Source organism: Enhydra lutris, unplaced genomic scaffold (assembly GCF_002288905.1).
Source record: "Enhydra lutris kenyoni isolate GAN:26980312 unplaced genomic scaffold, ASM228890v2 scaffoldscaffold75, whole genome shotgun sequence".
Lineage (NCBI taxonomy): Eukaryota > Metazoa > Chordata > Mammalia > Carnivora > Mustelidae > Enhydra > Enhydra lutris.
The window spans coordinates 1,819,085-1,925,842 of record NW_019154159.1 but is presented as its reverse complement, the minus strand read 5'-3'; the positions used below and the strand labels follow the sequence as shown (position 1 = coordinate 1,925,842).

General features: G+C 55.5%; 1 protein-coding gene across 2 annotated transcripts; it reads right to left on the bottom strand.

Moving 5' to 3' along the window:
* Window positions 1-8,113: 8,113 nt before the first annotated feature.
* Window positions 8,114-73,366, bottom strand: LOC111160316 (mannosyl (alpha-1,6-)-glycoprotein beta-1,6-N-acetyl-glucosaminyltransferase, isozyme B). 2 transcript variants are annotated; one of them, XM_022523318.1, is made up of 18 exons: window positions 73,299-73,366; window positions 69,472-69,584; window positions 61,086-61,233; window positions 48,228-48,343; window positions 47,669-47,742; window positions 46,572-46,742; window positions 45,645-45,809; window positions 44,724-44,893; window positions 30,107-30,238; window positions 28,621-28,754; window positions 25,151-25,281; window positions 24,708-24,713; window positions 17,502-17,657; window positions 16,340-16,486; window positions 16,061-16,177; window positions 11,008-11,082; window positions 9,538-9,794; window positions 8,114-9,093 (listed from the first exon to the last, which is right to left on the bottom strand). In XM_022523318.1, the coding sequence occupies exons 1-18, from the start codon at window positions 73,364-73,366 to the stop codon at window positions 8,895-8,897; spliced, it is 2,379 nt and encodes a 792-aa protein (XP_022379026.1). In that variant the 3' UTR covers window positions 8,114-8,894. The 2 variants fall into 2 exon arrangements, with proteins under 2 accessions (XP_022379026.1, XP_022379027.1); XM_022523319.1 differs by lacking the exon at window positions 24,708-24,713.
* Window positions 73,367-106,758: the final 33,392 nt, after the last annotated feature.

Below are 106,758 nucleotides of genomic sequence, written 5' to 3'. Positions count from 1 at the left end.
ATGGATGGATGGATGGATGGATGTGTGGATGGATAGATGGGTGGGTGGATGGATGGGTGGATGGATGGATGGATGGATGGATGGATGGGTGGATGGATGGATGGATGGGTGGCTGGATGGATGGATGTGTGGATGGATGGAAGCAAGGACCCCAAAGGCCAAGCCAGCTGTTTAGAAGCTTCCAAAATTAGAGAGGACCCTTACAACTTTCTGGGCTAGAGCCAACTTCATTTCTTTTATCAGAAGCTAATTGAAATTGTAGGACACCAAGAGGCTGAGAACCCAGCCAAAAAGGTTTTGCTTTTCCTTTATTTCCCGTCCAATGCCACACCACCTCCCAGCTAGATGTCACCTGTCCTGCTGTCAGCCTTCTCCTGGAGGTAGGTTTCATTTTTTTCAAAGAGAGAGAAAGAGTGGGAAGTGGGAGGTGGGGGTGGGGGAACAGAAGGAGAGGGACAAGTAGGCTGCACTGAGCAAGGAGCCCTATGTGCGGCTCATCTCAGGGCCCTCAGATCATGACCTGAGCAGAAACCAAGAGTAAGACACTTAACTGACTGAGCCACCCAGGCCTCCCCCAGAGGAAGGATTCTTAAAACAACAGCGCTGTCCTGGGCGCAGCAGTGTGCTTACTGATGAGGGGGGGGAAGCACGGAGGTTGGGTCTGCAGCCCTCCACCCAGCCCCCTTTGGGGAGAGCCAAGGGACCTCTCTAGCAGGTGTGGACACCCTTCTAATCCTTTTTACTATTTCTCCTGCTCCTGGCAGAACTTGGGGGTCCTCAGTGTCATCCCAGCAAGCTTTCATTAGCTTTATGTGGGGCTCAGAGGGATAAGCATCTCCTGACTTTAGAGAAAGAGAGTGAGCGAGTGAGCAGGGCAGCTGCGGATGTCCACATTCTCGTGGCTGATCCCTGGGAGGGGCCCTGGTATCCTCATGTCTCCTGCGAATTCCATCCTTTCCCCCAAGAGAAGGGAAGGGATGCAGACATTATCCTGAGCGACTCATGGCTTCCTGTAGCAGGTTTTCCCCAGAGGCCTCGACAGGAAAAGAATAAGGCGGATGTAGCCGGGAAAGCAGCCGAGGACCCGGCTGGAGAGAGATGGAGGCAATCCCCAGGGGAAGGTGCCTCTCAGACTGATCTTGGGGGATGCTGGAGAGGTAGGAGATGTAAAGAGAAGGGTTCTCTAAGCCCCACCTGTCCTTGTTCAAGCCTGGGATGCCCAGGATCGTAGGGCACGGCCCCCCAACTGACCGGTCATCAGAAGCCTTGGCAAGGGTTCTATCACAGCATTTCTCCACCATTCAAATGCCTCTCCATGTGGGACTCCATCTCTGTATCTCAAGGGTCTAGTCCAACGCCAGCACGCGGCTGGGATTTCAGGTGGTCTGTAGAGACAACGGGGTCTGATCACTGTTCTCCCCTCTCTGGCTCTGCTGCAAACAAGCTGGTCTCTTTCCATCATCTTGCAATTAACTGCCTCAGGGCCTTTGCACAGGCTGTTCCTTCTACTTGGGATGCTCTTCTTTTTGGCTCACTTCCTTGAGCTTCTGGCCCAAATGTCGTCCCAGTGGGAGGTCTTCTCATAACCCTATACCCATGCCCCTCTCCTCCTTGCTAGAGATTTTCCCTGTAGCAGGTCTTAACTATCAGTTTATTGTCTGTGTTCTACCATCAGTCACATTGTTCTGTGCACAGCCATATTCCCAGAACAGTGCTTGATGCCTAGTAGGTTCTCAATAAACACTTGCTCAATGAGTGAAGGAATCACCATCACTGGCTAGAGAAGGAGCACAGGTCATTGGGTCTAAGATGGGAAAACATCCCTTTGTCCTCAGCATGCACACAGGGACCACGTGTCTGAACTTGGCACCAGGGGCTTTGCCCTGCCCCTTCGTGGAGGAGACATTTGACATTTGAGTTGGTAGATGGAGTAAAGCAAATGGCTCTCCCCCAATGCAGGGGGGCCTCATCTAATCGGTTGAGGACCTGAAAAGAACAGAAAGGCTGAGCCTTCTGTGAGTTAGTGGGGAACTCCTCCTGATAGACTGCCTTGAGCTGGTAGGCTGGTCTTTTTCTGCCTTCAGACTTGAACCGAAATATTGCTTCTTCTTGGGTCTTGAGTCTGTTGGGTTTTGGATCAAACTTACACTCACATGGTTGTCAGGCCTTTGGACTCAGACAGGCACTATACCATTGGCCCTCCTGGCAGTCCCCTCAGTCACGGGAGTCAGTTACAATAAATACACATATTCTACATATAATAAATTATGTATATATTTTTTCCTATTTTATTAGTTCTGTTTCTCTAGAGAACCCTAGTACAGAGGTAGTTATGGTCATCAGAATAATGCCCCCCGCCAAGATGTCCATATCCTAATTCCTGGAACCCGTGAATATGTTATGTTAGATTATGCAATGGTTAATTTTGTGGGTCAATTTTAGTGGGCCACAGTGTCCAGACAGGCAGTCAAACTTTATTCTGGATGTTTCTATGAGGCTCTTTTTGGATGAGATTAACATTTCAACTGGTAGACTTTGAGTAAAGCTGATTGCCCTTCAGGATGTGGGTGGGCCTCATCCAATCAGTTGAAGGCTTGAGTAAAACAAAAGACTGATCTCCCCTGAGACAAGAAATCCTGCCAGCGGCTGGCCTTCAGACTTGAACTACAACATTAGCTCTTCCCTGGGTCTCCAGCTGTAGATTTTTGTACGTTCTCTGTAATCACGTGAGCCAATTTCTTAAATATTTCTCTTTCTATGTATGTGTAGTCATCTATATGTATACACACCTGTTTCTCTGGAGAACCTAGACTGATACACATGGTAGGGAAGAATGAAGGTTGTAGAATTTAAATTGTTCATCAGCTGACCTGAAAGTAGGGAGGTCATCCAGGATTACCTGGTGGGTATGATGTAATCACGGGGGTCTTATATGTAGAAGGAGGAGGAAGGAGGGTCAGCGTCAGAGTGATGAGATGTGAGAAAGAGTCCACCAGCCACTGTCAGCTTTGAAGATGGAGGAAGGGGCCACAAGCCAAGGGAAGCAGGTGGCCCCTAGCGGGTGGAAAAGGCAGGACATGGAATCTCCCCCAGAGTTTCCAGAAGGGTCACTGCTGACACCTTGTTTTATACCTGAGGCCTGTTTTGGACTTGGACTGAAAATTAATATATAATCATAATAAAATAATATATTCATGTTGTTTTATGACAGTTTGTGTCCACTTGTTATACAGCGATAGGAAATTAGTACTCATATGTATTATCTGCACTTACCTACCCGATGGGCTAAAACCCAGACCGGCTGACTGCTCAGGGTCGCAGCTAGTGACCAGTGCCAAAGACAGGGTTTGACCCCAGGGCTGGCTAATTCCAAGGCCCAAGTTAGGTGTGTGTGTGCATGCGCTTGCCTTTTTTCCAGGAGAGAAGCCACTTTTTAAATGTAAGCCCCCTACTCCGTGGAAGGTTGCCAGCTTAATCCCCTCTCAGCCTAGGTAACTGGAAAGCTTTCCTTTTTTCTTTCTTTCTTTTTTTTTTTTTTTCAAGATTTTATTTCTAAGTAATCCCCACACCCAACATGGGGCTCGAACTCACAACCGTGAGATCGAGAGTCATATACTCTACCAACCGAGCCAGCCACGTGCCCCACGGAAAGTTCTTCTTTACAAAACACCGGAAAATAAACACCACATAATGGCAGTGTCCGGATGAAGGCAGAGCTGGGTTTGCAGGAAGGAGGGGCACCCCCAGAGGCCCGGCCGAAACCAGATACTTGAAAGCCAGGTGGTGAGTGTGTGAACGTGGCCGTGCAGGCCCTGGGACCAGGGGTTTGGATGTTGATTCTTCCATGGGGATGAGGGGTGTGGCCTTGAGATGAGGACAGAGAACCTTGAGGACTACAGCCTTGTGGAACCAGAAAGCAGAAGACATACTGAGTTCCTGAACAGTGAGGCGAAGAGGCTGGTCCGTTTTGGTGGAAGAGGAGAAATACGGAGATGTGCAGATGTGCAGGCCAAGGTGTTTCCAGAATTGGTGAATAAGAAGGGTCCTCAGATTCAGGAAACCCAGTGAACCCCAGCAGGCCCAGGCTGGCCACTGGTGCTCAAAACAGAGGCTCTGGATGGGAGACTTTGCACCCTCTGGGTCAAGCGTCACAGCAAACCCTTGTGCTGGGGGAATGTTTGCTGAATGAATGAATGATGGGGAGAGGGAACAAGATGGGAAATGAGACCCAGATCCGGCTGTAGATAAGGCTGGGAAGTCACAACCTCTACCTGCCCCTCCTCTCCTACCTTCTGAGGACCCCAGAATGGCATGGGCACAGGTGAGGGATTCTAAGGGATCAAGGGGGACCTCAGGCAAGGGTAGGGAGTATCCTGGGGTATCCTGTGTACTCCTGGGGAGCCGTTACCACCTTGCCCCAGCCTGAAACTCCAAAAGCCAAATAAATACCCAAGCCCACGTCAGCCCTGGGGACCCCGACAGAGGGTCTGCAAGGAGGAGGTGGCTGGTGGCCAGGTTTGGACGCCCAGGGCCGGTGCTGGCAGCAGAGAGTTGACCGGGGAAGCACGGGGCCTCTGTTCTGCTCACTTCACCCTCAACATGGGAAGAACCAGCCGCACTGTTTGTCCAGCATCACGAGCCTCTTGAGCCCAATATTCAGATATGTGCAGAAGTCGGGGCTGGGCTATTTTTAGCCAAGTCAGAGGGAGGTGATCTAAGGCTGAGTCAGCGGGAGGGTGACTGTCCCAGAATCCACCTGGGAAGTCGGGCTCCAGGCCCATCCCCGGGGGGCCAACAGCCTGGCAGGGGCGGGGGGCTGGGGGAGGCATTCAGCTCACGACCCTGGGGACGCTCAGCTCAGGCCCCTGGGCTGGTGGTTACCTCCCTCTTCTGATGATCCTTAAAGGCAGGAGAAATCTGACCCCTTCCGTATTGGTTCCAGGCCTGGGGGGTCAGAATATCTGGCGTCGGGTCTGGGCAGCGGCCGGGAGCCTGTTGCTCACCTGCCGGGAAGGGGTGAGGAGCTCCTCGAACCTGGAGGGGGCCCCAACCTCACAGCCCAGCCTCCCCCAGCCACTCACGCCTGCTTCATCTCCCTCCGTGCACTCGGACCAGGACCTGCCTGACCCGGTTTCCTCCTCAGCTCCACAGTGTCTGAGGGTCGTTTCCCTCATTTCACACAGGAGAACCGCAACTGCAGTTGGACGGCCCCGCAGCAGCAGGCTGGGGCCTTGAGGGGCTTTTGGAGGTAGCCAAAGAGAAGGGGGCAGCGGCGGTGCCAGGACACAGGAGGCGCGAATCCACCTGGTTCTGGCCCCTCTGCTCCAGCCCCGCCCGGCACAGCCCCAGCTAAGAGGGTATCTTGGTGACTAAGAGAAGAAACCAAATTGGCAATGCCTCCCGGGCCTCCGCAGAGACCAGAGGGGACCCTGGGTTACGGGATTTCTGCCCCCAAAGAGCTCACGGTTCTTGGTCACGCTGCTCCAAGAACGAAGAGGTAGACCGGGAAGAGCGGTGGGCGGCTAAGCAAGGCTTATCGAGCGGAGAGGACAAAGCTCCCGGAGAGGGAGGGGGACCTGAGTGGGTTGCCCCCGAGTTTCTAAGTTTAGGGGTTTTTATGAACTCTTTTGCAGAACTTTCTTAAGCAATTGGCTGAGTCGTGCCAATCAGGGCTCTGGTCACGTTATTTCTCTACCTATTAGGTTCGTGTCCACGTGCTAATGGTCTTTTTTTTGCTAATATCTGGGGGCTTAGGTCTTACCTGCTTCTTGCCTGTGATATTGACAAATGGTTTTGTGCTTAATGGTCTTATTTTAGGACGTTTTGCAGAAGTCATTTCTGCAAAGGCTGCAAAGCAGAACGTCAGTGCGGTCCCATCTAAGCTGCAAAGCAGGACTTCCGTGCTGTTCCATCCTAGCTGTCCTGACTCCGCATTTCCTAGTTGGGACCCTGGCCCTGACTCCCTAACTGTCCGACTCACTCCCTACACCTGCCTCCTCCACCCCCCTCCAGCCTTCCCAGTTCCGGGAGGGACGGTGATGGTCAACAACCTCCCAGCGCTCCCTCCTCCCCTTGAACTGGAGACTGTCTTGGAGTCAGCTGAGGCCTCTGTGCCTGCTTTGCCCCAGGCTAGACCTGGACTCCTCCCTTCTCATTCCCCGCTGATGGGTCCTGGGCCATCGAGGTGGAGGGAGGGGCAGGGTTTCAAATGCTAGCAGGTCCTCACCCTGATCAGACCCTCTAAAAGCCGAGCTGGGAGGTTGGGGAGCAGAGAGGAGCTACCCCGTCTGGATGTCAGCCCAGTGGCTCACATCGGATGCTCAGTAGAAACACCTGGAGGAGAGCTTTTTAAAACCTCAGCGGCCCCGCCCTGCTCTGAGCTGTCGGTTTCATGGGGCTAGGGACAGCCTGGATGTGGGGGTGCCTGAAGCTCCCCAGGTGATTCCAGAGGCTAACCCCAACCACAGGCTGGTGAGGGACTTCGTGGGACCTGTTATGTCCCCTGTAAGCCGGGAGGGGTTGGGGGAGGATGACATCACCTTGCAAGGTGGGGGAGAGGTCGGCCTGGGCCTATTCTCTCCTCTGCTGTTCAGCAGTGTGTTTGTGGGGGGGGCAGCACACTGAAGAAGCGGGGACTGGCGCCGGTGCAGGAGGTCAGGACAGAGAACCCACAGCCTCCCCCAGGCATCTGGGGTCTGCTTCTGCTTCTCCCCGTACCAGCCCCCACGCCAGCTGAGTTCAAAGCCCGCCAGGATTCAGAAGTAGGCCCCTATGCAAAGAACACCGAAAACCCAACGATAAGAAACCAGCAGCTGATTAAGAACTGCGGGGAAGAGCGGCAGAGGCGCCTCACAGGGGACTTGCAGATGGCAAGTGAGCCTGTGACAAGATGCTCCGCGTCGGCTGCCGTTAGGGGCTGCAGATGAAAAATCAATTAGAAATAGATGCAACACCGAATGGCGCCACGTGCTCCAGACCCCGGGCTGCAGGAGCATCGCGCGCAGGACCCCAGACGGAAGGAAGTCCCGGCTCACAGACGGTCACAGAGCACTGTCCGCGAGGCTGCAGGTGGGACCCCAGGCTGGGCTGTCACCCTGTCAGGTCATTTGATCCTCACGGCAACTCTGAAACGACCCCCCTACCCCACCTCACTGCTCACAAGCTGTGTGTCCTCAGGCAAGTTGCTTAAACTCTCTGTGCCTCCGTTTTCTCTACTGTAGAGGGGATAGAACAGTACCTACCTGATAGGACGGCCGAACGCATAAAATGACACATTGTGTGTCCAGCTCTCAGCCCGGTGTCCGAAGGACAGTCAGCGCCCGGTAAGCGTTGGCAAGGATTCAGCCTGACCTGGCTCAGGCTCTTATCAAAATACATTTGTGCTCTCTGACCTCACAGAGGCCAGCCCGAGGGGAACAGAACGGGGGACAGCGCAGCTCGTCAAGCAGGGTCCCTGGAACCATGGCGCCAGGGGTGGGCGGTGGCTCGCAGGCACAGCCCTTGGGCAGCCTGACCCAGGCATCCCGTGCATGCCGCGTGACAACATGCAGCAGGGGCCGGGGTCCCCAAGATAGCCGCCCCCTCAACCCGCGGCGGCCCAGGAAAAGATGGAAAACAGCACACATGTCCTCTGCACCTCACATCCCAATAAAATATTTATTATTTCAAGAAATAAATCTTTAAAAAAAGAGAGAGAAAAGAGTGTCTCTATTGCTTTCCCCCAACAGGTCAGGTCCTTGGTGACCACTGAGTTTCTGCGGCCGAAGGGGCCACCCAGGCCCAGAGAGGGGTCTTGGGTGGGAGTGTGTCCGCCTCAGCCCTGCGAGGGCTGGCTCCCCTCTCCCAGTTCTCAGGGCCTGCGCTGCCTCCCTGGCAGGGTGGAGGGGCAGGCCTGGGGGAGGGGGTTGCCTGGTGAGGGCGGGTGGGATTATAAAACGGGATGGGGTGGCAGTGTCTCTGAAGGCCTGACCCGCTGAATCAGGCAGGGCTCTGGGCATGGGGAGGAGGGGAGGGGGGCATCCTGGGGCTGGGGCAGGCATGCCACACAGAGATGACAGTTTGAGGCTGGAGGAAGCTGGAGGTGGGGACGGGCAGCATCGAGGGGGTGGGGGCTACCTGGGGGCTAGTGGGTCTGGGACGCCAGGAGCTGGGCTGGGCGGGCCATGGGGCCGAAGCTCCATCCCAAGCCTTTGCCTACACGAGATGCCTGGGGGGATGGGGGCAGCGTCCAGAGCCTGCTGGGGCAGGGACAGAGGTTCTGGGGACAAATCCTGGAATCGCAGTCATGCCAAGATGAGTTTCGGGAGGAGCCCGAGTGGAGAGAGCTGGACCAAGCAGGGGAGAAAAAGAGTTCAACCCAGGGGCTAGGTGGCCCCCACTCCGCCCCCCCAAGTATAGAAAGGAGGGGCAGACTGCAAAGGCAGGAGGGGTGGGGCTGAGAGGGTCCTCCAGTCCCTGTCCCTTTTGTCCATACCCGAACAACCACAGAGGGACAAGACTGACCCCCACGCATCACTCCCCGCCCCCTGGACCCTTCGGTGAGCCATCGGGCACCTCGCCCCTGCTCCCTCCACGGACATTCTGAGTCCCCATCCCCAGGGCCCTCAGTCTGGTCCAGAATTGGCCTCCGACCACCTGCTCCTGCCCCAGGGCTCTCTGACCAATCCCACAGCTGCCTGGCCACGACGCTGCCACGAGTCCCCGGACGATGTCAAGGAGCCTGCCTGGGGTGGGCACGCAGCCAGCCCCTAACTCCGTGCATGAGTCTGCTCTGCCCGCTTCCTGGCCATGGAAGGAAGCCCCAGCGCCGGGGTGTCGCGGGGAGGGCCCGTCGCTGGAGCTCAGAATCTGCTGGTGCTTCCTCCTGCGGCCGGGAGCCGGGCGGGCGGGCGGCCTCACAGACAGTCCCGGCACAAGGCCACCTGGCCCTTGCGGAAGTCTCGGCAGGGACACAGCCGGTGGTACTTGGTGCTGGAGCCCGCACAGCTGAAGAGCAGGGGCTCCTTCTGCAGGAAGCACTCGCGGCCGGGCTGGGCGAAGGCCGGGTACAGGTGGTTCATCTCCGACTCGGTGCTGTCACAGGGCACCTGCAGCCTGGACGGGCGCCATGGGCAGCGGTCACAGCCGCAGCCTGGGGCCGCCCCCTGCCCTCCCTGACCCCTCCCATCCCCAAGCAGGGAAGAAGCTTCTAGGAGGCACCAGGGCAAACTCTGGGCCGCAGCTCCTTCTCCCGGCTCTGAGGGAGGAGGCCAGGAGGGGGGCTGGGCTGGGTGCAGGCTGACCCGCTGGGAGGAACCCTGGGCCTAGAAGATGCTGGGACAGGTTAGGCAGAGGCCAGGGAGGGACCAGCAGGGGCTGAGTCCGTGACAAGGACTCCTGACTGGAAGGTCCCTTCTGGGTTCTTCCTGAATCGTCGGGGAGCATGAAGCCCCCACCGCCGGCAGGGCTGCAGGCAGCAGCCGCAGGGTGAGATGCTGCGGGTGGGTGAGGCTGGGCCGGCCCAGGAAGGCGGGCGGGGGGCAGGGGGGTCTCACTTACTTCTGGAAGGCGTCCTGGCTGTTGAGGAAGGGGAAGAAGGACGGCTCGCAAATCAGCCCGTGGTCCAGGCACGCGTCCGTGCACGCCCTCCCAGCAGCAGCCAGCCAGGCCCGGAGGGACTGTGCCGGGGGCCAGGCCCCGGGGGCCAAGCTGGCATTCTGGGCCCACTCCAGATGGGTGGCGTTGGGGGCCAGAACGAAGGGGCTGGGTGGGGCTCGGGCCGCTGCTGGGGCAGGCCTCGAGGCTGCACAGAAGTCCTGGCAGGAGGAAAGCCGCGTCAGCCGGGAAAGGGGGCCCAGACGCCACTGGCTGACGGGGGCACGAGAGCAGTCATGGCGCGCTGGGAGCCGACTGAGAGCCGGGCGGCCTGCCACGCGTGATGCGGTCTGTTCCTCGAAGCAGCCCCCCGGGAGTGCACTAGTGTGTCTCCAGCTACCTTACGGGGCGGGGGGCGGGGGGAAGCGGAGGCTCAGAGAGGTCACCTGCGCAGGGCCACACCGCTGGAGGGCAGAGGCAGGATTTGAACTCAGGCCAGCCCAAGAGCCACCCGCCCTGCACGGCCTCACTGCGGATCCCGCTAAGTTAGGGGCAGAGTTTCTACACTGAGGCCCCCGTGCCCTAGCTGAGGAGGGGCGCCGGGGCCGACTGGAGGGGCTCTCCTTGCAGGGCTCAGCCCCAGGAAGCACCTGCGGGGCCCAGCAAGTGTCTCCGTGGGCGTCACGACGGCATCCCTGCGGCTGGCGGGGGGGGGCCGAGATCCCGGGCTCTGGCCCTGATCCCACCCAACCCTCCCTGCGGAGGGCTTCAGTTTTCCTGTCTGTAAAGCAATGGTCTAGAACCGCTCTTCAGCCCTTGAGGTTGGGGACAAGGTACACAGGCCACAGGCCACAGGCTGAATATCAAGCAGTTAGGAAACACCCACACCGAGTCCCGTGGCCCAGCCATCAGCCCCAGAAGCCCCAGGCCTGGAAGAGCCTGAGATCCCCTGGCAGGGAGGGGGAGGTGGGGCTTCTCTGGCGGCCCCTTCCCCTGGGTTCCCAGCGGAGCCCTCACCCCACCCCAGTCTCACTGCTCATCCCTGGAGGTGGAAGGAGTGGGGGCCTCCCATACCTACCGGCCACTCAATCCCGTAACAGACTTCTAAGCAACTTCTTTATCAAAATAAGTCTTGTCGTTTCTGTGTTGTGGTATGGGGCTGGGTCCTAGATCAGTGACCCAGCGCCCTCCCCGCCCCCCAGGCCTGGTCTCCAAGCAGGAGCAGAGCAGGACCGCCCTCCACCTCCAGCCCCACCCCCAGGCGTCTCCAGGGGAATGGAAACAGGTGGAGAGGAGCAGGAGTTTATGGGGCACAGAGCCCTGGGGGAGAGAGCTTCCTCGGACAATCGAGTTGGCTAGGCCCCCTCCTCTGGTCTGATGGAGTTGGAGGTATCCCCCCTCATTCCTGGAGCAGAGAGCAGAGGGCCCACCTACTTGGTGCTGTATGTAGGCATGGATTCGTTCCAGCATCCCCTCACAGGTGTACTCGTAGGGCAGGTAGGGGTCTACCTGTAGGAGAGATGGGCAGACACATGGGGCAGGAGGCGCCCCGGGCCCCCCTCGACCTGGCTGTTGGGGGCCGGCCACGCTCAGCATTGGGGGCGGGAATCTGGTGTGCCTAGGGAGTCTGTCACCCCCTACCCGGCCCCTCCACGTGGACCTCTGGTACACCCTCCAGTGGCCCTGGGAGTCATCCCACTCCCTCCTGCCCCCTTCCTAGCCACCCTCTGCTTCCCCTAAAGCTCAGCTCCCATCCCCTCCCGGGCTATGATGCCTGCTCTTCCCACAGCCAACCAGATGGATTCCCCCTGCCCCCCACTTAGGTGACACCTCCCCCAGGAAGCCGTCCCTGAGCCCCAGCCACACCCCTGTTACTGGACCACTTTCCTTCGTGGCATCCGAGAACTCCTCCAGCACCTGTATCACCGTTTCTGATTTAACCCTCGTGTCTCCCGGGTTACAGGTCCCTTGAGAACTGGACTTTGGCTCATCTACCATTGAGCCCACTGCCAGGCATAGTGTCTGGTATGCAGTAGGTGCTCAGGAAACAGCATCTCCAGCTCTGCCCATGAGCTGCCCAGAACGTAGAATCTTCACGAGAAGGAACACATGGGCATCTCCCCGCAGATGGAATGAGATGAATCCGTAAGTCTTCCTGCCCAAGCCAGGCACCTGGCAGGACCTGAGACATGTGCCCCCAGCGGAGGCCACAGACAGTCACACGGCCGCCGGCACTGGGGGTGGCTGGGAGCCACAGGTTGCCTTGTGGAGCTGGTGGCTGGAGGAGCTGGGGGCCCAGGGGCAAGGGGAATGGGGAGACGTGTGAAAGGGGGCGTCCACCTCCTGTGAGCGGCTACCCCATCTCCTCTGCACTCTTCTTACCTGACCAACCCCTCCCTGTTTACCCCACCCGGCACACAGCCACACAGCTGGACAGGGACGCAGGGGTGACCCACCCCAGACTCAGACTGGGCCTTTGCCCTCCCTTTTCCCCAGAGCACGTGCGTGTGTGTGTATACACGTGTGCACGTGTGTACATGTGCGTACGTGTTGTGCATCCATGTGCCTTTATACCATGTATCTATGTCTGTGTGTATGTATGTGCTGTGTGTACGTATCTGTGTGCATGTGGTATGCGTGGGGGTGGGCCCCCCACCTGGTCCAGCCCGATCCCGATTCATGCCCTTTTCCTACCAGCAGCCCGGGGAGTGTGACTAACACTTGTGCCCAAGTGGGCGTGGCCTCCCTCCCCCTCTGCAGAGCCCAGCAGCATCAGAGGCCCAGTCAGGTGTGCCGGCCGGCCCTGCTTCCAGCAGACCCCACTTTGAAGGGCTGGAGGCCCATCCTAGGCTCTCTGCCTAGGGGCATCCCTGACCCTCAGGCTGGGGAGAGGCTCCCCTTGAAATAGGTTCAGGCCACCAGACGATTCTCAGGACAAGAGCCTAGCCCTGTGGCTTTGTCCCCAGTTCCCACTGTGAGCGGCCATTCTTAATCCGAGAGGGATTCCCCCTTCCCAGAGAACCCCAGGTCCTGCATCCGGCCACCACTGCACAGCCCAGCCACCGGGTGGCCTTTCCAGCCCTGCACTGTGCACCGCTGGCTCCCGACCTTGGTGCCCTTGGTGCCCTTGAGCCTTGGACACCTCTGGGGTACCCAACTTCCAGGCCCGGTTATAGATAACCCCTCAGAGCAGAGAGTTCCCCTCCAAATGTCACTCTGCCTGCTCCACGGCACCCTCCCCCCTCCCCACCCCAGTGACTCCCTCCCCCATGCCCTCCCCCTGGGCTTTGAAGCCCACATCACATCAGCCAGCCACGTCCCACCCGCCATGAATTCCCGCCGGAGGAACCGGCCTGCCTGGAAATCAGCCTCATTAGGCCCCGTTACAGGCATGCACAGTAATCAGTCTTGACGGGCTGGCAGGTGCCGGCCCTGCAGAGTCATGAGTCGGGCGGGGGGCGGGTGCGGGCCCAGCCCCTCCCTAGCAGAGATGTGTCAGCGGCAAAGCCACCTACCCCTGAGTCGGGAGACAGGGGGTCTCTCCCAGCTCCTCTCTGTGCCTCGTCCTTCTTCCTCCCTCTCCCCATTGAAAGGCCCCAGGACTTGCAGAACGAGCTGTGTCCCCTGATGGGGGCCCTCAATCGGTTCTCTAAAATGGGATTATGAGAGCAGCCCGGCTGCTTGTTGAAAATGCAGATGCCAAGGCCACACCCGTCCTTTAAAAGGGAAGACAAGAAGGGGTGGTGCTTCGGTGGCTTGAGTGGCTCAGTCGGTTAAGCCTCTGCCTTCCGCTCAGGTCATAATCCCGGGGTCCTGGAATCGAGTTCCGCATCAGGCTCCCTGCTCAGAAGGGAACCTGCTTCTCCCCCTCCCCATCTCGTGCTCTCTCTCTCTCAGAAAAAAATCTTTAAAAATCAGAAGACGGGCCCAGGACCCGCATTGTAATGACCTCCTGGGTGACTCTTGGGTAACGGGGTAAACTGCCCAGGAGGAAGGGTGGGACCCCTGAGGGGGCTGAAGGCAGCGGGGCGTCCGGTCGGGGGCCCGCCTACAAGTCTCAGCCTGGCAGACCTGGAAACCTTGGTCCTTGACCCTTTTGTTATTGTCATTTTTACAGCAACTAATTAACAAAATTAAACAGATGTTCATGGGGAAAAAAATCCAAAGGAAAACCAATGAAAATTAAGTTTCCTCCCACCCAGACACCCAGGCCTGTCCCCAGAGCAGCCGCTGTCAGCAACTTCTCGTGCGTCAGACCAGAAAGAATGAGCGAGCGAAGGCTCGGGCGTCCTCCCTTGCAGGCCCCTCTGCAGCCCCGTTGTGTTCTGAGGCTGGAACATGCTCCCCATGGGACCAGGTATCTTGCTCCTTTAGCTCAGCGACAGATCTTGTTGAGATCTGTTGGGCCACACCTGAGCCCTGGGGGTGGGCAGAAGCCTTGCTAGTCTCGCATCCATCCCCCAACCCTCCACCCCATCCTTGTCCCCTGGGACAGAAGCTTCGGATGTTTGCTCTTCAGTGGGAGGACAGAAGGAGCTGGAGCAGCATGTGGGGTGGGGGGTCCCTCCCGGGTAGCCGTCTGCCTTGCTGGGGGCCTCCCGATGCAGCGTCCACCTGGGATGTTCCGTGCTATGTGCTTGGGGCTGGGGTTGGTCAGCTGTGGGTGGTGGCTTCTATCTCCTGGACCGAGACCACCCGGAGAGCCCCTTGTTCAGCCCAGCGAGGGTCCCCAGGTGCAGCCCTCTGCCAGTGATGGATGGAGCTGGGGATAAATATCCGGGTTTACTCGATCCTCAGGTACGACAATCTGGGATGTGACCAACCCCATCCGTCCCGGCCAGCCCTGAGCGCCAGGTGCCACCGGCCAAGGTGACCTACTCCATAACACAGCATCTCACTTTGTCACTCCAGGACCCTCCTTGCTGGGATCACTTCTCAAATAAATGGCATCTGCCTCGGGGTCACTGCCGGCAGAAACCCAGTCTAAGACAGTCGGTGACCTGGAAGAACTCACAGTAGAGATTTGCTCAAGCTGATGCTTAAGGAGTGGAGGGCACCCCCCACCACTCGGGGGGGTCCAGGGGCTCAGCCACTCCGCAGGCCAACCTGGCCATGTCCCTGTCCGTCACAGCTAAGGATGGGCGGAGGCTCTGACACAGCAATGTTCTGGGCACTTAGCTAGACAAACCCTCAGCCCCGGACAGAAGGACGGAAGGATGAGGGTGTGGTCAGGGGAGGAAGGGAGCAGATGAGGTAGGTCGGGATTTTCTGGGGACATCTGCAGGGGTGGGGGCCCAGGCTGGGGGTTCCGAGTGGGAGTGAGTGATAGAGAATGCAGGGGGCTGTTAGAAAAAAATGCAAGCCTGCCTCAGGGTCAGGACAACCAGGCAGGGGCTCTGGGCTCAAAGTGAAGCCCATAAGTCCCCCTGCGGGGTGTCTATCCCTGCTAGTCTCTGCCTGTGAGCCTGTCAGTGGCCCCAGCTCTCCTGGGGCAGCAGACACGCTGGCCAGCTGTGGCCTCCTGGGGAGTGGTTCTCCTTTGCAGAAGGAGCCTATCAGGTTACTCACTTGTGGCGGCCCAGCTGAGACCAAGGCTCTCCAGGTCTGCCCCAGACCCAGAAGTTCACCCTGAGCGGTGCATACCCCACTCCCCGGGAGGACACACACCCTGAACATGGGCTTGGGCAAGGAAGGGGACACCCGCAGGGCTGGTTATCTTTTTTCAGCCTCTACAGCAAGAGGCGGGTCCAGAGGGATCGTGGCAAGTAGAGCGCCATCTACATGGTCTGTCCCCTTTCCCAAATGAAGGAGCCAGAAGAGCACGAGGGGCCATCAGAAGCCACAGAGGGGCCTGCCGAGGAGACAAGCTGCACCAGCCCCTCCTCACCCTCTCCCCACCCACACACCTGCACCTGCCGACGCTCACATACCTGCTTAAGGAAACCCAGAAAGTTCTTCCCCCTTGCTACTCAAAGGGTGGTCCTAGGCCTGGCACCACCCCAGAGCTACAGAGAAACGCAGGATTTCAGCCCCACCCCAGACCTGCTGAATTCTGAACCTTCATTTTAACAAGATCGCCAGATGACCTGTATGCACATACATGGTTTGAGATACGCGGCCAAAAGGCCACAGACCCACACCAGCAGCAGAGTCCCAAGAACCTCCACGCACTGATTCTGGAAACATTTACTCAGCATCTAACTTGTGCTAGGAGTGCCCATGGGGCTTAGCCTCCAAAGGTGCTTAATAAATGATTCTGGATCCAGGGCTGCCATGTAAGGTTGTGCAGGTCGCTCACGGCACAAAGGCATTTCCCTGTCTCTCCCTCCCCCCACCCCCAAATGCAAGCTGGTAAGTGGGGCCCCCCTATCAAGTATGCCAACCCAGGCCTGAGAGTCTGAATTCACCGGGAGAGGCCTCTTTTTCTAATTATAGCTAAGATTCCCAGCAGCGGTTTATGGAAGTCCTGACTGGATCTGAGCCTCACCTGCGTTCTCATGATGGCCTTGATGGCTGCTTCGAACTCCTCTGAGTTATTGTAGTCGACAGTCCACACATGGGGCTTGCCAATGAAGTTCTCTGCATAGGGGTGCTGGGAGAACACCTGGCCGGGCGGAGAGAGCAGCAGCTTCTCCCTGCGCCTGCCAGGCCGGCCCGCGCTCAGGGGAGGCGCCCCCGCCCACCTTGTCCCCCCATCCCTTCCCCCCCTGCCTGTCTCCCCCTTCCATGGACTACGGGGTCCCCATCTCAGACCCTCCCCACTCACCTCTCTGGAGGTGGGCTTGCCTCGGAAGAACTCGTGGTTGAGGGAGCTGTGGGGTGGGCTGAAGCGGGACTGGAGGAAGACACAGCCGTTGGCGATGGCCTCCAGGGGCGCGGGGCCCTCGTAAGGGAAGCCGAAGCCTATGAAGAGCTGAGGAAGGAAAATGGTGCGATGGTCGGGGAAGTCTGGCACCAGAGCCCCAGGAAGCCAGGCCTGGGACATTCACGGGAGGCCGCCAGGGCAGAAAAGACTGCCCAGACCGGCAGGGTACCATGGCAGGCCCCTCCCCTCTCGGGCCTCAGTTTCCCCATTTGTGAAATGAGGTCTGCTTAAGTAATATCGGGGCCTCTTCCTGCTCTAGCCGACTGTGATTCTGGAGGTGAAGGGAGAAGAGTGAGGGTCTCAAGCTCAGAAGATTTCAGACCCACACCTACCACTGAACTCAAGAGGACTTTACTCATCCTAAAAAAGGTTATTCAGCACCGAACTCGTGCCAGAAGTGCTCGCAGGGCTGGTGCCTGGAAAGCAGTCAGGAGACGACTCCGAATGCCGGGCTGCTGTGTCACGTTGTTCAGATTGCTCACTGCACAAAGCCTCTCCCCCTGTCCCAACACACATATGCACACACCAAGGAAGCCTGAGGAAAGGGCTAGGGCTAGATCAGGAGCGGACCTGAATGCTGGCCGGAGGCCCCTCCGGCCTCAGCTGACCCCTCGGGGCCTGCAGCAGAGTCACGCGCCCCCCACCCCGTGCCCGGAGCTGCAGCTCCAGGAACACAGCGGAGGACTTCCAGAAGCAGAACTAGCAGCCCCGTGCAACTCCAGGTGGGACACGCCCTCAGCCGGCCCTGCCAGCCCTTCAGCGGTTCCGAAAGCTGGGCCCGGCCCAGGAGTCCGCCCGGCAGCCCACTTCCTCTTCCCTACTGCTGAGCCTCGGCTCTGCTGGCCCTGCCCAGGTCCCTCCTGGGTGAGCACCCCCAGCTCTGCTCCAGCCCCAGGAGGGCTGGGTGTGAGGCTCAGGGTAGGAGAACATGCTGGGGCAGGTCTGCACGTGGAAGGGGCCACGAGCCTCAGGGGCAGGCATGGCGGGGAGTGGGGCACGTAGGGCGACCTCCTCGGCGTCTGGGGCCAGGCTGGGGGGAGGACGGTGAGGGCGCGGGGCTCACTTTGGCCTTGCGCAGCAGCTGCTGGAACTCGGGCTGTGGCAAGAGGCCGTGGTTCTTCACGAAGGCGGGGACCTCAGGGGGCCGCTGGCTCTCATAGTACACGGTGCCGTGGATTTCCATGTACTTGTTCAGGATGCCCAGGAACTTCTCCTTCCCCTGCAAGAGGAGGGGGAGCAGTGGGAGCCTCGCCCCAACCGTGGGAGGCAGAGCTGCCCACGGAAACACCCCGGTCTGGAACTCGGAAAACGTGGGGCGGTTCTTAGGTCGGCCTTCAGCCAGCTGCGTGACCCTGGGCAAGGCCCCTCCCCTCTCTGGTCCTCATTTTCTTCATCCGCGAGTTGCAGAGGTCGGACTAGACAATTTTTAGCCATGGAACTGTCTTCTTTGCAAAGAAATCCTAGGAGGACCCATATGCAAATGCCTCCAAACGCAGCTGCTGGACCCCTTGAAGCGCTGGTGATCCCCAAGGCCACCCGAGGAGCTGTGGGGCCGACATCATCTCATCCATGCCTCCGTCCCTCCATCCCTCCATCCATGCATTTGCCCATCCCCCCACCTGTCCATTCATCCCCTCCTTCCCTCCATCCACCATCCCTTCTCTCCCCCTCCCCCCATCCATGTAGCACATTTTTATTAACCACTTGCCAGGGGCTGGCACTGAGCTCACGGCTGGGAGCACAGCTGGGACAAGAAGGAGCCCCTGTCTTTAAGAAGGACACCCGTGAGCGAAAACCCCCCAAAGTAGAAAAGGCTCAGCCCCTCCAGACTCTAGTCGCACATCCAGACTCGGGGACAACGGGAGGCAGAGCGTAGACGAAGAGACAGCTCCGCCTGGGGCACCCGTCTGACCCCATGGCCAGAGCCCTGAGCCAGGAGCTGTGGGCAGTGTAGGTCCTCATTAGGGGTAAGCCTGGGGTCTGCCACGGGGTTCTACTTTTTGGGGCCTTTTGAGACTCACAGGAGAGAGGAAGGGATACACGGACAAGACAGGAACTTCAAGATCACAGAGGAGGCTGTGGCGGGGAGCGGTTTCCTCAGGGCTAGTCCGGAGCAGACCAACAGGTCAGGAGAAAAGCAGCCAGGTTCTCCCTGTTCTGCCGGCTAGCCAGGAGGTCGGACAACAAGGAGCTTCGGCCCAGGTTCAGTCTGTAAACCACAGCTTTTGAATGGACATGAGAGTAAGGACCAATTCACATTCTGAAATTCCAACTGTATACGTTTTTCACAAGGAGGCCTTCCTCGGTGGGTAAGGGTGTACTGGGTAATGCAGATGGGTCCTGCCTCTGAGAACCACCAGGAGAGACAGGGAAACAGAAAAATTTCTGTGAAGGCAGTGAAAATCTAACAAAGCTGGAAGAATTACAAGGCCGAGATCTGGGAGAAGAAGGGAAGGAGATCGTGGAGGCTGGTGCTGGGGTCAGCGCTTCCCCCCTGGGAGGCACCTGCTGATCCCTGGGTCAGCATCAAGGAGACTGAGCTTCTGGTCACCTTGTAGAGCTGGAGGACAAGTGAGGGTTCAGGGTCTGCCGAGGGGACCCAGATGGAAACCACACTCTGTGGGTTGGAACTCTGAGGAAACTCACGCTGGAAGAAAAAGGGTGAGCCAGACCTAGAGAAGCCCGGAAAGAGGCTGAATCTGTGTGTGTGGGGGGAGGGGGGTCTTTTTTTTTTTAATCTATTTATTTTGGAGAGTGAGTGACAGCACAAGCAGGAGGGGCAGAGGGAGAGAGAGACTCAAGCAGACTCCGAACTGAGTGCAGAGCCTGACACGAGGCTGGATCCCAGGACCCTGAGAACAGGACCTGAGCCGAAACTAAGAGACAGAGAATTGACGGAGCCATCCAGTCGCCCCAGGGGCTTTTTAATAGGCTTTTTAATCGGTTTTAAATAGTCTTAATCCCTATCACTGATTCTGTGATGCAAGATTGCTGTAGCCCCAAACACAGGCTAAGATTGAAAGTGAAATCCTCACCAGAGGAAGAAGGCATCGTCCCCAAACTGTTTTACACTTTCTTATATTCATTTTCCAGAGCTCCAAAACACAACAAAAAACAATGAAATCACAATCAAAACCCCAGCAGGCTTAGAAGAAACAACTTTGTGAAAAAGAAGAAGGCAGGCAGATTTATATTACCTGATTTCAAGACTTATTTTAAAACTACAGGAATCAAACCGGTGTGCTACTGGCATCAAAACAGAGAGATCAATGCAAAAGAACAGAGTCCAGAAATAGACCCACACGCGCATGGTCAATTGATTTTTGACAAAGGTGCAAAGACATTTCAGTGGAGAAAGGGTAGTTTTTTCAACCGATGGTCATGGAACATTGCGTATCCGTGTGCAAAAAAGGGAAAAGAATTAGAACTTCAATCTCTACCATATCATACATAAAACTTAATTCAAAATGGACCATAGACTTAAATGTGAAATGTAAAACCATAAAAATTACAGAAGAAAGCACAGGGGGAAAATCCTTAGTGAGCTTGGGTTACACAGAGATTTCTCAGATGCAACACCAGAAGCATAATCCTTAAGACAGTGGACTCCATTAAAATGAAGAACTTTGCTCTTTGAACGATACTATTAAGAAAAAGACAAGGGGTGCCTGGGGGGCTCAGTCAGTTAAGTGGCTGCCTTCGGCTCAGGTCACGATCCCAGGGTCCTGGGATCGAGCCCCGCTTCAGCAGGGAGCCTGCTTCCCCCCTCTCTCTGCCTACCTCTCTGCCTACTTGTGATCTCTCTCTGTCAAATAAATGAATAAAATCTTAAAAAAGAGAGAGAGAAAGACAAACCACAGACAGAATATATTTGCCAAGCATATATTTGATAAAAGACTGATACTCAGAATACGTACAAAACTCTAACAACTCAATAATAAGTAAACAAACAACCCCCATTCTTTAAATGGGCAAACATTCTGAAAAGACACTTTACCCCAAAAAATATATAAGGAAGACAAATAAGCACACAAAAATACCTTCGCCATCATTAGTCAGAGGGAACTACAAGTTGAAACCCTAAGATGCCACCGCACGTCTGTAGGATGGCTCAAACTGGAAAGACGGACCAAGTATTGATGACTCTGTAACGAACCGGAACTCTCACACATTGCTGGCAGAATCGTAAAATGGTGCAACCGCTTTTCCTGGGATGTTAAGCCTAGTTCTACCATATGCTCCAGCCATTCCACACCTAGGTGTTTACCCGGGAGAAATGAAAGCATATGTCTGTACAAACGCTTGTACATGGATGTTCATAACAGCTTTATTTGTAGCGGCCAAACACTGGAAACAACCCCAACGTCCACTAATAGGAGAACAGATAAAAAAGGCACGGTGGGATACGATGGAAGTCCATGCGACGGGATAACTGTTCAGCTGCAGAAAGGAATCAGCAACTGATCCACGCGATGACACGGGTGAATCTGGAAATAATTATACTCTGAGAAAATCCAGACCAAAAAAGGAGTACGTACCATATGAGTCCATTTATATAAAATTGTAGAAAACAGAGACTGTGTTAACAGAAAGCAGATCGTGGACTGCCTGGCAGGGAGGAGGGGAGAGGTGGGAAGAGAGAACCTGGGAGCAGTGGACGCACCCTCCTGACTGGGGCGACGGTTTCCCAGGTATACGTGTAAGTCGGAACTTCTAAGTCATTTATTTGAATCACGTGTGGTACACTGTATATCAGTTATATCTCAGGAAAGCCTATTAAAAATAGATTTTTTTAAAGATTTTTTTTTTAATTTGACAGAGATCACAAGTAGGCAGCAAGGCAGGCAAAGAGAGAAGAGGTAGCAGGCTCCCCACCGAGCAGAGAACCCGATGCGGGGCTCGATCCCAGGACCCTGGGATCATGACCTGAGCCGAAGACAGAGGCTTTAACCCACTGAGCCATCCAGGTGCCCCTAAAAATAGATTTTTAAAGAAAAAATTTAAACACCTTGATTTTTAGACAAATCAGATACATGACAATGTGATTAAAACCCAAGAGACAAAGGGGCACCTGGGTTGCTCCATTGGCTGAGCAGCCAACTCTTGGTTTCTGCTCAGGTCATGATCTTAGGTCAGGAGATCAACCCCTGCATCAGGCTCTATGCTTGTGGATTCTCTCTCTTCCTCTCCCTCTGCTCTTCACCCAGTTTATACTCTCTGTCTCTCCCTCTCTCACAAATAAATACATAAATCTTAAAAAAAAAAAAAAAAAAAAACCAAGAGACAGACAATAAAAACAGACCCGCAGAAGATCTAGAAACTGGAGTTACCAGATACAGATTTCAAGAAAAATCTGCTGAATGTAGTCAAGGAAATAGAAGATAAGGGTTGAAACCAAATGGAAGAGCTGGAAGTGAGAAATCCAGTAGCTGAAATGAAGAACTGAACAGACAGATTCCACAGCAGATTGGACCCTGCTGAGGACAGAATTCATTTAGTGAAAGAACGAAAGAAAACATCCAGAATGGGGACGCCTGGGTGGCTCAGTTGGTTGGACGACTGCCTTCGGCTCAGGTCATGATCCTGGAGTTCCCGGATCGAGTCCCGCATTTGGCTCCCAGCTCCACGGGGAGTCTGTTTCTCCCTCTGACCTTCTCCTCGCTCATGCTCTCTCTCATTGTCTCTTTCTCAAATAAATAAATAAAATCTTTAAAAAAAAAAACCAAAACATCCAGAATGAAGCATAGAGGAAAGTGGAATCACAGAAAAGAACGTAAGAGACAATGGGAAGTGTTGGAGTCTAATGTATGCAGAAACAGAGTCCCAGAAGCACAGGAGAAAGACCGGAGCAGAAGCAATATTTAGAGACTAACTGAAAATTTTCTACGACTCATGACAGATCAGACCACAGGTTCAAAAAGATCTACAAATGCCACGTAGGGTAAATCCAGAGAAAATCACACGGAGGCACACCACCATAAGTCTACTGAAAACCAAACACACAGAGGTCCTAAAAGCAAGCAGAGAAAGAAGACAAATTACCTTTAAAGGAACAAGCCTACAGAAGCCAAAAGACAATAGAGTATTTTCATAATGCTGAAAGAAAGTAACCATCAAGATAGAATTCCGTACACAGCGAACATATCCACTAAGAATAAGGATGAAGTAAGGGCGTTCTCAGGGAATCAAAATAAAATGAGAGTACACAAGCTGGGGGAATGTATTTAAAGCATTTTAAGGTTCTTTTATTATCCAATAAAAGGGAAAGGTATTATTTACACGAGACTTGGTAAGTCAAGGATGCATGTTGTCATCTTTCTTGAAGCAACCACAAGACTAGGAGAGAATATAATGAGCCCACTAAAAAGGGGGGTGAATTTCAAAATACAGATCAGTATAAAAGAATGCCTGAAAGGGGAAAGAACATGGAACGAGGCAAGAAAAAGTTATAGAGATCAGCTAGTGAAATGGAAATGGTAGATTCTAAGCCAAATATATCAGAAATCACACTAAATGTAAAAGGACTACATCGTGTAAAACTAAACAGACTCACAGAAGAAAAATCAAACCAAGAAAGTGAAGTGTGGAGAGAATGGCTCCACACCCCATCAACATCAGCTTCCTTATCCCCTTGTGTACCTTCTCAGAACTTTAATGCATTCAAAGCATATTTACATTTTCCTTAAAACACATACACAAATGGGTTCATGTTAGATATACTGTTCAGCAACCTTTCTTACCCATACACACAAGTATCCATGCATGTAGGTATGCATGTATGCACATGTATGTGTGTATGTATGCATGTAAAGTGTGTGTGCATGTATGCATATATGTAAACTTCAAGTTTCGCAAAACAATATTTACTCTTGGGGCGTCCGGTGGGCTCAGTCAGTGGAGCACGCAACTCTTGATCTTGGGGTTGTGAATTCAAGCCCCATGTTGGGTGTAGAGATTATTTAAGAAAAATAAAATCTTAGAACAATATTTACTCTTAATACATGTGAGGTCTTCTGATGTTCCCTCTGATATTTTACTTCCTTTTAAAAGGCTTACCTAGAGTCCCTAAGTTAGAAAAAGACAAATATGGCATGATCCCACTTCTAGGTGGGATCTGAAAGAGTGGAACTTGTAGAAACAGCAGAACGGTGGTCGCCAGGGGCTCAGAGTGTGGAAATGGGGAGAGGTTGGTCAAAGGGACAAACTTTCAGTCGTATGAAGATTAAGTTCAGGGATACCATGAATGGCGCAGTGATTGTTGTCAACGATACTGTACTGTATACTTGAAACTTGCTGAGAGAATAATAGGTCTTCAGGGTTCTCTGCACACGCACGTGCGCATGTATGCGTGCACATGCACGGGTGACTGTGTGAGGCGATCATGCTTGATCACGATAGTCATTTCACAATATATGTGTGTCTCGGGCCACCATGCTGCATACCCTAAGAATACACCATTTTCCCTGTCAACTGTACCTCAGCAAGGTTAGGGAAAAAAAACCCAGAGCTCTGAGCTCATCTCACAATTTATCCACAGGCTGCGACCCGCCAACTGAGAAGTCCCACATGACCCCCCCCAGACGGCCCTTCTGATGTCTGGCCTGTTTCCTCCAGCAGCAAGGGTGGGTCTGTCTCTCTCCCGTCCCCCACTCCTGCCCCCTGGGCCACATGCTCTCACAAAATAGCACCCAGGCCTGAGCCTCAAGGCCTCCCTTCTGGGGACCCAGAATAAGACAGGCCTCCATTGGCACAAAATTCACCCAAACACTCGCCCTCATCCCAGCTGCTGCTCCCATGAGGACCCCCACCATCCTGCCTCCTCTGTTTCTCTGCCACCCGGTCCCCTGAACTCTGGGATGCTCGGTCCCAGGAGGCTCCCCTCATCCTTTTCATCCGGCCACCTCCGACTTCCTCCAGTTGCCAAGACCAGAGCAAAGATGTCTTTTTTTGGAAGGACTTTCTTTGAGGTCTCTTGCAGAACAGTGTTGCTCCCGGCTGTCACAGAGATGCCTGAGCTAGAGATAAAGCCTTTCTCTTCCCAGACTTTGTAACCTCTCGCTCTCTCGGGGCAGTGCCTTAGCCTTCTAGTAAAAGCAGACACAGTCCATGCCACACCTTCCCCAGAGCCCTGGGCTCCCGCGGCAGCCTGCTCCTTTTGCATCACGGGAGAATGACCTCTTATCCCTCCCCCTGCAGCCCTCGGGGTCAGGGGACAGCCTACCGAGAGCAGAGGGGAGCAGGAGGAGCGCGCGGCCGGCAGGCACCTTACCTGGAGCTGCCTCGTTCCCGGGAGGGCACAGAGGAAAGAGGAGAGAGAACAGGTCAGTGAGCAGTGAGCACACAACCTCCCACAGGGGCACCACTTCTGCAGGGAGCCCGCCCCGAAGGTGGGGTTCTGCCTCCTGCACTGCCTCCCAGCCCTCAGAGGCCTCAAGTCTAGCCCAACCCCCTTGCCAGGCTCACAGTGTTTATCGATGCAGCCCAGGGAGGGTGGCACGTTAGGTCACAGTCCTTGCTAAAGGACATCCATCTGGTTTGTTGCCGAGAGGTGGGGGGGGGGCAGGTTAGCAGCCCTCTGGCTGGGTCTCTTCAGTGGCAATTAGGGACCTCTCTTTTCTGACCCATCAGTGGGCACATTTCGGAATCCAGAGCCGGGGGTGGTGGACAGAGCCAGGTCTTGGAGTTGGGGGCTCCCGGGGGGCCCGTGCTTACCTTCCAGATACTCGCTTCCTTGCCGTACACCACGGCCATGTTGCTGGCCTTGCCGCCTTTGATGAGCTGCTTCTCCGTCTCGTTGAGCTCCTCAGACACGAAACCCATGAAGGAGTTGTCCGGGGTGTGAGCTACAGCCAGACCACGGGGTCAGGAAGGGGGCTGCCGCACAGCCAAGGCCACGCCCCGGGTCTACTTGGACCAGCCCCGTCAGAGGGGGCCCCATGTGACAGGGATGGGGACAGGGGGCTGGGAGGTATGGGGTCTGGTGGAGGAGGCGGAAACTCACATCACATCAGTGTCCCCAGCCCGGGGCATCTCCTGTTCCCAGAGACTGTCACAAAGCCTCAGGCCGAGGGAAAGCCTGGAGGTCATCTGGCCCCCTTGCTTGTACGCAGACAGGCACAGTCAGGACCCTGCCTTCATCAGAATCCTCCAGGCTGGCTCAGGCCCAAGGCTTTGGCTCCTCCCCTCTTCTCTCATGGCCGACACCCATCAGCAAAACCTGTGTTACCCAGGTGGGACTTCTTCCATCATGATGTCCCGGCCCGGGGACCACCCTCTCTGTCCCGACCCCCATGATCTGCTGCCTGCCCCCATTTCTGCCATTCTCTTGGCCTTGCCTTTTCTCCTGAGCAAGCCTTTCAGATTTAGGTCAGACCAGGTCCTTCTGCACAAAACCCTGCCGTGGTACCCAGAAGCTAAGGTCCCTGCAAGTCTACAGGATCTGCCCCCACCGCCCCCTCTGACAGCCTCTCTTCCTCCCTCCCGAGACCCTGCTGGGTGCCCTCCCTCTGCAGACACGCTAGCTTTCGGGTCCTCCCTGGGCCTGTCACCCTCTGTCCCTCACCTGCCGTTCACCGGCCAGACATGATGTCACATATCTAATTGATCGTTCACTGGTGTCGGAATATAAGCCCCAGGAGGCAGGGCCTCTGATTCGCTCACTTCTGCGTCCCCAGCACCTGGGAGAGCCTGGCATGCCAGCTCATGAATGGGTGGACACATCCTTCCTTCCCCATCTCCAAGTTTTTGCCCCTGCTGTTCCCTCTGCCTGGAGGGCTCTCCTCCCTTTCCCTAGATAAGAAAATGCCCTGCACGGGGTCCGTGCCCTCCCTCTGTGGCTCCGCTCCCGTGCTTCTGTCTCGGCCACAGGAGAGCCCATGCTGGGTAGATGGGGAAGCAGGTCTGCTCATGACTTCCTTCCTGGACTTGTGTATCATTAAAACTGGCAAGCTTCTCTCTTCCTTTTTTGTTCTGTTTCTTTACTTTATTCAATCAATTAAAATTTTCTGAGCACCCTGATAGGCTCCAGGGAGATAAGGGTAAATCAATCAGTGCCCCCTTTTGCGTGGTTCATAATATCTCAGGGTGGAATTAATGTATAAGCAAATAGCTCTAACATACTTCAACATACACTTTTATAGAAATTGATTTAAAAGGCATAAAAATAGAGGTGAAGGAGCAACAGCAAATGAGGGAATCCGTGGAAGTGGCAGGAAATAAAGGAGATCTTTGGACTGGGGTTTTGGAGGATGAGTAGGAGTTTGCCCGGTTTGGAACTCCAAATCCTGTGGGCCCTACTCCACGTAAGTGCTCATTTTCTCAGTGTAGATTACTGCAGAATTCTCTTACCCCCTCTCCTGCTTCCCCTCCTCTACCACTGCCCCTTTGGCCATCTGTAATCTCCCAGAATAATGTGCCTCAAAAATCTTTCTCTCGGGGCACCTGGGTGGCTCAGTCGGTTGAGCATCCGACTCTTGATTTCAGCTCTGGTTGTGATCTCAGGGTCATGAGATTGAGCCCCGCACCAGGTTCCACGTTCGGCATGGAGTCTGCTTGTCCCTCTCCCTCTGCTCCTCTGCTCCTCCCCCACCCCCACTGCCTCTCAAATTGATAAATAAAATCTTAAAAACAAACAAACAAACAAAAAAACCATTTTCCTCCATGACGTTCCCCAGCTCAAGAACCTACAGTGATTCTTGAATTACGGTATTTGGCATAAATTGAGGAACCGGTGCTAGAAGACCCCTACGTCTGCCCCCACGTCCTCCATGTCCCTCTTGCCAGCCTCATAGCTCGATGCTCGCCTTGCAAGTGAGCTAACTGCCAAGCTGTGTGCCCACCTCTGCTCTCTGCTGTCACATAAGCTGCTTCCACAGCCTGGAGCATCCCCCCCCCCCCCTGACCGCACCTCCTTCCCTCCAGAGTCGGGTCCCCCAGAGAGCCATGTGACCTCCATCCTCTGGGACTCAGTGCCCTCCCCTGGGCTCCAAAGAACCTGCCCACCTCCCCAACCTTCCGGAATCCAATCAAGCCATTACTTATGGGTCCAGAAATGGTATCTGCCTCTAAGAGGTCCTAGAACCTGCGGAGTAAGACAAAGAAGGACCCTAAGTGTCCCGCAGAGGCGCATTAATTTGAAAGGCTAAATAAAGACCAGATTCTTTACTTCTGAGCAAGTTCCTCGGGACCCTGCTTTGTTGGCTTCCTTTAGACACATCCTAACAAAATGTGCTTATCTGGCTTTCTGACCCGGAGCCTTCAAAGAGCCACAAATTAGATGTGCAGGACGCTGCTGGAGGCAGATATACTGACGGCAATTAAATGTGACAGCTGACAGCCTCCCGACGAGGAGAAAAAGCACCACATCAAACAGTGACAGGAGAAGGGGCCACTTAGCAAGGGCACCCGGCTCTGCACACCTCTGCCGTCCCCAAAGGCCAGGCTCGCGCACCACGGAAAGAGCGAGAACTGACCCTTGGCTGTCAAGAAAGGATTAAACCATTTGCAGCGCGCTGCACGTGAGGGGCAAGTCAGCGCCCGTGTACGTTTTAGAGACTCGTGAAAAACAGCTAAAGCTCAGCTCTAAACGGCATTCCTTGCCTAATGCCCATGGTCAGAGGGTTTCCACAGGGGCCCCAGCCCCCAGCCTCACTCCCCAGCATCCAGTGTTGGCGCCTGCTGGAGCTCGTGTATTTCCAGAACCTTCCAGTTCTTTCCGCATCTGTCTCCACTTATCTGTTCCTTCCACTTAGAAGAGCCTGCCCGTCCTGCCCCTTTGCTGCCCCCTCGAGCTCTCCAGTGTACCTCTGGCCTCTCTTGCTACAAGGTCACCGAATCCTTTTTGTCCTGGAAGGTGCACTCAGCAGCTCTCTGAGCAGCGTGTGATGCTGGAGGCCAAGGCCACGTCCTTCCATGGCGGAAAGGTCGCCACATTCCTCCTAAGCCAGGCCAGAAGCCCCACCACCCCAGCTGCTCCCCAGACACCGCAAGAGACATCCTCTCTGGCTCACACACTTGCCGAAGGGCAAGCCAGGCTTTCCTGGAGTGGGCAGGTGCCTGGGCCAGCCTGGGAAGGAGAGCCAGGAGACTCTGTCTCCTCCCAGGCTTGAAGGAGAACCTGAGAACCGCGAGGACACCCCGTCGTCTGCCTCTGACCCCACCCATGCCCTGTGGCCAGGACTCACGGAACATGGTCATGAACTGCTTGGGGTTGAGGTTCCAGTAGCCCCAGTTGGTCCGGTAGCCGTGCAGCGTGGCGTACTCCTCGTGGTTGTACGCGGGCTCTGTCCCGAAGGTGTCAATGACCCGGATTCGGCACCTGCTCCCCACCCGGGGGTGGGCGGTGCATGAGGAACCAGGGTCAGTAACCTCTCATGTGTCTCTGGGCTGGGTTGCCCCAGTGAGGGCGCGGTTGCCAGGCATGGGCCCAGTACTGCAGTGTGTGGTCAGAGCCAGGGTCCAGACTACTTAGCTGTGTGACCACAGTTAGCTTCAGCATCTGTCACGTGAGGACGACAACAGCCCAGCTGTCTCGGGGTTGGGTGGGGATGCCTGAACCATGGACCCCTCACTCAGAAACTTATTATTATGGCTGCCCCAAGAGCGCCTAGGAGGGGCACTGCCTGGAGTGGGGGTCCTTCCCCTTGCAGGATTTGCACTTTCCTGAGCATGCTGCAGCAGTAATTCAAGTTCACAGCCCCCCTGCCCAAGAACTTGGCACCCCAGGATGCCCCTGGCCTATCTGGGCTGCGATGCGGAAGGGCAGGGCCCTGGGGGACCAGCCACTGCCATCTCTGGGCAGGCAGCGCTTTGACGTGTCCTCTGGGATGAAAGCTCCGCCACCTCAGAGGCACCTGCCAGCTGGACAGGGCCTCTGTCTCTGCCCCAGAACCTCTCCCTCCATCCATCTCACCCCCCGGGTGCAGGCACCCGAAGGAAATGGTGGAGACTCAGAGAGCCCCCCGCCCCAAGCAGCCTCACGTCCTTCCCAGTGACCCAGAATTGTCCACAGACTGCTGAGGTCGGCACTATTTCCCCAGAGAAGGGGTGGAGGGTGGGAGGCGGCGGCACCGCGTGCATGAGGAACACGCATTAATAATAAAACCAATAATACCGCCTGTCACTTTTTTACCTAATAAAATCACGCGGGGTAGTCACTGGGACTGGAGCAAATGTAGGAAAGAGCAGGGCTCTCTGTGCTGCATTAAACCCCACATCCTGCTGACTGCAGAGACCGGGAGAGACGGCACTGGCCTTCCTGCAGACCCGGGGAGGGGGGAAGGGGGAGAGGGGAAGGAGGGAGAAGGAGGGGGGTGCTGAGACCCCATGAGCCGAGGTCACACCAGTCGAGTGTCCCATTCCTTCCACTCTTCCCTGCCATTCCCCTGTACCCCTGCCCAACCAGGTAACCTCTGAGCCCTGCCCCAGCCTGCCCTGCAGCAGAGGGGCACTGAAGAGACTCCCACTCTGAGCCAGCCAGGAGGCAGAGCTCCTTGGGGAAGGACACTAATGAGGGAGGGGGAAAACAGAGGCAGGGCAAGCCTCCCGCCCCCCCAACTGCAGAACCGAGGATGAGGCAGTTCCCCCCACCCCAGGGGGCTAGCCAGCAGGGTGTGAAGGGAGGCCTCCTATGGACATGGGGCAGGGCACCACCCATCCGCACCCACCTACCGGTACTTCTTGAAGGACAGTCCCATATGCTGCTTCATCTGCTGTAGGCCGTGGTAGTCGGTGTAGATGAGGTCGAAAGGCAGGGGCATGGTGAGCGGGCAGTTCCCCCGGCCTGGCGGTACCCCTAAGTTACTGAGAGATGAGCCCTTCAGAATCGGAGCCCCAGGAGGGCAGCAGAAACCCACCTTCCCCAACCATCCCTGAGTCGGGGGCACCTGGAGCCACCCCGGTTCTTATAGCCCAAGATAAACATGGGGGAGGGGGCACTGTAAAGGAACGTGAGGATGACACAGGAGTGTTGGCAAACTTGGGAAGGAAGTGAATGGGGTGGCCACGTCCAATTGCCTAGGTTTCTCACTGCACAACAAACTCCAATAAGAGCAAGTAGGACTGAGATCCAGCCTGGGCTAGTTTCCCAAGCTGTACCCCTGGCCTGGGCTACCTGCCAGGTGGAAGGAGCACCTTTTGTAAATTTGCACAAATGTGCTCCCTGCAGCACTGGGTCCGCCCCAGTGGGGGCACCTTTATCTAGGGTTCCCAAATTGCCATAAATGCTCGCTATGGTCCTTAGAGCAGTTTCAGTGTCTGAAGCAGAAAGCCCTGCATCAGAAGACAAAATTCTGCTCTGCTGACTGGCTTGTGGCCCAGGGAGATGCCCAGCCCTGCCCCACAGGGTCACCCCACTGGCCAGACCATGTACACAAAGGTTTTCCTCTGGTGACCCAGTGCCAGAGCCTTTGGGGCATCTCTGTGGAGCCTAGAGGACATGGCCACAGCTGCCAGCGTGTATTCCTTTGTAGGGACCCCCTACCCCCATCCAGGAACCCAGGCTCGGCCTGCAACCAACCCTTCTCAGACTGCCCATTCAGTAAGTCTGTCCTGAGCCCGAGCCAGGCAGGGAGTAGAAAAGCCCGCCTTTCTTTGGGGACCCCACAGCAGCCACCCACCTCCCCTTGGATTCGTGGTCCAGATGCCTGCGCTGGACGGCATCCCAGAGACCTCCCAGTGAGCCCCTTCAGGATCCATGTGAAGAGCAGACTCAGGCCGGGTAGGTGAGGAGCCAGGACAAGGTCACGGGCTCATCAACAGCAAAGGGCCACGATGGGTGAGCTGCCTGGGTCACATCTCGGGCTCCTGGAGCCCATTCAAGCCAGGTGGAAAACTACCAGCCTGGACGTCTTTGTGCTCTGTTTGCTCACGCTCTGCAGGTCACCACCAGAGGCTGGGGCGGGGGGCGCTGTGCACACTGTCCCCGGAGCACAGCGAAGTTTATGGGAACCAGATGGCAAGGCTCTGATGGAAAGACGTCAGGGGAGGCTGCATGTGATGTGTGATGGGGACTGAGGCATCAGGAGTCGGCTGTGCCCTACAAAGAAGGGTAGCCGGGGGCAGGGGCTGTCCCTGTGCCTGTTCCCCACCAGCCAGCGCACCCCAGACTCACCCAGCTCCCCCCGCCATGTTAGAACCTTGGCTGCTAAGTGCCTAGAGGAGAATGCAAAACCCTAATAACCAGAGTCTCCCATTTCTCATCTGATTAGAGAACACTGGCCAAGGGCGCCCTCCCAACTCGTCCAGCTCCCATGCATCCCCTCTCTCCAACAAGACCACCACACAGGATGCGCAAAACCAGGACTTCTAAGGCAGGGCAGACTTCGTGAGATTTTTTTTTTTTTTCCTCCTGTGGAAATACCCAGAAAGCAAAGGAGAATGAGCAGACCGCAGAGGTCTGGAGCCTTCACAGGAAACAGCATCCACAGCCTGGAGACCTCATGAAATATTTGGTGGTATTTTTAAGTGGAACAGACTTTGCCTTCTACTCTGCAGGACATCCCTACATCTGTATACAAGCCTGGGCTTTCTCTCGCCCCCACAAACTCCTCTGGTAAGGCTGATGCCCCACGAAGAAGCCACATTTTTGCTCTGAGCTACAAAAGCTCCGGGTATAGACAGACACTATCCCCTTCCCCACTTCTCCCCACTCAACAGAGAGCCATGGGCAGAAGGCCAAACGATTCCGCTGTCCCTTCCTTGCAGGAACCAGGAGGGCGGTAGCTGCCCCTCCCACAGGGAACTGGGGCCTGGGAAAACTGGCCAAAATCCCGAAAGCACCAACCGTTAGGTGGGTCCGCTTGGTGCCCCCTGCACGGTAAGAGGCCTACTCTCCCACGTTACGCGTCAGGCAGCGTGTCCTGGTGTGGTGCCGACAACATCGTGCAGGCTTCCTTCTGCTGCCTTATTACTGCGCACAGCCCTGGCCTCTGCCCCAAACCCCAGGACCACGGAGAGGCCAGACGAGCAGCTCTCCCCTGGGACAAAGAGCCCGTCCAGATGTTCTAAAGCATCTGCCATCATCTTCGCCACCCTGGGGGCTAAAATGTTGAACCCGGGAACCAGGCTACAGGCTTTCAGTTTAGTAACTCGTTCAATCCTTCCATCTGAGCGACCACCCCACGAGATGAGACCCATTCTTATCCTGTTCCACTCTTTCCAGACGAGGAAACAGAGAGTTGGCAATTTACCAGGATTGCACAGCCAGGAAGCCGCGGAGCGGGGACTGGAAGCCAGGCAGCCGGGCTCCGGAGCCCACACTCCCGCCCGCTAAGCTCTCCCACCTCCCTGGGCCGGCCAGGCGGCAGACAGTGGGACGGCGGGTGGTGGGACCTTAGTGCCATCCCCGGAATCCAAGCCCCGGCTGCCAGCAGAGCCTGGGCTGCGGTCCCAGTTCTGTTGCTAACCCCTGAGGGCTCACAAGCTTCCTGGAGTTTCCTCTTCCTCCTCAGCCACAGGCCAATAAAAACGGCTCCCGCAAAGGGTTCCTGGTAGGATCGACCGAGGCAAGGTGAGTGAAAGTCCCACTAAATATCATTTCCTCTTGTCATCCGTTCTGCCTCCTGACCTTCCGGGCCCGGCCACTCCTTCCTGACCCCTCCCCCCACGCCACACCCCCCTCACGTAAGGTCCTGTCATCCGTCACCTCGAATCTTGAGATAATTTCCTCTCTGCTCTGTGTCCCTCCAGTTTTGTCTCTTTCCTAGAGAGATCTTTCCACAACGTAAACCTGGTTTTAATCCCTGTCAGAGGACTCCGCACCTCCTGGACATTGCTTCCTCCTCCAGGAAGCCTGCCTGGGACTCCCGGGCAGGGAGACGCGCAGCCCCTGCGCTCGCCCGCGGCTTGCTTCGGCCCCCGCCCTGCACCGTCCAGAGTCACCTCTTGCCACTAGGGCCTGTGAGGACAGGGCCAGGGCATCTTTGAAAGGCCGGGGTTGGGACAGGACTTGTCCCAACAAACACGCGCTGTGTTCAGGAATGAACGAACAAACCAAGGAAACAGGTGAACCCCCTGAGGAAGGACTGGTTAAAGGCTGACGATGTGGCCAAGGACAGCATATCCGGAGAGAGACAGCGGGTGAGGGATGCTCAAGGCTGCTGGCTGTCTCAGCTCTTGGCTCTTCGGGGGTGGGGGGTAGTCTCCTGGGACACCTTGGGACAGGGACACCAGTGCCCCCGCTTGCCCTGCAAAGCCATCCCGCAGAAGGAGAGGAGACAGAAAATGGCAGCCTTCCCAGGGGGAGTTTGTGAGGGGGCGCCTGGGGTACCCAGCTCTAGGAAACAAGGGTTTTCCATTTAAGGCGACTTCAGTGGGGAGAAGCGCCCGCAGCCGCCGCATCCCTCTGGTCACAGGGACTCAGAGCCTGCTGGGAGGATGGCGGACAGGGTCGGCCGCGAGGAGGGGAATGTGGTTTCCTCGCTGGTAATTTCAGCTCGCTTTTACGGGCGATTTGATGCTGAGTGGTTGGCTGCAGCAGCAACATGAGCTGAAAAATCGTCTCCCGACAGCCTTCAGCCAAGGGTGCCCACGGAAGGCTCGGCTGGACACGTCCGCCCTCTGTGCGGACGTCTCAAGAGGGCCCCTCTGGACGGTTCCTTCTTTCCAATGCCAAGTTCCTCATTCCCCTTTGGACTCTTCGCCCAGGGCTGGGTTGGGGGGAGAGGGGACATCGGGGGGCCTCCCCAGCCCCAGCACACCACAGGGCCACCGGGTGGGTGAGTGTGGCAGGGAGAACCAGCGGCTCCCCAGGCAGGGACCTCACACGCATCCACCTGGCGCCGCCCACTACGCTACACCGTGCTTGGGAAGGACGGGGGTCTACATGGAATTGCCAAACTGGGTGGCTGGAATGTATCTCTAAATGTTCCCAGGCCACCTGGGCGGGAGCCTGAATACAGGATGAAAGGGGTGGGGGGAGGGGGGTGACCTCGGGAAACCGGGCTTTTCTACAACACACCTGGTTATCATGGGGCTGCCACACCCAACCGCAATTAATGCACCCATAGCCAGCACCCTGGGGGGAGAGGCAATGGGGAGTTAGTGTTTAAGGGGGACAGAGTTCCAGTGTGGGAGGAGGAGAAAGTCCGGGAGAGGGATGATGTGATGGCCGTACAGCCGCGTGAATGTACGTGATACCACTGAACCGTACACTTAAAGATGGTTAGGAGAGTAAATTTTGTTATGTGTATTTGACTATAAATGTTTTAAAAAGCCAAACTGTTCACACGTAGGGGCCCGTACCCAGTCCCACAGGACACACCATGTCCCCAGGGAGCCCCTGGACTCCCAGCTGGCCAGAACGTAGGGGGCCCAGCACATAGCCAGAGACGGGGAAACTCAGATACTCTTTGCTAAAAGATCAAAAGGTAGGATGGGTAGATGGGACAAGGAGGGAAGGAAAACAACAGTCTGAGATCAATTGAAAGAAAAAAAAAAATTCTTCAGAGCCCCCCGGGTTGCTCAGCTGGTTGAACGAATGTCCGACTCTTGATTTCGGCTCAGGTCATGATCTCAGGGTTGTGAGATCAAGCCCCGCGTCGGGCTCTATGCTCAGCAGGGAGTCTGCTTGGGATTCTCTCTCTCCCTCTGCCCTTCCCCCTGCTCGCTGGCTCTAAGATAAATAAATAAATCTTCAAAGAAAAAAGAAAAAGAATCCTAAGCAGGGAATCAAAATGCTGGGTTTTGGCACAACGGAAATCACTCCTGGGCTCCAGCACGAACTTGCTGGGTGGCCTTGGCCAGACGTCAGACTGTTCTGGTGTCCGCCTCCACTCCCGTAACATGACGCTAGGACGGATCTCCATGGTCCCTTCCAGGCTAAAAATGCTCTGGTTCTATTTCTCCCTGTACCTTTGGTCTGTGGCTGGAAATAATCTCTCCAGGTAGTGCTCAAATTCTGGAACAAATTATTCTCTCTCTCCCTCCCTCTCCTCTCTGTGTGGGAAGGACCTAATTAAAAAGAATTCTCACAAAGTGCTCAGAGATCCTTGGCTCCAGGTGCTAAGGGCATGCAGGGATCTTCTGCTTTTCTAGGCCCATCTCATTGCTGGGAGCACACTGGCTACAGCAGCCCAGGACTTTTCGGCCTCCCCGGGGGCCCGTTATCCCTCCGACCCTGTCCAGCACGCATCTCCTGAGCACGGAAATCACCCCCATCTCTCTCCCATGGCCTGTTTCTGGAGCAGGCCCTGCCTCTGCCCAAGAGCAAAGGGCACAGAAAGAAAGGGGCCCAGAGAGTCAACTGGGCATCTCAGGAAATGCTCCGGAAGGGTAGCCAGGATCACCAAAGAGAGAGGAATTCCGCTGTCCTGCAGTATTTTCTTCCCTTGCCCACGATGCACTCTTGCTCTCCAGCAACCAGGCAGCCAGAATGTGCTCCATACTCAAAGGCCACAAAGGAGCAAGGACCGGAGGTTTCTAAAAGACAAACACAGGGAGCAGCCTCCCTCCCAGCCTGCGCAGCCTGCACTGGGACCAGTGTCGAAAGCTGACACTTTCTTCCCCAGCTTTCCTTCCTACAAAGCAAACTCAGGTCTAAGAATAGGGCCGCCGCTCCCGGGAGAGCTGGATTAAACCACAGATTCCCTCCAGCTCCCGGCACAGCGAGCGAGGATGTGGTCAGAGAAACAGGAACACATCTCTTTGGCTGTTCCCGTCCTCCTTCCTTGCAGACCGGCCCCAATTTACATAACGAATATCCAGGGAAGGGAAGGCTGAGCGCAAAGCAAGCTTCTGTCATCTAAGCTACGCCTTAAAGGTTGCCGGACGGCGCAGGTTACAATCCAGAGAGCTGATGGCTTCCGATGCCCAGGCCGGCCCGGAGGGGCTGCCCTGTCACTCCGCTGGGGCCTGGGCATGGGGATGTTAATTTCCAGGTCCTCAGGTGATTCTCAGCCCCAGCGGCTCTCACGATTCTATCCAGTTTCACACAAACCTTCCTGGAGAAGCGCAGGGCCCTGGAGAGCCCAAGAAGGGGAAGGCGCTGCTCTCGATGCCACTAGAACATGTCCCATGGGAGATGCGGGCTGAAGGAGAGACACAGCGCTGGGGTGCTGGACACGAACTTCGGGGGGCCCGGGGGCCTCTGTGGGAAAGCTTAGGAAAGAGGGGTCTGGCTCCCAGGAAAAGGCCTCCCTTTCACCAAAGCCCCTTTAGGAGTTCAGAGAAGGATGGAAGGAGCCCTGGGGGCTCACGCATACCACCCTGTGCCTCTGCCAACTTCCCCGAAATAAATAAGCCCCAGTCCATCTGGGGCCAAGCGGCCATGCTTTGCCCATTCTGCTGGGGCTTCGGGCTCCGGGAAGCCCATCCCACTGTCCACCTACCAGCTGCCGCCTGACAAGATCTCCCCTTGTCAGCAAAGACTGACAAACATTGGACCCCACCTCCCTCGTGAGAACCCATAGCCCCCAGGCCTTGGAGACAGGTTTTTGCTTCCTCCCAGAGACAAATCCCACCTTGTTACCCTTCCCTCAAGAGCCTCAGAAGGCAGCTTGTGCCTTGTTTCTTCCCTCACTCCCCATGGTCCTGCCCACCCCACCCGGGTCTCCTTTAAACATCTTTTCCTCTGTAGCCCTCTGGCCCCGGTGTGGACCAGGCCGAAGCTGGGAATGGTGCCTGGGCCGCGGCATCAGTACAGTCACGTCCGCTGGCCAATGTCAAGCCTTGGTCAGACTTGTCAGAAATAGATTCCCACGCCCTGTGGCTCAGGGCAGCATGGAGGGAGAGGCAGTGGAGGGTGGGGGCGACTCTGAGGGGGGAGGAAAGTCGAGGCCAGCACGGTGCGGGGGGCCCACCGCAGAGGTCCCCCACCTTCCATGGCGTTCAGCCACGCAGACCCTGACGCCACTACACAGGAGATTAAAACACCTCCTTGGATTCCAAGGAAGGAGAAGAAAAAAAAGTCGGGTGAGGGGGCAGAGAGATTTTTTTTAGCATAAATTAAGCATTTGCCTCTCAGGCTGCTGCTTGGAATGGGTGGCTGGGATGTGTGGCAGGGACAACCAACCTTTGTTTGCAGAGTCAGCAAAGCGCCAAAACGTGCTAGATGGGCTCATCCTCCCTTCTTCTCATCCGTGTACTTCATATGTTATAAAATGTTAAGAGCACCCAGAAAATTACAGAAAATAATATAATGATAAATGAATACCTTGTAGTCCACTTCCCAGCCTTGTCAAGTCTTACCATTTTGCCATACCTGGTTCACTTCTCCCCCCGCCCAGTGGGTAACACACTACAAATCCGGATGGAAGCCCGGGGCTGTGTCTGTCTTGTCCACACCCTCCGCCTCACTCCCTGCAGATGCTGGGCACCCGCCCCACCTACACAGGGCTCTCTTCTCTGTCCTCTGGGGCCGCCAGGCATCACGCTACCCGGGTTCTGAATCCTCAGCAGCTCCCTTCTCCGGCTCCTTCCCACGAGCATGTGAACACACCTGCGCTCTACCACCTTGAAAGGTAAACAAGCATGCCTTCTCCTGCGGGGTGAACTGAGTTCCCCCCAGGATGCTCAAGTCCTAACCCCAGCACCCGGGAGTGTGACCTTACTTGGAAAGAAGGTCTTTGCAGATGATGAGGTTAGGATGAGGTCATTTAGGGCGGGTTCTAATCCAGCATGGGGGTATCCCTATGTGGGAGGGATTAGACACCGAGACAGACACACGCGGGGGAAGGTGGCCACATACGAGCCCGCAGCTGTGAGAAGCTAGGAGAAGCGTGGTGCCCGCAGGCTCTCCTCACAGCCGCCAGAGCAGCCAAGCCAAGGCAGGCATCTGGGGTCCACAACCCTGAGACGATAAACCACGCGACTTTGCCCTATACTTCTGCTGTCACGTGCCTCCAGGCCTCTGCTCCCCTCACAGCCAGGTTCCCCAGAGGCTGAGGCCTCTCATCAGCTTTGCTCCTACCTCAGAGGCCTTGCAGCTACCGCGCTGGCCTCCCCCTCAGCCTACAACTCACCCATCTCTGGTGTGTGTGTCCCTACAACTCAACCAAGATGGGTCTTTTTAGGGTCAACAAAGACTTCCACGTGGCCAAATTCGTTGGGCAATTTTCAGTCCCCTTCTTGCTTCTGGTCAGCAACTGACATCACAACCACACCTTCCTTCTAGAAGTGTCGTCTCCATTGGTGCCCATGGCTTCAAGCCCTCCTGGAGAAAAAGGTCCTGAAAGAGGTGACTGGGGAGTAGCCAGGAGGGCTTGGAGCCTGGTTCAGGCTGGTCCGAGCCAGTCCCAGCCAGTGGCACCCTGAGGGCCCCCTGCCTGGCTCTCAGAGGGCTGGGCTGCACAGAAGACAGGGATGCAATCCCTGCCTCCCTCATTCTCCAGGGACCCTCCCCAGTATTTCCCTCGGACAAACAACAACACTGATTACATCAAAAGGCCAGAAGACCGATTTCTACCCGGCCCCCATGCTGGCAGGCACGAGTTTTCCCTCCTCGTCCTCTTCTTTAAACATTCTCCTCTCAAGCTCTCATCATTTGCCAGTTAAGTCAACTAATTTTCTACTAAACCCAATTTCACTCATGGATGGAGGAAGAGCTCAGTAATTTTTTCCTCATGCCATGTACTATTAATGATGCTTGAAATTATGCAAATAAAATTAATGAGCACCGCTGGTTCTGGCCAGGCAGGAAGGGAAAGGCTTCATTTAAAATGCCCACTGTGGATGGGGCATTCAGAGGACCCAGTAGGGGAGCAGCGGACTGGGGCTCCGGCCCCGCCTCCTCTTCCCACCCGCAAGCGCGGTGGGCGGGCGCAGGGCTGTGACCGCCCCACCCCCCGAAGCCCCGCCCCGGACGCCCCACCCGCTGCAGTCCGGCCCCCTGCAGTCCCGTCACTGAGCGCATTGTTCTCGCCCCGAAACACCCTGCAGCAGCAAAGCCAGATGTAGGCTCTGTGCATTGCCCCAAACATCACTCCAGTGAGCTGGTTAATTAAAACACCAGAACACGAGGAACAGAGAAAAGCAGCTCATGCATCCAGCCTTGTTGCTTAGTCAGTGGCCGAGACATTTGCCGTGAACATCTGTGACAAACGACAGCACACGACACGTCGGAGCAGCAGCATCTCCGTCCCGCTGCCTTCCCCGGTACAGGTCATTTAGCCAGACCAGGGAGAGGCTTGTCACGGAAGCCACGCTGCGACTCGGAACTGGGCTCGCCTTCATGTCTCCTTGACCTATTTTCCAGTTAACCTGGTGCTGCCCGCAGGGAACGGCTCCCTAAGGCTGGGAGGTGAGGCTCCGGGGTGATTCTCTTCCTCCTGCAGAGCCCACAGCAACGCGATGAGTGTGCTCAGCGGGATTTCTGCCCGTGACCCCTTTGCAAGCTCAGAAGGTCACCCTCTTTTTGTAGGGTGCCTTGTGTCCCCCCAGAATTCATGTCAGAGTCCTAACGCCTAGTGTCTCAGGAGTGTCTTTATCTGGAGACGGGGCTGTTAAAGAGGCAATCAGATTGAAATAAGGTCTAATGACCTGATCCATTACGACCCACATGCGCGTAAGAGGAGAGTTGGCTACACACGTACACGGAGAAAAGGCCACGTGAAGACGAAGGCAGAGATGGGGAGGACGCTTCACAAGCCAGTGAGCGCCAAAGGTCACCAGCAAACCACCAGAAGCCACGGAAGAGTCCATGACAGACCCTCCCTCACCACCTCGGGAGGACAACCCTGCTGACACCTTGACCTTGGACCTCTAGCCCCCAGAATGTGAGACCAGACTGTGTCAAACCCGTGTGTGGTGCTTCATCGCAGCGGCCCTAGCTAACTGATACACAACTGTGTTGAAATCTCCACTGCATTTAGGCAGCGTTGGGCTGGTCCCGGCGGAAGGAACCTGAGGAGCTCATAGCCCTGGCCTCCATCTGTCACAGGGGAGAAATACATCCAAGAAAGGGCATGGGACACAGTGCATTCCGGGTCAGCAGGTTCCCACCTGATGCCCCGGGTGAGGCGTGAGAGGCCCCACTATCTGGGCCACTTCCAAGGGGTGCCTCCTCAGCCCACCCACTGCAACCGAGGGGATCGTGGGGGCTTTCAGGTATGCAAATGTGCGCTTAGGAGGAACCCATACACGCTTTCCACGAGTCTTCTAGGGACCTGAGCCTGAACCCCAGGCCCCAATCCTGCACTCAGGACCAGCACTAGGGACACAGACGACAGCTCTTGTGAACAAGCCAAGAAGGCCAATGTCCCGACCCCAGAGCAGCCCAGACGCTGGGGGTGGGGGATCCCAGGGGAGGCTTAGAAAGGCCACAGCCCCAACTTTTCCACTTGTCAACTTTCACTGCTCATTAGATCACCTGGGGAGCTTTGAGAACTGGATACTTGGGCCCCCACTGCAGACCAGTTAAACAGAGACACCAAAGGTGTACCCCCGTGTCAGTATGTTTTCTAAGGCTGCTCTGCAGCTGGAGGGGTAAGGGGAAGGGGCAAGAATCTCCACCTGAAATGTATTCCAACCACAGCGGATGCTGTTCATTTTGTAGACATAACTGTATTATGTCTCCTGGGGAAGGTGATTTCTCTTTTGTTTTTATTTTTTAGTTGTCTTGAAATTGTTTCTGATAAGAGATTTAGAAAGCCCCTTCAGGAGGCTGATCCCTGAGGTGTGTGGGCTGTTTACAACACCCCTGCCCTGTCTGAGCAAGAGCAATTCGCCTGCACTTACACCCCATCAGGGACCAAGGATGGAGCCGTCCGGACACAGCCCGGGGCCTGCCCATGTGAGAGCCTGCAAGTCAGAGATGAGGTAACATCTCCTCGGAGCCCCTGCTTCTGGGCATTTCAGATCCGCGTGAGCCTGACATGAAGTGACATGTTGGTGGGAAGATATGGAGTCTCTGTGGGGTGTGTGAGTGTGTGAGTGTGTGCTGGCCTTTGTGTGGTGGTGTGGACCTGTGCACAGGGATGCACGTGTGTGCGTGCATGAGCCATGCACATGTGCGTGGGTGTGCACGTGTGGTCATATACTGGGGTACGCATGCATGTGCACGTGTGTGTGTGTGGGTACCTGTGTGTGCAGTGAAAGAAAAGCAGCAGGAGGGATTTCAGATCTTGGTCCTTTCCACGAGGGCCTCACCCTTGAGACCTCGTGGGTGCAGTGACCCCCATCCTCACTGCTCTGGCCCCGTTATGTGCAATGGCTGCCTCAGTAAACACAAGCTCCGGGCCACAGCCCAGAAGTGGCCAGAGGAGGAAGTGCCCTTGGCAGGGAAGGACTTGAAGTGAAGGCTGAAACAGGAGACACCCCAGCATGGGTTGAGAAGCTGGGAAACTGTGTTAAATTCCCATCTCTTCAGGAGACTTGTCGAATACCTGCTCTCACAGAGGGATGGTTCTCTCCGTGTGGTTGTTGGGCTGTCACAAATGCATGGGAGAGGCCTTCCCTCAGGGAGCAGTGAAGGAAGGAAGTTCTCACGTCTCTGGGCCCAGAAGACGCACCGCCAGAAGGGAGCAATCAAGCTGAACGCTGTTTGATAAGCATGATTTCCTCTCACCTCGAGGCCGGTCAAGGTGTCAGCGGTGCCACCAGGATGCTCCACACTCATGGGGGACTTTGTGTATGGCAGAGCCTGGGATGAGGAGTCCAGACAGCCCTCACCCCTCAGGAGTCTTCCCGCTGCATCCTGGGGGCTCTGGCGACCTAGAGGACATGTGCCCCTAGACCCTAGCTTGCTGCTCTGCCCTAGGCAGGTCTGGCTCATGGCTACCCACAGCCCCTGACTGTGCCATCCACAAACTGCCCAAGACTTCTTTGACTTCCCAGACACTGGTCCCTCTTCTCTTTCCTCCTCCTCACCCCACCCTATTTGACTTTCCCGTAGGAAGCTTCAAGGCCAGGCAAAGATGCTTCTTTTCATCATTTGCAAACACTGGCGCATTCTGCTCCAGTGTCGGTGCATCCGCGTCCTCTGTTCGGAGGGAGCTGGGGTGAGCAGCAGTGTGTGCTGGTGGGTGGCGAGTGGGCACACTCAGCTCTGCACAAGGTGAACAGCTTGGTCTGATGACAAAACGCCACCGGGGTGAGACCCAGAGCAAGGGACATGCAGGTTCCCTCTCCCAAGGCTGAGCTGCCCGGCTACAGGTTCAGCACCAGCACACGGGGACAGCGCCCTGCCCAGTTCCTTCCCACTCCGGGGCCTTTCAGCCAGATTTTGCAGGACCCGCGGGGGGCACTTGCTATTCCCAGGGATCACCTCTTCCCCCCAGAACCTGCTGCCCCCAACCTGGGATTGTGCTTCCCAACACTGCCGCAATCGTGCGGCCCCCTCGTTAGTCCCTGTCGCCTTCGCCCCCTTCAAAGTGGATCCTCTATATACACTGTTCCTCTCTGAAGACACTTTGCAACTTTCCTAGTTCTACTGGAGAAGTGCATCAACCTAAAAGAAGGACTCCAGTGGTGTGAACTGCAAGCCACAGGAATAAAAATCTTCAAACCACTAGGTCATTTAGTGGCCTCCCCCTATGCAATACCAGCGGGTCCTAGTACTGCCTTCTGACCAAGGTCATGAGAAGCATTACTCGAGTTACTGGCAGACTCCAACTCGCAGGGGAAAACTGCAGAGGCTGAGTAGCTGCCCAAGACCAAGTTGTCAATGGCTTTGTCCCCACCAACATCCTCCTCTCTCCAACATTCCTATGCTACAGAGCATTAGCATTTGTGGCCAGGACAAAATGCTGATCAGACAGAGACATCTAGAACCAATAGACCATCAAGATGATGGGTGGGCTCTGGACAAGAATTACATTTTAGCTCGAAATCCACCCTTAGAGTAAATTAATGGACTGATGAAGAAAAGTCAATTTGTAGGTGACAACTCTGGGGCCTTCCTTAGTCATGCCCTATGAGAAAGGGGAAAAAACCCACAAAGCACAAACCCCTAACCATGAAGAAAAAGAAAAAGAAAAAGATCAATAACTCTGATTACATTAAATTAAGGCCTTCTATTCCTTGGTCGGGGGGGGGGGCGGCTAACAAAGACAAGCCACAAATTAGGATAAGATTTTTAAACAGGTAAAAGTTGCATGGGGTTTATAACCATTGTATATAAAGAACACCTACAACTCAACAAGAAAAACAAACCACCCAGCAGAAAGGTGGGCAAAGGACATGAACGGGCATTTAGTCAAGAGTAAAGAAGGACAAGCATATGGCAGACTGCTCGGCCTCACTAGCTGTCAGGGAAATGCAAGTTCAGAACATAACAAGAGATCATGACATGACTTGACACCCTCAGTTAAGAAGTGTAATGACCCCACATGTGGGGGACAACATGACCACTGGGAACCTCCAAGTGCTGAGGCTACATTGGTGCCGTCACTCCGGCAAACAATGAGCATTATCTTGTAAAGCTGGATTTTCACACACCATCAGTCCCAGCAATTGGGTAACTTAGTCTATACTGAAGAGCAACTCAGTCTCTACCCAAGAGAAACCATGACACAGGTACCTCATGTACAGGTGTATCTACCACAGCATCACTCAAAATAACTTACAAAAAGCAGGGGGGAAATGTCCACAGTCAGGAAAAACTGAAAAATAATGATGGACCATCCAAATAATGAAATCTCAAACAGCAGTGAAAATGAATAAAACACAGTTCCATGAACAACATGAATGAAACTCTGAAATGTAAGAATGGGTGAAGAAAGCATGTCTCAAACATCACATACAGCAGGTGCCATTTGTACAAAGCTCAAATCAAACCAAAATGAAACAAAACCATATATTGTTTATGGATACCTGAGTATGTAAAACACACCCACACACATACACACACACACAATCCTTCCCCCTCGCATCACCATCTCCCACCCCCAAGAATATCAGGGGGACTCTGGAAAGGCAAGTTTTGGGGATGGGACAGACATCACGGCCCACCTCACCACCCTGCAAGTCTTACCAGCTCCCAAAATAGGTCCAGGAAGGAGCCCAATTCCAGAAGGAAAACCCCGAGGCTATACCTCACCCACCAAGATGACAGAGAGGACGCCTTCGACATGACATGGCTCGATTCCACAAACCAGTATTTGTCAGCCTCTGAGTGCAAACACTGGGGCACCTATTGGCCCAAGATGGAGAAAAGGACCTTTGAACAGCGCTGTGCAAACATGCTTGCTTGGCGCCTCCCAAACATGACCAGGCATCAACATGGAGGAGGAGGAGGGAAAGAGGACTATCACTATCCCCAGTACACTAGGAAGCCTCCCAGGGACCTGCAGGTGAAACAGGGGCTCCTGGAGGACAGGTTCCCCTTCCTCTCCTCCCCGCCCCCAGCACTCACCTCTGCAGCTCCTTCAGGGACACTGTGATCCGCAGGCCATGGCCCAGGACGTAGAGAGTGGCCAAGATGTCTGCCCACTGCACCATCTCTCCCAGTGGCCCCCCCTTTAGCACTCTTGGGCTGAACACATCTCCAGACTCCTCCGTCAGGAAGCCAATGTGAACAAGGATCTGGGGAGGACACAGGGTCACCGTGAAGGAAGAGCAGCATTGCCCTGCCACCCCCAGGGGGACCCAGCCAGCAGCAGTCACTGTCTCCAGGCTGTGCCTGGGCAGGCGCTTCCTGGCACCAGCAGGGGGACCAAGAGGCAGAGTGACCATACAGGGCACTGGGGGTCAAAGTGAACAAGATGGTCACATCCCGCCCTCAAGGCGCTTACGTTCCAGATGGAAGAGGTAGACAAGAGTAAACACAGACAAGAGATGATTTCATGAAATGATAGGGACTCTGAAAGAAATAAACAGGGTGACGTGAGAGTCAGGTAAATATTGGATGGATGAATGTGGATGGATACATGGGTAGATGGATGGGTGGGTGGATGGATGGATGGACGGATGAATGATGGATGGGTGGATAGATGGACAGACCTACAAACCTCCCCAAAACAGGCTCTATTATTCCCAATATTCCAGGCAAATGACATGACTTTTCTGCCTGAAAAGAACAAGATATCTACAGAATGCAGAACTCCTACGTGGTGGATGGGAGGGTTAGTCATTCTACCCCAAATCTAAAAAGGGCCAGGGGCCACCACCACATGCATCTATCCTGACTCTGCCTCCCTCACCCCAGCTGAAACTCAAATAAACTCAATAAAACCTTTTCAAGGGCAGACCTGGTGCCCACTTGAAGGCCTGGGGCCCTAAGCTCACTCTCTAAGCTCTCTGAGCGCAGCTCCCTGAATGCACAGAGAAGCAGTACCTGCTTCTGGTCCCTCCAGACGCTTCCCAGCTTCCGTGCCAGCCGCTGGGCAGCCAGTGCCCACTGGGCCGTGAGCCGCTTGGTCCGTTTCTTCATGAAGATTAGAGACTCCTTCCCACTGCCCATCAGCTCCAGGAGGTGGGACAGGTTGCTCCGGAAAACTGCCTGGAGGGGGGCCCAGACCTGGGTTCTCCAGCCCCAGCCCCAAAGCCACACCACCACCATCACCTGCTGCCCTGGGAACAGGGGCTGGCACGCTCCCAGGAAGCTGGGGCCTACTCTAGCTTCTCCTGCCATTTATAAAGGCCCACAGACCCCCACAGTTGGGGAGCCCTGCTCTCACCCACCAACACTAGCCCCCCGGCCAAGCCGGTCTGTCCCAGCCCAGTTCTGGTCATCCTTCTGTCCCGAGCCCTTTGGGGGTGGCCAGCGATGACAGTCCCCAGGCGTCTCAGCTGCTACATAGAGACAGCAAAGGTGGTGGTCAGAGCTGGCCCTCGGACAGCAGGGAGGCCGGGCCACCTTTCAGTGGAGCTGGAGTAACAGGACACCTTGAACAAACTAACTGCACTCCCCAGACCTCAGACTTGCCATCTGTTCAGTGTGGTCGCATAAGGGACTGCTGGGAGGTTTCAGTACAGATAAAGCATCTGGAAGCCTTCCAGGAGCATCACTATTGTTACTATTATCCTAGCCTGTTTAGGGGTGCCTCCAGGGCCCCAGCTTGGCCCTTAAGCTGGCCAAGCTTTGCAGCATCCCCAGAAGGCTGGCAGGCTGGGACGCGCACCCCCACCAGGCACGGCTGGCCGGCCTCATTTTACCGGGGTCCAAGAGCTCCTCCTGTTGTCCCTTAAGGATGTCCCATCCAAGCAGGCCAGTCGACCTGTCCACCAGCCCCAAACAGGCCTACCCACTTCCCAGGCCTACCTGGACTTTGGGGAGGGGCTTGGGGGCCATCTGGGCGGCTGTCTGGTTCCTCCAGGGCAGCGGGGGGCAGAACCACTCAACCTCACTGAGGTAGATGAGGAAGGAGCACTCGGTGCCGTCCACCCCGAAGAAGGCATAGCAGGGGTCAGAGGTCCAGCGGGCACGCATCCACTGCGGAGAGGGCCAGCCTAGGCGAGGGTGCTGGCACAGCCCCACCCACGCCCTTGGCAGGCTCTTTGTGGGCATGTCCTTGGGGACCCAGGGTCCCTCAGGACAGGGCCTCTGGGACACACATTAAGAATGCAGCAAGGCCAGAGCAGAGAGGAGAGAAAGACCAGAGCCCCATGACCCGGCCCTGAGTCCTGGCCACGAGAACCCCGAGAAAGGCTGAGCAGGACCACTGTCCCCCAGGCCCAGAAAGAGGAGGGCCCCGGAAGAGTAAGGCCAGGTCATGACACACTCAGGGAAAGCTCCAGGGCGAACAGTGGGAGATGCAGCAGCTTGGGGCCTGGCTGGTCTCCACTGGGAGCAGGATCTGGTTGAGGCCAAGGTCAGGAGCCCACCCACGGGGATCCCCACATGTCAGCGAGGAAGGGGCGCCCAGGGCCGCTGCCCCACCCTCTTGGGGAGTTCGGAACCGGAGAGGAGCTGGCTTTCATGCCACAGACTGCATTCCCAGATGGACAGACTTCACGCAGCCACGGGCCCCTGGAAGTGAGCCCCCGGGGGAGGGGCCGGGGGCCTTTCTCAGTCCAGCTGGTCACAAGGATGGGGAGGGATGGGGAGACAGGGCCACTCAAGAGATCCAGTCTGGGTCTGAACTGGCGGGGATGCAGGCCGCTGGAGGTGTTACTAACAGTTTGTTTGCTGTAACAAAGTACCGGGAACCCTGAAACGTGATCGTGCTAGGCAGTGCGGGTTGGTGGGCCCCGCAGACGGCCCACGTAGAGAGGCCCTAAGGCTGGCCTCTGCCAGTGGGTACCAGGGTCAGGGGCTGGGGGCTGGGCAGACATCACTGCCAGGAGCAGGCTCTCAGAGCTGGTCTGGGGGCAGGGCCCCCTGGTCACCTCTACCCCATCCTCAGCCCCGAGCCTCACCTCCACCTTCCCTGAGCAGTCAGGGAACTTGGGGTCACTGGGTGCCTCACATTGGTCCCGCCGGCCTTCAGACACTGCGGGGGGAGAAGATCAGCTTGCTGGGGGCCTCGGGGGAGCCCAGGTCTGGGAGGAAGAGGTTAGCCCGGGAGCATACACTGCCCTCCCTCCCCTGGGTTTCCTCACCTGAAAGGCCACCCGCCAAGGGGTGCCCATGCCCGGGTTTCCCCCTCTGCCACAGGCCCCCTACCTTCCATACGGGCTTTGGAACCAGTGAGGAGCCAGCTTGAATGGCACAGTGTCTGGATAGGCAGACCTCATGCACCCACCCAAATGTAACCCTCTTGGGGGGCCCCCAGCCTGCTACTCCCCACATCAAGAAAAATGGAGGGGCCCCCCCAGGGACTCCAGGACCTCTGTTCTCACACCAGTCCCAGTGGGGTGAACCCCAAGTCACCCCACTCAGAGCCTGAGGCCAGAGGCAAGAGAGCTGCCCGGGGGGAGCAGTCAGGGCCACCCACACACTGGCCTCTTGGGGCCAAAGGGGTGCCCTGGGCCGCACCCTTGCTGTGCAGGACCAGGCTGTGACGCAGGATCTGGTCCACCTTCGCAGCGATGTCCGACACGTTCTGGGCAATGGCCTGGATCCGCTCCATGAGGCCAGCCCCAGGGGGAAACCTAGTGAGAGAAGCCAGGGGTGAGCGCACACAGCCTGCCTCGGGCACCTTCCTGGGAGGGGGGACGAGCGAGGGCAGCCAGTGTGAAGGCTCCTGGCGCCCACACGCCGCCCTGCCGCCCACCGGAGCGCAGCGATGGACGATGCTGGGCCTGGAGGTGGAGACGTGTGCCCCCCGCCCCCACCCGGCTAGAGGGGCTCTCTAGCTACCCGCTGCACACGCAAGTGCACATGTCCCAGGCGTGTGTGCACACTCACCCCCACGTGCGTGTGCCCCGCGTGCTGAGGGGCAGCGACTGAAGCTAAAGTGGGCAGAGAGATTCTCTGGGAGAGCCTGGGGGACCGGCCCGGGACCTCCAGGCAACGGAGGCCCTTTCCCGGGCACGGCCAGCTGCCCTGAGCCTGCGTCTCCATTTCCTCCCAGAGGGGCTCCGTCGTGCCAAAATAAATTCCACCCAAAGCAGCCTGGGGACGTGCCAACTATTAAGCCTCTAGTAAATTACTGTTGCTCTCCTGAGCCTGAATTCTCCCCAGGATCTTAAACACATTTACCGCCACAAACATCACAGCCCTCCGCCCACCACCAAGACTCGCCTTGCCCTTATTTTTGGAGAATTTATTTCCTGGCGTTGATTACTACTCAGCTCTCAGAGAAGTTTCTGAGACATTACACGCAGGATTTATCTCATCGCGAGGGCCTGTGTCGAGAGGGACCCCACTCCCCCGGGGGCGGGGCTGTCTAAGCGGCCTGCCCTTTCCGACACACTAACTCCGTTCCTTTGATTCCCACTTCACCGTCTGGTTCCGCGCAGCTTGTCCGAGCTCCGTCTATCCCTGTACAAGGACGGGGACTTCACTGTTGCACAAAGTAGGAAGTACAGGAGGGAGGACACCTCTTGGGTGGCCTGTCGTCTAGAGGAGGCACAATGGTGATGGCTGCCTGTCCCCTCAGGCCGCCCTCCCCTCCCACCGCTGCCCTCCACGTGGAGAGGTCGGGCAGTGGCACCGTCCACAGAGGGTGCGGGAGACAGGAGGTCGGGGGGGGTGAGGCAGTCATGGGGTGAGGTGGCAACAGAAACAAGTGGCAGGAAGGGGCAGAGAAGCCCTCGAGACACATTTGCGTGTCCTCGCGCACACATACACACACACACACACACACACACACACACACACAATCCCATCAACCGTCTCAAAAAGAAATGAAATGAAAAACCAACAGAAGCCGGCGTGCCTTGGCCACGGTAACACACGACCACAAAGTTATTCCCTCGCAGTCCTGGAGGCCGGGAGTCCGAACCCAAGATGTCAGCAGGGTGCATTCCTCCTGGGACAAAGGGAGGGGCCAGCTGTGCTAGTGGGACACATCCCCCAGCCTCTGCCCCTGCTGTCCCTTGGCCTTCTGTGTGTCCACATTCCCTCTTTCTACAGGGACCCCGTCACTGGATGAGGGCCCCCGATCCAGCGTGACCGCATTTTAATCTGACTGCACCTGCCAAGGCCACTTCCGGGGAAGATCAGGCTCATGGGCACTGGGGATTCAGACGGTGACGTGTCTGTTTGGAGGGCACAGCTCAGCTGCAGCAGCCTTCTATGAAATTACAAAGAAGGAGAGCACTCAGAGATGCTGCTGCTTTTGTTCAAAACATCCTCAGACAGGAGGAAGTAGGGGTAATTCTCCTTGGTCTTCAGGTGGCCGAGGACCGCCAAGGGGAAGACGGCGGCCAGCATCTCTCCAGGTTGTGGTAAAACAGAGGAGCTGAAGATCTGCCCCTCGGGAGCTGTGCAACCCCCAGGCAAGTCACTTAGGCTCTCTGTGCCTCAGCGTCCTCCTCTTTAAAAACAGAGGCCTGCGATGGCAGGACACTAGACCGACGCTGCTTCTCCACTTTTCCTCATTACCACCCCCGAAGGAGCCTCTGTAGACGTATTTCTCCCCACCCGCCTCCTCTGTAAAAAGTTAAAACCAGGGACATGCTGCTGCTCAGTTCACACACTGTGGTCTGCGGAGAGCCACAGACTGTGGTGACGTCGAAGGTAACTTCCGCCTCAAGAAGCAGACTTCACCCTTAGCGGGTGACATGTCTCCCCAGAGGATGCCCCGGCGTCCGTCGGGCTCTGCAGTTCATTCCGAGCGAGCCTTCTGGAGCTGCTTCCCCTGCTGACCTGCGGGGACAGGACGGACACCCCTCTGCCTGGAGGAAAGTGCTGCTGTCCACAGGCAGTGGCCACCATGCGGAAGGCCCGAAGCTCGTGGCTGCCAGGTCAGGGTTCATGCTGAGCATGGGCGGCCGAGGAACAACGGGGGAGCTCCCGGGTGGGGAAGGACTGCGTACCCCTCCCAGCTTCTAGCCAGAGACCCCAGAGCACAAACAACCCTTGTCAAGGACAAGTGGAAGGTCCTGCCAGGTCCCTGGAGACTTGGGAAGGGACCCTGCTTTTAGTCTTCCTGAAGGGGTCTCTCCCTCGAAGGTCTGCTCTGGTCATCCTTTGGGAGCGAGGTCACTCCTCTGAGTCCCCTATGTGCTGGGACATGGTTGTGAGTGGCCGGCTTGAAACCCCCAGTGGAGGTCGGGGGACCCGGCTGGCTCAGTCGGTGGAGCACGGCACTCTCTATCTTGGGGTTGTAGATGTGAGCCCTACGTTGGGTGTACAGATGACTTTAAAAATCTTTTTTTTTTTAAATATTTTATATATTTATTTGAGAGTGAGCGAGAGAGAGAGCACACGAGCAGGGGCAGAGGGAGACGGAGAAGCAGATTCCCTGCTGAGCAAGAAGCCCGATGCAGGGCTCAATCCCAGGACCCCAGGATCATGACCCGAGCTGAAGGCAGACACTTAACTGACTGAGCCACTCAGGTACCCCAAAAATAAAATCTTAAAAAAAAAAAAAAAAAAGGAAAGAAAGGAAAAGAGAAGAAGTCCCAGTGGAGTCCTGAGCCCTCAAGGACAGGAACGTGCTTTTGGATGGAGCCTGGCACTACTGCCCAGCATGGGACGTGTGCCCAGAGCTCCATCCCCGTGCGGGGCTGAGTGACGTCCCCCTTCCCTGTGGTAGATTCACATCTACCCAGAACCACAAAAAATATGACCTTATTTGGAAATAGGGTCTTTGCAAATGTAATTAGTTGAGATGAGGTCATGCTGAATCAGGTTGGGCCTCAGTGTCCTTAGGAGAAGGCCATGTGAAGACAGCCACGAGCCAGGGGAAGCCTGGGCCACCAGGAACCGAGAGAGGGAGGGAAGGATCTTCCCCCGAGGTTTAGGAAGGAATGAGGCCTTGCTGATACCTGGATTTCAGACTTCAGCCCCCAGAACCAAGAGAGGAAATCATTTTTATTGTTTTAAACCATCCGGTTTGCAGTCATTTTTTATGGCAGCCCAAGGAAACAAATGCATCACGGTCTGCAAAACTGAGGGAAAATGGTTTTTAGTCCATCACAAAAAGAGAGTCTGCGGGGGGGCTGGGTGGCTCAGTCAGTGAACCGTCTGCCTTTGGCTCAGGCCATCATCTTGGGGTCCTGGGATCGAGCCCCATGCCGGGCTCCCTGCTCAGCGGGGGTCTGCTTCTCCCTCTCCCTCATGTTCTCTCTTTCTCTCTCTCAAGTAAATAAAATCCTTTGAAAAAAACAAAAAACAAAAAAGCTAACAAAAAAAAAATACAAAAAAATAAAAGGAGAGTCCAGGTTCTCCTGGGCCCCTGCTGTCAGAAACGTCTCTAACGGCTCTGCCTGCTGAAGCCCAAGCGTCCCCTGCTGCTACTTTCAGCGGAGACGGAGAACAGCCAGAGACGCCCTTGACCTCTCAAGTCCCAAGCCAGTGACTCTCCACATTACGCAGAGACTAGGAAGATCGAGGGCCTCAGAGTCAGAGGTCCGGGCTTCAAATCCTGACTCCAACGGGCAGCTGTGTGACCTTGAGCAAGTTACCTGACCTTTCTGAACTCAGGTCAGCTCCTATAACAGCTGGATAATCTCGACTAGCTCAGAGGGACTCCCAGGATTCGACAACGGGCTGAAGAGCCCGGCTCGGCGCGGAGCAGAGACTCAGCAAACGCTTGGGTTGCGTACGTTCCCTACCTACAGCAGTCAACCTCCCCAAAAGGAAGTTTCAAATGTCCGACCGCAGAACAAAGCACATCCCTTTTTAGAGGATTTTCACCCGATAAGCGTTTCCCGGGAGCATCACCCGTGAGGGCTCTAAACGGCGCAGGTGGCATCTGTCTGATTTCACGAGCTCAGCTTGTTTGAATCGGAATGACTTGGCGTCTCTGTTATTCAACCGGACTTAGCATTTGGGCAGCGCTGCCTGTTGTCAAATAATCTACGATTCGTCCTCTCTCCCTGGGATGCTCTTTTATAAAACGGACAGCAAAAGCAGATGCCTTGAGACCACAGACCACAGCAGGGCAGCAGCCTGGGAAGCGCAAAGAAGGGGAATAAACTGGGAAGTCGGGGCTTGGCAGCCTCCAGCCGATGGGGCCCCAGATAGTTCTCCCGAAAACATCATGGTTCTTTCTAAGGGCCCCATTGTGCAGAGGAGGAAACCAAGGCACAGCCAAGCTGAGTTACTCACTCAGGACCACAGCTTTAATGTGGAAAAATCAGGTACCAGTTCACCTGCAAGGGGTCTGTGCCTAAGGGTGGGCACAGAGGCAGGTGAGTAGGACCAAGGCCTTGAGCTAGGGAGTGACATCGTGGGGGTGGAACCCTCAGTACCCCACCCCTGGCAGGTGGTGAAGGCTAGAAGAGCTCTAGCAGAAGGCATCTCCCTGTCAACACCACTCCTAACCCTGCAGGGCCTGCTACCAGGGTAGAGAGCTGGAATTGTGTCTACAAGGCAGGGAGTTCGCAGGGACTAGGCACCCAGCCTCGCCCCTGCTGGTGCAGGTGACCGGGGTGACCTTTAATCCTTCCTACTTGATGCTTATTTTTATTCCTCCCCTGTTTTATCGTTGGTGCATGCTTTGGTGGGTAAGCCGGACGAGCCTGAATGGGTCTAATGAGAGGGTGGCCTGAGCGTGAGTAGCGGAGACCCAGGGCCATGTCAGGGAGAGGTGGGCAGAAGGCAGGCTGAGGTTAAAGAGAGGGCCCCGAAGGAGGCAAATTTGCTGTTCGCCCTGGAGGAGCAGATAATCCCCGAGCCGGAGGCTCGGTCAGCAAGAGGAGAGTGAGGTTCTCAACCCCAGCCTGTAAGCTGTGGGTGCCAGGTAGAGGCAGAAAAGAAGGGGCCTTCTGCATTATCAGGAAGCTCTTAGGACCACTGGGGCATCGGCTCAGATGGGTCCCACCATCCCCCCAAGCTGGGCAGATACTCCACGAAGAATCCTGGGACGTTTTCACACCCCACCTCCGACAAACTTGGTGGTCCCGTGGCTGCGGCAGCTCTCGGGGCCACAGGGCTGTGCAGACCCCGGGGAGCCTCTTGGAGAATTCTCCAGTATCCACAGTACTCCACGTTCTCTGGCCCAAGCATCCCTCACCTCATACCCACAGACCACCAGCCCCTCCTGCCTGAGCACAGGCGGCCTCCTGGAGCCAGATGGCCCCCATGGCCACCCCTGCTGCAGCCAACCACTGCCCTAGGGTCCCCCAAAGAGACACCCACCAACACCACAGCCTGTCACGGGATGCTCTGCTCCTTCCGCCACCCAGGGCTGGGGCACAGTGGCTCCTTCCCCTGGGGCCCGGCTCCAGTCATCCCCTCATGTCAGGCCCCCAAGAGGCCCCCCCGATGCCCCATCCCCTCCTCTCAGCCCCTGAGGCTATCGCCCACTTGGCCCTCATTCCCTGGCCCCTTGAACAGACTCTCCTGGACGCCTGGGGAAGGAGGTTTAATTTCATGTTCCTCCCATGATTTATGAAGGTTGCATTCAATTAACAGAGTATCGATTTCCGGCAGCTGGCCAGCATGCTTGCTGGGAGTTGTTATTTTATCAGGAAACCAGTCACTTTCCTTTTAAAACCCGGAGACTCTGCACACAGGTAGGTGCCCACAGCCACGCTTACCAGGAAACACAAACACGAGCGTCGTGGACGGGGAGACATGTTCTCTGTGACTGTCTCTCCGTCTGTCCCCTCTCACACACACCATACGGGACGTAAGGAGCTCCAGCCCCAGCGTCCAGACTTCCCCCCAATTTCTTGGTGCCCCCCCGCAGCTTCTTCGGCTCCCTCTGCCCCCATCCAGGTTGCCGGATGCTGTGGGGGGCTCTGAACGCCCCGGAGGATCTGCCAGCCCCTCCCCGAGCAAAAACAGAGAGCACTTCTCTCTCTTGCACCGAGAAATGCATACACACATCCCTACATCTATGTTTATGTTAGATAAATAGACAGACAGACAGAAGGATGGATCGTCTCCCCGCTGTTGACAGGAACACAGCCAGAGCTCAGCACTTGGGGGAGGGATCAGTGCCCCTAGAGTGGGACAGAGCCAGGGTGCTGAGGCTGGGTTGGGGGACACAGGAGCCGGACACCAGCCCCCACATCTCAAGGCCTGGCTTTCCCCTGGAGGATTTTCTAAAATATCTCCTATGTATATTTTATTTAAGACACACCAAGAGCCTACTGAGCAGGTGCATTGTCTTTCGAACGGCAAATACTTGGGATGTTGAGAATCTCTGTCTTTGTTAGGACGCGTAACCCACTCACACCTGTCACAGTGGCTAGGTTTCCATCCTGCAGGGCTGACTGATCCTGACCTCGTCACCCAGCTACCCCAGTCCCTCACCACCAGTCTGGCCTCTCTCCAGCACTGGGGCCAGACCAGTGCCTCAACCTCCAGCTGGAGGCTGTTCTGGGAGGGAGGGCCCCGCACGGGGTGTGACATCATTGAGGCAAGCCTTTGAAAGCAGCCCCCAGAGTTGCCTTCCTGGGTCACTTGTCCCTTGCCCCCCCCCCCCCCCCCCCCCGCCTTCACACGCAGACCCCAGAGGCTCTTGGCTCGGGCCACAGATGGCCAAGAATGTCTAGAAGCATTTTTTGAGTTTTTTTTTTCATAAGGAAATTGGAAAAACCCTCATCCCCTTACCCAGGGACAGGGATCGTGACATGCTGCACTGAGTATCGGTACTTGGACTCTTGCTGGATTCTGCGCACTCGCAGTCCAACTCTGTTCATAACTGTAAAACCTGCCCTTCACGCGGTCCCTTACCCTAGAATCCCTGCGGGTCCCTGTCAACATCCCATCTGATGGTGGCACAAGCAGCGCCCAGCAGAGGCGCCACGGTCCGCGTGCTGTTTCCTCGCTGGGGGACGTTCGAATTGTTGCTCCAACTTTGTGAGGTTTTTTAAGATTTAAGATTTTAAGTCATCTCTACACCCAACACGGGGTTTGAACTCACAGTCCCGAGATCGAGAGTTGCACACGCCACCAAAGAAGCCAGCCAGGTGCCCCCCTGCTCACACTTTTTGACACCATAAAAAAGGCATCAAGGACCAAGCTGTTCATACACCTGTTTCTAAGTTAGGATTCTTTTCCTAAGACAGATTCCCAGTGTGATATGACCAGGTCGTTACAGGCCACGCGGCAGTAACCGGGCCCTCCCAGTTGGGCCACCCTCCTCAGCTTCCACAACGGGAACTCGTCTGGGGTCACGGTGGCCACAGCGCCCCTGGCTTCTGTCTTGCTGTCCCGCTGAGCACAGCGGCACAGGCACAACTCCCCAGGGCACCCAAGGGCGCGCACACTGCCGCTCTTCCCTTCCTCCCCGTCTCCCTCCCTTCCTCCAACGATTACTTATTGAACTCTGTGATCCAGAAGTGACACAGGCAAAAAACTCAGCCCTCACAGGGCATCTGTTCCAGCTCTGGAGATAGCGGACAAACAAATCATGAAAATACACGGGGTGAGGTGGCGACGAATGAAAAGGGATGGGAATGTGGGAGACGAGACGGGGTGCAATTTGAAACCGGTCCTCGGGGAAGGACCCGTTGGTGATATGTGAGCAAAAACTGAAGGAAGTCAGGGGAGAAAACCGTGGGAGGAAGAAAATGGATTCTTTCACCCGGCCAGATCTGAGACAAGAGCTTCCAGGCAGAGGGCACAGCCTGTGCAAAGGCCCAGAGGGAGATGGCTGTGCTGCAGGAACAGTGATGAGGCTGGTGGGCTGAAGCCCAGGGAGCAAGTGGGAAGATAGCAGGGGAGGAGCCAGACAGACAACGGGGCTGGGGGCATGGGGGTCATGGGCCACTGGGCGTGACAGGGAGCTATGGGGGAGGTGGGGAACAGAGGAGGCTCCTGACCAAATTGGTATTTTAAAATAATCTCTCTGGCTGCTGAGTTGGGAATCAGTGGGAGGAGGGCAGAAGTGGTGGGCAGTGGAGAAAGGTGGGATTCTGGGCACATTCTGAATGGGGGGACAGTTTGCTGACGAACGGGATACAAGTGAGAGAGAGAAGGGTCGAGGCTGACTCCAAGCCTGGGGGTCCAGACAATAGAAAGGCTGGGGGTCCAGACAATAGAAAGGCTGGGACTGGCATGGCCTGGAGGGAGAAGTGGGATTCAGGTGTGTCCAGAACACGCCTCATCTGAGTTGTTCCCGGGACACCCAGCTGAGTGGGCATGCGGATATTTGAGACTGAAGACATAAACTGGGGAGTATAGAGTCTGTAGACAGTTTTCGCAGCCCTCAAGCTTGGGGTTCACTCCCCCCCACCCACCAGGTCCTCCAGCCCCTCCTCCCACATCTGAGCCCTACGGGTGGTTTTGCTCACTGCCTCTGTCTGGAGCACCTGGCTCGTGCTACTTTGTTGAAATGCCCGCCCCCACTTCCAGCAGGCTCATCCCAAACTCCCTCTCCTCCTTGGGGATTCTAGGCCCTCCCAAATGTGATCAGCTCGCCCCTTCTCTCTCTGCTCACCCAGCGGGGAAGGGAGAGAAACCACAGGGCTGGGGAGGAGGAGGGGGCTGGAGGGGGAGGCAGGGTCTCCCCACCACTCCCCAGTGTTATCTCTCACTGACCGATGAGGACAGAGAGGATGAGGGCTCAGAGCAGTCACATGACCTGCTGCCGCCCCGAGTCTGCCCCTCACTGCATTGAGCTACGGACTCTCCAACACAGCCCTGCTGACCCTCTTGCTGTGCACACGGCCGGGTGCGGCTGCCCCTCCCCAGCAGGGTCCCTCTGAGAACAGAGCTCTAGAAACCCCGGCCCAGACTCCACACACAGAAGCGTCCAGTAGATACGGACTCCTATTTGACTCGAATAACAACAGCCTAAAATGTTGGTCGTCTCTGCTGCTGTAGAGAAGCCTTATGGGAAATTCAGAGATCATTACTGTTTGGCTTTAGGATACATAATATGATGCCATTTGCAGCAAATCTGCAAATAACCCCTAATTAGGTTTTCCTAGGCTAAAAAAGCAAATTTGCTTTCCCCGAGGACATACCAACCATGGGTAGGAGGCAACAGTCCAGAAGCTTCCAGCAGGGCCGGGGGAGGACCGTGGGGGTTGTTCAGGCCACGGATCATTTCGAAGTGAGGACTCCAAGTGCAGGTGAACAGAGTTTGCTGGAAACACAGCAGCGCGCATCTGCAGGACTCCCTCCTGCCTAGCCCAGATAGGTCAGTCCAGGGGCTTTAGATGGGGCAGGGGCTGGAGTGTCTGTGCACAGGCGAGGTGTGAGCAAGCAGCACCCCCATGCCCTGAACACACCCACCATTTCTCTCCCTGAAACCAGAAGCAACAATGTCCCTGCAATTTATGGCTTTGCCTATGGGGTTTGATAGGCTCTGCTGGTCTTGATGGATTGTTGCTATTTTCCGGGATGGAGCTAGGAGGTGGCGCGGACTCCCCTCTGAAGGAGATGAAGGGCAGGGCAGGGGAAGGAGGGAGGGAGGCAGAGGCCAGGACTGGAAGAAACTAGAGACGACGCTGAACGAGCTGACAGTAGGTCTCCCGCCCAAAAAGACAGGCCACCTGACCCTCGTCTCTGCCCCCCACAGCAGGATGCTCGTGGAGGGAGAACGGCCTGGTGTTCTGCCCTCAGCCTGGTGAGCAGCCTTGTGGGCAGAGGCTGAGCCAGCAGCCCAGAGAGGTGGAAGCACAGCTGGGGGCAGGCAGGAGAGGGCAAAAGATGCCATGAGGGTGAGGGGCTGGATTAGAGGGGCACAGACAGCGAGAGGAAAGCGGACTCTGCACAGAGGAGAAAGTGATCTCATGCCCCAGAGGGAGCTCCAGGGGAGCCCAATCCTTTTACCTCCTCCCCATTTCTGCCACAAGCTCCCGGGCTTCCCTTCTTCACACAGTGGTTGGAGCTCTTTTTAAAAAAGAAGCCAGGTCCCAGCACTCCCTGGTGGAAAGCCCTCTGGCAAATTCCCACACCTGTCAGAATAGTGTCCCAGGGTCTCACCACAGCTGACAAAGCCTCTGCCCCCTGCCTTGTGGGCCTCTCCTGTCCCTCATGCTGCTCTGCCACATCAGCTTTCACGTTGGCTCTTTTCCTCCAACATACCAAGCTTATGCCTACCCCAGGGCCTTTGTACCTGTTGCTCGCTCTACTTCAAATTCTCTACTCCCAGCTCCTCCTGTAGCTGGCTCCTTCCCACAGCTGGCTCCTTGGTTCCCACAGAATCAAGCTTAAGTACCACCAGCTCAGAAAGGGCTTCCCAGACCTCCCTGTGTGACTAGTTCCTTCCATGGCACCCATCCCTAACCCTTCAGAGCAGGCACAGTGACTAAACTTGTCTTCCTTATTTCTGTTTTTTGGTTCCTGCCCGTCTTCTCCACAGGAGTGAGGACAAGGCTCATCGTTGGGCCCCAACACCGCTGGCCAAGCCTGGCACTTAGTAGGTCCAAGACATACTTCATGAGCGGATCATTTCAGTTTGCTGTCAGATCCTCGTCCAGGATGCTGAGAGAGCATCCACCCGGCACATGGTCACACAGCCCGCTCAGGAGCCACGCACTGGGAGAGGAACCCAACACTATCACCATGTGGCCCCCGGACTGTCATTTCAGTGCGAACGTTTTCCAAACCAAAACAAATCAAGGCAAAGAGCTAACAAAGGGTATCTTGTCCCTGGGCTGTGAATTCTTGATCTGAAATGTCTTGCAAAGGAATAAAAACTAACCCACACACAGCCGCATGTTTCGTGAATGGCTATCAAGAGCTCAGTGGTGGAAACACAGCTCTGGAGTTGCTGGCCCAGGCCCAGAGCCGGGCCCAGCCCCTTAAGAGCTGTGCAGCTTTGGGCGAGATCCTGACCTTCTCTGGGCCTCAGCTACCCCCTCGCTGTGGCAGGAAAGGAAGCACCCATAAAGTGGGCCTGGGACCATTGACGCCACTGAGGTAACGCAATAAGGATGATGCCAGGCCCTGGGTGAGCTTCTGGTAAATGCCACCTCATATGAAAGCAGTCACGCCGACATCCAGTGACCCAACTGGGCCTCCAGAACATTCCATCGGCAGGGCCAGTGTGAGATGGTGTCATGGCCAACAGCCCAACCTAGGCAGGCTACGGGGCAGAGAAACCCCAGTCCACAGGAGGGGTCCGCCACCCACACCTCCTTCCTCAGGCCAGCCAGGGTCCCGCCATGACCAGGACTGGCCCACCAACACTTTAACCCAGACTGTGCCAAACTCCAAACAGGAAACGCCTGGAGCCTTGGCTTTTCCATCACACATATTGGCTGGGCTACAGCTTTCCTACAAATTGTCTGGAAGTGTGGATTTCAACGATATTTTTCAGCAGTAGAACAATTTTAGCAAGTCACACTGGCCAAGGTACAGCTTTTGCTAAATCGTGTAAAGTGTGGGTTTCAAACTTACTTTTTAGCAGTTAGAACACATGGAGCAAATCCACCCCACGAGGAACCCCAGTGTTGAAAAGAGGTCAAGTGCAGATCATCTCCCTGGGGTGGGTGGGCGGCAAGCCCCGCCCTCCACAGCCGAGCCTGAGGGCCAAGGAGCCCCATCATGATGGCCCTGACCTCACACATCCTCCTTTTCTGGGGTTCCAGATCACTCACACACCTAAGACACATGATTTGGTTTCACGTAGGGGCTCTGGGGCCACTGCTGAGGCACAAGGGACCATGGCACCAACTCTCAGAGACCTTTGGACATTCCAGACTCAGTAGGGGAATATTTAGAATGAAAAAACCAAGAAATTCTTTCTGGCAAAAATGGCCCAGGCCCATTGGTAGAGGACAGACAACCACTGGGCCATCTTACCCATACGCCCATCCCACACGTGACCGCCAACGTGGACAGAGCTCCAAGCTGTCGTGTTGAGTGGAAAACACAGGTGCAAGAAGCGTGCTGTGGGATCCACTCACATGGGGCCAGCAAACACCCCACACCCCATGTTTGTGGTGTGTGTGTGTATATGTGTATGTGTGTGTGTGGCGTGTGCGTATAAAGGAGGCATATGCCAACGGTTACCACAGACTCAAAGAACGGACGCCTAACTCAGGAAGTCCCTTGTCCCTACAGGGAAGCCGGGAAAGGGCCCTCCAGCTTTTGTCTGCGATTTTTAGGAAACAGGAAAAAAGGACGTCAGGCCACTAACATGACAAAACGATAACGGCTGTTAAGTAGGGCGGCGGGCATGTGCTCGGGGTTGTAATACCGGGTTGCTTCTGCATTCTTAAACGTTTCCACACGGCTAGCCGAAAGGGGGCTGCCCGACAGGGCCCCCCAACCCCTGCTCTGGGAGCGCATTTTGAAACGGCGCCCACCAGCACCCGGGGTGCTCCCCCCTCCTCCACCCTGAGTGCCCCTCCCCCTCCGCGTACCCCTTACCTGTCCACAGCCAAGCGCCCGTGGCCGGCAGCCCGGTGCGGCTCACTGCCGTTCTCCAGCCGGGCCAGCGCGTCCACGCGCTTCGCCATGAGCTCCAGCAGCTCGCTCATCCTGCGCAGGACGCCGCGCGACTCCGGCCCTCCCAGCACTGCGGACAGAGTGCGGGCACACGGTCAGGCTCGGCTGAGGCCTACCTGAAGCCACCTGGTGGCTCTCTGACTCCAACCCCACTCCCGCTTTTGCAGGCTAAGGAGGGGTCAGGAGAGTGAGCCCACCCCACCCCTCACCCCTGCAGGACAGGGGCTCCCCCACTGCGTTGTGTTGGGGAACAGAGCCCCAGGCCAACCCTGCTCTCTACCAGCTGGGTGACACTGAGATCATCTTAATGTCTCTGGGCTTCTGTTTCGGCGCCTGCAGAATGGAGCGTTACACCTAATCTCAGTCAAATCATGTGAAAGGTTTTTGTTTTGTTTTTTTTCTTCAAGATTTTATTTATTTATTTTTGCAAGAGAGAGAGAGCACGAGGCGGGGGGCCGGGGGAGAAGCAGACTCTCCACTGAGCAGGGAGGCCCACGCAGGGCTCCATCTCAGGACCCTGGGATCATGACCTGAGCCTAAGGCAGATGCTTAACTGACTGAGCCACCCAGGCGCCCTCATGTGAAGGTTTTAACCCCCTCCAATCGGTCCACGGATGCTCAGGTCCAGGCACCGCAATCCCCAGTTTGGTTCCCTGCAAAGCCCAAGAGCCAGCTCTGAACCTCCCATACCAAATGAGCCAAGTCATGGAGACCTGAGTGCTTCCAGGGGCTTCCGGGGGGGGGGGGGGGCCTGAGGTTGGGTTCCCCAAAAGCAAACCCCAAGACAAGGATTTGAGGACAAGTCATGCATTTGGGAGGTAAAGGAAACGCCAGTGAGGGAGAGAAGAGGTGACACAGGGAAGGGGAGACAGCCCAGAGAGGGCGAGTCACCAGCCTGGGAGACCAGCAGATGCCCAGTCTGCCCCAGAGTCCTCTGCCCAGCGGTGAGGGACCTGGGCCATGTGCAGCCCGTCTCCTGCCGGTCACTGCTTGAGGGTGGCTTGCAGAGACAGCCAACTCCTGCTGGAGGTGGCCAGCCAGCGGCAGTGGCTACAAGAAGCCCTGGGCAAAGAATGGCCGTCACCAGCAGCCATGAGGCAGCCCGAGTGCTCGGAAACAGCAGGAGCCAAGGGGGCACCAGCAGCATATGCTTCTCCAGAAAGAAGGGGCCAGGGCCTGGTGAGCTCAGAGAGGCTCTCGCCTGCCTCTGCCATCACGCACCCCCTCCCCCCCCACAGTGGGGCTCTGTGGCCAAGGGACATTCATAGCAACATTATCAGCCTCTGGGGCCCCAACTCAAGTCAGAAATACCAAGTCCTATCTGCTGTCTGCTGTCACAGTGCCAGGAGGGGACAGAAGAGAGCATGGCAGGCCACAGAGACCCAGGGGCAGAGGTGGGGAAAAGAGAAGAGGCCAGAGGGGCTGGTCTCCCCTGCTCCAAGCAGGGGAGGGCTTGGGGGGCCAAGACAGGCTTCAGCTACCAAGGCTGCCTGTGACATTTCCACTTTGCTTGTCCCCCACACCCCCTGGCTCTGGGCCCAGCCTGGTCCAGTGGCGTTCGCCGCTTTCTCTCTTGACTAAGTCACCTCCTGTGTTCCCCAGAGGACTGAGTCCACCAGAGTTCAGAAAGGAGGCCACCAGGAGCCAGGGAGCGGTCACTCACATGCTGGAGCATGTGAATCTGGAGCATCAGGGAGCTGCAGTTTCCTTACGAAAGCAAGGGTCCCCGACTCCAACACCACACACACACACACACACACACACACACACACACACACACACACACACACACACACCCCCCCCCCCCCGCCCAAGAATGAGAATGGGTGAGTTCGGGTGTTGATAAAAAAATGCATATCTAGAGGAAGGAAGGAAAGAAACACGGTCTCTAGCCCATCTCTGCACCAGCAGCTGAGGTAACTAGCAATCTTCCCACTTTCCCTTCTCAGAAAACTGGGTGGATTTTTAACAAACCATTCGGGATTGGGCAATTTCACCATCGTGCTAAGTGAAGCAAGCTTCTCCCACCCCTCCGTCCCAGCACACTCGCTCAGTACTCAGCCAGTGAGTCAATCTATCCAAGAAGATATAAATAGCTCCCCCTCTCTTTCAACTCCACGGAGCTAGGGGTGATGGTTAGTCTCTCAAACCATTCTCATCCCTGGGACCCCCACCCAAGCCCATCATCCATCCAAACGTAGTATGTGCTTGGAGCACAGAGTAAAGCAAGGTGGGGGTGGTGGTTCCTATCGTCTCAGCTAGAAAAATAGGGGAACATCAGATGATCTGACCTGGCCGCTGCTTGGTACCACTCCTGGAGCTGTGCAGTGCACAGCCTGCCCGCCTTCCCTGGGCAGCCCTGATGAGCCAATGCTACAGCGCAGGCTGGGTGGTCCTTTCCTCAAAGGTATGGCATGAGAAGAGGAGAGCAAGACTGCAGCTGGGGACACCCTAAGTCAGAGCTTGTTAACCAAGGGCCCCCAACCATGACCTGGTCGGAGCACGCAGGCCCAGCGGGACCAGAGCATGGGCAGCAGCCCACTCCTGCAGATGTGGCCCCTCGACAATGCCGAGCTCACATCACTGCTTCTGGAGCAGAGCTAAGCTCCCCAGAATGTCTCAGGCATGGCATCCTGCCCTGTCACCCTGCTGTCCCTCTGTCCGAGCTCATCTCCAGCTTCCCTGGCTCCTCCTCACTGCCTGAGCCCCGCCCTGGAACCTCAGTGACACAGCCCCCCTCCCCCCCACATGCACCCAGCCCCACAGCACAGGCAGCAGAAGAGCGGCCCCATCTGGCCCAGAGCTGCCCCAGAAGCCAAGCAGAGCCGGGACAGCACCATGGGGGGGGACAGGCTGGGGTGGGAGTGACAATGCCTGCACTCCACCTGCTCTGTCACCAGCCACGCGGGTGCAGGATGGATGGACATGCCACTTTCCTGCTCTGGGCCTCAGTTTCTCCTCCTACAAATGAGGCACTGGACTACGGAACCCTGAGTTTCCATGGGCCGGGACTCCTGTTTTGGCTCTTGCCCTAACCGCCCCTCTCGAGATTAGGATAACAGGAAAGGAAAGACTGTTCCTATAAAAGGCAGCAGAATCCCCTTAGGGAGAGAGCTCAGTTTTGTTTTACTAACCCCTGGGTGGGCCAGAGCAGAGTCTAGGAGTCTAGATGCCCAGAGCAGTGAGACAGAGAGAAAGCGAAATGATTGCATATCAAGTCAGAAGACGGGAGATTTCTGGTTCAGCCTGGGAGAAGAGGAGCGAGAACAAGGTACAGGGGCTCAGAGGTGGCGGAGGCAGGGCGGCCAGAGGGCAATGTGGGGTCGGGTGGGGGGTTCCAGCTGCGGGGATGCAGGAGGGACCTGTCATCTGCTTGCTATGCATCCCAGTGGTCCCAGCCCCCAAGCCATCATCCCTACTCTGTGCCAGGAATCAGGGGAAAGGGTGCCCTTCCCAGTAGGTCAATGTCAGGGACACGACGACACAGGAGGGGACAAACTGAGCAGGATAACTCACAGAAGCAGGAGCTCAGAGAGGAGATGGCCAGGGACACATAAGCACCCCCAGAGAGTCCTTGGAGATCTGTGGGGCTCTGCATGGCCCCATATAGGAGGGATTTCTTTAAACACGTCAACAGAAAGAATGACCCCAGAAGACCCAAGGGCTTAGGGACGCCTCCAAGGAGAGCCGCCATCTGCGGCTCTCAGATGGGTCTGTAAGGACACCTCCATCAGACTGGACCAAGACCACGAGACCCTCCCCCATCACTGGGGCATAGATGGCGCAGACTGGAAGCTGCCCACCACTTCCGGGGAGCTTCCCGTGGGATCTGCTCCCTGGCTGGCTCCCTGGAGGCCACCGCCCATCCCCGACTGTCAGCGGACCCTGAGCCCTGGCTGGCCCTGAGTCACCTTACTGCTCCCGGTGTCAGCTAAATTGAAATGTATTTAATGTGAAGCCCAGGAACACATCTCAGGACTCACACGCACTCCCTCCATATTTCTATATAAATAAGGAAAGCCGGCACACCGAGAGATACAGACGGCTCCTCCTGGTTACAGACTGAGGTGTTTTATGACCCATCCAGGCCTGGCCCCTCCCCGCCCCTCCCCACCCCTCCAGACACAGACAAGCTCCTCTGTCTCTCAGATCCTCCCTTGTCCCCTGCCTTGTCCTCCTTTCCTGTCCCTACCCCAGCCCTTTCTTGCTGGTTCCTGGAAACTGAAGGAGCCCCCGCCTCACCAGATAAGAGAGACCTCCCTGGACCTTGAGATAGGAGCTGCGACCTAAGTGTTTGCCCAGCTGGAGAAATGAGCACATGTGTCCCTCAGCACACAGCCACCACGGATGCCAGCTGAGGTCACTGAGGCTTGGGGCTCTGGGCAGCACAGGAGACAAGGACAGGCCCTGTGCCCTGGCCCACCCATCCATCACCAGCCTCTGAGGGGACAAGCTCCCTAACACCAAGATCCAAGGCCAGAGACAGCTACAGAGCAAGGAAGTATTTTTCTGCTATTCCCCAGGTTTGAATCCCAGCTAGGGGTAGGAAGGTCTGGCAGGGCCATGCCCCCAGGGAACCTCAGGGCAGCCATGTACAGCTGAGCCAAGGCCCTCCCGCCTGCAGGCCTCTCCCAGCGATAGCCTCTAACTGCTACCTCTTCCAGACAAGACAGAGACCGAGAAGAGCCAGCCACACATGCTCGGGGAATCCACGACAACATCAGGAGAGAGGCCTGAGACACAAGCTCACATCCCACCCCCTGCCCCTAAGAGGAGAGCAAGTTCCTCCTTAGGACAAGAGAGGGGAAGTGCATCCAGGAGGCAGGGAGAAGGGACCGGGGTCTGGTGAGGGCACAGGCAAAACCCCCTCCTTCTCTGGGAGAGGAAGCTCCCGGGGCCCGAGGCAGGCCCACCTACAGCAAGAGGGAATCAGGTCAGACTTGGAGTCACGCTTCCTGTTAGCCTCCCCCGCCCCCTCCTGAATCTTACAAGGAGTGTGCAGAATATAGAAGACGTCTCTTACATTTTTATCCCCAAACTAGAGAACTTTATCACAAAATACAACCTGGCTTAGAAGGGAATCCGGAGCCTCCGCTGGGAGACCACAGTCCACAGAGGCTATGGCAGGGCCCCCCTCCTTTTAGAGAACACCCTGCTTCTCCCAGCAGCCCTCCAGCCTCGTCCCGGGGGCCCACTTCCCTCCCAGGCCTGACGGGCCAGGACACGACAGATTGTTTCCCCCATTTGTGCTCAGATGGTTTGCTGATCTGTGCAAGGATTTTTCCCCCCCTAAACAGCAGTGCCTTCCTGAGGTTCCCTCTCCCAATTCTGCCCTGGGGCTGCACAGACACGGGAACCAATGCAACGCCACAACCCAACCGCCACCCTTGACCTCCAGTCTCCCTTTCCCCCTCCCGCCCCTTCCACCTGACCACCCTCCAGCCCCAGGCCTCCGCTCGTGTGGCTCCTAGGCAGAAAAGCTCGCACCTCCCAGGGTTCCCGCAGGGCCGCTCTAGGCACAGCGTGCGGGTGTCCTTGGAGGAGGCGTGTTTTGCAAGATCAGGATTTTAAACCCACAATGTAAACTTGGGGCTCTTCCAAGTCCCTGCTTTTGTGTCTCTCCAAAAAAATCCACTTCATCCAATGGCATGAAAGAAACCAGGGGGGACAAAGATAATCGGGATGGGGACCAAGCCACGGTCAGTTCTCCAGAAGGGTGAGGCCTCCCTCCCCATCTGTCTCCCCCTCCCCACATTTAGTTCCACATTCTAGGTGCGTAGCCTCCAGCCCAGGGACCCAGGAAATGTGAAAAGCCTTTGAGTTGGCTGAACCTGAGAACCTCTGAGAACTGATGTCACAAGAGACAGGAGACCCGACAACTTCACCCTTCTGTGTACGCAAGAGAAATGCGTGTGTGCCCTGGAAGACAGGGACCAGGATGTTCCTAGCATCACCAGCCACACGCCCCAAACTGGAAGCAACGTCCACCGCCAGTCGAGTGGGTAAACGCGGGGCCTTCACGCAACGGAGTTCACACGACAGCAGCGGGGACAAGGGTCTACGCCACACAGCGGGGACGGCCCTCTCAAATGGAGTAATGAGAGGAAAACAGCACACACGAAAGAACAGCCACGATGCAATTCCTTCCTCACGATGTCTGAAGAACAAGTGAAGCCCTGTGCTGTGAGAAGTCAGGGTCCTGACACCCGTGGGGAAGCACTGGGTGCGTGGAGCCAGGAGGGCACCCCGGGGGCTGCTCATGCTCCGTTTCCTGGTCACGGTTACTGGCTGCGTGATGCGTTCATCTTGTGGATATTACGCTCCGATGGAAAGCCTGAGCATGTACACGGGCACACGCGTGTGCACATACACAAACACATGCATCTACTCTAACTGGGTGACCTTGGGCAAGTGCTCTCCCCTCCAGGGCTCTGCCCACCCCTAAGACACAGATCTGGTTGGGGTTGGCCTCCCACCTCCTTTACCAGGCAAAACCGCACAGTGCATGGCTCACCAGGGCTCCCACAAGCCCCCTGTACTCTGGGCCACTGGCCCCATCCCCTGCCAGAGAAACGAGCAGAAGGATGGGAGCCCAACCATATGCCCCTCCTCCCCAAGTCTCCGATCCCCACCTCCTGGATCCCTAACCTTTCTGGAGGTCCCGCTTCCTCAAGCCCCCATAGCAGCCCCCCCAGGCAGGCGTGACCCTCTCCAGGAGTGGCTTGAGCACCTCTCCCTAGACGCTGTCTCCTCACACTCCACGTCCCCCATGATCCACCCGAGACCTCCAGTACCTCTCTCCAAGCCGCCCCTCAAGTGCACCTTCACAACCGCCCCCTGCCCCCTTTTCCAGCCTCAATCTCCTTCACACCCACCTCCTGTGCGGAAATCCCAGCATCCTCTCGCCCTTTCCCCTACACAACCTTTTCTGCAGTGTCCCCATCTCGGACTGAACACTGTAAATACTGATGGTGCTTGTACTATTTGCCAGATGCTGCTCGAGCCCCTTCCCATGTGCTATCTCAGCACGACTCACGTCAACCCTGGGCACACAGGGCTCGTTCCCATTTATCAGAGGAGAAAACTGGGGCTCAGAGAGACTGACGCATCTCTGCGAGTCAGAGGTGGGATACATTCATTTACATTCAGGCTTGAATGACTAATAAATGTGGAATTCGTGCCAGGAGCTCTGCAAGTTTAAAGAAGTACATGTTAAACCAAAGGAACAAATCTAATGATGAGACACCAGATGGCATAACAAGTGCCCCTCAGAGCGCCCCCTGAGACTACAGCCACGCTCCTGGAGGGTATACTTGCCATTGGGAACAGGGCAGCCACACAGCTGGGCCCTGGGGCTTTGCGAAAGCAGACTTCAGACAGAGACATGCCCAGAGCCCACCGACAGAGACGTGCCCAGAGCCCACGGAGCCAACCCGCCGAAGAGTTCCAGAAACCCTACTTGCCCCAGCTGCCCCAACACCCTGTGTTCCTCCCTCCCGCGGTGACCAGAAGAGCCCCTGAGACCCATGAAGCTGGACTCTGCACTGTTCGCCATTCTTCACTGAGTGGAAAGAGAAGGGGGGAGGGTCCGTCTTCAGGAGGTCTCCCAGGTCTGGACCCCATCACACCCCCATGCCGTGAGCTCATTCAATCCCAGAGGTGAGTTAAGTGACTTGGCCAACGGCACACAGCTGGGAAATAATGAGCCAGGATACAAGCCAGGTCCGTCGGATCCCCGAAGCCCGTGCTCTGATCCTCTGTTCCACCGCCTCACAAGTGTCACGTGGGCAAGGAGCCACAAAGGTCTGGACTATGTCGCAAAGCTCAGAGATAAGACACGTGAGCTCAGGGCCTGGCCTGCCCTCTGCCTCTCCCCGCCCCCCACCCCCATCCCAGCCCCGGCCCCCTCGGCTGTGGCCACAGACTGGGTCAAAAGCATAGAGTGTATGCGTCTCAAAGGAACAGATGTCATATTCAGGAACACTCCCCTCCACACACACACTAAGGAAGTAACTCAAGCAGCCTCTTCTGATGCCTGGGAAGCTGTGACTCAAAGGCCCTTCCCTGGCCGGAGAGTCTGGATCAGAAGAAGCCCGATGATCACAGCTGGGACCAAAGCCAAAGCAGTGCGGGGTCAGAGAGCCTAAACCAAGGCCCAGATCCATTCCCACGTCCCTAGATGAGGTGGCCTGGATCCCTGGGATGGAGCCCCAGAGAGTCCCCTGAGTTGCCTGGTTCAAAGGCCTCCTTCCCCTCCACCCACAAACACCTGCACCCACTTCTGACTCCCCTTTCCCCACCAAGATACCTTCTGTGCGGATGGTGAAGGGGGAGTCCCCCGGGCGCCGGGCCGAGAGCTGGCCTCCCAGAGACGTCATCAGGAAGCAGAGTGAGAAGAAGCCGATGCCCAGGACGAAGAGCCTGCAGAGAGCGAGAGAGCAGGTCGGAAACAGGCCAGCGGGAAGCACCCCCACCCAGCAAGGGCTCTGCACGAATGAGTGGGGGAGGGAGCGAGGATGGAACGATGGATGGGGGGACAGAAGATACAGGGCTGAGCTCAGAATGAAGAGAGCTCCACGACAGGGAGATGGCCGAGAACCTCACATGAAACCCCAAGGGACAATGATACAGGCAGAGTTCAGGCAAGTTCCAGCCTCCTAGAGAGAGCCCGGCTCATTAGCGCAGCCCTCAGTGTGTGATCCTCAGACCAGCAGCACCGGCTTCACGCTGGGATTGTTAGAAATGCAAAATCTGGGGCCCCACTCCTGGGCTTACCAAATCAGACACTGCAGGCAACGTGTTTGAACAAGCTCTCGGGGCAATCCTGATCCTTGCTCAAGTTTGAGAACCGCTGGTATAGATGCAAACAGCAGGTGCTGACGCCAGCCAGAGGGCAAGTCATTGGTCCAGACGAAACCCACCTGGATCCCATCAGTCACCCGGGCCCGGCTCTGCACTGTGTACACGGGTCTTGCCACAGCCATCAGTCATGAGCTGGCTTGAACACCTCCTTATCATGTTCGAGGGGGATGGCATGTGCCCCCATCCCTACCAGAGGGGAAGATCTACAAGGGCAGGGCCCAGATTCTCCCTAACCCACATCTTTAACAGGAAGGCACATGGTAGTTTGTGCAGTGGGCCGGTCAGAGTGAATGGACACCTGTGCACAAGTGGTAGGTCATCCAGGGCGCAGGTCAGGAGAGCCACCCAAAACAGGACAATTGTTCATTCCTTCAACACACATCTGATTGTTTCCCAGGTGTGGGGCACTGGGGTGGCCCCAAGGGGATAGCAGGGAACTCCTGTCTCCTGCTGCTTCCATACCAGGTGCTGGGTCCCAAACGGGAGAACTGAACTAACCAGCACTGGGGAGGCCAGAGATGGAGGTGTTCTGGGACCTTGAATGGATCAGAGGGACTTGCAAAGCTGGTAGAGATGAAAGGGGATCCCCCCCACCCTGGTCAGGATGAGGAAGCCCATCTCATGTAAAGCCAGGCTCATGACGGGGAGCCCCCACGAGTCATGCTAGAGGCCTCCAGCCCTCTCACCTCCACCCGCCAGCCTCAACACCACATTCGTTTGTATCTCCATGCAAGACTTGCTTTATGCATTTTGATCTTCATTATTTGAAGCTGGCAGAGCGGTATTTAATTAAAACTTAGCCCATTAAAGAAAACACACAATTGCAGAAGAAAATAAAAGCGCAACAAAATTCCCACCCCATATTTAAATGAAGCTGTTAGAGGTTAAATGAGAGAGGGTGCAGAACCCCCAAGGCAGAGAAAGCTTTGAAGGCTTCACCTGGGAGAGGACAAGGAGGACAAGCGAGACAGCATAATGGACACTGCCCCCTCACCTCTGAGGGCCCCCTCACTGAATTCCACCACGCTTGGGGATGGGGCTCTGGGATCCCAAGATGAAGCCAGACTGCTCTCAAGACAGCAGCCAGAGAAAGAGTGGAGGAGATTGGTGGTTGCACACCCAGGAAGATCCTGAGGGAATCAGCTGTTCGTCCTCCCAGCCTGAGGACAAGGACAGATTCCTCGAGTTTATGGTCCCTTCCTTCCCCAAACCCCCTCCACAGCTGTGGGACTGTATTTAGAGCTAGGGACCTGGGCTGCAGGTCCTGCTGTGAAAAAGGAGTCTAAACTTTTCGCCCAGAATCTGAAGTCCCCAGCACACCTCATCTGCCTCTGTCTCTGCCAGACCTCAATCCTAGGGCAATCACAGTAGACTCAAGTTAAAATGGTTTTGTCCACCCATGTATCTATTCAAGCAACATGCCAGGAGCAACTACAGAATAAGGGTCCTGCCAGAGGAAGACAGAGGAGACAGGGCCTCCAGTCTGTCCTTAAAAACAAGTAGGGGTGACGTGGTGGGAGGCAGCCCCCCTCCATCTGAAGGGGACACAAAGACTCCACGGGTGGCTGTGGGTCTCTGGGCAGCCTAGACAGACCCTAGGCGAAGACACACCGCTTGAAAGGAGGGGAACCTATGCAATCCCACCTCTGAATCCTGCCTTTAGATAAGAGCCAGAAAGAGCCAGGACCCCAGAAGGAAGCAGCTCCCAGGGGTGGGCGCTGTCCGTGGTGCTGGCTCCTGCAGCCGCCTCCAATTGCACCAGAAAATATCCAGCCAAAGCTTGACACCCTAGTTGGTTGACCCCCACATGACTTGGAAGGCGGGGTCGACATGGGGCGGCAGACTTGGGAAGAGGACCCTCTAAACAGTCAGCGTCAGCCAGGGATTTGAGGATTTCCCTGGAGGAGTAAGGCCCTTTCCAGAGACACCCGCTTCCCGCCCTGCTTCGCCCTGCTTCTCATGGGAACCTTCTGTCAGAGCTCCAGCTGCCTCCCTGTCTCCTGCCCAAGACCATACCCTCAGCATCACCAGCTCTACGATCCTCCCCTCCTGTATCCTCCAGACAGTGGTGGTCCATCATGATCCCTGCCATCCCCAAAGCGGTCTCCTCAGCTCCACAAAACAGAGCCGGCCCACCCAGGAGTTGCTGGGGAGGCCACAGACACCTCAGCCATGATCTCCCCGTCAGGGGCTGAGAGGGAGACCAACCGGGGCCCTGGCAGGGGCGGGGGCTCAAAACCCGCCTCTCCCACGACCCAAATCCACCTGCCCAGTTCCTGCCCCTGCAGGGTGGATGGCACCCACACCCCACCTGTAGCCTCTGGAGTTCGACCCCCGCCCCTCCCTTGGCGCCCTCTGCTGTCCAGCCCCCCTGAGCAAGGTGGTTCTCCCATCCCGCTGGGCACCCATCACTTGGCATCTCCTAGACCTGGGCAGCAGGCGGGCTCCGCAGGCTCCAGAGAGAGGAAGGAGCTGCCCCTTCCCTGACAGGCTCTGGGGGCCCCTGGGATGGGTTCAATAGGGACCAGCCAGCCCCATATGGCCCAGCCCTGCCTAGCCCTGGCCGCGGAAGACTGGGCTGGGGGCATTGGTCTTCCCCTCCTCCTGCCTCCGGAGGTTCCCAGAGGTCCGGGCTCCCGCTGCCCTGGGGCTCCGCAGCGCCGCCCCTGCCACCAACTCTCCACCGCTGTTGATCCAGGGTCGAATTCCCAGCAGAACGGCCGGGAGAGGTCCTTGCTCCAATCTCGGGAACCTTCCCGTTGGAGACAGGCCCGCACCCCGCCGCGAGAAGGGGAGTGTGAGCAGAAGGCCGGGGCAGAGGAGTGGCACAGGTGGAGGACTCAACCCAGGGCTCCACGCGCACGCGGGGTGGGGGTGGGGGGGTGCCGCCCCGCACGGCGCACTAACTTCGCCGCCGGGTGGGGCCGTCTGCAAAGTGAGAAGGACCCCAAGGAGCAGGAAAGGGGCACCCTGGGCCGAGGCCCAGGACCACAACCTGGGTGCTTTCTGCCCTCATGCCCACCCTCGCATTCCGAGTCCTCTCCAACCTAGACCAACTCGAGACACGTCTCAGATTGCCCACCCCTCCCCACCCGAACCCGAACCTCGGCTCCATCCCTGCCATAGCCCCGCTGTCCATCACAAGCGTAGAAGCACGAACCGCCCCCCCTGCCACTGGGACAGGCACCCTCTCGGGGAACGACCTCGCCCACCCCTACCCAGCGCCCCCTCGGAGAAAAAGACCTCCCCGCGCCATCCGGGAGAGAACTTTACCGAAAGGGTCTCAGGGTGACCAGGCATCTTCTGACCATTATCTTTCCATCGGGGTTGACTGTGATCATTGTTCAAACTTGTCTGGGCGAGAAGCCGCGGGCGAGGCCGGACGCACCGTCCCGGGCCCTGCTCCCGCCGCGTCCGGGCCGCGAACCCGCTGCGGGCCGAAGCCGGGTCCGAGGGAGGCGGGGGTCGGGGAGCGCGGGGGCTCGGCGGCTTCGCTGCTCCGGCGGCGGCCCGCGGGGTCGGCGCGGCCTCGGCGGGCGGGGAAGCCGAACGGCGCGGCTGCCGGAGGGCGGCGAGGGCGCCCAGCCCGGCCGTCTCTGCGTCTCCGCCCTCCCCGCTTCACATTTTTGGGGCCGGGAGGCGGCGCGCCCCCCGACCGCCGGCCGCGCGTCTGCTTGCTCGGGCTCGCTCGCTGGGCGGGACGGCGCCGCGGCGCGCAGACGGGCTCCCCGCCGCGGGCGCCCTCATCCCCGGGCCCGCGCCCTCGGTGCCGGCTAGAGGCGGCCCCGGCCCCGCGCCCCGGGCCCCCGCGCCTCCGGGCCGCGCCGCACCCCGGCCCGGCACCGCGCCGCGCCCATGGCTCTCGACGAGGGCGCCCCACGCCCGCTCTGCCGCCCGCTCGCTCGGCGGCCCGCGCTCGGGTGTCGGGTGTCCGGCGTCCGGCCCCGCGCCGCGCTACGCGGGGAGGCGCCGCATTGTTTCCTCCGAGGAGGCGGCAGAGCCGCGGCTGGGGCGGCCCAGAAGCGGCCGCCGCGCTTCCTCGGCGCGCCGGCGCCACCTCGTGGTCGCCGCCCGGCAGCGCGCCCTCCCGGCCACGGTACGGGGGAGGGGGCGGGGGGTCCCTACGCCACACTCCAGCTGTGTAACGTCCCCAGCCCCGCTTTCGAGAGCAACCCGCATGCCAGCAGCCCCAAGGGCCGAGGGCCACTTCGAAAAGGTTGGTGCTGAGAGAAGCCCCCCCTCCTGCTGCTTCTGCATCCCCCCCCCCCCCCCCCCCACTCCTACCCCCACCCCTACACCCTACCCCGGGGCTTCTGCCCTGGTCCCAGCAGCTGTGAGGTCGCTTCGCAGCCCTCACCCATCCTCTGGCCCTCTCTGGAAGACACTGCCCTTGGCTCCCCTTTACTCACTGCGCTGGGTTCAAACTCTGCCTCTTGCACTGGTAGGGTTCTTCCACGGAGCCCAGCAGCCAGAGCGTGGGGCAGACCTGGGTTCTGGTCTCAGATCCTCCACTACCCAGTGGCTGATGCCTGCAAGTCAGGAAGACTCCAAAGCCTCGGTTTCTCCACGATGAAATGAGAGTGACTGAAGTCAGCTAAGGCTCTTTCCAACTCTGTGAAGCATTTGCGCGCCCTCTCCCCCAACCTCCTCCACCTCTTGACTTTGGAGATGCGTCTGCCACTAGGGTGGCAGCTTCTCCCAGCGCAACCAAGCAGGGCATCTGCCAAAGCCAGACCCGCATTCACATTCGAGAAAGCACTCAGGCAGAAACAGCACTTGCCCAACCAGACCTCGACCAAGCACAGACAGGGAGGCGCACCTTGCTAATAAAAAGAGCCCAAGGCCTCAGACCACGTGTTAAAGGACGTGGATGACCCTGAGGGTCTTGCCATCCCAGCAGTGATTCTAAAGCCTGGCTTTGAAGAGGAGAAAACCTTTACTTCCCATCTACCCAGCCTGGAACCCATCCAGCTGGGGCCCTCGCCTCCAACCCCTCTGCTAGCCCACCTCCCAGCCCCACTTCTGAACCATTTCTCACCAGCGATGACTCATGCTCCTGCTTTTCCTGCTCCTTCATCAAAATTCACCTGTCCCGCATTCCATTATCTCGCCTTGCTCTCTGCTAATGTGAAAACTGATGATGAATTGGTGTTGGCGGATTAACGTGTTACTCCAGCTAGGTAGCAAATTTGCATTGAACAAGGACATGCTGGCCGTGCCTCGGTGCAGGGGAGTGACAAACGGCAGCGGGAAGCGGGCCTCGTGGCAGGCCGGCCCAGGCGCTAGCTAAGGGAAGGGGTCTCTGCCTGGCCCACACCTGCCACACACCCAGGCACTGATTTACACCCCGGATATCAAGGTGAACTCCACATCTACACTCAGGAATGAAATGGCCCTTCCAATTGTGTCTTGTGTAAGCTCGGGGTGGGGGGCACGGTGGGAGGGGGGCGGTCATGCTTTTGGCACTTCAGGCCAAAGGGGAGGAAAGGCACAGCCATGTCTGGTTTGGCTCAGAAGGTGGGAGTGGGTCTTCCCCATCCCCTCTGAGCTTTGCCCTCTAGCTCGTGGCTTCTGAGGTAGGCAGGGAAGGTGCCTTCCTGCAGCCAGTCAGGGAGGCATGGGGCAGACATGGTCTGAGCCAGACTGCCCAGCCGCCTCCTTTCAGACTGTTCCCCTCTTGCCGCCCCCCCATCCCCCCTTGTCTACGGTAAAGATCAGTGTAAATGGTCCTGCGTGCTGTCTGCTGTAGACATCAGGAGGAAGTCTGTGCACCCTTAGTCATGCAACCTTGTGGACGCTCTCTTGGTGCCTCAGTTTCCCTGGCCATTGATTGAGCTCTTTAGAACCTGCCTCCCAGGGGGACATGAAAATGCAGCGGCTGGTGCCTATGAGCCCTCGCGGTGTGGCCGTTACGATTTTTCCCGCTCCTGTCTACCTGCATGGACGCTGTCGTTGCCCCTACCCTTTCCCCGGGCGTCCACCTCCACAGGCCAAAGGGCAGACTACTGAGGACACATGCGACACTGCCTGAGGCTTTATTTCTGGCCGTGGGAATATGCTCGAACGTGCAAGGGCAGGACAGCAGCGCCAGGGCGCTGATGTCCCGGAAGCAGCCCTCGAGGAATGGGCAGATACCTCTCCTCAGGCGGGATGCTCCAGCACATTCCACACCTGCTCCCAGAGTTCCCGCAGAGAGAGCACACTCCAGCTGCCCGTGGTGGTGGCCGGCTCCATCGCACACCCCGAGCTCGCTTTCTTTCCCTCCTTGCCTCATCCCCTACTCTTCTGTCCATGCTCCCGGGGTCACCTCCGAAATAAACTACGGGCACTAGCATCCTTGTCTGAGAACCTACTTCCAGGGAACCCAAGCCAAGCCCTACTCTCCAGGCCAGAGTTCCCAGCCCAGATCCAGCAGAGTCCCCTGCGGAACCTGACGGAACAGAAGCTCCCTACCTTGATTCCGGACCAAAGTTGGGGTCTGGGCACATTGGTTTCTTTTAATGCCATGGATTATGTTGACATAACTGGCCAAGATGGGGAACCATGGTTCTAGTTAAATAGCCATGGCCCTCTGAGAAGGAACCAGAGCCACCCTAAGCAAGCTAGAAGAGATTAGCAGAGCAGGAATTGGGGGCACATCCAAGGACTGACACAGCAGGTCACACCAGATTCCAAAAACATCCCCTTTTCACTCTTTCTCTCTTGAGGCTACAAACAGAACCACAGGCTAGCCCATCGTGGGCGTCAGGGCATAGACTGCTACAGCCCAGGCAGTCAGATGAGGGCACTTCCTGGCTCCCCCCCCCCACTGCCTTCCCCATGCACCCCAAAGCAGCAGGAGGCCCTGGCCAGGCTGGAGGGCCTCTGTCCAGAGAAGGGAAGCAGGACTCTGGGGAAGGGATTTGGAGAAGTGGGTCATGTATACTGTGCAGGACTACTGTACTCAAGACCCCTGGGGGTGGGCCAGGCAAAGAAGGGAAGGTGCTCTAAGTTGTCTCCTAGGCCCATGATAACAGACTAGCGTGTCGGGGGCCTTAAAACGAGAGCAAGTGATTCTCCCACAGTTCTGGCAGCCGAAGTCCTAAATCAAGGGTTTGGCAGAGTCAGTCCCTTGTGGAGGCCCTGAGGGAGAGTCTGGCCCAGGCCTCTCTGCTGGCATCCAGCGGGTCCTGTGACCCCCAGCACTCCTTGGCTGCCAACTGCATTCCCCAGTCTCTCCTCCAGCACCACAAGGGCTTCTCTCTGTCTCTCTCCATGTCCTCTCCTCTTCTTAGAAGGACACCAGTCATTGGATTAGGGCCCACCCTACTCCAATATGACCTCATCTTAATAAATTACATTCCGCACGGATCCTCTTTCCAAACAAGATTATGTTCCAAGGTTCCAGGTGAACCTGAATTGGGGGCGGGGGGCACACTGTTCAGCCTACTGCAGGAACCTAGTGGGAAGTGGCCACGGCAGTTAGGCAGTGCCAAGGACCGGAGGTCCCCAAAGGGGACATGCACTGTTGTTTTGTGTGGGCCCAGTTATTTCAAGAGTCAGAAATCTGGACTTCCCACGTGCAGTCGCATAATTGTAAAATGTGGACTCAATATTTTTAGAACATTATGCAAGACCAATAAAACTCACTGGAGGTCTGGCATCCGGGTCCTCTGGGGTGTCAGCTGAGGGCAAAGCAGGGAGCCCACCGGCCCTGCCCGCCCAGCAGGCCCAGCTTCTCTGGGACCAGCCCCCACAGCGAACACCCCTCACTGCCCCCGAAGAGAGGTCAACACTCCTGGGTGCACTCAAGGGTTCCCCGCAGGCCCCCACAAACCCCCCCCCAATTATTCCCTGGAAACCTCTTGGGGATCAGAGCCTAGATTGCCACCGCCACCTTCTCCAGGCTTCAAGGTTGCTTCTGAAGCTCACAGACAGGGCCTGGGCGGGAAGAGGAAAGAAGGAAACCGACAGTTGACGGTGTTTAAAATCCTCACTTAATGCTCTGTGACCGCAGCCACAGACAGCACATTAAGAGGCAACAGGCCATTGTCCTTCGCCGGAGTGCAGAGCATTAATAATGTCATAACAGCATTTACTGACACTGTGCACAAATCATCAACAGCCTCACCGGGTGGGAACAAGCAGCCCCACGCAGACACCAGCCGCCTGGAGCCATGCAAGGAGGCTGAGGAGTGGGGAGAGCTGTTTCTCCAATGCATATTTCATGCTTTCTGTTTCACAACATTTAGGCTAATCCTCTGACTGAAAAGCAGCGTCTGGGGTTTATTTTTATTTATGCCAGAAGGCCATTCTGCCACACAGCTTGTGGGAGCTGGAAGCAGAGCTAGAGGACTTTCCCTGTTCTGCAGGGAAGTTAGCTGCTACGTCTGTGTCCACGTCTGTGTTTTTGTATGTGTGCGTGTGCCTGTGTGTGTGTGCACGCGTACATGTGCGCATGCCCATGGGGGCTGGGAGGCAGAGAAGCTGGGGACAGATGAGATGGGACCCTCCCCCATGGGCCCCATCCCAGCAGTGGGGACACAGGCGAGCCCTTCACTGAACATAATCATGAGATCTCATGTACTGAACACCTACTGGGTGCCAGAAATGACTTGGGGATTTTAAATACGTTACCATGTTTATGTCACTATTTTACTTAAATTTGTTCCACAGGGCAGCTATCTCTGGATAGTTGCTCCGGCTCCACAGAGCAACTGAGCTGACAAGCGGGGTTGACAGAATCAGGGTCTTCCAAAGACCGTCCCGTCCTGATCCCTGGAATCTGTGTTATGTCACACAGCACAGCAAAAGGGGATTCAAGTTGCACACAGAACTGAGGTTGTTAAGGGTTCCTGGGTAGCTCGGTCGGTTAAGCATCTGCCTCTGGCTCAGGTCATGATCCCAGGGTCCTGGGATCGAGTCTCCCATCGATCAGCAGAGGCTCCTTGCTCCCTGCTGAGCAAGGAGCCCGTTTCTCCCTTTGCCTGTGGCTCCCCCTGTTTATGTATTCTCTCTCTCAAATAAATAAACTCTTAAAAAAAAAAAAAAAGATTGCTAATCAACTGACCATAAAATAGGGAGATCATTCTGGATCATCTGCATGGACCTAATGTGATCAAAAGGGTCCCTAAATATGGAAGTCGGAGTCAGTGTCAGAGTGATGAGACAAGATAAAGACTGCACTGGCCATGGCTGGTTTTGAAGCTGGAGGAAGGGGCCATGAGCCAAGGAATGCGGTGGCTTCTTGAAGCTGAAAAAAAGGAAATGGACTCTCCCTAGAGCCTTCGCAAAAGATGCAGCCCTGTCCCAGGGTGTCCTCAGGGTACCACTGTCCTTGACCAGGGGAGGAGTCAACACAATCGTGGGACCCAGTGCTCTCCCTTGAACAGCTAGAACCTAACCCTGGATGGTAGGAAGCCCGCTTGTGGCCAGCAGGGTCTGTCCACCTGGCCCTGATGCCCTGTTCTCCTAACCTGAGTTTGTCAACCAGGTTCAATGTAGTCCTCAAACCTCACCAATGGAGATGAATATACTCTTTCCTCTCGTCTCTTAGAGAAAGCAAGCACGGAGCTGAGGGACCTGAAGTAGGCTCAGACTTGCAGTGGGCTCCCTGAGCAATGCTGGCATCCCCCCGACACACACCATCCATCTGCAAGCCACCCAGCCTGAAGACGTTGCAAGCCTGACGTTAATGACCTTGTCATTTCCTTGTCCATTTTGGAAAATAGTTATTTGCAGGGCATTGTTCAGAGTTTGCCCCTCAGCGCTATTTTGGTTGACTGTGATGTACCACTACATTTAACTTGCTCTGTAGTGGCGTCCTGTGGACATAACCCACTTTGCCTGTGGAACCCAAGAGAGCCAGATGCCCACGGGGCAATGAGCAGAAACACCAGGCAAGTGTCTGCTTGGCCAGGGCACCTAGGACTCCTGTCCCTCCGGAATCCACGGTATACGGACAGAGCCCTTCCTGCTGAGCTGGATCTTTCTGGCTTATGTTCTCTTCTCTTTGAAATCAAAGTGACAGTCACATAATATTAAATGAGCCACTTATAGCTGTATCCAATATACCACCCAGTGGCATTTGGTACATGTACTTTGTGGTATAGACACCACCTCTGTCTTGTTCCTAAACACTGCATCACCCCAAGAGGAGAGCCCATATCCACCTAGCAGTCCCTTTCCATGCTCTCCTCCCCCAGCCCTTGGGACCCCCTCACCTGCTTTGTGTCTCCATGGATTTGCCTCTTCTGGATATTTTATACGTGCAGAATCCTACAATATATGGCCTTTTATGACTGGAGTCTTTCACTTAGGTTTTCAAGGTTCATCCATATTGTAACATGTGTCAAAATCCCATTCCTTTTGATGGCCAAATAAGATTCCATTGTACGGATGGACCACGCTTGCTTGTCCCTCATTCGCTGATGCATGCGTGGGAATAGTGCGGTTCCTCCTCCTCTTCCTCTTCTTTTCTTAACTTTTATTTATTTATTTGTCAGAAAGAGCACAAGCAAGGAGAGTGGCAGGCAGAGGGAGAAGTGGGCTCCTCGCTGAGCAGGGAGTCCAACGCTGGACTCGATCCCATGACCTTTGGATTATGACCTGAGCCAAAGGCAGACACATTTAACTGACTGAGCCAGCCCAGTGTCCCATCTCCCCTCCGCCTCCTCCTCCTTCTTTTCCTTCTTCCTCATCTTCTTCCTCTTCTCCTTCTTCTTTTTCTCCTTCTCCTCCTCTTTCTCCTTTCCCTCCACCTTCCACTTCTTCTTCCACCTCCTCTTCCCTGTCTCCTCCTACTCATTCTTTTCTTTTCCCTCCTCCTGGTCCTCTTATTTGTTTGGAGAAGTGTATTTGCATATGGCATAAAATTTGGAAGGATCTCAAAGGGTATACAGTACATTGTCTTCTTTCCACCCCTGCTCCCCAGCCATCCTGTACCTTCCATGGAGACGCCTTACAGTCCCGTTTCTTGTGTCTCCTTCTGCGCACTGTTCGTAACACACAGCAACAGAGAACCGTTACGGGCACCTACAGCCCCATCACCTGAAGGCTTGGGGAAGGCATCTGGAAAAGGTATTCAGCCAGAAAGGAGTCATTCTCTCACAGGCTAGAAACTCCCTCAAGAAAGACTCCAAGGGGCACCTGGGTGGCTCAGTCGGTTAAGCATCTCCTTTTGGCTCAGATCATGATCTCAGGGTCCTGAGATCAAGTCCCACATCAGGCTCCTTGCTCAGCAGGGAGCCTGCTTCTCCCTCTGCCTGCCCCTCCCCCTGCTTATGAGCGCTCGCTCACATTCTCTCTCTGTCAAATGAATAAATAAAATCTTAAAAAAAAAAAAGACTCCAAGCCTCCAAAGCAAAGACCCTGTTACGGAGGTACTAGTTAGGGACATGTCCAGTGTGGTAGAAATGGTATGAACACCACTGTAAATTAATAGCCGGCAGTGGAGACACAAGAATAACTAGGAGAAGGGCAACTTTTTGAGGCAGATTCTGCCATCCCCATTCAACAGCTGTGTCTAAAGAACGATGGAAGTTTCCATGGCAGAGAGCAGGACAGCCAGGGTCACGGCTGGTCTAGGAAGAGAGGGAGCTGAGGTTCGGTCGGCTACTGTTAGGGAAAGAAGGCTGAGTCAGGGGAGATCAGCCACCGGAGGGGCCTGACCAGGTCCCAGCTGCTATCTTTAGAAGATCCTGCTTGCAAAGCTGGTGTGGAGCTGGTGTCTGGGCCCTGAGCCCTTGAACCCTTCCCGCCCTTCCCTGACCGGTAAGGACGGTTTACTGTGCCTACACTGTACGAACAATATGGTTTAGCATAAACACCTGATTGGCTGAAAGGCGTCAGGAAGCGGGGCAGCTGCTGAGCAGAGACACCGACACGACCAGCCGCCACTAAAAATCCTGGGAGCCAAGTGTCCAGTGGGAATCCCTGGGCAGACCTGTCACATCCATTGTTGTGTCTTTTGCTGCCCTTGTGCCCTCTCTCAGGAGCACGGGAACATCAGCAGCCTGTGCTCACATCTCTTCGGGTTCTGCCTGGGCCGTTTTTCCCTCTGCCGATGCTTCTGCATCGGCTAATAAACCTTAGCCATGGGTACAACGACACGCCGAGTCCTTCCAGGGAGTTGCCAAATGGGAGGGCGGTCTCAGGGACCCCAACCCCAGGGGAGCCAGGAGAAAGGAAGAGACTAAATGGGAATCCAATACAAATTGTCCGGATTCAAAACAGGAATCGGTCTGTGCTGTAGTTATGGGCTGCCTTGGCTGCCAGTGGTCTGAAAACTTAAGACCCCCTTTAGCAGACTGGAAGGGGCTGTCCAGGTGAGGGTTGCAGGGCCAGAAGGAAGAAGGGTGCCTCAGGCCTTGTAGGGAATCGAGCCCTCACAGAACTGCTCAACACGCCAGTGAGCAGTCGGTCAGGGGGTAGATAGTCCTCTATTTGGGGGCCACCCAACCAATCTCCACTGTCAGGACAGAAATCGGGGCACTGGGGCAAAAATCGTGCTCCCCACGCATGGTAACCCCATGGGGCCTGGCCACACCCATTCTCTGTAGCCCTTCCCTGTTCACGCCATCACCCTCTTCCAGACCCTCTTCCAGGTCTTCCTGGTGAATTGTCCTCGCATCCACACCCCCTCCCTCCTCTGTCACACACTCCGTTGCCCGTGATTCCTCTTGAGGGCGACTGCGCCAGGGAGTCCACTGTCAAGGGCGAGACTCCTTCCCTCTCCTCTTGAACCACAATGCACACAGGAGCATCACAGTTTGGCAGTGACCTCCAGAAGGTCTCCAAGAAAGACAGTACCCAATAGGCACGACTGTGACTGTGGGGAATGGTGACAACAATATGACTCCAAGTCCCAGAGGGCACCTGGTCTCCCCAGTGCTGGGACTTGTCCCCCAGCTCCACGCAATCTCTACTCCTCATTTTCTCATCACAGAACAGCTCGTCTGGGACAGTCACATTCAAGGAAACGCAGGGAACACCAGCCAAGCTCAGCTGCTCCTGCCCTGACCGGACACTGACTGATTCTCTGACATCCTTGCTGAAAGGCGTGCTGTGAGAGCAATCGAAACCGCTTCTGCTCGGCCAAGGAGACTGCCGGCACTGGGGAGAGACGACCTACAAAATGGAAGAGAGTGTTTGCAAACCACATATCCGATAAGGGGTTCATATCCAAGATACACGAGGAACTCCTACACCTCGATAGCGAACGAGAAAATGTTTCCATTCAATTTTAAAATAACACAATTCAAAAAGGGGCCAAGGATCCAAATAGACATTTTTCCAAAGAAGACACAAATAGCCAACGGACACGTGAAAAGGGGCTTCGCATCCCTCACCGTCGGGGAAATGAAAATCAAAACCACAAGGAGACATCACCTCAGGCCTATCAGGATGGCCATCATCAAGGAGACAAGAGACAACAAACGCTGGCCGGATTGTGGAGAAAAGGAACCCTCGTACCCTGCTGGCGGGAATGCAAACGGTGGAAAACGGTACGGGAAGTCCCCAAGAAATTAAACATTTCTATCCTGCGATCCAGGAAGTCCACTTCTGGGTGTATATCCACCGGGAACAGCTCCCTGGAGCTATCCTCCCATGTTCGTTGCAGCGCTAATCACAACAGCCAAGTTAGGTCAACGGACGAATGAGAAGATAATGGCGTACCTACAAACACATATACAGTGGAGTATCGTCCAGGCTTTAAAAAAGGAGGAAAGTCAGCCATTTGCCACGATATGGAGGCACCTGCAGGGCATGATGCTACGTGACATAAGCAGAGAAAGACACGCACTGCATGGGACCGTTTACATGTAGCATCTGAAAGGGAAGACGGAAGAAGTCGAATTCATAGACACGGAGAGCAGACAGGTGGGTACTGGAGCCTGGGGCTGGGGGAGATCGGGAGAAGTTGGCCAAAGGTACAAACCTCCAGTTAGCAGGTGAGGAAGTCGTAAGGTCTGAGGATAACATGGTGACTCTAGTCGATGATGCGGTCTCCTGTAGTTGAAATTGGCTATGAGAGTCTAAGAACTTAAATGTTCTTACGCAGAAATGGGGAACATGTGGGGCGCCGGGGTGGCTCAGTCATTAAGTGTCTGTCTTCGGCTCAGGCCATGATCCCGGGGCCTGCTTCTCCCTCTCCCACTCTTCCTGCTTGTGTTCCCTCTCTCGCTGTGTCTCTCTGTCAAATAAATAAAATCTTTAAAAAAAAAAAAAAGTGATTTCTACTGGGTGTTTTTTTCTGGGACCATTAAGATGGCTACAGAGTTGGGTTTTTTTTTAATATTTTATTTATTTATTTGACAGAGAGAGAGAGAGATCACAAGTAGGCAGAGAGGCAGGCAGAGAGAGAAGGGGAAGCAGGCTCCCTGCTGAGCAGAGAACCCGATGTGGGGCTCGATTCCGGACCCTGGGATCATGACCTGAACCGAAGGCAGAGGCTTAACCCACCGAGCCACCCAGGCGCCCCAGAGTTGTTCTTTTTTAACCTGAACAGCACTAAGAGAGTTTGTGATCTTATTATTTTTACATGCCTAGAATAAAACACAACCAATTTTGTTAAATTTGCTGTTATTTAATTTCCGAATAAAATCTTTAAAAAAAATGGTAAACGTGCAAGGGGATAAATTTGTCAATTAACAAACTGGGAAGTCTTTCATGATGTAGACGTACATCAAATCACTATACCACACACTTTAAAAATATAATTTTATTTGCCTATTTTACCTCAATGAGGCTGGGAAAAAAATCTGTCGATTACGCCGCTGGTGACCAGGTGACTGCATCGGCTGACACACCCCTGGGTAGCCCAGGTCAGCCCAGGGCCCGCCCCACTCACACCCCTGTTCCCACAGAGGGGATCAGACCCAGGGTGTTCGTTTGCTGGGGCTGCCACACAAGGTACGGGGGACCAGGGGCCTAACCAGACATTTATTTATTCTCTCGTACTCCTGGAGGCCCCAAGTCTGAGCATTTTCTTTTTTTTTTTTTTAAGATTTTTTTTTTTAAGATTTTTTGACACAGAGAGAGAGAGATCACAAGTAGACAGAGCAGCAGGCAGAGAGAGAAGCAGGCTCCCCGCTGAGCAGAGAGCCCGACGTGGGGCTCAATCCCAGGACCCTGAGATCATGACCTGAGCCGAAGGCAGAGCCACCCACTGAGCCACCCAGGAGCCCCTGAGCATTTCCATTTTGAAAGCTATAATTCAATAAAGGTGTTTGTTTTTAAGGAAGCAAGCAAGGGCACCCTGCATGGTCTGTGGGGTAGAAGCGGGGAATGTGGTCATAAGGCTAAGCTTGCCCGGTCCTTCCCATTTGTAAGCACGCCAACACGCTAGGGGCATACCTCACCCCTAGCTGAACCTCCCCCGCAATTGGCACTTCGAGGCCAGGCCAGAGGAGAAGGCCCGGCTCCCTCTGACCAACTGGCCACAGGTGGGTCCTGAAGCCTGGTCCCTCCTGGGCGACCTCTCCCAGGAGGAGGAAGCTTCTCATGCAGTGGGCTCAGTTGCCGAATGGGTCCCCCAGGGCTACCATAAAAAGGACAGCAGACAGGGCGGCTTAAAAAACAAAAGTCTAGGGGCGCCTGGGTGGCTCAGTGGGTTAAAGCCTCTGCTTTTGGCTCAGGTCATGATCCCAGGGTCCTGGGATCGAGCCCCACATCGGGCTCTCTGCTCAGCAGGGAACCTGCTTCCCTTCCTCTCTCTCTGCCTGCCTCTCTGCCTACTTGTGATCTCTGTCTGTCAAATAAATAAATAAGATTAAAAAAAAAAAAAAAAAAGTCTATTTTCTCACAGTTCTGGAGGCCCGAAGTCTGAAATCAAGGTGTGGGTGGGGTTGGTTTCTCCCAAGGCCTCAGTCCTCAAGTTTGTGGGATCTTCACAGGGTCTGCGTCCGTCTTTGTCCCAATTTCTCTTCTTACTAGGGTATCAGTCGTATCGGATTAGGGCCCATCCTGACTATCTCATCTTAACTTAACCTCCTCTTTAAAAACCCATCTCCAAACACAGTCACACCGCGAGATGCTGTGGGTTAGGGCTTCGATGTGTGAGTCCAGGGACGGGGCACCATTCAGCCCATGACAGGTGCCCACTCGGGAAACTGCCCCCCAGCTGCAAAGCGGCTGATGTTAGAAGCCCATGATGGGGGCGGGGGAGAGGGGAGTGTGTGCCAGCATTAAGCAGATTAGAGGGGTAATAGTGCTCAGAGGCTCAGCTATAATTAGAGAAAATTAAAGTCAGAGCTGACAAGAGCAGTGCTCTCCTGCCTTATAATTAGGGTGGGACCGTGCTCGCAGAGAAGTTTGGGTTTGCCGCTAAGGGGCTCCATAATGAGGGGCAGGGGCAGTGAAAGTAGGCAGACTCCAGCCAAAGTGCTCAGATCTGGCTCAGGACAGACCTGGGTTGAAGGCCCAGATGACCCCTGACCAGGGCCACACCCGCTCGGCCGTCTAACAGAGGAGATCTGGCTGCCAGCCCCAGCCTGGCGAGGGCAGGTCAGCCCTGCCCCCCAAGAACAGCTGGATTTGCTCCCTGAGCTACAGGGCGGGTATCTGAAACCCAGAGAGACCAAGGACTGATCCAGGCACCCTGGACCCACTAGGTCTAAGAGGAAATCCTTCCAGGCACGTGCCCAGTAGGGGTGGGGCCAAGTAATGGAGCTGAGCAGGGAGCCCCTTGCAGGACCCAGCATGAACAGCAAGTCCCAACTTCAGCTTGGGACCAATGACGTGATACGGACTTCTCTCACTCAGGAACCTCAGCCTCCCTGCTTCCTTCTACCCCCTGCCCGGAGGAGGGAAACCAGGGAGAAATGGGAGAAGTGTGCCAGGGCGGTGAGAACGGGGGCCAAGCCAGCAGGGGGCAGAGAGGGAGACAGAGTGGGAACCGGACCCAGGGCCGCTCAAGTATGCTTAATGGGAGCCCAAAGATGAGCCAGGCGGAGCAGGCTGTTTCCCCGAGGGCAGCCAGGCACACGTCCCAGCTCGGAGCCTGTGTGCTCTCTAAAGAAGGCCACGGGCTGCGTTTGGGAGAGAAGACCTCCCTGAGCACGGGACCTCAGACGGACATGAGTGGGGGAGACCACACACAGGTGGGGAGAGGGTCCTGAGCAGCGGGAGTCCCGGCACAAAGAAAGGCCGCAGCACGCACAGAGGTAGTAAAAGGAGGTGGGGGTGGGTTGAGAAGCCGGCAGGCCAGACTCTAGGGGGGCTTGTAAGCCATGGTCCGAAGGTGTGGACTTTTCTGGGGCCTTTGTAGTTGTGGGAGCCGGGTGCTAGGGTTCCCACCCTAGACAGATGGCTTGGGCTGCTGGGCAGAGAGGGACCCAGCGGAGGCGGGGAGACAGGGAGGCCAGCTGGGGTGTACAGAAGTGTTGGTCGGGGATATGTCTGGAGGGAAGAGCCCATCTCGGGGCTGAGATGTTAAGAGCAAGACAAAGAAGGAGGCGAATAGGCCTCCTGAGCATGGGGGTAAGCAGTGTGGGGCTCGGGGCGGCTTATCTGAGAAGGGGGGTGGTGAGGTCAAGGGTTCTGGCATGGTAAACCCGGTGTGCCTGCTAGGCAGCCTGAGACGGTTCTGGTGCCCAGGGCAGGTGTCCGTGCAGGGAGTTGAGATCTGGAAGACAGCAGCCGATGGTAAAAGACCCCTAGGGTAGCGCTGTCCATACCGAGGGGAGCCACAGCCACTGTGGCTGGTTACATTAAGTCAATGCAAATGAAGTGGGAAGGAAACCTCAGTTGTGGCCACTCGCGAGCGTACACATGGCTCGTGGCTCCTACAGGCACAGTGGGAAGGGAAGACATCTCCCCCCGAACCCTATCACAGAAAGCTCTATGGGGCAGTGCTGGGGGGCAGAGGGGACAGCCAGGGGCCAAGAGTCTGGGGCAGCCAGCACTGGGGACCACAGAAGGAGGGCGTGGCCAGCAAGGAAACCCAGAAAACGTGGTGCTCTAGAGTCCAAGCGTGAGACAGCACTGCGAGGGCCAGCCGCTGAAGGCTGAAGCCCCCAGGAGTGGGTTGAGAGAATGGGAGGCACGGAAGTGTAGACTGTAAGAGGGAAGAAACAGGCAGTAGCTCAAAGCAATAACCAGAAGGCAGGAAGGACACTCAGGTCAATGTGGTCATTAAGGAGGCAGGACCAGGAGCCAGGGACAATGCCCAGCAGCCACTTAGCGGGCTGCCTGCCTGCGCCTTTTCCCTGGTGTCCTCGAGAGGCTGGGAGTCAGCAAGGGGAGGGGGCACCCTGTCCCTCCCTGCCCCAGCCGGCTGCCTGGACAGAGTGAGAGCCACACTCTGCTTTCCACGGATTCCAGATCCAGGTCTTACTGGCGCTGGCCCACTGCCAAGGCCAGCTGAACTCTTCAGTGGGAACAGAACTGCTCTCAGGGGTCTGGGCCAGCAGGGCCATTTCCACAGGGTCAGAGCTTTCTCGCTGGGGAGGACCCGCTCCCGGGCCCCATGCCTGGAAGGCTCCAAGCTCCTTCTTGGCACCTTGAGCTCAGGGCGAAGGCAGCAGCCCCAGCCCCAAGCAGGTGGAGCAGAGCTCAGGAGCAGGCGCTGGGCAGGGGGTCCAAGGCCGGCCCCTGCTGCGTCTTGTGACGTCATAGCCATCACCCCACTGATTCCCCACAGGGAAACAGCCCAGGTCAGCCCAGGATCCCGCCCCACTCATACCCCTATTCCCACAGAGGGGATCAGACCCAGGGTGTTCGTTTGCTGGGGCTGCCGCACAAGGTACGGTGGACCCGGGGCCCAACCAGACATTTATTCTCTCACACTCCTGGAAGCCCCAAGTCCAAGGTCCTGGCGAGGGCAGGGTGGCTCTCTCCGGAGGCCTCTGTCCCTGGTATCCCAGTGACACCTTGTCACCGTGTTCTCTGGGGCTTTCCTGTGAGCATGTGCACCTCTGGTGTCTCCCAGACTCCCCTCCTGTAGGGACACCAGTCAGAAGGCAGGAACCACCCCACCCCACCCCAAGGGCCTCGTTTTAGCGGGGTCACCTCCTCAAGACCCCGTCTTTAGTCACAGTCTGAGGCCCTGGGAACTGGGGCTTCCGCGTATGAATCTTGGAGGGACAGAGCTCAGCCTGTAACACAGTCAGTGGGTCCTGTTCCTGGACATTCTGAAGACAGGAGGAGGCACAGGCAGACGCCCCTTCCTCACAAGGAACCACCCTCTGCCGCCACCAGGAGACACAACCTCAGCCTGTTGCTGTGACCCAGCTCTGGGTTCAAATCCTCCACCCACCCTAATGATCGAAATGATGTAGATTAAGTTTAGGGACAAAGGAAGTATTCCAAATGACAGACTTATAAGTGGGATCAATTTTTTCCTTTTTCAATTTTTTTTTTTACAGTTAGTATGTATTAACTGTTGTCTTTAATAAGTATTTTTTTCAAATCCTTGCTCAGCCACTTCCTGTGAAACCAGGAGTGAATACCTTGTCAGGGATTCACTTTTCCGTCTGTGGAATCAGACTATTACTGCTTTCCAGATAAGTGGCTGAATGATTCTACATTACTTCTCTCTGCAGTTCTCAAACGTTTGTCCCAGAATCCTTTTAACCTTCTTAAAAATTACCGAAGATCCCAAAGAGCTTTTGTTGATACCCATGGTCTTGATCAATACTTACTGTATTAGAAAATAAAATGCACTGGGGTGCCTGGGTGGCTCAGTGGGTTAAAGCCTCTGCCTTCGGCTCAGGTCATGATCTCAGGGTCCTGGAATCAAGCCCCGCATCGGGCTCTCTGCTCAGCAGGGAGCCTGCTTCTCTTCCTCTCACTCTCTGCCTACTTGTGATCTCTGTCTGTCAAATAAATAAATAAAATCTTTTAAAAAAAAAAAAAAAAGGAAAGAAAAGAAAATGCGGAAATTGTAAATTTTTGTTCAGCTCACTTCACAATATTAAATGCAATGCAATAAACTATCGCACGTTACCATAAGTCTCATTTTGTGGGGGGGACTCTAGTTTCCAAAACCACACAATTTTAGGGAAAAGAAAGGTATTGTGCTACGTTAGTGAGAGGCTTAATCGAATCCAGCTGGATTCTGGTGTCTCTGCATTTGGCCAGTTTCGACTGAAGCGTGGGAAGAACTCCTGGAGCCTCGTGGGGCCCCCAGCTGAGAAGCACTAGTGCATGTGCTCGCTCTGACACCCAGGGTCCGGCGCGACCGGGAGCTGTGAATGGGGCGGGTGGGTGGGTTCGCCTGGTTTGAGCCCCCCAGGGACACTGTGAGGAGCACAGGGATGGCCTTCAACCAGGTCCCAGAGATACTGGGAAGAGATAAGACGAGAGACAAGAAGCCGGGAGGTTGATGAGAGAGAACAGAATAAACCCAGAAAAGCAAACTTTGATTTGCTAAAAATATCCATCAGTTAGGCAGCTGCCCCAACCCCCGCTACTACCCCTCCCCCTTCAAATCCACAAAACCCAAATGCGAGGCGCCAAGCCAGGACTGAGATGGCGCAATTAGACCACGTAAGCCAAGCTTTCAAAGCTCAGACTCCCAGACATCTCACACACACAAAGAAAATGTGCACTCCGCGGACACAATGAGAAAGAACCCTTTTCCCAATTTTGTCCTCCTCCCTGTCTCTGTTCAGAGGCCAGTGAGGGAAAAAAATAAGCATAATTCAGCAAAGACAAGACAAAAGTTGAACAACAAAGAGAACACCTTTTCAGGAGATATTCAGGCAACAGGGGGTGGAGAACTACTCCCCCCAGAGACCAGCATGCTGGGGTGCCATCTGGCCCCCGAGTCCACAGAGGCCATGGGATGACAGGGGCCAGATTGGGGGGGGGGGGGGGACCTGAAGGCAACAAGGGGAATCCAACCACTCTGGGGGGTGGGTGGGGATGTCCTTGCTGAAGCTGCCGGGATTGGTGGGTGCCCCCCTCCAGACTAGAGAGGACCCCTTTCCGGCCAAGGATGGGTGACTCTCCTCCTCTCTGACTAAGACTCCCAAGAGGTCTCTCAGGGTCTCTGCAGGAACAGAATTTGCAACTGGCTATTGGAAGAGGAGAATCCAATCACTGCCCAAAGACACTCAGACTTGCCCTAGCTCAGAAGGGACCCCGTGCCTTGCTCAGCAGGGAGCCTGCTTCTCCCTCTGCCTGCCGCTCCCTGACTTGTGCGCTCTCTCACGCACTCTCTGACAAAAACAATCTTTACAATTTTTAAAAAACAACAACAAAAAGAAGGGTGTTTCTCTTCCATCCAAGGGTTCTGGGCCCAGGCCTCCAGCAGAAAGGGACGTCCTATAACTACACTGAACGGTAGCTCCCCCTGTGCAAGGCAGAAGCTTCCAGAGGGACAGAGCGGAAGGCAGTCTGTTCAGCTGTCATAACAAAATACCGCACTGCATGGCTGAAACAGAAATGTGTGGTCTCACAGCTCTAGAGGCTGAAGTCTGGGGTCAGGGCACCAGCAAGTTCAGGTTGATGAGAGTCCTCGCCCTGGCTTCTCCCTGTGTGTCTCCCCCCGCACCACACACACACAGAGAGAAAGCAAGCCTTTGGGATCTCCTTTACAAGGACATTAATCCCATCATGGAGGGCTCCATCATCATTACCTCATCTAACCTAATTACCTCCCAAAACCCCATCTCCAAATGCACTGGGGGTTAGCGCTTCCCTGAGAATTTGGGGAACACAGACAGTCCATTTCACTCTGTAAGGCTCCTTCTCTGCTATCCCCCCACGAGGGACCAGGGGGGCTGCTCTGCCCTAATACTCACTGCAGAGAAATGGACCAGTGCTGTCCCTGGGGAGGGGGTTCCATCAATGCAGCAGACCCCCTCCAACCGGAGGTCCTCGGCACCCAGAGCATTACCACTCATTGGGAGATGCTCCTGGAATAAAATGCTACGCAGAGGGACTTTGGTGGGGGGGGGATGGGGAAAAGAGAGGAGAAAATTGATATTTCATGTGACCCTGAAGTGTCGTAATTCTGCTAGGCTCTCTGCGTAAATTATTTAATCAGCACACAACCTCACTAATAGATGGTATTATCCCCATTTTACAGATGGGAACACTGAGTTCTCACAGCTGGGAAGTTGTCTGTCCTATCCCAAAGCCATGTAATTTCTACTACATCATACTCCTAGAAGAACCAGAGACTTCCGCAAGGGGCAAAAGATTATTGGGTGAGGGGGAACAGAAGTAGAGCCTGGCTGTCTGGCTGATGGTCCTAACTGGAAGTGGTCATGCTTGGGAGGTCCCCTTCAGCTAACTGGGATGTAGCACGCCCTGTGAAGTTCCCTGGATTCTGGGTTGCTTTACAATGGGTACTTACTCAGGAAAGAGAGTGGCCCGATTCCTGCTCACCCTGACTCAGCGGCCTAAGGAACTGGCGTGCTCTGCTCAGTGAGGGTGCCCCCTTTAACCAGAGCTGACCAGGGCTTGCCAAATCATCTTCCCCTTGGTGGAGGGCACGCTACGTCCAAGGACCTTGATCCCCGTCGGGTAAGCATGAGCATGAGGGTGCACTCACGCTGGTCTGGCGCTGCTGCCGTGGAGGTGGTCTCGCGCAGCTTACCTCTCAGACAGAGCCCCCGTCTGGAAACTACAACCCTTGGCAAAACACCTTTTCTTGCTGACATGTTATAGCTGGCATTTTCATACACACAGCGACCCGCTGTTACGTATGGCTGTGCTCTGTGGATTTTAACTGGGGGCTCTATCATAGACAGAAGCAAGTTGTTGGCAAAGTGCAAAACTTGATAAAGTCAAATAAATTAATAGACGGCAGTGGGGGCCTATCCCTTCCAGAAAGCCAGAGAGAGTGTTCCCGATCTACAAATGTGGGGGTGTTACTAGCTCTCCCAACACACGCAGATTCCCATAGGCAGTGCAGACTGTAGGAGGCCTCCAAGATGGCCCAGCAATCCTCACCTCTGTGTGCTTGTGGAATCCCTTCTGCTCGAGTGTAGGCTGGACCTGGGGACCGGCTTCTAACATCTCGAATTTACAGATGTGGTGGGGTATCACTTCCAAAACTGGGTTACAAGAAATCTGTGGCTTCTGTCTTGCTTGACCCTTTCCTGCTCTCTGAGGGAAGCCAGCTGCCGTGTGGAGACCCGCTCTCTGAAGAGGCCCTCATGTCAGAAAACCGAGGGCAGCTTCAGACCAGTCAGGAGCGGAACTTGCAGACAACCTTGTGAGTGAGGCTGGAAGTGGATCCTCCCCCGGGTCTAGCTGTCTGCTGAGAACCCCGCCCCAGCCGGCACCCTGACTGCAGCCTTCAGGAGCTAAAAGCTGTGCCCAGATTTCTGACCCACGGAAACTGCGAGACAGCACTTGCCACCGTAGACCTCTCCGTTTTGGAGTAATCTGTTACACAGCAACAGCTAAGACACAGATCCAGGCACGTGCACGTGATACAGGGGTAAGTACGGAGTGACAGGCAAGACATACATCCAAAAACACCCACGTATGAGTACAGATGTCTACAGCAAATCTGCAGGGTTAGCTGTTGTCGTTAATGTTAAAACTTTCCAAATTCGTCCAAAGTCAGAGGAATCACTTGGCCTGAGGCAAGAGGAAAGGAGGAGTTTAAGGCAGATAGCCTTCACTCCTGCAGATTTCTGAAGCCAGGAAGCTTGGCTTGTCCGACTCACCTCCGGTGACTCTCCCTCTCCTCCCTAAAATGCAGCCGGTCTGGGAGAACTTTAAGTGGCAGCTGAAGAGGTCTCTACCCTGCTTTACTGTAGAACATGTTATTTCTATTTCTAATTTCAGCTTTTAAGGATAATCTGAATTTGACTACCTTAAATGCATGAGAAGAATCAGTCCACAAAACACAGTCCTCAATACCTCACTAACTCAGCTCCAAGCCCAATGACCCTGGACAAGGCTGGTCCCCCCTTGGCTTGGCGGTTGCAGGCGTCAAGGCGGAGAGGGGAGGGCCGGCCTCACCTGTTGTGCCCAGACCCAGAGCGATCACCCTGCATCAGGTCCCACCAGCTTTAGGGGTAACTCCTTACTTCTGCTGTTATGTGTGAGTGTTCATCATCCTGAAAGCAATAATTTTTTTTTTTAAAGAAAAGAAGAGCACTGGGGGCCTGGGGGGCTCAGTTCGTTAGGCGACTGCCTTCAGCTCAGGTCATGATCCTGGGGTTCTGGAATCGAGTCCCACATTGGGCTCCCCTGGCTCTGTGGGGAGCCTGCTTCTCCCTCTGCCTGCCGCTCGCCCTGCTTGTGTTTCCGCTCTCACTGTCTCTCTGTCAAATAAATTAATTAAATCTTAAAAAGAGAGAGGGAGAGAGAAGAGCATTAACATAACTACAGTCTGTCTTAAAAAGAGCTCCACCATCCAAGGAAAAGCCCACAGGGGTGCCTGTTCACACATATGTACCTGGGCTCATCTTGGCTAAGTGTGGATCTCAGATGCAGCCTGGAAACGGGCCCAAGGGGATGGGAAAGTGAGAGGGAAAACAGGAGACCACTGAAGGGAAGACAGGCAGCCTCGAAAGAGAAACTGGACTCGGCAGGCCTATGGGTCTGCAAACCCTGGGAGAAGCCAAAGGGGTGAATGGAGGGGGCTGGTCAGGAGCCACCCACATAGGGGAAGGCAGCCCAGCTCATCTCGAGAATCAGTTTCGGGACTAAAGGGCCATCCCAGAGATTCAGAACGGTGCCCCTGCCCCTTGAAGGTAGACGACATTGTTGGGGAGGGGCCTACACAGCAGAGCAGCACTCTGGGAACGTGCACACAGGCAACAGTTGCGCAAACTCACGCTGACCCTCCCCAGCCAGACAACGAACAGCCCACAAATACCCCCGAGCGCCCACACACTGTCCAGAAGCCCGTGGGGCCCCGCACTCGTACCCAGACCTGAGCCAGGCACGGGTAAGTCACTGCCCCAGAGCATGGCTGGGGTGACAGCTGAGCCTGGGGGGGGAGGGCCCTCTCTGAATAAAAAAGAAAGCAAGATGAGGCTCCTCCGTGGGAGGGACTTTCAACAGAGCTCCCCCACAGACTGTCCCCATAAAGGGCATTTCCCTTCCGGCATTAAGAATGAAGAGCGCCTCTGACCATGCCACGAGCAGCCCTGAGCTTCCTGAAATGAAGCTGCTCAAAGCCACAGAAAGGACCAGCTCCCGCCTCCGCCCGACCCCAAACCCCAGGCTTGGAGCAGCACCCCCAAAAGAAAGGCTCCGGCACATCAATAATAAGACGCCGCAATGATTGTTTGCTCCCCTGGAAGCTGGTAAATAATTCAGGAGAAATGCTTTCTCCCATTTTAATTAACCCACACAGAATTCCATCAGCAGACATGCACATTCACCCCGGCCAGGAAACAGCAGGTGCTGCGCCTCATTACCCAGTGCCCGATGCCAGGGCTGCAAATAGAGACTTCACAGGAAGAAACCCTCGAACGCACTGGAAGGATGAGGCTGCCCTGAGCAGATCTGGGGGCTTCAGAAACACTGGGCCTCGTTGCTCCCCTGCCCCGGCCCCCCGCCACTGTCTCACCCTCAGAGCAGAGTGGGGAGAGAAGGAAAGTCCCGCTCACCTTCCGTTGGAGGACACCCTGCCTGCGGAAGAGACACACAGTGCCCCTGCCAGTCCATCGTCCCGTTCCACGTCCCCCAGTCTGTGATCGTGGTGCAGCTGAGCCTGCCAAGCCCCAGAGAAGACATGCCTCACTGGGCGTCGCTAGGCAGCTGGCGAGGAGCAGAACTGGGACCCACCCAGGTCTGTTTTATCATCGCAGATGTGAGAAAGGATGCCAGGCCCTCAGACGGGCCACCTTTTAGGGAGTCCTGGTGATATGAGAAACAAAGGCAGAAGAGAAATAACTGTATTTCCTTACGACACACAGCTCACTGACAAGTCCTTGAAACAGGCAGAGTGAACGTTCTCTAGGGATTCAGCTGCCTGGATGCTGATACTTTGCTAAGGGCAAAACAGATTCTTACTCCAACCCCCAAGATCCTGTAAATCTACTTGAACATTTAAAAATTCCTTTGGAAACTTTCTCTCTCCCCACCCCCCCAACCAAGATACATGCTGGCAATCGTCCTCCAACCATATGACCCACTGATACACATCTGAAAAGTCTCGTAACTAAAGTGTTGTTAGATGGTAATAAATGACATTTTCCCAATAACAGCTACCCTTCATGGTCCTGCAAACCTTGCTTCCAAAATTCCTTAGAGACTTAGGCTATCCCTAACCACTGCCCAACTTGAAAGTATATAATGGGCCACTCCTCAGGACCCCAGGGCAGCTCTTTCTGCCTACAGGCCCTGTCCCCGTGCTTTAATAAAAACACCTTTTTGCACCAAAGGCATCTCAAGAATTCTTTCTTGGCCATTGGCTTTGAACCCTAACATCTCTTCCTATATCACTGGGAAGGCGCTGGGCAAGGTCATCAAAAAAACATGACTACCAGGCACGTTTGAAGTGAACCCAGGCACTCAAAAGCTCCTTATCCTTACTCCTGTCCTTAAAATGTGGGTTCCGCTCGCCTTTCTTGCTCCCAGAGGCTGCTCCAAGGACACAGTCTTGAGATCGTGATGTGGTGTTGAGAACACCTGCACACTATATATGACTGAACCCAGGTAAGCATGGCAGGTGGGTCCAGGGACCCATTCATCTTGCTGCTGCTTAAGACGAGCCTCTTATGAAGTTCCCTTTACTTACTGAAACTGCCACCTACCAAGCAGGAGCGGCTTGTCTCCTTCTTCAGGCTCTCCCCGCCCTCCGCCTCTGGGGTAATCTGATTACACCCAGCAAGCTCCCTGGAGGGTTTCAGATCAACAGAGGGGAAGGGCAGCCCAGAAACATCAGCGGTTGTTCACGGAGCACACCCGCGCTCCGAAAGGTGACCTCCCACAAATTTGTTCACTCCCTCGAACCTGGGCGTCCGTCCTTATTTGGAAAGTCTTTGCAGATGTCATTAAGTCAGGGGCTCAAGATAATCCTAAATTACCACGTTGGGCTTAGATATGACAGGTGTCCTTAGAAGAGAAAGGCCAAGGGTGATTTGGGAGGAAGAAGCCACGTGAAGATGGAGGCAGAGACTGGAGGGACTCAGCCGCAGTCCGAGGACCGCCTGGAGCCCCCGGGGGCTGGAAGAGGCAGGAAAGATGCCCCCTGAAGGCTTCGGGCGGAGCGCGGCTCGCGGGCATGCGGACTTTGAGGGCGGCCTTCCAGAACGCTGAGAAAACAAGCTGCTGTTGCTTCAGGCCACGCAGGACACCAGTGCGTCTCCCAGGCTCAGCCACGCGAGAGGCCAGGAACGGCTGGACCGAGGGCCATCAATGGCCGGACAAGGGGCCCGCCTCCACTGGCCAGCACCGAGAGAGAGGAGCCCACGACGGCACGGCAGGCTGGTGCTGAGCTCGGGAAACAGGAGAGGGGGGACCCCTTGGAGGGGATGCCAGGAGGCTGGAGGCAATGCTGCAGGGAACCGGCAGGAACCCATGGTGAGACGGCGCAGTGGAAAGCCAGGGAAGCTGGGTACGACGTAGAAGGGGCCGGAGCAAATCAGCTCTATCTCAGGAGCGGCGGCAGCCATGCGATCTTCTAAGAACGCCAGAGACAGGAAGATGTGCGCGTGCGTGCGTGCGTGCGTGCGAGCGTCCATGCGGCTACGTACGTGTGCGCGTCCGCGTGCACGCGTGCACACCCAGACAGGGCGGGGTACAGAATATCAAAGCTCTTAGGAGAAAGTTACCGAATGATTTGACCATTTTCTGGCACTTTGCCATACGTACTTTACTTTTTTCATACATTTTTGCTGTAAAATTTCAGTCTGCGGGAAACATTATGACCGTTTACCCCTAAATAGAACAGCTTAAGTCTTCAGAATAATAGAACAATTTCATATATGTGTAATCAATTATAAAGGCAACTTTGTATATAATCAAAAAATTGTAATCAGGGGCGCCTGGGTGACTCAGTGGGTTAAAGCCTCTGCCTTCGGCTCGGGTCGTGATCCCAGGGTCTTGGGATCGAGCCCCGCATCGGGCTCTCTGCTTGGCAAGGAGCCTGCTTCCTCCTCTCTCTCTCTCTGCCTTCCTCTCTGCTTACTTGTGATCTCTGTCTGTCAAATAAATAAATAAAATCTTTAAAAAAAATTGTAATCATGCATTAGAGAGTTAACAATAATTTCGTAATGTCATCCAATGATCTACCTAATCATCTAATATCTAGTACAGAGCCGAATGTTTAAAATTCCCCGAGAATGTCTACCTACCTATTTTCAAACTGGAGTCTGTTTCGGGTTTATGAATTAAATTTGATGACTCTTTCATTTTCTTTAGTCTGTAATAACTCCCCCTATGTTTTAAAAAAAAGTGTTCCTGTTGATACGAGATTCACACGGCATAAACAATGTTCCATCCAGTAGCATTTAGTACATTTGCAATGCCGTGCAATCACTTGACTTTTTAAACAAAATAAAATAAATAACTTTATTTTTAAATAAAATAAAATAAATTTTTTAATCGAGGTTTTTTTTTTTCATCGTGAAATTACTACATACTCAATTAAAAATACAATGTATGCAAGCAGCATCAAGGTCAGAGTATTAGACCCTGAAATCACTCTGACCAGCAGTGCCTGGAGCCCCCAGAAGCTCAGCCCCAGAATGTAGACAGCGTGGTGCCCTAGATCCTTCCCACTTCCTCTCTGGAAAACCCATTATCCTTGTTCCATTGCGTTACGGATAAAACTGAGAGCCCCAAAAGTTAAACCATTTGCCCAGGATGTCATCTAGGAAGCACCAGAATATAATTTGAAGCCAGGTTTGTTTGTCCCTGAGTCTCTTCAGCCAAGTGGAAGCCAACCTCTATTCTGACTTCAGTCTGTACTTTTTAAAAAAGATTTTATTTATTTATTTATTTATTTGAAAGAGAGAAAGCATACGAGCACAAGCCAGTGGAGGGGCAGACGTCCCACTGAAGGGACCCCAATGGGGCTCAATTCCAGGACCCTGGAAAAGTTCTCCTTTCTAGCTTATCTCCTAACTCAGGCAAAAGACCCTATCAGCAAAGTATCCAGTGGTGGGAACCAAAACAAGCCACAGGGACAGCCCTGAGCCAGCAAAACCCTGCATAACTGACCCCAAGACAACGGTCAACCTGACCTTCACTGTCCACCTGCCCATACCCACCCACCCTTGTCCCACACTGTCCTCATATAAACCTTGAAGTGTTTCCAGTGTTTGGAGACAGTCTTTGAGAAGCCTGTCTTCCCCTGGCCTCACTGAAATAAATTCTCTTCTCATTCCCCACCACTCATCTCTCTGCCTCTGGATTTTGTCAGCGTCAAGAGGCCGAGCCTGGTCTGTTCGGGACCCCCAGAGCCAGGTGCTCCTGCATGTGCGCCCCGTTACCGGGGCACGGTAAGGATCATCCCCTCGGCAGCCCCAAGAGGCCACAGCGAGTATGTTCCTGCCCTGTCCTGAAGGAGGGGCCCTCCACACACCTGCTCCCAGCAGCAGATGGCCTAGGAAAGGTGGCTCCGCTGGTGTGCCCAGGACTAAAGGCAGAATGGTTTCTGCTGGAGAAGCAGGCCTGGAGCGATTGCAGACGGAGGTTAGCAAGCTGACCCGCTCAGCTTACTGCTGTTTGCGTTCTGGGCTCATATCCTTCCCGTCACCCCACGGCTGCCCGGGTAGCAGGAGCCTGCCCTCCACCTTAATGAAACCAATCCCAGTCCTACCAGGTGAGAGGTTAGAGAGAGACCATATCCAAGGGGAGAGTTAATCTTACAACCTTGGGTAAGAAGAGTCCACTGCAAGGTCAGTGCCCTGTCATACCCACCCACCCACCTAAGGGCAGACACTGGATTTTGTTCAGGAAGTAAGTGGTTTTCTCTCACTGCAAAGAAGAGGAAGAGAGGGGCGCCTGGGTGGCTCAGTCGGTTAAGCATCTGCCTTCAGCTTGGGTCATGATCCCAGGATCCAGGGATCAAGCCCCACATCGGGTTCCCTGCTCAGCAGGGAGCCTGCTTCTCCCTCTCCCTCTGCTGTTCCCCTCTGCTCTCTTGCTCTGTCAAATAAATAAATAAAATTTAAAAAAAAAAATGGAAGAGAGAGACTTTGGGGCACCTTCATCTTTCCCATGTGGAGCTCCCAGAGGAAGCTTGGGAGACAAGGGGGGCTGTGAGCCTCCCAAGACCCCTGCCTGGGGCTTTTCAATCCCCTCCATTCAGACCAGGCATTTTCCACCCAGAGGAGGCAACTCAGAGCAGAAGGGATCCCTGTTAGCTCAGAGCTCAGCCCCAGGTTAAAGCAGAAGGACGGAAGTCTCTCCTTCAGAGTGGGGCTCATCTGTGCCAGAGGACCCCTGCCAGAAGCCAACACCCTCTGGGGTAAAGCTGCAGTAGTCACCCTCTCCCACAGGAGGAACTAGGATCTCCCAGCCTCTCTCCTGAACAGTCTGGGACCAAACAGTTATGCAATTATGCCAAGCTGAGAAGTTATCAAAAGATAGAGTCTATTCTCAGGAAATCAACAGAGAACTGAGGACAAAGCGGGAGAAAACAACACAGACCCTCTGAGACTTTCCAGCTAATGATATATGCCATCAGCCATCTGGGCGTAAACAGCCCACCCCAGTGAAGGCAGGAAGAAAGGTGCACAGCGGGCCCCAGGGGCAGTCACCAGGGCAAAGCCGGGCGGACTGGCCCACTGTAGGGCTCAGGGAGAGGTGTATTCATTTTTCCAGGTCTACCACAACAAAATGTCACAAACTAGGGAGTTTAAAACAACAGAAATGTGTTCTCACACAGTTCTGGAAGCCAGAAGTCTGAGATCGAAGTGTCGCCAGGACTTGGTTCCTTTGAAAGCTGTGAGGGAGAATCTGTTCCAGGCCTCTCGCCTGGTTCCTGGAATGAACTGGCAATCCTTGGCATTCTGTGGCTTGTAGCTACATCACTCATGTCCCTGCCTCTGTTTTCACACACCTTTCCCGCTGTTTCCCTCCTTTCTCATAGAAGAAACCAACCATCAGACGCAGAGCCCTAAATCCCCAGTGACCTCACCCTGAGATCCTCAAGTTCATTGGCCAAGACCCTATTTCCAGATAAGGTCACATTCACAGCTTCCAGGGGCTGGGATATGGAATACCTTGGGGAGGGTGGAAGTACTATTCAACCCACTACAGAAGAATCACTGGCTCATCCCAAAAATAACAGGGAAATTCACCTAAGTCCCAACAAGGGCAGCTCAAGCTGGTTGGCGGCCAAGTCCTCCCCTGGCCAAGTGTTGAAGGATGCCGTCGCCGCAGATGTGGGGAGGGACGAAGGACCCCGAAGACAGACTGTGGGCTCCCACGCTGTGTTCACAGAAAGAAAGACCTCAGGGCCTCAGAGAGCACCGAGGTCCAGGTAAAGCCACTGAATTCCTCCTCTGCCATAAGGATAAGGGCAGTGACCGTGGATCAGGATCCCTCCCGTGAGCCCGCATTTAGCCCTGCAGCCCCCTCGTGGCAAACACATCCCTGTTCTCTAGTACTTTCTAGGAACTGTGGAGCTGGAGGAAAAACACAGACTCTTTGTTTAAAATGAGCTCATACATCGGTTTCAACTGTTACTTTCCAGCCCTCCCGTTTATGTTTTCTTCTCAGGTCAAGGGCAACAAGAGCTAAATGAATCACCCCTGCTGGAGCTTGTACGTTGTTATGTTCTTAGGCAAAACCACTTTCGAAAGAGTAATATCTGGAAAGGTTTTCAATTTTCCACAAATTGAGTTACCAGAGCCTTCCAAGGAGGGAATGAAAGATATGGACAATCTGTGAACTCGGGGACTTAAATAGGAACAGCAGAAAACAGCCGCAAGCCGCAGGCTAATGAGGGGTGCCTCCTACCAACCCAGAGGAGATCGTGCAGAGCAGGCCAGAAGCTTCCTGTGAGGCAGAAGCTTCCTGTGAGGGCCGAGTGGAAGCTCGAAGTATGTTTGCATCTCCCACATCAGCTTATTCCTCTTCCTTCCCAGCCCTCGGCGTTCACCACACCAAAGGGGACACCTGCCTCCAGAAGCATGCCAGCCAAAGGCAAGAGAGGACCATCCAACCCAGGGCACCAAAGGACAGGAGCCCCACTGCTGCACCTGCACATCTCTTTCCTGCAGGATCGCCAGCTGGCACAGTAATCCCTCCACGCCCCCTGGCTGGCAAGGGACCCAGTCCACCCTCCACCCAGCTCTTGTTAATTCTGCAAGTAGTGCGGGATTTGAGGGCTGGGGGCCCTCCGCTGAAACTTCTGCCCAAGCATTGGGAATTAATCCAGAGCTACTAGTTAAGGGCTGGTGGGGTTTGATGACCAGGGACATGGAAACAAACAGAGATGGACCTGGTCCCGTGGGGACCTCCACCTGCATACCAATCAGAGGGGGTCCCAGCTCACAGAAACCCTCTACGCCATTGTGTTCATTCACACCCTATTTTCAGATGAAGAAATTCGGCTTCACGGAGTCCGTGAGCTGCTTCCAGTCCCCGGCAGGGACCAGAATCCCGGTTCCTCCTCTGCCTGGAAGAGTCAGCAAAAATCCCAGGAGGAAAGAATGACTTGGGAAGAGAGTCCCTGGCCGGTGCTCCAGCATCTGGAGCTTTGTCTGGCCTAGGGTGATGGAGGACCTGCTACGTAGCACCGGCATCCCAACTCTGTCCTCTCCTACATCCTGCTGGGCTCTTAGGCAGATGCCCTCTTATTCCCGCTGAGCAGACCTTGTTTGTGTCCAACATTTGCCAAGTTCCCTGAAGTTCCGGGAGGGCAGATCCTTCCCTATCACCTTTGCTCCCTAACCTATGGCAGCCGATTGGTATTTGCTGGATTTATCGCAAGAAGGGAGCACGCCTCAAACATATATTCATAAAGCTGGGAGGATTTTCCGCTGACCTGGTTGTACTCCCTCACCGGATCCCCCCTTAAAACAAACAATATACATTTAACAGGCCACTGTCCAGAGTTACAGGTGCCGTGTGGGGCTACATGGGAATGACACCGGATATCCACTGGGCAGCATGTCCATTCTGCAGTCCGCGTTGCAGAGGAACCATACCATATCCTAGTGATGGACACGTGCCAGCGTGATTTGTCCAGACCCGCAAATTCTGCAGCACCCAGTGAACCCTCATGTTAGCTGTGGGCTTGCGGCGGCGATGACCAGTCAGTGCTCATTCTTTGATGGCAGCAAATGCACCCCTGGTGGGATGGTGATAGTGGGGAAGGTGGCACGGTGCGAGGGCGGGGCAAGGGATATAGAAGAACTCTGTACTTTCCGCTCAATTTTTCTATCAACCTCAAACTGCTCTAAATAATTACATCCATTAAAACATTTTTTTTTCATTTTAAAGTAAAACTTAAGGAATTTATGAAATCAGTGAGTTTTTGCACAGCCTGGTTCCTACGGTAGCTGGGAGAAGGACCCCCACATGTATGCTGTCCAGCCTGCGTTTGACAGAGCCCTGTAGTGCCGATTCCGGGGTGGAGAAGCCCAAGAAGCTCCAGGAAAGATGCTGGCTGAGGGACGCTTGTGGCCAAGGCATCAGGGAGATGCGGGTCCAAGGCAGACCCGTAGGGCCACGCAAGGCTTGCATTACTCTGCAGCCTGACTTCCGGTACCACAATCCTATCAGCCAACGGATTAGAGGTTCCATCAAAATCCAGGCCATCAGCTTTGCGTGAGCCCCTCAGAGGAAAGAGTTTATGGAAGACTCTGGCTCCTCAGGACGTAAGTACCCTCGCAAACAAACAAATGCGAAGGGTACAGAAAACCAGGGCGCGCTCCCACCCTCAGAACCCACAGCCCGTGGAATGCCTGGGTGGCCCAGTCATTAGGTGTCTGCTGTCCGCTCAGGTCATGATCCCAGGGTCCTGGGATCAAGTCCCACATTGGGCTCCCTGCTTGGTGGGAAGTCTGCTTCTCCCTCTGCCTGCTGCTCCCCCTGCTTGTGCGCTCTCTCTCTCTCTCTCAAAAATAAATAAATAAAATATTTTTTTTAAAAAAGAAAAGAAAAGAAAAAGAAGCCACAGCCCAGCTGAGAAAGAGCAAGGACTACCCACTAGGTTCATTTCTAGGGCTGCTGTGACAAATTCAGTGGCTTCTCTGGCAAACTCAGCAGCTTCTAACAACACACATTTATTCTCTTAGAGCTCTCCGGTGGTCAGAGGTCTACAGTGGGTCTCCATGGGCTCCCATCAAGGTGTTGGCCGCACTGCGTTCCTTCTGGAGGCTTGTAGGAGAGGGTGTGTTTCCTTGCCTTTTCCAGCTTCTAGAGGCGTTTCTTGGCTCCTGGTCCCTTCCTGCATCTTCAGGATCAGCAGTGAGGAATCTGCCCCTTCTTCCTCTCCCACCTCTGCTTCAAACACCCCTCTCCTTCCCTGTCTCTGAGCCTCCTGCCTCCCTCTTCCAAGGACCATGTGATTACAGCCCCCCCCTCCCGGGTCACCTAGGACAATCTTCCCATCTCAAGATCCTGAAACTTCACCACAGCTACGGAATCCCTTTTGCCAGACAAAGGGACACGTTCCCAGGCTCTGGGCATTAGGACCATGGACAAGTCGGGGGCCATTATTCTGCGCACCACACCCACCAACCTGTTAAGTGACAAATTATGTGGAGGTGATTTTACTCAAAGAGATGAGTTTGACCCACTCTCAGCAAGGCAGCCCCTCTCAATGCCAAAATGCCTCATAAGCCTTCAGCTTGGCTCATTTTTGCACCTCCTAGAACAGGGACCATTTTGCCCCATAGGGGACATTTGGTGATGTCTGGAGATATTTTTGGTTGTCACAGCTTGGCTGGGGTGGGGTGGTTGGCGGTGCTACTGGGACCCAGCAGGGAGAGCCCAGGGAGGCTCTCCATCCTGCACTACACGGGTTGGACGGTTCCAGAACACAGAATGATACAGCCCAGGTGCCAAAGGGGCCAGGGCTGAGAAACCCTGCTTGGGGCCAAGCTCTGGGCCACGAGAGGGCAAAAGGCATGCCACGGCTCTCTCTGGAAGAGATGCGCCCTCAGATCTGCCAGCAGACTGAAGATGCAGGGTCAGGCATAGCCTAGACCCGGCTCCCAGCACTCCCCTACCCGAAAGGCACATGGCATCTCTCTGTGACTCCCACCTCACCAGCATCCTGGGCACTGAACCCCACACAGCACAGACCCTGCTCTGCCCTTTCATTTCCCTCCCCACTCCTGGGACCGCTGTGTCCCCTGCCTTGAAGATATTTGTAATCTCATTCTTCTTGGCATGAAATGAAATCCACTCTGCAGGCAGCCCCAGCTCCCTCCCCGGAGCCCCAGGCAGGTCATTTGTCATCCTCACCGCCCCCTTCCCCCTGGGGACATTGGCAAAGAGGTAGTGAGATCTTCCTTCAGGAGCCTCTGTCATCCCCCCACCCCCTCTTTTCCAAGCCCGAGTTTTAATACTTGCAGGCTTGACTGGGTTTAAATTGGCTTTACTGTTTACCGGGGATAGCTTGCAGTTTCCAATAATGCAGAGAGATAAGTGGTAAAAAATCTGCACAGGAGAGCATAATTTGGGAGCTGAAGCTGAGCAAGACTGAGTCAGCAAATGCGGGACCCGCGGGCCCCCTGCCCCTGCTCAGCGCCTTGGCCCTCCGCATACTTTCAGAGGCACCTGGGAACTTTAAACAACGTACTCTTTCCCCAACGCATCTGAAATTTCCCTAGCCCACTCTCCTCATCTGATGGTTAACATGAATCCCAAACTCCACGCGACCTTCCATAAAACGGGCTTCACGGGGTGGGGAGGGGGCGGGGGGTGGCGGCTGTGCTCCCCACATCCTGATAAGGCAATGTTTCCGCAGGCTTCTCTGAGATGCTAAGTAACTATATCCTCTTGGACTGGATCAAAGAAAACAGGTGCCCGTAGGCTTGAGATTCAGCTTCTAGAATTCCAGTTAGCCCAACAATGGAGTGGGCACCCAGGCAAAAGCTGTGTCAACGAGGCAGCCGGGCCAAGTCTAGTGGAGGCCACCTACCTGCCCTCTCCTAGGCCAGCCCCTATCGCTCTGTGCTCAGTTTTGAGCTCTGCTATAGGAATACCCAGCCCTCTCTCTGAACTCCTGTGCTAAGTTCTTGGGAGGCTCATGTCAGAATGTACTTGAAAGCATTCTGCAAATTCAGGGTGTGTAGATGGGAAGCCTTATTCCATGGATAAGGCACAGGCAACAGAAAGGGCCTCGGGGCCTGACCCACACAGAATTCTTGGGAGAAAATACAGCCCAAACCTGAACTTGACAGTGGAGCTGGCAAGTCGTGAACACAACGCTGTGACTTGCTCTTGACCTGGTATACAACTTACCCTCACTGCTTTGCATTTTCACATGACAGAGGAGTAACATGATAAAGGAATAACCTTTGCTCCTGGTGATGAGGGAAACAAAGGCAGAAGAGAAATTATTAAATTTGCTTACTCCTTACAGCTCCTTTACAAGTCCTTGAAACAGGCCGAGTGACCGTCCTCTAGGAACGCAGCTGCCTCAAAGTTAATACTTTGCTAAGGGCAAAAGGCAATATTAGCCTGACCCTCTAGGACCCTGTAAGTCTACTTTAACATATAAAAATTCCTTTGGAAACTTCCTTTATCTCTACCCCCAAGATACGTGTTACTGATCATCCCCGAAGCAGATGACTCACTGATAGACATCTCAAGAGTCTCATGACTTGAGTTCTAGGATCTTCTCCTAGCAATAGCTAGCCCAGGTAGCTCCGGTGTTCAGCCTCTGCCTTCGGCTCAGGTCATGATCTCAGAGTCCCGG

Excerpts from the sequence above, each read along its gene's own strand:
- LOC111160316 (XM_022523318.1), bottom strand. The coding sequence starts at position 73,366 with ATGATCACAGTCAACCCCGATGGAAAGATAATGGTCAGAAGATGCCTG. Across the intron at positions 45,810-46,571 it reads AGCCCCTCCCCAAAGTCCAG|GCAGTTTTCCGGAGCAACCT; the intron begins GTAGGCCTGGGA and ends GCCCCCCTCCAG. Across the intron at positions 16,487-17,501 it reads AGCTGCTGCGCAAGGCCAAA|CTCTTCATAGGCTTCGGCTT; the intron begins GTGAGCCCCGCG and ends TTCCTTCCTCAG.